Consider the following 134,419-nt stretch of genomic DNA (forward strand, 5'->3'; position numbering starts at 1 on the left):
ATCCTTCTCAGCCTTAACCTCAAGCTCAGATGGACCAGCACTTCTGGCAAACTCAGACCCCACAGCCATACCTCTAGTACTATCCCTCCCAGTACTATTTAAGCTCTCAACAGGCTCATTACTGAAAGGGCGATCCACAAAAATGGCCTTATGAGTGAGAACATATTCATCCACTAAGACAGCAGCCTTAAAAATGTCTGAAACCTTTTTCTCATTCAGATATGTTGACACCCTCTCTGGGAGAGTTTTTTAAGTCCTCCATTAACACCAACTGTCTAAGCCGTGCAAATTCTTCAACCTTATTGAACGTACACCAGCGATCAAAAAGAGCCTCTTTTTCTCGAGTCTGATGCCCCTGCTTCTTCAGCCAACGAAACCTTTGACGGTACGCCTCCGGTACCAGCTCATATGCGCCGAGCACAGCAGCTTTTACCTTGTCAAAATCAAGACTATCTTCTGCCGGAAGTGATGAATAAACTGACTGCGCTTTACCACTCAAAACACATTGCAACAACAACGTCCACACACCTTTCGGCCACTTCAATGTAGATGCCACCCGCTCAAACAAGATGAAATATTTATCAACGTCCTTCTCATTAAAAGGAGGAACCAAGCGGATGTTTTTACTCACATCAAAATCAGTGGATCTACCAGCAACTGGAGAAGTAACACTGAGCTCTAACTCATGCATGCGGATCATGGTTTGCTGTTCAAGCCTTTTAGTTTCAAGATCATTCATGTAGTGTAACTCTTTCTCTCTCAAATTCAAACGTTTCATCTCAACTTCTAGCTCCTTAAGTCTTATTGCTTCATCAAAAGACGTCCCTTTTGAAGAACTCTGTAACTGGGGCAAAATATCTTTATCCACTAGGGCATCATACAACTCTGCCTTAGTAGTTTGCTTTTTAGCTTGCTTCGAAATAACTACTTCATAATGATCAGCAATTAACACCAGATTAGCCTTAGTACACCGATCAAACACATTCTGGGAAGGAGACTCAAGAAACTCAGCCAATTTAAACTCCATTTTACCAGCACCAACACAACTCAGCCTACAGCACAAACACTGCCACACTAAACGGCCTCAACACAACTGCAACTCTTGACTCACAAATTACTGCACCAACAGTACAGCCACAAGTCGACCTCAAAGCCGACAAAACTGTCAACAAAGTTACCACAAACATCCAGATTAACACAGGCCTACTGCCACTAAACCATCAAAACTAGATGTCACAAAATCACCTTGAAAAAGTTAAGTTTTCAACTAGTTAGGACAAGCCCCCAATTTATGTTACGACCCCGAAGAAAACTCGTATACTAGGTCGAACATAATAACAAGAATCAAGAGTTTCAAAATATATACAAGACTATATTTTTAGGAGCAACACATATATAGACCAGTAAATAACAAAAGATCTAAATTAAGTAAAAAAACTCAAATTAACCCCTAAAGTTTACCCCTAACTAATGAACTGGTGAGCCGGCAAAAAGTAACAAAAGAGGGGAAGCCACCTCAGCCCGGCTCCTACAGAGCCGGCGGAACCAGGTGCTTCCCCCTTCCCCTAAACAACATAATCCCAACTAAACCCTAAGAAACATAAACAAAACACCGAAAACTAAACTACCGGACTCACCAGAAAAGATAAAGAAAACAAAACTACAATTGGTCAATATACTAGTAGCGCTGCTGCTGCTGCTGCTGCTGCTGCGCTGCTGCTTGCTGCTTGCTGCTGCTTGCTGCTTGCTGCTGCTTGCTGCTGCTTGCTGCTTGCTGCTGCTTGCTGCTTGCTGCTGCTTGCTGCTGCTTGCTGCTTGCTGCTGCTTGCTGCTTGCTGCTGCTTGCTGCTTGCTGCTGCTTGCTGCTTGCTGCTGCTTGCTGCTTGCTGCTGCTTGCTGCTTGCTGCTGCTGCCAGGGCAGAGTGGAAGAGAGAGGCCAATCCACACTCCCATCCCCCTCTTTATTAACTCCAATCAAGCAGGAGCTGCCACACCTGCAGAGAAAGACACAGACCAAGATTAGGCATGACAGGATCAGCATGATCAGGAGGAGGGGGAGCATAACATAGATGTATTTTAATGTTGTACTAGAACATGTTTACATGCTGTAATGTTAAAAAAAAACGTTATTCTTCTCATACTGTCTGCCTGCATAGAGCCTTTTTCACTCTCTGTCCGAAAAACCCTGATTCAGAGCCTGTCTCCTCCCAGTCTGCTCTGATTGGTCAGTGTTTCCTGGTCTCTGCTGTCAATCAAATGCCCTCAACACAGCGTCACTTTCTTCCCCGCCCCTGCAGCTAGCTGATCTAGAGAGAGAAGCAGCAGGAAGAGTACCGTGAATAATAAACTACTTAAAAGTTTATAAACCAGAAACTTCACACAGCGCACGTTACCGGAGGAATCTGATCCGAAATCAGCGAGAAATGAACATCTGCGGTCAAGATTCCAGGTTTTCTTGATGGTTTTTCTCCGGTAACTATGCTACTTTATAGCTCTGTCACCTTAGCTCAGTATTTACGTTCTGCATTTAACTCTGTAAACCGTAAACATACACTCTGTTTTACGTTTGTCTTTACAGGTCCATTTGTGAGAAATGACCGACAGAATCATCCCAATGGAGAGTAGATAGTTCTATTTACATGGGAGCTACAGAGCTAACATGTTAGCATGTAGCTACATGCTAACATGTTAGAGTAAATTCATTTTTTTTAAGTTAAAATAATGCTGTATACAGATTAATACCAACCATATTCTTTAAATGAAGCATTATTTTGAAGAAAAAAAAATAAGTATGTTGCAAATACCCAACTGAGTAGAGATTGTCAACTGTTGATGATGACATCACTGTTATATATCAAAGAATATCTATGAACATTCTAAATGACATATGGAAAACTACATTTAAAATTGTTTTTAAAATGTTTCATCCATTAGTAAAGATTTTTATCATAGTAAGAAATCTCGAACTCAGTCCAGTTTCATTAAACTCTTATGACAATATTTATATAACATATATAGATTAATACCAACTGTAGTGGCTATCTTTAGTCTTCATACTTCTATCTTTGTCTTAACTTACTTTCTGTCAATAACCACACTTCAAGGACGACATCACAATGTTTTACGCGTTGAGTCGGCCCGGTAGCAACGGCAACGGCAACGACAACGGCAACAACCGTGTTGCTCCGCCGGTAACTTGTTTATTTACAACTGAACCTTTTCACAATAAAAGTCATTTCACAATAAAAGTTCACTTCCTGTCCCTAAGTCACGTGTGTACGGAAGCCTCACAGGATGAAACTCAAATTCACAGTGGTAAACATACAGGAAGGAATCACCATATATAGTCATAATATTCTCTCACATTTAACTGAAATATATTTCTCACTGAACTTCAGCAAATAATATTATCAAAACAATAAACATAAACTTGGCACTAGTTATTTATTTAGCGAATGCAAAGTCCTTGAGCCATGCGGTTGCCTCCTGGTCTGCTGTATGGAGGGTGTCTAACCCTCCTTTTAGACTGTGGAGCGGGTAAGCTTCAATGATGTGTTCCATTGTTTGCACCTCTCCACAGGCACACAATGGGCTTGGGCTGCTGCCCCATTTGTGAAGGCTGGCCAAGCAGGGGCCATGTCCGGACCTGAATCTATTAAGAGTTGACCACTGTATCCTTGGCAGGTTGGTGCCAGGGACCTGTTGGGTGGGGTCTGACACCAGATGTTTGTTTGGGACATCCTTGGACTCCCATTCCTTTTCCCATGCTGATTGGGTGGTGAAGTCGGCTGGTGGGGTATTCTTCCATATTGGTCGTCTAGATGGAAGACGGGCAGTGGGTGGGTTGCAGATGTCTGCATGGATTGGTAGATGGGGAGAGTCTTCGACCTTTTGAAGCATCCTTTGAGTAGATGCTACTCGCCGGATATGTGGGGGGGTTATATTGGATAGGACAGGGAGCCAGGGGAGTGGTGTTGAACGAATAGTCCCGCTTATGATTCGCATGGTTGTGTTGAGCTGGGTGTCCACATGGTGTGTATGGGGTGACCTGGACCAAACAGGGGCACAGTATTCTGCTGCAGAGTAAGCAAGGGCCAGTGCCGAGGTGCGCAATGTGGGGGCTGCTGCCCCCCATTTTGAGCCAGCGAGCTTACAGAGCAGGTTGTTTCTAGTCTTCACCTTAGCTGCCGTTCCTTTCAGGTGTTCCTTGAAGGATAGGGTCCTGTCAAGTGTCACTCCCAGGTAAGTTGGGTTGAGGGCGTGCTTCAGCTTAAGTCCGCTGAGTTGGATATTTAGCTCCGAAGCAGCTTTTGCGTTGTTGAGGTGGAATACACTGGAGACTGTTTTAGCGGGGCTTGGTTTTAGGCGCCAGGTTTTGCAGTACTGGTCCAGCTTTGCGAGGTCTTCCGTGAGCACCTGTTCCAGAGAGTCAAAGTCTGGTGCTTGGGTTGCCAGACAGATGTCATCAGCGTAGATGAATTTACGGGATTTAGTGGTGGGTAGGTCATTTGTGTAAAGGTTAAACAGGGTTGGGGCGAGGACTGACCCTTGTGGGAGCCCGTTTGACTGTTTTCTCCATGCACTCTTATTCTGTCCAAGGTGAACTCTGAACCTCCGGTTAGTTAGCAGAGTTTTAATTGTTGCTGTTGCCCAGGCAGGGAGTGCTTTTGTGAGTTTTAGCAGGAGGCCTTTGTGCCAAACAGTATCGTATTGGCACTAGTAAATGGCGCTTACATTCCGGCCCCTAATTGTTACTGCTGAGGCATAACAATTACACATTAACACATTAAAGCGTCATGTAACTTAAAACTCAGGATTTATATGACTGACTCATTTAAACATGAACTTATATTCATCTCCTAAACAGTACATTTCAAATCCACATTTAGTTTGAATACAAAATTTACTCAAATGTAGTATATAGCATAAATCTCATGCTTTAAGCACAAGTATATCATACATGAAATATGAACATCTACACTTGGTCATCCATTTCAAGCAACAGACATAACTTATCTGTTGGCCTTTCCAAAAGACTAGTTTTAGTTTTCACAAATACACGTCTGACAAGTCCGTTTGAATCAGATATTGTCCTTTCAACTTTTGCCATCAACCAGGAGCTTCTTGGTGTACTGTCATCAACTATGAGGACGACATCTCCTGGTTTCAGATTTCTCCTGTTGCAACATCTTCAACAGTGAACAGTGAGCAGAGATCCCTGATCTGAATTTATGCATTTGTCTTGTAACCATCTCAGTTTTCTTCTCATGACTCCAACTGTCACTTGCCTGTGAGATGAGAAACTTACGATGTGTGCTCAGTTTATGAAGCAGTTGTTTGAATCTCATCATCCAGGAAACTGCCTTTTTTAGACAGTGCCACTCTGAATAGTGACAAATCACCTTGTTAAGTGGGTTTTCATGCACATCTGTGGCATTCACACACATTGCTCCTTTAACTTCAACATCATCTGTGTGTATTTCTCTCATGTCTGGTGAAACTGGCCAATGTTCCTTGTCCTTTGTCAAAAACTGTGGCCCAGCAGTCCAGGTTTGACATCTTGTGAATGTGTCTGCATTCATTCCTCGTGATGTATGATCAGCGGGATTCAACTCGGAATTAACATACATCCACTGACTTGGTTTAGTATTGTCTCTGATGAGTGACACTCTGTTTGCTACAAATGTTTTGTACCTGACATTTTCATTGGCAATGTACCTTAACACAGTAGTACTATCAGACCAAAGCACTGATTCTTCCAGCGGCATTTGCAGCTCCTTTCTCATGAGCCGGTCCACTTTTACAGCAACTGCAGCTGCTGTTAATTCCAGCCTCGAAATCGTTGTTTGTTTCAACGGTGACACTCTTGACTTGCTGATGATGAATGAACAGTGAGTTTCCCCTTTTTCATTTGTTATGCGAAGGTAGGTAACAACTCCGTAGCCTTTTTCACTCGCATCAGCGAAGTGATGCAACTGCTGATGTGATTTTTCCAAATCCAGTTGGTTTCAGGCATCTATCCACAGTGAAACCATGAAGCTTTGTGAGATCAGAAAGCCACCTTTGTGACCTTTGAGCCAGTTCAGCAGGGATATCCTCATCCCAGGAGACTTTCCTGCCACATAGCTCCTGCAGGATCATTTTTGCTGGAAGGATGACTGGTGACAGAAATCCTAACGGATCATATATAGCACTCACAAACGAGAGGATGCCACGTCTTGTCTGTGGCGTATGTTTTGCATTTATCCTGATCTTGAATACATCTGACTCTGCGCACCAGTTTACTCCTAAGACTCTTTCATCAGGTAACGCATCATGACTGAGATCCAAATCCTTAACCTCCTTTGCCCTTTCTGTTTCAGGTATGGAGGCAAGGACGGCTCTGCTATTGCTCATCCACTTTGTTAAATGGAATCCTCCACTCGCACACAGTGCTGTTAAGTCCTTGACCATAGTACACGCTTGGGTTTCATCTGATACTGACTGTAGACAATCATCTACATAAAAATTGTTCAGAACTGCTTTAACAGCAGCAGGTGTCATTTTGTCTTTAGCATCTTCAGCTGTCCTCCTCAGTGCAAAGTTGGCACAGCTGGGGGAGGAAGTCGCCCCAAACAAGTGCACAACCATCTTGTATTCTTGCAGAGGTTCGTTCAAGTCTCCATTCGGCCACCATAGGAAACGTAGAAGGTCACTGTCCTCTGGTGGTACTCTCACTTGGTGATACATAGCCTCTATGTCTGACATTAAGGCAATGTGGTCATGTCTGAATCGTGTCAACACTCCAACAACTGAGTTTGTTAAATCTGTACCTTGCAAAAGTTCTCCATTTAATGACTTGCCTTGATATGTTATTGCACAGTCAAAAACTACGAGGAGCTTCCGTTTTTGGGGGTGGTACACCCCATGATGAGATATGTACCAAACTCTCTTATCCTCAGACACAGTCTTTTCATTTGGTACTGGAACTGCGTAACCTTTAATCAACAGGTCAGACATGAAGCTTTGATATTCTCTGTGAAACTCCTTGTTTTTGATGTTTCCTTTTCAAGTTTTCTGTTCTCTGCACAACTACACTGCGGTTGTTAGGCATTTTGACAGCCTTGTTTCTTAAAGAAAGACATATACTGTAGTGTCCATCAACCACTTTAACTGTTTCGTTAGCAGAGTTCATAAACTGAATGTCTTCTTGTGACATTTTCTGTTTTTCTTCACTGGCCTTTTCTGGAAAATCGTGGTTGAATTGTTGCATCAGCATGTCTTCTACCCTTGCAATAGAGATTCGATTCACAGAAACACTTAGTCCACTTTCATGTGGAGTAGTACAATCATCTCTCCTGAGAGGACCGTTGATGACCCATCCTAGGATTGTGCGAACTGCATATGGACCGTCATCCTCACTGTGAATGACCTCCCATGGCTCCATAGCCTTGTAAACATCACATCCTATCAACAGTCCAATGTCTGCATCTATGTGTGGCAGCTCGATTCTCTGAAGGTGTGGCCACTGTTCCAAATCTTCCTGCATTGGAATGTTGTCTTTGGACACTGGAATGTCTTTGTGGGTGTAAATGTCAGGTAAGTCAACATAAATGTTCTCTTTCAAACCACACACCTCTAATCCTGAAAGATGGTAGCTTGACTCTAACTTTTCCTGACCCATAGTGCGAAGCAGAATTTGAGTTTTCTTGCCTTCAGTCTCAAGCTGTCTCATCAGCTTCTCAGAGCAGAATGTGGCTTGGCTTCCATTATCCATGAATGCATAGGTTTCAATTTTCTTGTTGCTTTTCTTTAACTTGACACACACTGGCACAATTGACAGAACACGACTGTCCTTTCCGGCCCCGGTGGCTCCACAAGTTCCACCTGAAATGTGTGTTGATTCATTAGTCGTAGTACTTTCAGTGGAGCTTTTCTGACTGCTCTCAAATGCTTCCTTATCTTCCCTTGTGAAATGAAGCATGCTTGGATGTCTCTTAGAGCAGTGCTCACATGTAGCTCTTTTCTTACAGTCTTTACTCAAATGTCCTGGTGTCAAACATGCAAAACATAGACCCTTTACTTTGAGAAACTGTAGTCTTTCCTTGTAAGGCTGGTTTCGGATTTTGTGGCATTCTGCCAAGGCATGTTGTTTTTCACAGTATACACATGGCTTCTGGAAGGCATTACTGGTGTAACATGATAAGTCTTTACTGTTTTCAGATGAACTTTCATTTGATGCTGGTGCTACACTTGTGGCAAATGCAGTCCCCTTTGGCCTAGGTGCTTGATTCATTCTCAAATTTGCATAAGGTTTTCCCTTATCTTCAGCACCCTTTATGTCCCCAAACACAGGATCTGCAGCTATTTTAGCTTGCCTGTTTATGAATCTGATCAAATCTGGAAACTTTGCTCTTTTTCCACTTTTCTCTTGAATGTCGAAGGCAGAAACTCTCCACATTTCTCTCATTTTGTATGGTAGCGTAGAGACAATGACTCTGATGTTAGTGGGATTCTCCATGTCTTGAAGCTGGTCAATGTCTTTCATTGCATTGTTACAACCCGTGAGAAACAGGGAGCAACTATGAAGAGCCTTAGCGTCATCTGGTTTAATTTGCGGCCAGTTGAGGGCCCTGTTTATGTATGCAGATGCAATTTTCAGTTCGTTACCATAGTGATATGTCAGCAATTTCCTTGCCTCGATGTAGCCTTGATGAGGACTCATGTGCTGACAACTTCTGACCAAGTCTCTGGGTTCACCTCTGGTAAACTGTTCAAGGTAATATAACCTGTCACCATCACTATCAGCTTTGTCATGAATAGTATGGTCAAAAGCCCTTAAGAATGATCTAAACTCAAGTTGATCCCCACTGAATACAGGAACATCTCTTTGGGGCAGATGTGACAGTCTCTGTTGTTTGACTAACATCTCAGTGATGTCATTTTGTTTCAACATCACTTCACACAGGTTGATTGCATTTCCATTGTAATCATTTTGCTGTATTTCATCTTCTTGTTTCACTTGTTAGTCATTTGCCTTTGACTGCTCGTTATGTTCATAACGTATTTCTGGCTCTTGGCTGCTTAGCTGCTGATTGACTAAAATTGCCTCACGGTGAACAATTACATCACCGTTACGCTCTCATACTCACAATTTTCCAACGCCTTTTTTTTGGCTGTAGAGGCAGCAATAGCTGTGTCGATATCAAGCTGTTCCCTTTTTGCCTTTAACTTGCATTCTTCGATGTCTAATGCTTGTCTCTGTTTCAGGGATGCTGCACGTGCAAGTAAAGCGGCGCGTTCTGCTTCTTCCTTGTGTCGTATAGATGATATGGAGGAGACTCTGGATGATTTTGATGAGCTGCTGGTAACTGTGCTTCGTGCAACATATAAACCAGATTTATTTTTTGCTGGTGTATCAGTTACAGATACACTATCATCTGGATTCACATCTTCTTGATGTTGCTCCCTCGTTGTAGAAATCCATTTTTCAACTTCATTCATGAAATTACTGAATTGTTCCTCTTTTGGCTTGTACCAAAACCTTTGGTCAGCATCCTTTTCTTCTTCAGGTAACAGCAACAGTACATCCTCATTTACATCAATAAACTCCTTTAGTAGTTTTGAGCATTCATACAAATGTTCATCAACAATTTCTGGACTCTCATTATCTTTCATTAGTCCATTAATCTTATTTGTTTTTGATGTTAACTGTGACAGTTTAGATTTCCTTGCATTTATATGCCTGGTCAGTCGATCTTCCAAACCTCTTTCGGTGTATTTTAGACCTGCCGCTGCAGCTCTGGGCTCTCGACGTCGAATTCTGTCTGTCGTCGTCCGCCATCTTAGCTGTTTACAAAACTTCTAACTCAACAAGTGTTCATGAGAAATGGTCTATGACACAAAGCACAGCAGGCTTTCTTCACAAATGTCATCTTCTTAAGACCAAAACGCCCTTGCTGTCTCATTTTCTTTAGAAGTTGAGTATCATATGTTTATTAATTTTCGGGACATTTCTGCAGCATATCTTTGGCCATGCTGTCTTCAGATAGTTTCCTTATGTCTTCTTATAACTTTGGGCACTTATCTGAAACCGTAGTTTATTCCTTCTGTTCAGTTCTTTTGTCGTCATGGCGAAGCAGCAGTAGGCCTGCTCCTCGTGAGCTGGTTGTTTTACTTAATGTAGTGGCTATCTTTAGTCTTCATACTTCTATCTTCGTCTTAACTTACTTTCTGTCGTTAACCACACTTCAAGGACGACATCACAATGTTTTACGCGTTGAGTCGGCCCGGTAGCAACGCCAACGGCAACGCCAACAACCGTGTTGCTCCGCCGGTAACTTGTTTATTTACAACTGAACCTTTTCACAATAAAAGTCATTTCACAATAAAAGTTCACTTCCTGTCCCTAAGTCACGTGTGTACGGAAGCCTCACAGGATGAAACTCAAATTCACAGTGGTAAACATACAGGAAGGAATCACCATATATAGTCATAATATTCTCTCACATTTAACTGAAATATATTTCTCACTGAACTTCAGCAAATAATATTATCAAAACAATAAACATAAACTTGGCACTAGTAAATGGCGCTTACACCAACCATATTCTTTAAATAAAGCATTATTCTGAAGAAAAAAAATAACTATGTTGCAAATATCCAACTGAGTAGAGATTGTCAACTGTGAGTGTATTGTAGCATCACGCTTCAGGTGTCTACCCAAACTAGCCTAATGTTCCAGAATATGTCATCATTAAAGGATGATGACATCACTATTATATATCAAAGAATATGTTCGAACATTCTAAATGACAGATGGACAACTACATTTAAAATTGTTTTTAAAATTCTTCATCCATTATTCATTAAACTTTTATGACAATATTTTTTTTTAAGTTAAAAACATATACAGATTAATACCAACCATATTCTTTTAATGAAGCATTATTTTGAAGAAAAAAAAATAAGTATGTTGCAAATATTCAACTGAGTAGAGATTGTCAACTGTGAGTGTATTGTAGCATCACGCTTCAGGTGTCTACCCAAACTAGCCTAATGTTCCAGAATGTGACATCATTAAAGGATGATTACATCACTGTAATAAATAAAAGAATATGTATGAACATTCTAAATGACAAATAGACAACTACATTTAAAATTGTTTTTAAAATGTTTCATCCAGTAGTAAAGATTTTTATCATAGTTAGAAATCTGGAACTCAGTCCAGTTTCATTAAACTTTTATGACAACATTTTTTGTTTTTAAGTTAAAAACATATACAGATTAATACCAATCATATTCTTTAAATGAAGCATTATTCTGAAGAAAAACAAATAAGTATGTGGCAAATATCCAAACATAACAAGGCATCCTATATAGGACAATCACATCATTGGTAATCAAGTCATCTGTATCACCTCACCTGCATTTCCAGTTTGCACCTTCTCAGGGCCTTGGGAGCGTAGACTAGGCTAGACATTGGGCCTTTCCCATTTGTGATTTTATATGACTCGATTCCTCTCCTCGACTCCTCTCCTCATGAGTACAAATAAGGAATAAGACAAAATGTGTTGGCAAATTTAGTGTAATGGAGTGGATGACTCCATCGCTCAGTTTACTTTATTAGGACACATAAAAGCCATAAAAAGCTCCAAGTTCATATATATTTACTGTATATGTGTATGTTTGTTTTATTTTATCCTACAGGAACAGGGGTCAGCTACCTGCGGCTCCGGAGCCACATGCGTCTCTTTAGCTCCTCTCCAGTGGCTCCTTGTGGATTTTTAAAAATGGAAACGAATAACTGTTTTTTGTTTACATTTTCATTTTTATTTATCATTGTTGTAAGTCTATGGTACGACGGAGTATTAGGGCCACATTGAAGAAAAAAAATAAATGTGAGATTTCAAGAATAAAGTCATAATATTACGAGAATAAAGTCATAGGTTTACGAGAAAAAAAGTCGTAATATGAGAATAAAGTCATAACTTTTTTTCTCATAAAGTTATGACTTTATTCTCGTAATGTTTTGACTTTATTCTGGAAGTCTCCGATTTTTTCCCCTTAATGTGGCCCTTATACTCCGTAGTACGTTTGCTCTTTGGCCCTCAGTGCATTAGACTTATATACTATATACTTAGACTATAAACTGTGTTACCTTCATCACACTGCTCAAATGTTTTGCGGCTCCAGACAGATTTTCTTTTTTCTTTGCCTAAAATGGTTCTTTTGATAGTAAAGGTTGCTGACCCCTGCACAGGAACTATAAACCTGAAACTGAAACTTCCATAAGGCCTCTCTCTTTGATTTATTAAAGAACTACACAAACTGTTGTGCTCCAAACTGGACTGTCCAGTGCATCAACAGGGACAGGTCTTTGGCACAGCAGGTATAGTCAGCTTGACTTGTCCAGTGTTTGTTTGTGTCTTTGTGAATGGCAGAATAGTCTTTTCTTTGTGCTGTGCTGACATCATCCCTTATGAAACGAAAGTTATGATTGACCTCAGATGACTTCATCGGTCTGCCGTGTCCCTGATGAGAGAATGTCTGGGATGTGATAATGTTTATTTTTCCATTCCCAGGTGAATATCATCTCCTCTGAAGCACGTGCCATACAGCACTGCAGATAACACCTCTTTTTTGAAGTTACAGTGTAGTAGTGTAGAACACAGAGACTAAGGCAGGTAATAGATGCAATGAAATCATTTATTTACAATACTTAATTTATGATGGTCAGTCTCTTGGTCAGGGGAATGCAGAGGATTATCCAAGAACTGGGTAGAGCAAGGCAGGTGAGTTTGCAGGCAGAGGGGCAAGGAGAGCTGTGTCCAGAGATCCAGAGGTCCAGAGCTGAGTGCTGAGTCCAGAGATCCAGAGATGTGTGCTAGGCAGGAGTGGAATGGAGGGCAGGAATTTGGCCAAGTGCTGCTGTAGGCAGAGGAAAACAGGTATGAGAAAATCATACAAAAACAGACAAGAGATTTTCAGAATACAGGCTTGAACTAGACTGACTGTGGGAACAGAGTCTACGATCTGGCAGCATGGTGAAGTTGAAGACCAGTATTTGTAGTAGAGTAGATTGATGACGGTTGGAGCTGCAGCACAACCCCTGCACACCGGACACCCCTTCTGCAATCAAGCATAGCACACACACACACACACACACACACACACACACACACACACACACACAGAGAGAGAGAGAGAGAGGGCCTGCTGGCTAGGATGATGCAGAGGGCCTGACAAATCCAATGAAGATAAAATACTGATGTGCTATTTCGGTTGGGGTCGAAGAGACCCTTCAAACTGCAAGCTGTAATGTGTTAAGCAATGAGTGTGTAGATAGATGTATGTATGGAAGATCATCCAGATAAAAAAACTATATCATGCACATCATATATACATGACCTTCAAACTCAACTGATATTTTTATTAATTCATTAATTCATTAAATCACTGAAATATCTTGGGTCCTTTTTATTTTGCTAACGTGTCTCCTCAATTCCTTTTCTCGATTCCTAACCTCGCGTCTTGGTCCCCGCCCACGGGATATTCGAGGGAGAGACGCGAGGAAAGAGGAGTCGAAGGCAACATCCTGGCATCGGAGCCGTCATTTTAAAGCAACGTCAATTAAATACATTCAAGATACAAGCATCAGTAATATCAAGGTGAAATGACATTAAGGAATGCGGTTAGAAACAGCGCCTACAAGGCGCTACACAAACGGTGAAGGGCAGAAAGTTTGATCATCTTAAAAAACTACAATTTATTAATACAAAAGGAACAGTTACATTTGTAGAGTCCTGCCATGGTTTGAGATTATTTTAACTGTGTTTTACACCTCTTTAACATCACGGCTGCTGAAATAACTTCCGCGAAGGACACACCAGTGTTTCCTCCCCTCAGCTCCTCCAGAAGCCTCCTCTTCACTCACTCCTCGTGTCCTCGAGGTGCATTTAAGGATTGGAAGATAACTTTATGGTGGTTAAGGGGTCACGGGAGGAGAGAGGACTCTCACATGTGCCACAGCCCCCCCTTGTGCTTATTAGCAGGACTACATTATGCAGGAATGAATGATATTCAGCATAGAAAGTCGATCTTGTGTGAATATTCGTTTAAAATATTTAAAAGACTTAAAAAAAAGATAACAAAAGAACGTTATACTCAAATTCACATTAAAGGGTACTCCATCTATTCAGTATTGCACTTCAGGAAATGGGGGAATTGTGGGAGACAGATTAACAAGACTCGTTCAAAACTGAGTATATGTCTGGACCGTATGTGGTCAGCATGTGACTTTGTGGCTAAATTGTTACATAAGTAGTCAGTGGTCATGTCTATAATGTTTTGTTTGTTTCCACTTATATCTTAGTGTTTGATTGAAAGACAACTTATAATGAAGAAAATTACATTCAGTAATAGTAAATGGTGACATTTACCAGTCAGTATATTATATATTTTATACAACCTGAAAAGGTATTAGCATGACATACAGTATGCAAGGTTAAAATATTTTCATTCTTTTATTAAAGCATGTGTATCAAAAGCATTCATCATATAAGTGGTGTGTAACAATATATACATACTTCGCAAAAGGTTATCAGCATTGAGATTCTCCCGCTGTCATCACTGACGTTGTTGCTGCCGTATTTATTCCTAGATGGAGTGTTAATGGAGCAGCTACAATGTTAGCATAGTCTGGCACTGATCGATCCAAACTCCATTCAGAAAATAAGCATTTTAAAAGTTGTTTGCTTGTCGTGTTGCGGACAGACCTGACTAAGCATGAATTCTGTCTTTTTACAAATCAACATCATAATGTCGTTATTTCGGCATCCTTTTTTTCTGTTTATTGCAATTAAATCACAGCACAGTCTGTTTATTTTGGGTCCATTCCGCAGTAGAGACGTGTGGCTTGCTACATAGTCAGTTCAATAGTGCTGTATGTGAATACAGCTCGCTGTCGGGTGACATTATGAACCCAGACACAACGGCGTTTGGTTTTCTGGCATATCTGGGACTTCCACAACATGTACAAAGCAGTAACAGTGGTTATTTCTTCCATGGCTGATTGCAAAAATGGAGGAAAGCAGGGCGGAAATTTGCTTCGCGCTTGGTGTGAATGTAAAGCAACACAATACGAAGCACAACATAACGTAACTTAAACGAACATAAACAATAGCACATGTACAACAACAGCATTATGTAACGATACATTGAACCACTGACACGCTCCCCAGAAAACGTAAACACAGAACTGTTCTCCGCCTTTTCATTTTGAAAGAGCAACAGCCAATGAGGAAACTCCAACAGTTGGCCGACCAATCCTGTAACTTCATCACTCACTCAGTCAGTCAGTCCGTCACTCACTCACTCACTCACTCACTCAGTGACAGACTTTTGCGTTTGTAGGGCTGGCCCTCTGCGGTCCAGCCAAAAAAAGAGTGATCAAAATTGGTGCAGCATTGGCCGAGATATCCTCACATTTAACCCCTATTACGGGTCAATCTTTGAAACACTGGATCCTACACTTCCCATAATGCAACTCGATAGTGTCCCTCTTAAAGTATTGATATAGTCCAAAAACGGATGTGGATAGCAAGGTGGACAGCGGATGCACACACATTTCTGTACATATTACATTTGTGTATGCAAATGTGCACTTGTGGGCACTTACAGTCCACACGGTCATACATTTTGGGACCCTTGCAGACACGAGCAGATGAGTAGATATCCAGATAAAATTCTGAAATAGTTGAATAAATCTGAAAATGTATATTCTGAATTGTAGACATGCATCACAGTCTGTAAACATCGCATTGTGCCTCTGTCTCGCCCTTGCCTGGCTCATGTTTCTGTAAAAAAATTCAGACGGAAAAGTAGCTGTGTTAAGCAATGAAAATGTTTTATTAACATGTCTTTAGCCAAAGCTAATCCCATAGCATACAACATCTAAAAAGTATAAAAAAAAAAACAATGCTATGAGAGGTCAAACATAAAAAAAAAACCTACAGACTAGACTCACTTAATGGTTAAGACCATGGTGTCAATGCAATGAAAACAAATGCTGATTCATTCAGCAGTAAACAGGAACAATGCCTCGCTGGAGGTGACTTCATAATGGTAAATACATTTAAACTAAACCTTAAGATGAATTAAAAGATCCAAACAACAAAACTCCAAACTCTTGAACTGTCATCTGTCCGTAGTTAAGATTTGCATTGTGTAATAAAGTATTTACAGCTTTTCTTAAATGCAATATCTTAAATTGTAGTAACAAAAATGACAAATAATAATAAAGAAAAACATTAAGAACCTATCTAGTAGTTGTAGGGTTTCCTATTTACAGATGTATATTTAATAAAAAGGTGTATGTAAATCAAAGCACAAAAAAAACAGTGTCAAATACAATATCAAAAACCCCAAATATGCTATAAAACTGTAAAAAGTACATAAAATGTTACTGCGACATCATAGAAAAAAGTATATACATATTTCATGAAGTTGTGCTGTTGCGTGAGTGTAGGAACTCTGGTCTGCAGCTTGCAGAAATCAAGTCTCTTAAAAATGATAGATGAGATCAGCTATGTGGCACTGCAAACTGAAATCTTGTCTGCATCTGTCACTGCATTGTGAAGCTTGTAGTGGTCCAGGAGCTGTTTCCAAGCTCTACTGCAGCTCAGCAACTCTTGGTTCCCTTTGAGAGGACACAGACATTTCAGTTATGAAGCTACATAGGAGCTTTGGGTTTTAAGCATAGAAATAAGAGATGAGCTGCAGTATCTTACCAATGATGCAAAGTCCCTCCTTGGCTCTGGTGATGCCTACATTTATCTGGTTGGGATCACCCACAAAGCCTAGATGTTTGGACAGCCAAGCTCCGTCCGGTTCTCTCTCAATCTCTTCACTTGGCAGAGAGCACACTGTAGATATGATGACATACCGCCATTCACTTCCTAGAAGACAAAATGTTGTATGTCACACGATGAACCATTGTTAAACAACAGAGTGGAGGTTGTTTCTTTGGTTTCTTCTAAAATACCAGATTGAGTCATGGGATTGTCATTCACATGTCCAGAAAAATTGTTTATGTCCTGAAAAAATCAGATTATGATATTAAATTCAAAATGTGAGATATGGTCATAAAATATGACACACTACCCATTAGGACAGGAAGTAGTTAGACCCAGCATCACTGGGACAAGCACCAACATACTGTACTGGTTACAAGTAATTCTTCAGAATGAGTAGTTTTACTATGGAATATTTTTTCATTGTTGTGTAGCTACCCTACTTTGGTTGTCTAGAAGATAACACGCAAATTGCAAAACTCTCACGAGATGGTTAAAGTTAGGCATTGACCTGGAATGGTTAAGGTTAGGCTTTGACATGGAATGGTTAAGGTTAGGCTTTGACCTCAAATGGTTAGGGTTAGGTATTGACCTCTAATGGTTAAGGTTAGGCATTGACCTCCAATGGTTAAGGTTAGGCTTTGACCTACAATGGTTAAGGTTAGGCATTGACCTCCAATAGTTAAGGTTAGGCATTGACCTCCAATGGTTAAGGTTAGGCATTGACCTCCAATGGTTAAGTTTAGGCATTGACCTGCAATGGTTGAGGTTAGGATATGTCAACGGGCAGCGAGTCTTTGCGGAGTTTTTGCAATCTGCAGGGTACCTTCTAGACACGGGTTACTTTCAGTAAAGATTTGTCATTAGGCAGCAGATAGGTACACTGTCACCTTGGCTTTTAGTGATTGTGGTAACGGTGATTTTAGTCAGATTCTTCTTCTTCCTCAGCTCGTCTCTGATTTCTGACACTTGGGCATTATAAGGCGACAAAATCACAATACTTTGCTCTTCGATTTTGGCATCCTTCACCAGCTTTTCAGCAATCTCAATCTGCAAAATAAAAGCGTTGATGTATTATGTAAGAGCAGGCACACTGTGAACATTTCTTACAAAGTTTTTCTAGTTTAATATTACTGTTTAAAATCAACATGAAAAACACGGGTGCCCAATACAGTACCACTTTGTCTCTCTCTTCCTGGTTTGCTTTGGAGTTCTGGTTGCCCTTGGCCGTGTTGACAACCAGACTGATGGTCTTTCCTTTGACGTCCCCAAAAACAATTGGCATCGTCCTCTTTTCAACACGCAGGACGCTGCTCGGCTGCTCCACCCCAGTTTTCAGTTTTCCCTCATAATATTCTTCTGACGGAAACTCGCATATGTCCTTGTGCTATAAAGACGAATAATTGATAGTTGATAACAATTTAAAATACTAAACTCAGACATATGGTAATACAATATTGCTACAGTAAGTATATATACTGTATGTATACATAATTCTCACCATTCTGTATTGGGTATCCAGCATCACTGCCCTGCTCTTGTGAATTGTATAGTAGCGTTCGAACAGCGACTTGGCCATTCCCAGCTTCCTCACACGTTCATTTGTCACAATGGGTCGCAACTGTTTGTGGTCACCAATCAAAACAATCTGAAAGTGATATTGTAAGACATTGGTTAATACCTAGTGTGTCATGATACAACCAGTGCCCCAAACTCCTGTAAATAGCCAGTGAGACAGAGATGAGTAGATGGCTGTTTAGCAGGCAAACCAGCACTTGAAGAACCTCCTGTGTCCAAAATGGGAAGGCTTGATGCTATTGGGGGGCATGAATGTGTCCAAATCTGCCAATTATATTTTGATGAGTGGAAAATCTGGTGGGGGGCACTCGAGCAAAAATTAAGGGGTCATCATAAACATAAGGATTCATCCCCTGTGGACAATATGCCCCATACTGGGACGACTATGGCTCAGGGGTAGAGCGGGTCACCCACCAATTTGAAGGTTGGCAGTTCAATTCCTAAGGTTCCAGTGCACACCAGGATACCAGTATAGACACTATTTTGTTAACAGATTACATTTAAAGGAGCAAACCCCATGTTTCACAAGAAACATGTGAAACGCATAGTTCTCTCCTTCTTGTGATCTCCACCAGGAGGATCATGAGATCGGTTGCATGTGTGCACGAGTGAGCGAGAATCTCTGTGTCTGTCCATGGCTAATCTCACATACTGCTTCAGCAAACTGCATAATATTTCGGGTGCTCATTTGGTCTCTCGTGGTTACAGTGACTCACACTTTCTCAGAACACTGACAACTGACTGCAACTACTGACTGCTCACTCACTATTCTTAACCGGCCCCCCAAGTGGTTACACGGCTGAGTGCATCGCCGCCTCTCAGCTGCTACTCTGCGCCCAGAGACACAGTGGGCACAGTAGAAGTAACGGTTACGCCCGTGAGACGGAGCTGAGACGTGTGCCTGCACAGAGCCGGTGCAGACATCTTAATAGATTCAAATGAGAGCGTATCTGTTGTGGGAGATGTGCAAATGAAAAACACATCACTTGCAGTCTAGATGGGGGGTTTAGCCAATTGTGGGTTGTATTCATTGGATCGAGCATTTCAGCATATGGTCGTTGTTGACACACCTGGCGGAGATCTACACATATAAAATTGTGTCTATCCTAGTATCCTGGTGTGCGCTGGAACTTTGATTTCTTTTGGTTTACTGTGGTTTACCCTGCACCAGCTGGCACCCAGGAGAGAAGCACTGCTGGGTACCTTCAGTTTTTTTAATAACATTACAAGTCTGATAGGGATCAGGCTAATAAAAAAACAACACAATTTATAATCTGACATTAAAACTCATTGTGCTTTGAAAATGTAATTTAAGGACCGTATTTTCACGAATCAAGCCACAATTAGAGCAACATTCATCCTTAGCATACAGACACATCCAGGGCCGTGTTAATGGAAAGCATAAGCAGGACAATGATTGTTAAATGAAAAGCTCACCTTTTCTGGGTTGTTGCAGACTAATGGAATCAGGGTCTGGGGTTCAGTGGCCATTGCACATTCATCAATGAGGATCTGACGTGCACTGACTGTCTTAGTCAAACTCGGGGTGGACGACTGTGTACATGTGCACAGTATGATGTCATGCCGTTCAAGCTCATATGTCCGTGCATCTTGGAGAAGTTTTTTGTATCTAGGAGGAAAAGCAATCCATACAGTTAGGGTAAAGTAAACTAAAATGATGCTAACAAACACAAGACATTAGAGTTGGACATAACCCCATTTTGGGAATGTCTCATCCACTGTCTCATCACTGCGTAGGAGACAGTCCCATAGAAAATCTCAGGGAAGCGGCTGTGCGCTGTTCTTTAATGAAGGTGGAGAAGTTAACCAGACGTTTATTTGCCAAAGCAATAAGTTAGTCTTCATTCTTGAAGTCTTTTCTCTTGTACGTCTTTTCTCTGGTTTATTCCACGCTTTGACAACCTATTTACTAATAGTTGATATTTTCATGCAGCTTTAAAGTTTGTTAAACCAATAGTGCAACTGAACTTACTCTTTCACTTCTTCATCAGTCAGCTCCTCTCCTTCTTCCTCAAGGGCAAGTTTAATGCGTCGATCAAAATCTTTTATTTTACCCGAAAAAGGGTTTTGTTCTTGTCGCATGCGGTGATGCAGAGTGATGCTCCTAAAACCACGTACAATATGCCAGTGTTAGTTAATAATTAAAGACATTTTTAGAATTGAAAGTTATCAACTGGTGTGATTACAATACCTGAGCTCTGATTTGGCACGTTCTTGGCGGAGTGCCTTCCGGGAAAACTGATGAGTGCAGTCTGGATAAGGGTAATCAAGCATCTCCACTTGTTGGCCGTAGACCCTGAGGGGCGTTAGTCTGTCCCCAAACTTCAACAAGTACTCTGTGTTACAACAGTAAAACATTGGTTATAGTAACAGAAATAAATCCAAGTGAAATTTTAGCAGAGAAACAAAGTAACTTGCCTGCAACAACATCAACAGACTTGTTGGATGGGCCACAGTAGAGAATAACTTGCTTTTTGTTTTTATCCTTTGGGTCATCCAATTTCCTTTGGTTCTTAGAGTTCATCTCAAAAAAACAGAACACTATGTACGCACCAACTACTGTCTTTCCAGTTCCTTAAAGACAAATGGGAAAACGACTTAAGACTTTGCAAGAAAATATGAAGCATCAGGGTGAATATAAGTTCCAGCTCTTACCAGGTGGTCCCTGTATAAGTGTGAAGGTATTATTTAGAGCTTTCTCCACTGCAAGATGCTGACTCAGGTTAAATGGTGGCAGTTCATTTGGTAGCTTATTCCTCATGATGTGCCACGTTGGTTTTACTGCAAAGACAAAATGACAAGTTGTTTTTTTGCAAGCAAAACAGAAAACAATTGAATCAAATTTAAAATACACTATAGGAATGTACAAAGTGTGTTATGTGTATTCAATCTTATGTGTGACTCACACTGATACAAATATTTGAGTCAATTCTATGCAACTATTTACTGCTGACAAATGGACATACCCTCTCTTGGAATGTGTTTTCCAAGTGCTATAGTCTTGACAAGATAACATGCAGTTGTAATGCTGTCCACAGCACTTTCTTTCCGGCTACAAAAAGAAAAGATAAAACCATATGTCAACCGTTTCAAAATAAATTGTCTATCAACATATAACCTCAATGTCAACGCAAGAAAAATTTGAGTTGTGTGAGGTCAAAGTGAACTACTCTTTAACTTACATGTCAGGCACAAGCTTTGGGATTATTTCAACTGTGAAACAAGTGTTTTTCTGAAAGACACAATCGGGAATGGACTCCATTGGCAGGTGATTGACATAGAACTCCACTTTACTTCCTGCATTTGGAGGTTTTTTCCGTTCTTCTTCCTTTGTGACACCATGGGCCACCCATGTGAACTCTCTTGGGTCCACCAGTGCGGAACTTTCCAGGGTGGAAGACAACTTCAAACCTCTTTTCCGTATGCACAGTAAGCACGTTTTCAGTAAGTTACATTCAATGGCCCATTCATTGATCCATGCCAGAGGCAAGAAGAAACTTCCAGTTAGTGTGCCTCCCTGCTCTTGATTGAAGTTTACCACCAGGTTCTCGATGACTATGCTGTCACTTTCGCCCACTGCATTGGAAGCAGATTCCATCTCACACATTGGTGTCCAGATCCGTACATACTCCTCGATGTCGTTATAATAAATCCTTGATGGATCATCTGCAGATCTGGAGAAGCATGTGATAGGGCTGTGGACATGGTGCACACAAATCTCAAACTTTGGTTTAATGCGCACCAACTGAACAGCAGGCATGAGATAACCTCTTTTTGTTTCTTTTGTCATTTGGACCTGAAGGGTGTCACCTCTCTGCAACTGGAGCTCGATGTCAACTTCATGCTCCCTTTGTTCCTCTTGCTCCTCGGAGGTACATGAGTTAGTCCCCTCAGGTACCTCAGATGATTGTGGCAGAATATTTAGTTTTTCCAGTCGCTTTTTGTTAGCGTCCATTGTGAGAGACTTTGCGAGATCCCAGTTTTCTTTGTCAATTGCTTCGACAGTGGCTTTCCATATTGTCAGTGGAAGCTCAACACAGCGATCACAGTCTGGCATTTTCAACTCTTGGTGGATTTGCATGTTGTCAACTGCATAGATCCGCCTTTTCCATGTAAGAGTGACGCAGTCATTTGTTTCATCAAGAATTGGTTGGTCACACAATTGTAAATCTTTGTACATAATTGATAGACTCTCTGCAAATATGTTCTTGTTAAAAGGAAATGCCACTGCAAAACTTTCTCTGTTGAGACTAACAACAAAGGCCAGCTTTGAAGCACTTTGTTTTATCATGCTCACTGCATAGAAGATCTGCTCAGCCTTTTGTTCATATGCCTTGGCATCCTTCAGCTTGTGCTCAAATTCACTGCACAAAGTCATAATCTGGGGTGCAGTGTATTGGACATCCCTGTTACATATGAAGGAGTGCAAAAGTCTCTGCAAGATGATGTCCATGTACCGCCGTATTGGTGAGGATGCTTGTGTGTAAGATCTTACATTCTGAGAATAATGCCCAACCTGTGCTTCGGAGGAGGAGTTGGAACAGATGACCTCAGCTTTGCTAGAGCACCTTCTGAACTGATCAGTGACTGGCTGGAGCAGAGGGTGGATGTCATCTGCAGCAATCAGGTCCACCATTTTGTCGATATCATCTGTTCTGGCAGCTGACTGGATATCTTCCCACACTTCTGTGAGTATGCGGAAGTTCTCACAGTTTGGGGCTTGTTGTTCATCATGGTCAACTTTGTGACGCACATGAAAAGACAGTGGTATTAATTCTCCGCATTTCTTCTTGAATTCTTCAATCTTTTCAGGATCTGGTTTTGCCTGACAGCGAAGGGGTGTGCAATACCTGGTTCTCTCTGAACCAATCAAAGTCTCAGATGCATGTGTATTGAATAACACACTCAACTCTTCAATCATCAGATTGGCTTTGCGCTTTCCGGGCAATCTCTCATCATCAGGTTGAGAATAAACCCAATCCACAAGTCTAATCTTCCTTTGAGCTTTTGCAAAACAATAAGCCACTGAGACACAGCCTGGAACAGAGTCAAATGTAGGTGTCTCTCTATATCTTTCGGAGATCATGTCCTCTGCCTCTTCATAAGACAACTGCTTGTTAGACTTGATCCATGACAGCTGGAATTCGGGCTGTCCAATGATCTCATTTGTTTTCTTGTTCACTTTGAACATTAATGAAACCACCCTGCGACATTTGTTATCTGATAGCAGACTGAAGCATTCAGTGCTCTTTGGGGGGAACATATGCATGGTGTTTTCCCTACTGCCGTAATATGTAGCACCACGTTGTTTTGCAACCTCATCTAATTCACCACCTGGACTCACAAAGCTTGCCACATCTGCAATATGTACTCCCAACTCATAGTGGTCTCCAATTTCCCTGACACTGATGGCATCATCCAAGTCTTGTGCTTTTTCTGGATCAACAGTGAAAGTGATTATGTCAGTTTTGTCCTTTCTGTGTGTCCTGTCTTCATCTTTGGAAGAGAGAACCTCGTCTGATTTACATGTATTGGGTTCAACTTTGAATTCTTCATTCAGGATCTTTAGTCCATCAGCCGAAGAATTTCCAATTGGAAGAATACCTATGACGTTCCCCAATGGAATGTAACAATTTTCTTTCCAGGCAATCACTTGCACCACAAACACATTGTTTTGTGTGAGCTTTTCGTCAAGACGTACTTCTGTTGCAATTGTCCACCATCCATTAATTTGCTCATATATTGGAAGGAAGTTACGTCTTTTCTTGCTGATCAGTATGCGTACTTTGGGTGCAGATTTTGTAATGGGCATCATCGTCCTTTTGACAAATTTGTCTTCAGAATGATGTCTTGGCCTGCTGTGATCCTCATCCTCAAGCACGCACACAAGTACACGGGCTGATTCAGCTTTCTTGGTGATGCTGACCACCTTTGCTGTTTGTAAGACAACTTCATCTCCAGTGAAGACCTTACCCAGGTTTTCCCTTCCCTCGATGCTGATACGTCTGCTGGGGTTATGAAATGGTATGACATAACCTCTGTTACATGGCTCCCTGACCAGTTTTCCTTGCTTGTACACCTCTGGTTGTTTTTTACACAAATACAAAAGGTCTGTATTGACATCACTGATAGTGTGTGATGATCTTGACTTGTGGTGGTCAAAGTCTTTAAGTTGCGTTCTGTCTTCATCCGAATTATATTCTGTTTTCAGCTGTTCATATTCATCTTTCAACTCTTGAAGAATTGCATCGCTGAGAATGTGGCTCTCATCCACATGTTCAGACTTTTGAAACCTTGCAGTTTCCATAACATCTTTTTCGAAGAAATCTTTGGTGAAATGCTGTGGTGCAACACTGTTGTTGCTGATGCAATGGTCTATGTAGCTCTTCCAGACTCCTGAGCATTTCCCAAAGCAACAGAGGGCAGCAGCATCTCCAACCACAACCACATGGGACTGAGCCCTAGTCATTGCAGTGTTTAACACACGGGCATCATTGAACAGCTCCAGACCAGGCAGGTGAGATGTTTTTAGGCTGTCACGTGTTTGCACAGCTGTCATTATGACTGCTCTGAACTGTTTGCCTGTTAACACATAAAAACAATGTGTATTATGTTAAATGACAATAATATAATATATGAAAGGTAATATAAATATGTTTCATTTTTATTTATTTAAGTTTAAAGGGATAATTTGGGTGATGGGTGTTTTGATTTGGGGTTGTAAGAGGTACTTTTCAATAGCCAATGTATTACCTACAGTAGATGGTGGTCGGCACGCCCCCAGTTTGGAGAAACAGCAACAGGACTACCAGCACTGGAGCAAAGCAATGTACTGCTTTGGACGGGGACGTAAGCCCACCTAAAAAAATGTGTATCTTCGATATTGCTAAGCTACCGTGCTGGTACTCCAGTTTGCTTCTCCAAACTGGGGGCATGCCGACCGCCATCTACTTTAGGTAATACACTGACTATGGACCCCATACAACCCCACTTCAAAACACCCAAACTATCCCTTTTAAAACAAATTCTTATTTACAAAAGGCAAAGCCTCTTCAAATAGTCAGAAAGGTGTGCAGTTTAGCATTCCTTATGTACATAATGGGATGATCATCCAGAAGTTCTTAAAGCTAAATTAAAATTACCTTGCACGTTTGCAAGATTCTCAACGTGGACTCCAGCAAGCCTTCTTCTCGAAAGGGCTGTCCTAATTTGCCGAACCTATGAATCATAAGAAACAATTGAGATAATTAAACTATTACAAGGCAATGATAATTCAAATACATTCATGCAGAAATCTTCACTGTATCATTGATGTAATATTTTGTTTCAGTCTTTTGACAACTAAAAAGTAGTAATTTACCTGAAATCCCTCTGATAGAACGCAGATTGAGCTTTGGTCCTTGGTCCCCCAGGTCAATGGCCAGTGTTTGAGAGTCTCTTCCACTGCTTCAACCACTTTGGCAACCTCTTCTTTGTTGTACCAAGACATTGACCCAGTGTCCAAGAGACACTCTCCCCGAACATGGTGAAACTTTAGAGCATGGCCATTTGCAGGAGCCGGAATCTTTCCAGTAGCTTTGATGACATCATTCTTACCAACATAGAAATGGGTGGACACAAACTCTACAATTTCTTTGGTTGAGCGGTAGTTTTCACTGAAAATGATTCTACTGTTCTGGGCAGCATCACACTTTTGGCCTTGATAGTAGTGGAACAAGCGATTAAGGAGTGTGTGATTTGAACGGTGATGATCATCGACTGAGAACAGCTTGGGTCCCATTTGCATGTGATCTCCAGCCAAAACAACTCTGGTGTTTGGCCCAGCAAGAGCAAGGGCCATCAAAGCTTCACATTCTAGCATCTGAGAGGCTTCATCAATTAGTATGTGCGTGAAGTATCCTTCTGGGAGCTTGAGGTCATGAAAATGTTTCGCCATTGTTGTGGTGGTGATGACTATTTTGTTGCCATCAAGGGCAGCTTTTGTAGGTGGTAGAAAATACTGTCCATCTTCCGAAAGCAAACAGTATTTCAAAGTAATCGAATCTGTGGCAAACAAAGCCCTCTTATTGTTTGCCTTTATGCGGATTGGCGTCATTCCATCATTTTTCTTGTCGATGAATGGATGGAAGTGATCTCTGACGTACAGATCTGCAGAACTGGATGGACACAAAAATGTCAAGGACAATGTTGGTGTTGTTATACTGAAACGTCTTTACAACAGTGCAGTTTAGAGCAAAGAACGAAGCCTAGATTAACACTTTGAAAGTCACACAAGGATTACAAAATTACTTGGGGAGCACATGTCTATATGAATTAATCAATCAATATTTAATTAAACACATTTTCAATAATATATATTACCTGTTGGTGTGGGTGCAAATTAGCACTTTGTTGTGAGGCTGCTTACAAAGCTCTCTGGCTGCCGTAGCGAGGGTGAATGTTTTCCCAGTTCCAAATGGTCCATAGATGAGGAGTGGTGCCACCTCTTTTTGGACATTCGAATGACCTGTGATGAAGTCAATTGCCGACTGCTGCTTTGTATTCAGCTTCTCATAGTGGATGTTACTCACAGGAACTACACAGTTTTTAAGGTCTGGTAGCACTTTTTTTGTATCAGGAAGGAGGTCTATGGTCTTGTGCATGGCGCAGAAGCTGTTGCGATTCAGCTGAAACTGCACCTCCATTTGATAGGATTCATTGCTTTTGAGTGTTAGATCGGAGCAACATTTTTCCGACAGTTGCAAATACATTTTGTTCTCACTTGTTTCGTCTTGCAGAATGATGGCTTCATAGACCTTGGAGTTTCGACCACTTGAAGATAAAGGGGCTATCAGGCCAGACTGGATGCTTCGTTTTAGTGCCAGTCCCTCAGGGGTGTCTGGTGTGAGATTACAAGGAATCGGCACAGCACAGAACAGTGCTCCCCGAGGAGCCATCTTCATGCCAAACTTTGCACTGTTCAACGTATCCAATGTTGTAATTTCTCCACAAACATTTAATCTAAAGTAAACAAGAAAAAAAAGCTTAGTAAATATGTGCAAGTTCCAAACAACATACAGGGAAAATGCTACCCGATAAGCATATTACCTTAAGACAATCTGGTCCTCTGCCCGTTCCTCAGTGTACAGGAAGTGGTGCATTCTTTCTTTGTAGTTCTCATTGTTCAGAGGTGTTTGGCTGTTGTAGGAGGATTTATACACGAAGCTAATCTGAGGAGGCTTGTACTGCTTTAGCAGCTCCTCCTGTTCTTCTGTTCTGGACGAACATGGGATGATAACCCTGTTCCCTCGATGCCAACGCTCAGCACTTTGAAATCTGGTTACACGGTTCACAGTTGGTTGTTCAATGTCATCCAGTGACGGCTGGCCTACTCTTACTCTGAGTTTCTTCAAGAGCACTGGCCTCATGTCAAAATCTAGCACTAACCACTGGTCATATAGGCCTGGGTTGATGGATTTGAAAGACACGGTGATGTCATAGGTCGTGTCTTTGCTGAGAAAGTGTTCACCCGAGGAGTAGATGCAGGGCTCAGAACTGATGTCACCAAGGCTGAATGAAGCTCCTGGTTCTTGCTTCAGCAGCGCCATGTGCACAAGCTGTCTCTGTACATACAGAAAAGTGGCAGTTAAGCATACTATAACAAAACATTGACAGGACATGTTGTCCGATCCAGTAGAAGAGCTACTGTAGCTCAAACTACTGAAAAAGTTAGGGCTGGTTCCGATAGAAAGGTGTCAGAACACGCAGTGCATCGCGGTTTATTGCGTATGGGGCTGCGTAGCCGCAGACCGGTCAGGGTATACTGTATATATTAGGGGTGTCACAAATTTTTATTCTAAATCAGAAGTCAATTGAAATTAGCGGCCAATTTCGACCATCGTAATCGAAAGCAGGATCTTCAATCAGCACTTTTCTGCTGAGATCCCCGCTGGTGATGGCCACTGCGGCGGTACAGTCCACACATTCATTTTCATGCCTTATTGTGAAATTCTTACCTCTGTTTCAACTTGGAAGTTCCATTGCAGTGTTGCATTGACCTGTTGACACTCCACAGTCAGATCTTCGTCACAAGAGATGCTGACATCGTCAACTTGTTCTGATATCTGTTCAACGTTTGAAACAGTGAATTAAAATACTGTGATTTTAGGATGGTGAGGAACTGAAGAATAAGTCGATTCATATGTCAACATTGTATTTTGTCAACTAACTAATTGCCTTTGTTAGATTCATTATTTTTTATACCTGAATGATATCTAGGTTTGGATATCTCTGTACCTAATGAAGAGACAATTTGGGCTTGAAATGCTGTCCTCTTTCTAAATATGATAAAGGGATCATTCTACAGAGTTGCAAGTCTTTGGGAAGCAGAAATCACTATTTATTATCTATTATGTATATACTACACTATACAACCTTTCACAGTGGAAAATTGAACAAGTAAAACAGTGATATGTACAGTTTGTAAAGCTTCTGTTTTGAGGGGTGGCACTAGTGTTGCCAAGCTCTATTGTATTCATTCTCTGTATGTATTTGTTCACATTATACAAAGGGTTTAACCTGAGCCAGGCCATACAACAAATATAGTACAGCATACATACAGCTGTTTTATCATGCTGGTATCGGATCGGTACTCAGTATGGGCCGATACCGCAAGTTCTAGTATCGGAGTCAGTATTGGGAACGAAAAAATGGTGTGGGAACTTTTCTACTATACTCGATACCTCGAGATTAATGGCCCAATTCCAAACCAGCCCCTACACCCTCTCCCCACCCACTTCCAGTCCATTTGCATGTTCGCGTGAAGGGTCCGCCATATTAAGTGCCATTCCAAACCAATCACGGGGAGTGGAAGTGAGTTATGAAACGCTCCAACAGCGAGCATGCATCGATGCCGACTTAACCAGCCGCCCTCACTGACGATGTGCAACGCCGTTTTGTGTTCCTCATGGAACACGCTGCAATGTAAGTTCAGTGCGACTACCAGTACAAACATTTACTTGTAATCTACTCAAACTGATAGATATTTAATTTTTTCTACTTTATTATCATACAGACATCAACAACATAAACTAAATGGATTGTATTTAGGATCAAATATACCTTGGTCTAGATTAGAAAATGGTAGACATGTTCATTAGATTGTAAATTGTTGTATTGTAACACACAACATATATTTATTATTTTTTACTCCTTTCAGGAGCTATAACCCCATAATTCATCATATCTTTAACTGTGCAATACTGATTTATTAAGTATTAAGTATTACGTATAAATAATTTGGTGAAATAATCTGGTTTATTTATACAGTACATTTAAAATAATATTCTTATTTTACACTATTCTTGAATTTTTATAAATGCATGCATTTATATTATTTGCATAGATCCTATTTTTCATTATTATTTGCACTGTTTTTATATACATTTCTTATTTATATTTTCTTATGATTTCTCTATTTTTATATATTTATATTTATGTTCGAGAACGGGAGCAAAATGTTACTCAATTCCCCCCCGGGGATCAATAAAGTATTTCTGATTCTGATATTTATTTCCTTGCCGGAGAGAAGGAAGTTTGTCCCGAAGTGGCCGCTGTATTGATCCCCTCCACCTTAAAGAAGGGTGCTTCATTGAGCTGTGAGTGTCACTACAAACAGAGTTCCCATGAGAGGGCGTAGGGACTGGATTGGAATCGGGCCAACGTCTCTGGTAGGCTAATATGTACCCACAATGCATTAGGTCCAAATTCAGTCAGGCATCTTTATCTCTACTGTAGTTTATCAAATGAAGCAAAGTCACAAAAACATCAGCGACAGACTGCGTATATTATGACCTGTGTACAGTTCACTTAGCACTTGATGGAAACACCAATTCTTGTCATATCCCCTTTTTATTTGTTTTGTCTGATGTACTATAGTAGGTATGTATTGTCTTCTTTGTGTGTGTCTCTTCAGGCCTGACGGCACTACAGTGTTTATTTTTTCTTTAGGGGAGTGATACAGTTGGCTATGACCTTGAGAAAGACTGTGTATGAGATGAAGGCTGGATTCAAAGAGAACATGTTGTGCCAGTTGACTGAACCACGGGAACATCCAACCAATCTTTCACAGAATTAGATAATAATGAGACAACATATTAGAGCCTTGTACTCACAATGTGTACTTCATTACTGCTGTTTCTGTACTCCTCCAAGAGCCTTTCATTGTAGCACATGAGACCCTGGGCTCCCATGTTGGTTCTGATCTCCTTCTCCTCTGCAGCACGCATCAACCACTCCTGCAGCTCTTCCACAGAATGAGCTTTTGGACATTTGTCGCCGTACTCGCACGTTTGTGGTCTAGGATGAAATGGCAATTTTAACAGTGCAAATGCAAAAAATCAAACTGCCACTTTGAAACAGAAAAAAACAATAAAAAAAGGCATCTAAATGTTTCTCAGAAGATTTATACTAATTTAGATTTTTACTATTTTTTTTCTAGTATTGTATTACTATTGTTTTTGAAGGTGTTCCTGGAGCTTCCCTACTGGAGAAGATATAAAATGCCTAAATTAAAACAAATCAAACAGAGAAAGAAATTGAAATATATATTGTTATATGAATTTCCTTTTTGTGTATACATTTACTGTGTCATAATCAAATGAAAAACAAATGTTAAAAAGGACAATTATTTATCTTTAAGACCTGAAAAACACTTCATTGCAAATGTTCCATTTCCACATTAAAATTAAATCACAACACAGAAAATAAAGTGAAGAGGGGTGTTGAATTTCAGTGTTGTCCAGCAGGAGGCAGCATAGACCTGCTTATACTAAATGTAGAGCACTGCAAATAGCTTTCATGAGAAGGTGAGATGGAGATGCATTGTCAATGCTAAAATGACAAACAATTCAATCAGTTATTAAAGACAAATAATCATCCTTTTAACCTATTTTTTATTTACTTGCAATTAACAATCTGTATTGTATTTCACTTTATTTAATGTTTGATTTGCATTTGCATTTGTGCATTTTATATCTTCCATACCTCACCACCTTATGCTAGTAGTTTGCATTTATTTTACTTTGTGTATTGCGTTGGTGGACAAAAGTGTCCATCAACACCGCACTGAAAAATCTAAGGAATCTAATATGCATGCTGGCATCTTTGAGTGTATGTACATAATTTGATGATCTTACAATATGAACACACTAAAGCTGGTTATCATCAGTGAGCGTCGTGCAACTGAGACAACGTTTCTCTTCAAAGAATAATTCTGACGACGTTCTATGTTTTTCTTATATGTAAACAGATCTCATAAAAAGACCTAAACCAACAATGAACGTATCTACTAACAACAAGTAAATGTACAATTACAAGTATTATGTGTGTATTAAACCTGATAAGCCTTCATATTCTTCCTCTGTGCCATAGAGCTCCATTGTTGTTCAGAAACTATTAAAACACATCAGCCACACTGTTGCTCTGGGTCACATGTTCCACACACTAGTTTATTCTGACTAAATCCCACATACACCGTCCTGCTGCCACAAAGACTCACTAGAGCACCAAATGTGGATTAATTCACTGCTGAAAATAGTCCCCATTAGGGATGCAAATTTTTTAAAATGTTCTTAACCGATAACCGACCCTCGTTAATCGATTATTAACCGTTAACCGACAAGATTTTTGCCTCAAATGCAGCGGTGTACCAGCTGCAGTGTATGAGCACAACAGACCACGGTACTGCGTTCACTGTCTCCAGTTCACCGTCCGGGAGCGTTAGCTTAGCAGCCACTGTGCTTCGTGTAGTGTCGCGGACATGCAGCCACTTTCCCAGTAAAAGTCTCCACCGCACATTTAGTTTAGTTTAGCAGGTTGTCAGCTGTGTGTCTGCCCGGATTAACGATAGCGAGTGGCCAACAAACTGTGTGTTTGTGCTACGTTAGCACCTGTAGCTCTGCTGGTAGCTTCGTGCTCACAATAGTCACACACAGTCTGTCAGCGCGGCGTAACTTCAGCGAGTTTCCCGACAGACCGTGTGCGTGTTGTTGGCGGCGCTCTAGCTCTGTACGTAAGTGTAGCAGACAGTGTGTGTGTGTTGTTGGTGGCGTCATAGCTGCGTACGTAGCTGTAGCAGACAGTGTGTGTACAGTTCATTTGTCGGTGAATAAATGCTACGAGGCTACAACTCCTCCGCTCAAGCGAGCTGTAGACGGGAGCTAACTTCCTGTATCTGTAACGCCGGTTCAGACTGTCTTAAGGTGGACCAGCTTTTCTCCTTTAAGTGAAGAGTTTTTCTCAGCTTTTTGATTAATTATTAACATTTCTTTTAACCGATAGTATTAATAGGTTAAAATGCTTAATGTCGGTTAACGGTTAAATGGTTAATTATTAACATTCCTAGTCCCCAACAAATGCACTATTCCATTCTGTTTGGAAAAAAAAACGACAGTGCCCATGAAACATACTGTATATAAATTATATTTAGATTTGCGTCTTCAGTAGGAGCGAATGGGCTTGGAGCACAGACAGACTGGGGAAGTATTGAGAGACAGACTCACACAATGTTGGTGTGAATATCACTAGCCTTGTCCTTTAAAGGTCCCATATTGTGCTCATTTTCAGGTTCATACTTGTATTTTGGGTTTCTACTAGAACATGTTTACATGCTTTAATGTTTAAAAAAAACAACTTTATTTTCCTCATAATGTCTGCTTGGATATAGCTGTATTTACCCTCTGGTCTGAAACAGAGGGTACTTTTCAATGGAATCGCAATGGAATTGCAACAGAAGTGCGTTACTAGGCAACAGCTTGGATCCATGTTTACTTCCTGTCAACTGATGTCATTCACATACACTGCAACAGGAAATAAACTGGGACCCATTTAGAATGTTTACGTTTAAAACTGTGAAATGGTCTAAATATTGTAGATTTGAGACATCACACATGGACAGAAATCCTGACGGCTTGTTTCAAAAGCTCAGTTTCTGAATACGGGAGGTGTGTATTTCTCTGTGGATTAAGCGTTTCGGTACTTTCACAGTATTTATATATCACTTAAACCTGCTTTATAATATATATATATATATATAAAAGCCATGAAAATGTCACTCTACAATATGGGACCTTTAAATCGGATAAAACTGAAAAAAATGTGAGAGCCCCATAAAATTATATGCAAATGTAGTAATGTAAGGCAAACAAAAGGGTTAAGTTCTGGGTGTTTTAAGATTGCCCCTCATAGTGGGACGATAAAGAACCTGCCTGAATCTACAGTATGGTTGTAAAACATGTAAAGTTTACCTCTCACACAGCCACAACTCTGATCGGTGGTTGTGTGGCGGCGGCTGTCGTCCTCTCCACTTGGTGGTGGTGTCCTCGGAGAGTAACTGGGCGTGCTCCAACGAGGAGCAGTGCTTGTAGAAGCTCTCTGGAGAGGAAAGGACCAGGAGGCAAACCTTGCAGTACATGGTGACCTTCCTGGGCTCCGTCTGCTCCTTCCGGCTCGACTGAAGGAGATGAGGCCGTACGGAGAGCCCGCTGTGCTCTGCCTTCCACACAGCCATCTCCACCTCGCTCTGGGCGGACTGGCAGTGGCCGGCCTGGTGCCAGCAGGGCTTGCCTTGTCTGACATGACTGCAGTACTCAAACTGACAGTTCGGGTGAAGAGGGCGCACCTGGCTGTAGATGTGCTTTCTACTATTCTCTGCTAGGTGATGAACTAAGACCGGGTCCCAGGTGTGCGCTTCATCTGCCGAGCAAGTGGAATTCCACCTTTTGGTTGTTAGTTTCTGCGGACGATCGTGAAAGCAGTCTTTGCAGAGCTCGATGAATTCCCCTGAAAACTGTTGGAGTATGCTTTCAGCTGCACTTTCTGGTGTTACTGAACTAGGCTCAGACTCGATTACGAGTCTGAGTAACTCGTCTTTGTCAATTCCTCTGTCTCTAAAATAGTTCCATACAGAGGCCTCTTCGCAGCTTTTGGCATAAGTGCATCCCTGTCCGTGTTGTGTGCATCCAGAGCCCTCAACAAAGAAGTCACACACTTGGTAAAGAACATTCCGACCAAAGTTTCCAAACGTTGGCCGCTCAGAGACAGGCCTCCATTGGTCGGAGGCTTTGTCTTTGGCTAAAAGCACATTTCTACTGCACTTGTGACTAAGTGACTGAACCGTGTATGTTATTTCCTTCTCCTCGATAGAACACAGATCACACACAGCCTTCAAATCTAGAGTTGGCAAGTGGTCCCTCAGTGGTCCCTCAGTATAATCAGGCGGAACATATCCTCTCTCAGACTGAGTTATCAGGTTACAGAGAAGCACACGGTTTAGTCTGCCACGCTTTTCAAATGTCCAAACGACGGCTTCCTCGTCACTTCTGGCAAAGGCGCACCGGTTCTTGTGGTATGTGCATCCAGAGCCCTCCTTAAAGAAACAACATACCGCATACTGACTCGGATTTGGAAAGGTGGGCCGTTTAGCAACGGGCCTCCATTTGCCGCCACCTTTGGCTCTGCAGAGCAGGAGATCGCACGCACACTGGTGGAGGACTGGTTTTAACGTATACGTGATCTCTTTCGCCCGGACGGAGCACTTAGCGCACACGAGTTTGAGGTCATGCGTTGACGAAAGAGGAGCCAGTTTAGATTCACTAGCTGACATTGTGATGCGTTCATAATGCTAAAGGCAGCACCTGGGTTCAAAACTGTTTTGGATTGTAGGAATATGCTCAGAGCTCAAGCAGCCAGTCACAATATAGACCCAGATTTAGTTACAAGTCCGATTAACTAAGGGACCTCTGACAGAATTAGGTCGTAACTTTTCATTATCTATATCTAAACTGAAGGCCGGAGTCTGAGAAAAATGTCCAAACTTTGCTTCAATGTGTCTGAAAAAAAGGAGAAGACAGCCGGATGAGAAGTGAGCTCAATATATTCAATTCAGAAAGCCATTCACCCAGTAGCCTGATTACAGTTTTTCTCATTCGCTTTGACTCATTTCTTGATCTTCTTTTCAAAACAATAAGTTCAAATCTCTAAACAATTACTTTGTTGTTCACAACAGATTAGAATCTCATTCATTCACGCAAATTATAACCTGTGCAAAAGAGTCAGTACAACAGCCACTTGCACAAGTCTTGATCAAAACTGATGAGATGAATCTCAGTGAAACTGTCGCCCTCTTCACAACTTCTAAACATTCTTTCATCATTGAGCCGTCACATGCAGAATTATCCGTTCAATTATCAAAATCTGTCAGACACACATGTATATACCATAAATATCTATGACGAGGAGGTACAACTGGTGGTTGTTGAACTGAACTACGGCGTTTTTTTTCCTTCTTGCAGGGTTGTTGTTGTTGTTGTTGTTGTTTTGGCCTAGATGTCATTTTGTGGCAAAATTTCTGTCCACAGTATATGACTTAATATGAAAGATAAAAAGAGAATTTTCTGTTTATAACACATTGCTATACAAATACATTTACTGTATACATGCAGATGTGCATATCCTTTTTTTTCTGTGTAGCTACTAGTATTGACTTTCCCTGCTGTTGAAATGGGAATCATTTACACATTTTCTACACATGCAGTCTATTGAATTTGTTTTAGTCAGAAGTTTTTAAGTTTATAGAAGACATTTTAAAAAAAACCTCTGTAGTTAAAAGCAGAGCATATTATACTCCGGGGAAAACCTCCAATTGGTCTCGGTAAAGATGAACGATGAACTTATTTAGAATACTCAGAATCACAGCACTGAAGCAAATAATCGAAAGGGTGGAAAAAAAAAACTAAAACCCCCGATTTTATCAAATGGAATAGTTGAATTCAAGAAGTAAAAGTTATGGAAAAGGGAACTTTTAACCAGGGGTTAAAATGGGAAAGAGTGGAAGCAAGATCCCCGCTAAGGGACCTGCTTCTCAGATGGAAAATGTTCACGGGCCCGGGGTCCTAAAACATTTAAAGGTCCCATATGATAAAAAAAGTGAGATTTTAATTGTTTTTATTATAAAGCAGGCTTAAGTCCTATATAAATATTGTGAAAGTATCGAAACACTCTATCAGCAGGGAAATATACAAAGCCCGTATTCAGAAACTCTGCATTTGAAACCAGCTGTCAAGATTTCTGTCCATTTGTGATGTCACAAATATACAATATTTAGACCCTTGACACAATTTTAAACGTAAACATTCTAAATGTGTCCCAGTTTATTTCCTGGTTGCAGTGTATGTGAATGACATCAGCTGACAGGAAGTAAACATGGACCCAAGCTGTTGCCTAGCAACGCAATTCTGTTGCAATTCCGTCAAAATGCACTAAAACGGAGAGTTTCAGACAGAGGGTAAATACAGGTATAATCAAGCAGACAGTATGAGGAAAATAAAGTTTTTTTTGAACATTACAGCATGTAAACATGTTCTAGTAGAAACACAAAATACAAGTATATGAACCTGAAAATGAGCATGATATGGGACCTTTAAATAAAAAATTTAAGAGAAGGCGGGTGGTAAAGAAAGTAAATTAAAGAAATATGGGATTAAGGATCTTATACTGCACTATAACTTTTACTCTTGTGTTTTATACTCCATATTAGCTTCTATTCTAGCTTTTATTTTTTGCTTGTTTTTATTATCTAATCTTTAACGTCTTTATGTTTTTATGACTGTTTTAATTATGTCTCAATGTTCTTTTGCACTTTGACACAATGTTCTTGAATGTTTGTGTACAGCACTTTGAATTGCCCTGTTGTTGAAATGTGCTCTACAAATAAAGCTGCCTTGCCTTGCAGACAGGAAATAGAGTTGTGATGTCCCATCAAACAGTTGTGATAATTGCACTCACAGTTTAGAGAAAGTTGAGACTGTTTAAAAAAAAACAATGAGCCAAAGCGATCGAGAAAAAACCTGTTAACACCTAGAAGTATGAGCCTGAACCCTGGCTGTATGACTGATGATGCCAACCCAGGCTCATTACATGCAGCTCGCCACTCGGTGGCGCACAGTGGCCCATTCTACAGGAGCAGCACCGACTCAGGAGTAAGTCAGTGGCTCTGAGGGCTGCTCACATCACCACGACTCATATCATATTAAAACCTGGGTTTGTTTCATGTACTATAACCTGCATATCCTACAACTCAACAATCAAGACGTTCAAAGTGCAACCATTTCTTGTTGTCTGATTCAAAACAATTTCAAATTTGTTTTAACCATATTGCTCCTACTAGGCTACAAGTACTACTAGACGACTAATAACCCGATAATAATGACTATGATTACAATAATAATAATAATATTAGACCCACTAATAATAATAATAATAATAATAATAATAATAATAATAATCGCCGTCAAACAGGCTGATTTTAATAAAGGTTGTGCAGGTCCTCGATGTAAGTGGAAGCTATAAAGTGTGGACTCACCTGCTCTGAGTGTCCCGGTGTCGGTGACGGACCGGAGCGCAGCTGGAGCGTCTCTGCTCTCCTGCACGGTAACCGGAGCTAGTCTAGCCTCACTAAGTTTCGTTTCCCATATTTTGCGTCAGCATCAGTGACAAGCATGCGCCCTTCTTCTCTTCTCAGTCCTCTTCCTCATTGTAACAATAGTTGATACGCCCTGAAGTTCACTGATTTCCCTTCATATAAAAACCTTCATGGTGGTACTGCACAGTGCAGGAGGAGTCAGCTACTCATTTTGGTTATAGAGTCCTTATTAAAATTACTAAATAAACAAAATAAACAATTTGTAATCTATCTATTTATTCTCCCTCTCTTCCTGTCCCTGTTTCCACCTCGATCAGCTGACTGGGTGTTCACTAGTTCAGTTAAACCAATCAGACTTTGCCAAAACCTGTTCTCTCTGTCAGACTGATGCAACTTTCATGCAGACTTTGGTCTCTTTGCTGAGCTCGTCGGAAGTCCCGCTCCACATCACATCCATCCAGACCTGCTCTTCACCCCTTCACCACCACCACCACCTCCAGTGTCTAGACTCCATGGGGGGAGGGAGGGGGGAGTTACTCCAGTACAGTTTATGGCATCACTACCCCCTTCAAATAATGATGGGGTCTAATCTCCAAAGACTTCATAGTTATTCTACTTTCCTATTGTGCACTATATGTCAAATAAATTCATTTAATTATAGACTCTTTAAGGTTCTTTCAATTAAGTCTGTGTCAGAATATGTGCTGTGAAAAAGGTCTAATCATTTCTCCTTGTCTCAGTAAGAGCTGCTGTTATTCTGCTCTTAACTGTGGTTCCTCTTTCCTGTAAAACAGTCTGGTCGCGTTCATTGACCTTTAGGTGACAATATGTCACCTGACAGCATGTTTTAGGTTTTTACTGCTGTTACTGAGAACATTACCCATCTATGGTAACTAACATCTATGGCAAGATTAAAAGGCATGGAAAACAAACGCTACATTTCTCTTTATTCATTCAGAGTTTGAAAGGTAGATTAAATACATGCCTCTAAAATTGGGTCCAGACATCCATGGTGCCAGATAATGAATCCTAATGACTGATTATCATACATTTTCATGCTAAATGTTATCATGTTATCATGCTTACTGCATGCACTTAACTAGAATGGCACTCTGAGAGCGCAGACCTCCGCCAAGGTGCATGACTTTAAAAACAGATCACATCTCACAGCTGGTGGTACCGTGAGGTGGTTGGCTTGTTATTAACACGGTGTGTTTCCGTGTAACGTATCGGCGGATGCCTCTCTCATTCAGCAGCCTTCTTATGTCTGTAAAACGTTACACTACGTTGTCTCTCATCCCTTCATCTACCGCTTTTTTCTTTCTCACCGTGGACGGACAGCAGCTGCCGCACACACATCCACACACGTATCTGTCTGCTCACGCATCATCAGTTACACTGCGCATGTGTTATACCCTGTGGATTTAATGCTCAGCCTGATCGGAATTCTTAAAAATATTCCTGAATCCGGATCATGATCCGGATCGCGACCAAAATCTAATGGATTGTTCATTGTGTCACACCCCAGCCCTCCAGCCATTCAAATCCATTGCGGACTTTTGGAGTAATCCTGCTAACAGACAAACAGACAAACAAACCAATGCCGGTGAAAACATAACCTCCTTCCTAGGCCTTCGGCCTTGGCGAAGGTAATTATGCTGACGTGAAGTATTACATGCCATGGGCTAAACGCTCCAGGGGTTCGGTTCAACCGGACTAAACAAGGCCGGTATGAACGCACACTTTTATTGCTCAGCGCCTTCTTCTCACTTAAACACTTCAACCCCGACACAGACCTTGTTTGGCTCATGATTGGACTTTATTCCCACTGATCTTTTTATCACAATATGTAACTGCATTTCCAAATGTGTGTGGTTTACCAAAAATGAAACAGATGAGTGAGATTATTTGGTGCGTATTAACAACTAGTTTGAGTCCAAAAAGGTGCACTGTGTAGGATGATATTGGAGAATACTGAACAACATGAACACTTTGTGACACACAGAAGAGTTTGAAAAGTAGCATCCACTGCCAAGAGTGTAGGAAACATCTTCAGCCCGAGAGGTCAGCCTGAAGCTCCTTGTTCCTGCGTACCTCAGCTGCGTGGACTTCCTGTAAAACAAATGACAAACTGTCACATGACGCAAAATGAAACTTAACAACTAAGAATGACAGAAGGAGGGGTTTCTGTGGAACACGAAACTTAGAGGCACGACTATTTCTTTTTTAATCTCTGAAAACAGGAAACACGGTGGACTGCTGAGCTGTTGACACTTTTGTGTTTCCTGCAGCCTTAATGCTCTGCTCAGCCTGCTGCTCAGCTGTTGCGCTTCATCCTGTTTGCATTCAGAGATGTGTTATCTGTCACAGCCCGACCAGAGCGATATGTTCCAGAAAGTGGGTTTAGAGAAAACTCTTTTTTGTCATTAAAACTCACTAAAGAGACTTCTGTGTTGTCTGCCTCTGGGTTCTCTCCCATGGGGTCTGACATGTTCCTACTTTAATGTTTCTGGATGTAAGATATATAATTTTGAGCCTTCCTGAGGTGTTGGTGGTTGAATAAAATGTCTAGTTTAAGGTCTGCACTTTATAATCCTAACAACATGCAGTACAGTGCCTGCTCTCACCCACTATCTTTGTTCCTGTTGTCACACAGTAGTCATTCATTCTAGTTTACAACCAGCAGGTTATAAACTTACATCACATGCCGTATGTACAATTCTACAGAAGATAAGCTATTCAAGTGGAAACATTTAGAGTCACATCCACAGTGCTCATTTAACAATGACTTCAAACAGTTTTTTACTAGTCTATGTATTCATTTTTAGTGTAATTGTAGCCTATATATGATGGCATAATGGGCTTTTTTTTCCTGGCTTCCTGAAATTTTGTGATTTGAGCGCATTGTCTTTAAAGGGTGGGTCCATTTTATTAATATTATATTCCATTTCTGCCAATAGATCCCCCTAATTGCTACACACTGTTCCTTTAAAGTAGGGGTCAGCAACCCGCGGCGCCGGAGACACATGCGGCTCTTTAGCTCCTCTCCAGTGGCTCCCTGTGGATTTTTAAAAATGGAAATGAATAACTGTTTTTTGTTGACATTTTCATTATTAGGGCCACATTGAGGAAAAATAAATAAATCTGAGATTTCGAGAATAAAGTCATAATATTATGAGAATAAAGTCAGAAGTTTACGAGAAAAAAAAGTCGTAATATTACGAGAATAAAGTCATTATTTTAAGAGAAAAAAGTTGTAGTATTATGAGAATTAAGTCATAATATCATAAAATAGTAATTTATAATTTAAAATTTTTTTTCCCGTAAAGTTATGACTTTATTCTCGTTATATAACGACTTTTTTCTCGTAATATTAAAAAAAAATTCTCATAATATTATGACTTAATTCTGGATATCTCCAATTTTTTTTCCCTCAATGTGGCCCTAATACTCCTTGCACTTTGGCCCTCACTGCATTAGATTTATATACTATATACTTAGACTATAAACTGTGTTACCTTCATCACAATGCTCAAATGTTTTGCGGCTCCAGACAGATTTAGTTTTTTCTTTGCCTAAATTGGCTCTTTTGATAGTAAAGGTTGCTGACCCCTGCTTTAAAGGAATAGTTCAACATTTTGGAAATTACACGTATTTCCTTTCTTGCCGAGAGTTAGATGAAAAAATTGATAGCGCTCATGTCCTAGCTTAGCACAAAGCTTCATAGCTATAGCTACATGTGAGTGGCATCAATCTTCTCTTCTAATTTTATCTATTAATCTTCTTCCTCAAGCTCTCAATAAGAAAGCGAATAAGCAGCTTTCCTAAGCATATATATGTCGACCTTTTCCTTTAAGGATTAAAACTTTAACCAAGTAGTTGCAGTCATATCTTTTAAGGCACAAAACTGCTCTAAACATAACCAAAAGGGTTGACTGCACCACGATGGTAACACTTTATATTATGAACACTTATAATTTATATGGTAAAATCGGGGATTGTGTCCAATTTGTTCCGGTGTAACATAACGTGGTGAAATATTATTGTCACATATTTTTCATAGTCACACAATCACCAATTATGACAGAATGGGAAGACTTGCTTTCTCACGCAGCCGTTGTTTCAGAGCGTCGAGGTGGGCCTCCCGGTTCTCCTTGCTGACCTCCATCTTTTGGATGAGCTTCTCCTCCGTCATCTTGCTAAAGATGTTTTTCTCCTCGCGCGCCTTCTGGAGAACCTCCTGCTCGTGCTCCCTCTTCTCCGCTAGCTGCTTTAGCACCAGGGCCTCCTGGGACTGCAGCAGGGTGGGAGATATAGATTTTGGGGGGAAGACAAAGAGGGTGGAGTCACCGTTATGATTATGGCAATAATAATTATGGCAATAATGATTACGGCAATAGAAAGCTGCAGGAATGAGTCCTAAAACCCGGAAATGAGTTCCAATTTTAGCACCTACGGTCCCCTTATCTCAAAGTAAGTGAGTTTTTAGTTAGATGCCTGAAATAAGGACTGTGGTTAACAGAGTCAAAACAGATTTTAATGGTTTTATTCTAAGATTTAAAATATGTCAGTAGAAATCGTGAATTTTGAAGTTTTGAACGTGTGTTTGCCACTGTGCTTATTTTCTCCAATACTCCAAAACCCTATATGGAGAAACCCCATTGGCTTTTTGTCAAGGGAACCAGGGCGATGCTAACTTCCTAGTTGGCCTACAGAAATGCGTCATCCCTGCAGCACTCTATGGCAGTTGGGGTTGGCAGGGATTAAAAAAAAACAAGTTCATCAATCAACAGTAACAAAAGAATGAATGTCTGTCTTTCCCCCAAGATTAGCTGAATTTCCTGACAGCTTTAAAGATGCAATCAATAAGACATGTACTTCCCTGTAGCACAAAATAAATATGACACACCTGCAGGGGTTGACTTGTTGACTTTTACATTTCAAAAGTCACTTAACGGCTCGTGCTGTTTTGAAATAAAAGCTTGCCACCCACTGAAGTTTCAACACAGCCCCTCAGTGAATCCATATCTGCTCTATGAGTCATTAAATTATCTCTACCAGGAGATTATGTATTCGTATGTGTGTGTGTGTGTGTGTCTGTCTGTCTGTCTGTCTGTCCACTCCGCGGAACGCATCTGAACAAGGGGGCAATCATTTCAAGGCACACAGGGGCGGCGGTGGGGGGGGGGCATATGCATTGAAACAGATGAGTATTGCGTATAGTTACACTTTTGTAGCCAGTTCAAATTTGTGAGGGGGCATTTGTTTTCATAAAATAAAATTCTTTGATTTAATCAGGGCTGCCAATTGTCACTTTTCACACACTCTCACACCACGCGTCTCTATCTACGTGTGAGTGAAAAACTCGTCCAATACACTTGCGGTCTACACGGGGGTCAGTTGTGGTAAATTTTTATTCATTCAATCAAACATTACAGCAGTGGTCGCTGCAGACACGCCTTGTGGAGATCTGCACTAGTGCACTTTTCTAGTTTCCCTTTGGATTGGAGAAAAAAACAAGCAGGATTTACTTGTACAGCTTGTTTATAGCACAGTCTGTTCAGTGTTCCTCACGTGGTGATAGAGCTTTAATTAGTAGCAGTGGCATAGATCTATTTTGCTTTTGTTTCTCTATGTTGCTTTAAACTGTCATTTTGCACATCCTATTAATTGTGTCAACTCGATTATTTTGACATAACACTTCCTTGTGCCAGGTTGTGTTCAAACCCATCCATTGTTTCTTTGTTCTGCTTTTTTACTTCTATCTTGTTTTATGTTGACATCCAATAATCAGTCTGAGGGGATGCTGCAGTAGAAAAGTGCAGGAAGACTAGGTGGATAGAAGAACACACCGGCGTCGGTTCCTTTAGAGCAGGATTACAGTAGTTTCGTAAACACGTCTTGAGGTTAACTTGCCTTGACATGAAGAGGCGGCGGCGGCAGCTTAGCTGGCACTCATTTAAAAGTATTTGTGTCTGGAATTGTACTTCACTGTACAGTAACCTTAGTGTACATTCAGCAAACCTGTTCAGCATCATCGTCTGCCAGTACGGTAGCGTTCACAGGAGCTGTACTACGAGTGCAGTGCTGCCTTATGAATTGAGAAAGACGTGGTTACTTCAGCTATTTCTTAACACATCAGTTAGGTCGACTCAAGTTTCATCCTCTGGAATGTGTGTGCAGTCAAAATATGATTAACACCTGGAGAACAAGTTGTGACGCTTTGGTATTCACAATGAAAATGTTTTGTCTGTGACAGATAGTTGTCAAGGTTACACAACCGCACAACAGGCTCTGACATTCCTAAGTGTGAACTCCGTCGGAGGTGTTTCGAGTAACACAAATAGATCCACCAACTGTGTTTTCTACAGTACAACAACTGTTCAGTTATTTTAAATTAATAAAATGTGTCCGCCCTTATTTGCCCTTCACATAATGGGGGGACCGAGAACGAACAGTTAAAGAAGCAACTGAGCATGTTTGGGAAATAATTATTTGCCTTAATTCAGACTGTGAGATGCAGAAGATGGATATCAATGTCATGTCTGTATGGTCATGTATGTATGTTAAACTTCCCTTTCTTCTCACTCTCAACTTGTAGTCATATCATATAAATAAGCAAATTGTAATGTATTTTGATTCGTTAACAAATTAAACCAGATACAGACAATCTCCCTTTTAAATTAGTTGATTGTGTTAATATTGGATGTTATGTGGATGGAACTGCCAGCGATGTTGGGAGTAACATGTTGGAGCTGAGGGCGTATTTCCACTGCATGTCCCCCTCACTTTTATAGATAGAGGGTGATGTTCTAAGTCTCTCTGAGCATTTTATCTCACCGTTCTTTCAAGATGAGTGAAGACAGGAGCTGATAAAAATATTGACTCACTCATTTATTAAAAAATAAAAGAATTTCATTTCTATTTTCATAAACAGTTAATATTCACCTAAAGAGACATCAGTATAGATCATCAGTCAAAAGTAAGACAGTAAAGCCCAATGGTCTTCGTTGTCAAGATACAAATACAACAAATTATCAGAAAGTGTCAGCTATCTATAAAGGAAACGACAAATAATGTCAAGTTAAAGGTCCCATATTGTAAAAAGTGAGATTTTTTGAATGTCTTTTATATTATAAAGCAGGTTGAAGTGCTATATAAATACTGTTAAACTATCAAAACGCTCAATATACGGAGAAATACACAGTCCGTATTCAGAAATTGTGCATTTGAAACAAGCCGTTAGGATTTCTGTCAATTTGTGATGTCACAAATATACAATATTTAGACCATTTCACGGTTTTAAACGTAAACATTCTAAATGTGTCCCAGTTTATTTCTGATTTCAGAGTATGTGAATGTCATCAGCTGACATGAAGTACACATGGGCCCAAGCTGTTGCCTAGCAACGCAATTCTGTTGCAATTCCATTGAAATGCACTAAAACAGAGCGTTTCAGACAGAGGGTAAATACAGGTATATTCAGGTAGACAGTATAAGAAAAATAAAGGATTTTTTGAACAGTACAGCATGTAAACATGTTCTAGTAGAAACACAAAATACAAGTATGCACCTGAAAATGAGCACGATATGGGACCTTTAACATTACATTACTGTCTTAATAACCAATTTGATCATAAGCTGTTGTTTATTTGATTTATTTAAATCGGGGGTCACCAACACGTCGCGGCCCGTTTCTGATTCGCTTGCCAAAGGTTCAAAGAATATGTAAACAAAGTTGATATGTCACGAGACCCGATACTTCGGTACCAAGTCGATGCCAAAATTCTAAGAACGTGACGGTACTTGTTTTCTACAGTACCGAAGGTACCGTACGATGCTGGCAGGGTCCGAAATTAACACCTGCCAAGCGCCAAATGTGGCTGCTTCTGTCCTTTGCTCTTTGTCGGAGGTTGACACACACACACACACACACACACACACACACACACACACACACACACACACACACACACACACACACACACACACACACACACACAACATCGCCATGCAGCACCGAGATCCAGAGATCCTTTATGTTCGAGAAGAGGATTCACTCGTGTGGGGAAAAAACTGAACTGAACTGAACAAACTGATCAGAGATCCGTTACTGATTTGTTCGAGAAGAGGATTCACTCGTGAGGGGAAACAAATTTAACTGTTTTGTATCTTTTGTTGCTTATTGCTAAATCTCTGAAAAGTGGTGTTGTTTTTTTCATTTTACATTTAGCAAGAGAAAAAAAAAAGGTTTCAGCACTTCCCCTCAGTGTCAAAGATGTTGGAAAGCCACGCAGGGGCAGCTGACGTTGTGAATGTACACAAGTACTGTGATCTACTGTCCAAGTTTGACATTTATTGCCAACCCCTTGATGAAGGTGAACATATAGGTGAGATTTCAGGACAGATGGCTCAAACTGTTCTGTGTCAATCCTGCTGAGATGGAGATGGAGGTTATAAACCTCCAAAATGATGTCCAGCTAAAATCTTAACAGCATTCACAGCAGCATTTCTGGAACCTAGTAGAGCCAGAAAACTATAAGAACCTTCACCAAGCAGCTCTGAAAATTTCTGCTCTGTTTGGGTCTACATATTGTTGTGAAGCAGCTTTTTCTGACATGAATGTCATACAAATCTAAGTTCAGGACAAGACTGACAGATGATAAAAAATAGTGTTCGCATGTGCAACATATCCTTAGACACCATAACTTATGAAAAGTTATTTTGTTATATTTTTGGTTCTGGTTTCACACAAGACACGAACAGCGTGAATGTCCGGTGTTACCCCGACCTCCTCCCTACGTAGACTTTATCGCTCTTTATACTATACGACACCTGTGCTGGCTCACGTTTACGTGGATTACACATGAATTGATTATGTGGGTTGTATACGAATCATAGTGCATCACTTTTGTAGGTGTAACTACGAACAGTGCATGAGAAGAGCCTAGCATGTAATATAATCTCTCAAATTGCATTATAACATCCATCAGATGGAGCATACAATGGCTGAACCGGATTGGATTTCAACAGGGTGAAAACAGCTTAGAAGATAAGATAATAAGATTTAATTTAATTATATTACATTATATTATTATTATTATTAAGATGTTAAGAATGATAAGTTAAATCTAAAAAGGGTTTGAACAATGTGTAAATACCAAATTAAGAGTATAATTGTTTCATGAAAATATATCTGAGCTACTGTAGAATCAGTAACAACGTACAGAAACGTCTCAACTGGAAATGAAAGGAGGTAAATGAGCGTAACGCGGCTCAGTGCAGATTAATCTTTAACTAAGTCAAATAAAACACAAAGTTTACCAGTGGTACTCCATCAATGAGTCCATGCTGTGACAACATTATCTGCTCACCTTCCTCCTCTCCTCAGCAGCCTCCAGCCTCTTCTGGAGCTCCTCCAGGGACACCTCCCTCCTCGGGGGGGAGGACAGCAGCTCAGGCTGGCTTTTGTCTCCGGACTGATCGGGGTCCTTCAGGATAACCTCAAACGACTGGCCCGACGCTCGCTTGTTCAAGCCCTTTACCTCCAGATCTGACAGCCACGATCCAGTCCACACACCAATGATAAAACACAAGTTAGTAAGATATCAGGTGCAAGTTATTTCTTTCTTTCTTTCTTCTTGCTTGTTTTTTTTCACATATTAGAGGGGTGGGTGATACATCTCTTGACTGTATCTCAGCACTGTATCTGGGGCTGCCCAGAGTTTTAGGCATCGACCATGAACTGCAACATTCCTGGTGTACACTGGGGACCTTTGCTGCACCTCCCTCCCCATCTTTCTATCTCCCCTCTTCATTTCCTGTCATCTACTGACTTTCATTTATCGAATAAAGGCATAAAAATGTGGCACAAGGAGTGAACTGTGATCTGAAAGGAGTTAAGAACGTGGTTGGTAGTAAAAAAGTGTGTCTCTCTGCTTGTAACAGATAAGAGAGGCAATGACATGGCCAAAAGGCCACACACCCTGTAAGCGCAGTAGAGCAAAGACATGTTCAATTCTAATGGCAAAAAGGCATTTTGTTCTGTGCAAGCTTTATATATGAATATTCACATCATATTCTTGTATTTTGCTCTTATGCTGCACTTTATAGGTATGGCCTACTTTACGGGCCATGTTTTACCATTTACTGTTACCATTAGCTAGTTCCAACCACCACAAGCTCCAAGGCAAAAGGCCGTCTTATTTGTCACTGACCTTGGCAGAGACTTCATTCGTGGTGAATGGCATATCTGCTGTTGCCTTGGCAATGATTTGGCCTTTTTAACTGTATCTCTCTGCTGGATTCCACGTAGTTACTTGGAATTTAGTTTTTTTAAGAGCAGCTTATAAATGAAGGTATAAGTAAACTAAGCAGATGCTTAGTTTGGGTGTTAAACTAAGCAGATGCCGTATGATGACTGCTGTTTATTTCTGTTGCATCTTGAATATAATTTAGATATTGTTTCTGTTTTTACCAAGTTCATTTATTTTCTCTCTTTCAGCGATTGTAGTATGTTGTAGTTGTTGTGGGATGCAAATTAAATTCTGTTTAGGCCCTGAAAAAGTATGTTTTGAATTTGTATTATCAATCTATACTACCTGAAACAGAAGTTCACACCGAGTTAAAAAGACACTTTAAAAGGTGCAATGCAACGTTATCAACAGGATGTGAAGAGGTTTCAGTGTTGGTGTTATGTCAAAGACGTCTATGTATCGTGTTGCAGAGATATCTACTGAAATGAGCATGCTAACCAGCTAGCCCCGGCACGTCCTGTCTCGTAATACCACTTGCTCCTCTAGAGGTGATAGTGAGTCACTGTAGCGTCCAGTCTGTCCTCAGTCCAACATTAGAGGACCAGGAAGTAGAGCTGCCCCGAGGTCCGTGTACGTTTCCATAGTGTGTTTATTGACCGCCACCAGGAGGTGATATTATGAATCCCACTATGGCAAAGGCACGATCTGCCCTACTCCGCCTCTGATTCTTACCCTCACCCTCACTCGTAATTTAACCACCAGGAGACGGACCTTCATTTAGCAGTTAGCTATAGCAACAGCAGGCTGGTGGAGCGCTGGGTCTAACGGCAGCAGCAGAAAGTTTGCTAATCCGTCGGGGAGTCGGGGCGCCCGGGCTGAATTTGATTTGCTACAACTCCGCTAACTGAAGGTCCATCTCTCGGAGCCGCCGCCCGCTCTCCTCCCAGCCAAGTATTCTCCTGGTGGCGAAGAGGACGAAGCGACTTTGGATTTGATCCAATAAACAAACTATCAAAACGTACACGGAGCGTACAGACCCCGGTTAGTGGCACAGTAAACACACAGATGGCTAACGTAGACTATTAGGCCGACGCCACACGGGAAGATTATCAGATAGCGGTATTATTTTGTTTCGTTTCAGCAGTTTGGTTGAATTTTGCCTATCCTTGCCCTGCTGTTAGTTAGTTAGTAGTTGGCTTTTTTAATGAACTTTTTAATAACATAACATAACATTGCACCTTTAAAGAAACAAAACTAAAGTAGACTATTTCCAGCAGAGCATAATGAAAGTTCATAAACATAATCTTTAGAAGAAAAAAAAGACACCAGGGAATTTGGACGGGTAGAAGACACGACAATCAAACTGCTTTACAAGGATATACAACAGACAGACAGACAGACAGACGAGCTGACCTCCATACTGGTAGAGGCTGTTGGGATGTGGCTGTGTGTAGAAGCAGGAGCAGATCAGAGACAGCATGGACATCTCCTTGATCTTGTCTGTGTAGGCTGTAACAGATACAGAGATACAAGAAAGAAAACATGTTACATGTGAAACCATCCAAAACCCTGTCAACTTATCGGGACAGAATCAAACTGGAGTTACGCCTGTAGGGAATTTGGTTGGTTGTGTTAGTAATATACTACAACACAGAAAAACAAACAGCATTTAAATGTGTTCCTTTGAACAACTCAAAGACCTGGAGACAACCGACAACAGATTTCACTTCTAGGTCTTTCCATATTTACTGTGTCAACATCCTCTTGGGTAGTAACTGTCACCTCTTTTATACTTGCAACACCTCTATTAATTCAAGCGATGACACACAATGAAATGTCCTAATTTACAATTTTCTCTCAAATCGATCCTGTGTTGTGTATTAATGCCTCTGTGTGATTTGCATGTTAGATTTCCTTACAGGTTCCTCCACCGAGCCTGTTTAAGAGTGGCCTTTCTTTACAGATAACTTGCTACTTGTGTCCTTGATACTACGTGAACAATGGGCACTCTGTTGAAGAAGAAACTCCTGAAACTCATGACAGCCGTGCATGTGTTCAGATATTCTTAGCTAACGCTGTGCTGAAGTATTACCAGGTCAAACATGTAATTACAGGCAATAAAGCTTCAAATGAAAAGCAGACATAAAAAGTATTGTCTCGAACAATCTGCCCAGTCAACGTATCTTCATTCAACGGTTTGTATATCTTATGAAAAGTTATTTCTTATTTTTCGTGAGACGAATCTCCAGCAACACAAGTGATCGTTGCGCCTGTGCAACCCCCCGTAGTGCAGAACCTGTTTAGGCAACAAGACTACTCGGTTAGGTTTAGGAAAACATCCGGGTTTGGGTTAAAATAAGTATGTTTGCTATGTAAAATAAATATGTTTGCTATGTAAAATAAATATATTTGTTACGTAACTCACTTAACTTAAGTAGGCTACGTAAGTTACATAACAACAGTAAGGTCAAATCAGTCAACACTGACTTTTGGTTCCGTACGCGACATGGACAGCGGCCTGCTGGGTGGAAGTCCTGAGTTTGTTTGACCCATCCATCCATCCATCCATCCATCCATCCATCCATCCATCCATCCGTCCATCCATCCATCCATCTATCCATCCATCCGTCCATCCATCCATCATCCATCCATCCATCCATCCGTCCATCCATCCACCCGGACCTCATCCTTCTGTGGACCTTATCGCTCTTTATACTGCGTCAGCTGACTTCCTGAGCAGCAGCCTTGCATGTCCTGGCTTACAATTATATAGTTATACATATACATATAAGTACGACCAGTGAATGAGAACAGCCTGACGAGCTACTGGTTTAGTCGTGGAAAAAGCAGAAACAAAGTAGAAAGCAGCATTGCTTTGTTTGTTTTTTTTACCTTTATTTATTCAGGGGAGATTCACTGAGAGCAATGCTCTCAGTTTCAGGAACAGCCTGATCACATTCACACCTGGAAGCTGCCCAGTACAAACACAGTCTGATCTGCTGATCTCCACAGAGCAGCTCCACTGTTGGGGTTGCCTTTCCCCACCCAAATTTATCCTGCCGGTCTGGGGGATTGAACCGACTACTTTCCACATCACAAGCTCACTTCTCTAATCTTTAGGCCACCACTGCCATATGTGTAACTGTCATCTAAATGTGTTTGTGATTGTGCAATGAATTGAAAAGTTATGACAGGCCTACTGTGTTTCTCAACAACAGCAGCCTCTAGTGAGCTGATTCAGAATAAAGTTACTGTAGCATAGCTGTTGCTCCGGCCAACAGGAGCTCACATGAGTTTGATTAGTGATGAATTGTGTGTTCTGTCTGTATGTCTGGCAATCTTCCAACCAGACCTCAGGCATTGTAGTGGAACCAGAGTGACAGGTCTGTCTTGTCAACTTTAGGTTCTGTGCTTGCTATTGTTTCACTATATTTCAGCTTCCTTGTATACAACACATTCAACAAAGAGGCTCCAGCCATCAGTCCTGTATTACAGGAAAAATATTACAGAACGACTCAACCCATAATATTGCTGCTGCCTCTTATTAAGAGTTTTATTCAGCTTGACTGAAGTTCAGTCACGAAGACTCTGTTTTTATTCATTCACAAATATCTCTCTGTCTCTCTCTCTCTCTAGCTGACTATGGGCGTTAACTCTACAGTACGTTAAACCAATCAGATTGTACCACGATCTCCCTGAGCTAATCATATTGTTGCCGTTAACTTTAAATAAAAACTGTTCTCCTCTCTGCTGCCAGTTGTCATTTCAGTACGAAGGGATGCAACCCTCCTCCGCCCCGTACACCTCTAGTTCTCATCCCATCCAGTGCCCAGAGCTCCTTCCATCGACCTCATCAGAAGTCCCACTCCACGACCTTCAGCCAACTCTCTTCACCTCTCAACCACCACCCCTCCCTCCCACCATATTTTTGTTGTTTGTGGCAAAATTTCTGTTCACTGTATTTGACTTTATATGAAATATCGAACTATAATTTTATGTTTACAGTAACATGTAACACATTACTGCACGGATACATTTACTGTATACAGTACATACACATGTGCATATTCTTTTTCTGTTAGTACAGTATTGATTTTTCCCAGTAAATGTTGACCTGCTGTTGAAACGGGAATCTAAACAGGTCATTTGATTGACAGTGAGTGACCAAACAATCCACCAAGTGTCAGCACATTTTGGATTCAAATGTCATCAAATGCCGAGTGGCGCATGAAAGGATGTGACATCACCTTTTTCTAACTGACCCCACCCACTTCTAACCAGAGAGAGGAGCACGGAGGAGCAGCGTGTTATGTAGGATCCCATCACTCTTAGTGAGAAGCTGTTTGAGCAAATCAGGTCATCGGCCTTCTCAAGCGGGTTTAAGCACTTATTTAAGTTATATATAGGCAACCTGTCCACTAAGCTAAAGTTTATACATTATAAACATTTCATATTAAGAGTAGATTAAGAAATGCATCAAGTATTTTTTTATCGTTTTTTAGGTATGCTTGTCCTCAAGTGACCCAGCAGGTGATCTGTCCTTGTCTCCCTCTCTGCACCTGCACCATGGCTACAAAACAAACCAGTCCCACATGAAGGCTTCTTTCTGCGTGTGTGTGTGTGTGTGTGTGTGTGTGTGTGTGTGTGCGTGTGTGCGTGTGTGCGTGTGTGCGCGTGTGCGCGTGTGCGCGTGTGCGCGTGTGTGCGTGCGTGTGCGTGTGCGTGTGTGTGTGTGCGTTTTGTATGTTTGCTGATAAGCCTGAAATAAAAGGCAGTCATGGCCCCAATGGGTGTTGCCAAGGTGACATCATTGAAGTGGAAGTGCAAGTGAATAGGCTACCTCTCAACCACAAGAAAAACACCTGCAGTAAAATATGATAGCTCAGTGTTTCTCAATATATGGTCCGGGTCCCTACCTGCAGGCCACGGAGAGGACTCTAGGAGGTCCCCAATACATAACGAGTTTAATTTAATTCTGAACAACTGAAAATGATGACTGTTATCTGTCTTTCACAGTTTGACAGTTCTGCACCAAATCAACAACATAGCGTACATTATCGGCGCTAAGGCTTCCCAAACAGTCTGTGTGGTTCAATGGGTGTCAGTATGAAGGTCTGTGTGTTAAAATGTTTAGATTACAGTAGATTAGAGTAGTGGTTCCCAACATGGGGTCCAGTCCAGCCCCCCCACCCACCCCCCCACACTTAGGGGGGGCGCCAAAGATCACTTGGGGTGTGCCAGTATTTGTCTGCTCTGAGGCTGTCAAAATTAGATTTACTCATGCATAAATAAAATCACAATAATACACACACTGGATAATTTATACAAAATTCTGTACAGAAAACTATTTAAGAATATATATTTTTTGCTAGTTAATAGCAAAATCTAACTACATTTTCTGCTTCAGTCCATATTTGTTAGCGTTTAGCCTTTTGAAATGAACATTTTCACTGCGGTCAAAAACGTATTTGCCCTCCCGCTTGACGCACACAAAGAGAGGCCCACACCTTAAAGCTTCAGTAGGCAGTATATTTTTGTCATCATTGGGCAAACATTCCATAATAACCTTTCAGCATATATAGTAATTCAAGTGTTCTGAGAGATAACTAGACTTCTCCTCCTCCTCCTCATGGCTCTGTTTTCAGGCTTTAGAAAATCTAGCTCGTGACGGGAGACGTTGTCCAATCACAGGTCATTTCATTGAGAGAGCGTTCCTATTGGCTGTGCTCCGGTCATGTGACCGGAACTTTGCGTACCTGCAACTGATCTCAACATGGCGGCCGGGTCACAAACTTTCTCATTTTACAGCTAAACAGTGCACTACAAGATGATTCTGAAAACATCTGAGGAGAGAAATAGACATTAACGTAACATAATGTTGATTCATATTTGATCAGCACTGACTAGTTTGACCATTTGGTCGGAGTTGGCGAGTGATTGACAGCCGGCTCTCATAGACCTCAGATCAGCTCTGACTGCTTGTTTCCCTCTGGTCTGTGAAATCTTGCAGATGCTGTTAGGAGCACCGGAGGACACAGAGGAACATGATTTTTTTCAGGTTAACGGTTTCATGTACTACTGTCACGATATAGCAACCGTTTTATAAAAATAACTTTTTTAATCATATTTTCTCCAATCTCACCTACTTCAGCTTTAACGGGTTGGTCAAGCAGCAATCTAGCAACAACATAAATTACATTTACTACAATAAAAACAAATCTATTTTGGCTCAAATGCTATTGTAGTAAATTAATTAGGTTGTTACAAAAAAGAGATTATATTATGTATCTGCATTCTGTATCTGCTCGGTGAATCCGTCGAGACTTCATCACTTTATTTATGTTAACGAAACTGACGAGTTATATTCATTAAACAAAGTTGATTTAATTAAAAACTTGTTTAATACAATGAATCCCTTTCTTCAAATTGAAGATTTTATTCGAGGATTTGTAATTTTTTAAGGGTGATGACAGATTAGATACAAGTGGGGGGGTGGGGGCTTTAAGGAAAATAGGTTGGGAACCACTGGATTAGAGGCCCAGATAGGCCTGTAACATCCATTATACACTACACATACAATCAGTAGCCAGTTTATTATATTAAGCGCACATAGTAGTCCTGCAATTAATTCTACCTTCATGGAGGTTAGAATGTTCAGTTATTGTTGAAACTGTGTTCAACTGTGTGATAATGTTGGTTGCGGTTGAACTGGATTGTGTAATGCTTGTACTGACAAGTGTTTCTGTCATTTTGCCCAAATCATTTACATCAACAAGGGTTTAGATAGCAGAAACACCCCTCTGACAACTGAATGTACATTAATACACATATGAACAACGCTCCAGGCCCAAAGTTTATTTGCACCACATATGATGCTGAAATGCGCCCTCTGCTGTTCAGAAAGGCCAACTGGTTGGAACAGTTCATTTACTTGCTGAATGCTGTATACGTGTGATAGAAGCATCCACAGTGTAGCTGCTTTGATTCAAAGTGCTGAGTTATACAGTCTGGTTCTGGGGGGCTGAATAAGAGATGAAGTGAGTCGCTAAGATGGATGTTTTCCCACTGAGGCGTGTTTTTGTTGAGAGAACCTTGAGTTTTTCAGTTGCAGGGACAAATTTAGAAAGCCTTCTCTAACGAGGTTTAGGCTATGTCATTCACCACGAGGTCATTTATTATTGAGATGCTCATCAGGATGGACGCATTAGTCCTTCTCAGCCTCCCAACCACGTGGTTCCTTATTCAATCTCTCACAATCTGTCACGGCATCACGTCTCCCGTATCAAATGTCTCCAAATGTGCTGCAGTCAGCAGCCTCTTTGTTTCTGCCCACAGAGTTACAGTATAGCACTGAGTGGGTGAGGCAGCCACAGCACGCCACTAAATACTTTATTATATTAGCGTTTTATATAAGCCATATACAGTAATTGCCCATCTGCTCCATTTAAATCCAAATGAAGACAAAGAACACTTAGTGGCTGCTCAGTTTTTACAGCCAATTAAAAGAAGATGGGCAAACAGTGGAGGGAAGAGTGAGAGGATTTATATCACCCAAGCTGAGAAATAAGAGAAGTGCAATATTATACACACATGGATCTACGAGCTTGAGGTTATAATACTGGTTTTAATTGCATCTAATTGTTGTTCTGCATATTGCAAAGTTAATTTTACAAAAGACTGGTTCAGGAATGAGTCCTATAAGCGGGAAATGAGTTTGCATTTCTGCACTTCCGGTTCCCTCGTCTTGAAGTCAATGGGTTTTTAGTGAGATGCCTGAAATAAGGTCTGTGGTTAACACAAGCTGAAGAGATTTTAACGTTTTGTTCTACGACATAAAATACATCAGTAAATATCCCACCCGTGAATTTTTAAGCTTTTACGTGTCTTAAAAAAGGCGGTTGCTAACAAGTGGCTAAATGAGACTACTAAACGTCATCACGCCGAAGTCATGCAACCATGGTGTAGTTCGTTTATAGCCTAACGTTAGCTTTTTACTTCTAGCGATTGCATTCACGCTTTAAAAATCATTAAGTGGTGTTCATTTGTGGAGATTATTTTACGGAACAAAACGTGTAAACGTATCATAAATGTTTGTTTGCCACAGAGATTATTTTCTGCAATAATCCCAAATCCAATGGAACAATCCCGTTGGCTTTTTGTCGAGGGAACCAGTGTGATGCTAACTTCCTGTTTGGCCTCTAAAAATATGTCATCCCTGCAGCACTCTATAGTTACCTAGTTACTTTTGAGGAAAAAATACTATACCCACTACACGGATTGACCAGGTGTGTGTGTGAATGTGAGAACCTCTTCCATTACACAACTATTTCTGTCACTTTTCATGTGAACAACCAAGTGCAACATGAAATCTGATTAATAATCAAGGCATCCCTCTCTCTTTGACAGCTTTGCACCGCCTTCGAGTGGCTGTTCAGAACAAATATAAACACTTTTTGTATCACGACGTGGTTGAATTCTCTACTATATCCCGGCCCTTACCATAATGGCAACAGTGGCAAAACAACAATATTATTAATTTATTCATTTGGCCCAGACAGGCACTTCAGCCAGAGGGCAAAAGGGGCAGCGACCTGAGCCCCTTCAGCCTCTATGTGTACAGATCTGAGTTTCACGTTTTTGGTTGGAGTGGTTAAATCCTGCAGCCCTGAAAGCACCAGAGAAACAACCATGATGCATCCATTTATTCATCTGCATCTTACTGTTCTTCTTGAGAGAGAATATATCAAAGACAGCTATAATATATGGCTGACGGTAAGTGCTCACACTCCTCCAGCGTATCGTGCACATGTGAGTCACAGCTCAGAGGAGTATTTGGATGAAGCATTTTACATCATTTCATCAGTCTAAAATAAGGCACAGTCAGCTCTGTTACTCCACTCAATCCGCCAAATGGCTGATTTATGCACCACAGGTTAGTATTATGGTATGATAATAATCACGTGTTTATTAGTCATCTTCTTCAGACCCCTCGCTGTGAGCTGCCGGCATAACACAACATCAACTGTGAATTCCTGTCTCTTCCTTTTTTGTTCTTCCAAGTAAATACTAGCTTCCTGCTGTGCTTTTCTGTTGAGGCTGAGCAGCAGCAGGTAATGAGCTGTGTGTTGGAGGTGTGTACACACAGGGAGACATCAGGCAGACATCAGCGAGACAAGGAACAGGGCGGAGGCTTTCTCACAGAGCCAGAGAGCACGCAGTGTTTGATACATTATTCACTAGTTTGGTGCAAAGGGAAAGACTCCAAATTCAATTTGCAATTTGGCGAACATGAGGAATAAAAAAGAATTAAAAAATGATTTGGGCTTCATGATCATGAGACTGAGATATGCAATGAACCAGGACACTCAAACTATTACTGAATAACCTCACCTATGTGAAAATGATTTTAAAGGCTGACAGTGGTAATATATCTAGCTTCATGATTGATGCCTGACGTAGATGTGGAACTATGCTAAATTTGACAAAATAATAAAGTAATAAAGACGTGCCTATGACAATAAACCCTGGTTCAACACACCTCAGAGTTAAAAACAAGTTTTCCAAAGATCGTAAGTGTCTTGTAAGACACCTGCTCACCAATGAGAAGTTAGAAAAAAACTGCTGTGATAACCCGTGATGAACATTTTACATTCATAGAAATAAAAAATTATGAAATTGATTCGTTGAAACCGTTTCTATGATTATAGGCTATATGACCAATGCTATTTTAACAATGATTAATGTTTCTCGGCTCATACATGGTCAGTTTAGTAATTAAAGGTGCAAAGTATGAGATTGGGAGCATTTCTATTGCCACTCAATGGCTCTCAACATGTCGACGCTAATAGCTAATAGCTAATAGCTAATGGTGCTAACAGAGCAAACAAACACGAAAGTGCTGACAGAGCTAACAGTGCTAACCTGGGGGGGGGACCGGAGGGTGGGTGCTACACTTCCGTGACGACGACGTGGATTGGGACGGCGTTATCAACTGTAACCGCCGTATGAGAGCAGTGCAGAACAGCAGCCGTGAGCTAGCAAGTGGGGGACGCTCACATGCACTAAAAGCACGCGCTGCCTGCCGGCTACGTCAACAAAGCACAGAGAAGCTCTGACTCTAACACACACACACACAGAGGGAGAGAGACTTCATTCTCTGCTCAGGTAGACATTACTCCTCTATATCCTTACATAGACGATAGTTGTTTGCTGCTATATATTAATGCTCAGGATATTGTAAAGAGCACATTTAATGTTACACAACAGCGATTCCACCGCACCTTTGCTCAAAAGAAAGTTGGAAAAGAGGCTATGATGAGCCCTGGTAACCAGATGTCTCAGACTCCTCTAACCTACGTTACACTGTAGCAGCCTGGTGTCGGTTTCAGGTGATTTAATGAAGGTGAACAGAGTGAACAGCCGTGCGTAACGGCTCTGTACTCTGGCGCAGCACTTTTCAGAGGCTGAAGATTTATCACCTTAAGAGACACTGCTCTCTTGCTGCGTCTCCATGTTTTATGGGGCCAAACCAACCAATCACATATTAGTAATACATAGTATTTTGATGATTGGTTGAATCGAAGAGGACAAAATGAAATACTTTTTATTTTTTAAATTTGGGGTGAAGGAACTAGGGAGGTTGTTTCCCATAAGTGGCCAATTTTTCAGTTTTTTTTTCATGAGTTATTGCAGGTTTAAGTGTTTTATTGTCTAGTGAAAATTCTCAACATTTATTGGATGGCTTGGCACAAAATATGGTAAAGACATTCAGGATTCTTAGACAATATATCCAGTGATCCTCTGACACCCTCGCCTTTTGACCAAATGCAAAACTGAGCCTCAGCTTTGTGTTTAGTGCTAATTAGATACAACGATGAACATAGTTAACATTATACTTGCTTAACATCAGCATGTTAGTATTGTCATTGTGAACATGAGTGTGTTCCAATCCGTGTACTTCTGTACTTACACTTACTATTTTGAGTGCATAAGTGAGTTCACACTGGGAAGTACGGCAAAATGCAGTGCACTTAAAGTACCCGGATGTTGTATTCAGAACGGTCAGATCGTTGAGTGTGGAACGCTGGACACTTTCCACACTCAACTGCCTCCATCTTGGCTACGTAGCGGAAGAGGCGGAGCCACGACCACTATTCAAACATACGTAGATAACAGAATAAATCAATACAATACGTAAACATACCGGTGCATTTTCATCCAACAGGAGGACACATCGTAGGAGTAGGCGACGACGTTGGAAACGTAATTTCCACTCTGCTTTAATTTTTTTTCAGAAGATATTTTGGCGGGTAGCGAGCCGCGGTCAAATGTTGGGGTCGTCATTTCCGGTCAGTGCGCCGCAGAGTATTCGATTTGAGACGACCCTACCCCGTTGAAATTTACGCACTACTCCAGTGAGTACAGAGTGCACAAAGTGCACTACATTGAAGTGTACTTCTGGAAGCACGTGGATTGGAACACACTGCATGTTTCCGTTTTGCTGTTAGCATTTAGCCTAGCTTAAAACACCACTGTGCTACAGTACAGCCTCACGAGGGAACTACTCTTCTTGAATAGTTCGCTCTTTACTGCTACGATAAATGCCAGGTCGTCTCTGTTCAAGAAACAACTAGAATCTTCGGGAGGCAGAAAGACGGGACTTAGAAAGTGATTCTTTAACATTTGTTATGAACCCCGTGATTTGTACTCACAGGAGATCATTTGCTGTGCTTATGTGGATTATAGAAGTCTTTTGAATTGGTTGATGCTACTTTCTTTGTAGTTTATTGCCTCGGATATGAATGAAAATGTACACCGATATATCCTGTTTTAATAAGCATTTAAATGCAAATGTGTTAAATTTGGTTACAAGTTATCTGTGAACTACCACAGTAGGCTACAGCAGGGACAAGTGATTTTCATTGAGTGCTATGTGACAGAAGGTTTAATGTGTTTTCTCAAGATTAACACAATGTCTAACAAAGGTTAATTATATATTAATATTTTATATTTAAATTCTACAAAAGAAATTAAAACATCTGACCTATTGACATAAACCAATATTTACACACCACTGTGATAATGATCCCAGTGTTCATTTTGTCTTCCCTTACTTGGAGTATAAAGTCACCAGACTGGTACTGATGAAATGCTTGGTGCACAGCCAGTCTCCGTGTCAATCGATCTCTATCAGCGAGCTGGCAGTTAGTCAGCTGTGGTTACACATTACTGCAAATGAATGATCAATAACCGTCTGTTTCTGGGAGAATCTGGCTGCGCCTCCATGTCCGTACGGGACTATGGAAGGGTCTCTGATCTACATCAGAGCCCCAGTAGTACAATGAGAGAAGAAAGCTCCTGTTGCCATGACAATTGCACAGATACAAATAGACCCTCCCCACCCTCTCTGCTTTATCATCAAATACACTTAAAACAATACAGACACGCCCCTCCCCCTGCCACACACACACATTATCCACACTATTTCAACTAAGCGTCGAGCTGGTGTAGAGCGTGTCGTCTTACCTGATATAGTGCTGGTCATTGTTGTTGACGATGGAGGGAGAGCAGAGAGCTGGAAGATGCTGCCGGATGGAGGAGAGGAGAGAATGTGAAGGATCCAGGAGGAGGAGGAGGGAGAGAGAGAGAGAGAGGAGATGGGCTGGGCGTGTGACTGTACCCGGTATGGTGCAGTGCACAAGTCTATGTGAACAATGGGCAGCCGGTGGGACTTGTATGTGTGGGTGTGTGTGGTGAGGAGGAAAGGGAGGAGGTGGGTGGGGTAAAGCAGTGGCGGGGGAACAGTCACACGAGGGATGGAACCAAATATCATTTATCTGACATGATGCAGATATGGACACATGAACACACATGAAAACGCTTTGAATTCCGTAAGATGGCACTTCTATTTATGTGCTGTGTAGTTTATTAGTGTTGATTTCTGAAGGCACAGATAAACTACAGACTTAAACATAAATTACAGTCAAGGATTAAAATAAAAAGCACAGCTGAAGTTAAGGAAGCATCTTCTTAACAGTATCTAACAGTAATGCTGAATTCACACCAGAGCAGCGGCGGGCTGCCATGCAATGTCTATGAAAAGCTGCGGCTGCTGCTCCGAGCTCAGCAAGTTGCGCCCGTTTCATTCTGCGGCGATGTGCAGCTAAACTAAAAGTTGGGAAACGTTCAACTTTTAGCGGCAAAGTGCGGTCAGAGAGGACCCGCAGCCAATCAGTAAACAGATCCTGTGACATGTCGACTATTACGTTCCCCCGTTTAGGGTCCAGGGGATGGGGAGAGACAGGTCACTGCAGAACCCGGCACACACGTCTACCACCAACGTTAACTACACACACAGCTTGCCACACTGTGTACTGGTCCACAGGCACCATCTGTTCCTCTCTCCCAGTCTCTTAGTAGCAAACCCGGCTCAGATGGGTGTTCGGCCGCTGCACGGCGGGGGAGGGCGGCACCTCAAGAGACACAGGAGAGAGCAGAAACAAAACACGACACGCAACATTGACCTATGTTACAAAGACTTTCTTCCCATCTGAAACACATGAACATACGGAGCCCCCCTAGACCCCTAGGAGAAATGTTGTATTAACTCGTTCCCTCGAGTTAGTAATTTGTTTCCTCGAGTTACTTCATAGAGCACTTCCTTCAATCATTCCTGACAGTCCACGCATCGCTGATGTACGGAGCCCCCCTAGATGATGTACTTCGGTAAAGTTGGAAAGATATTTACAGATTCAAACTTCCCGGATCAATAACTCATAACCGAAACGTTGTTAAAACACAAACAATGGCTCTTTCGAACCGTAGTAAGGTAGACAACGAGCTACAACCTCATTTTAATCAACACATAACACATAACATTGGTCTCTATGCGCCATCTACAAAGTGCAACGCTGAAAAGAGAAAAATATTCAATAACTTCAGTATTATGCAGTGTAGTACAACCAAAATTACTTCACACATCAATGCTCTCCTCATTGTTGTACTACAACACTTAGTTTGAAAAAATATGCTTTGCATAATTTCGGTGAATTTTTAAAGGGAAAAATATTCAATAACTTCACTTTTATAAAGTGTAGTGCCGTCAAAATGTATAGTAGTGTATAAATGTATAATCAGGAAGAGATCATTGATGTGCGAAGTAATGTTGGTGGTACTACACTGCATAATACTGAAGTTATTGAATATTTTTTCGCATTACAAATTCAAAATAATTATGCAAATTCATATTTTTCCAAACTAATTTTTTTAATACAACTACGAGGAGGTCATTGATGTGTGAAGTAAATGTTGTGGTACTACACTGTATAATACTGAAGTTATTGAACATTTTTATCTTTTTGGCGTTGCACTTTGTAGACGGTCCCTGACCACTCGTCTTACTGCCGTCTGCACCTAGAGACCAATGTAATGTGATGATTAAAATCCAGCAGCAGCAGGCAGCTGAGTAGGACAGTAGACAGATGGATCGGAGGAAACCGCAGCATTGTTAAAATCTGATTGAATGTTACTGATTTTGTCATCAAAGGAAAATGTATCACCAGACTTATCATTTAATAATAATAATTAGTGATAGTATCAGATGTTTTATCTTCATCATTCAGCCTACAAAGCTGCAGATCACACTGTACAACCAGAAGATGACATCAGAGGATGGTGAAGCTCGTCGTGGTTTGAGAGAAAGCAGGATGGAGTTTGTGGAGGAGGAGTGTGTGGTGACAGTAAAGAGGGTTTGCAGGGAAGGGCTCAGGGGTCAAAGGTCATGAGGAGTATGACTCAGGAATAAGTCACTTGTAAGTGAGTCAATGTTATCGGCTGGAATGATGAACAGTCACTCTGAAGACACGCTGAGATAGTGTATAAGAGTATCTCTATCCTCCCACACCCTTTAAAGATCTGCATGACTCCATCCAGTACAGTCCAGAGTTTTTTCTCTCTTGTTGATCGAGTCATACCGGCTGAATTATGGCAGTTATAATAATGTTGATTAATCATAGATCCCAGCACAAGAACCTGTAATGATTTAACACCACTCAGAGGGAATTAGGACCAACAGGTGTATGTGTGAGTGATAGGGATGGAGCAGATCGATACTGTGGTATGGATGGAGCAGATGTGTTCCTTGTCTTCGGCTGAGGAGCTTGGGAAGGGCCTGATTTCTTGGCCATTTTACACCAGGGAGCAGGCGCTGCGGGGTCGGATCAACTATGGCTGATGAGTTGAGACCTGGGCGTGGGGACTGCTCGGCAGGATTGCAACTTGCATCGCCAGCTCGCTGAGCTGGGAAACTTGGATCTTGGAGCATTTGTTCCGAGGTCTGGCTCTTTCAGAAGACGACCGAAGTCGGAATCCGACATCGGACTTGATGACCAACAACAGGATGCTAAACATGGGAAGGATATTTTTTTCCCCATTCACATCGGTTTGCGCTGTAATGACAACTGACAGCAGCAGAGAGGAGAACAGTTTTAAACTTTTGACAGCAACTATGTGATTGGCTTAGGGAGATCGTGGGAAGATCTGGTTGGTTACTAAGAGTGAAATGCCCATAATCCACTGATAAGAGTAGGAACCCGAGAGAGAGACACAGAGAGATATTTGTGAATGAATGTGTAGACTCAGACTGAATGAGAATCTTTCTGACTGAACTTCTGCATCAGCTTCATGTGGTTTCTCCTCGGAGTGCTATAAAAACTTTCTGAGACACCCCTTTCTGAGTCTTAGGATGTGGTTTGTGCTCTCTCCTATTGTAATTCCAATATAACTGTTTTGTTTTAAAACCTAAAGTGTTTTGTGCTTATTACCTCCGCCAAGGCCAAGGGTCTTGAAGGAGGTTATGTTTTCACCGGCGTTGGTTTGTTTCTTTGTTTGTTTGTCTGTTAGCAGGATTACTCCAAAAGTCTGAGATGGATTTGAATTAAATTGTTTTGAGGGGTGGGGTGTGGCTCAGTGAACAATCCATTAGATTTTAGTGGCGATCCGGATTCAGGAATTTTTCTAAGGATTCCGATCAGCCACAACATTAAGACCTCTGGTTATTACAAATGCGCAGCGTAACTGATGACGCGTTGATGACGCATGACCCCGCCTCTTTCCTTCAGAGAGAGAGACAGAGAGAGAGCAGGAGGGGACGTCGACTGTAGATTCTGTGTTTTTTTCACATTAAACTCGGTGAAATTAGAGTTGAGTTGGACCAAAGCACACTTGGTGATTGTTGGAAAGAGTAACAACGACGGTTTAGGTGAGTTTTATTTTGTTTCTGTCCAGTTTGAATGAAGTGTTTTACAATGCTCCGCTACGTACAGCTGATCTCAACATAAACAAAAATACACGTGGATGATGGCGCATGCTGAAAAGGAGAGGGGGGGGGGCAATCGTACTCAGGCAGCTTAGCGGAGGTCTGCGCTCTCTGGGTGCCATTCTAGTTTCAATATGTGTTGAAAGTTTTACAGACAATTTCCACAACAACGTCAAATTGAAACATCACAGATTTTGTTTCTTGAAATCAGAAATTTATTATCATCATCATCATCTACCATATATGAGACTGACAGAGGACGTCACCTTCGTTGTTGTTGTTTTTTTAACCACTTCATACATCCCAAGTTACACTACTGGTATAAAGTGATTCAGCAGAGGTCAGCGAGATTTCTCAGTGTGTTCAGCACACTTTGTGCGTTTGTTTTTTTACAGATATGGTGTCCAGTTACCCAGCCTGTAGTGTCGCTGCCGCCAAATTATGAACATTAACACTTCCAGAAGTCAATCAAAAACAAAAGTTTCCATTTTGATCTAACTACGAATGTCTTACAGAAGTCAAAGGATATAAGGATAAAATAGAGAAACTGTTTCCACAAATTTGTTCAAAAAAATGGTCAATCTGATACTGTGAACAAACAGAGAACCACCCTATCACAGTTTGGTATATTTCATGCGAGAACTGATGCTCTTGTGATCACAGTGCCGGGTGTCAGTCAGACTGCTCACACATGAAGCAACAGAAATCATAACACCGCTTCAAAAAAGTGTAACAAGTGAAACAGAGTCCAGTCGAAGCACACCTGAAATTATGCCCGGTGATAAAATAAAAAAATGCTGTGATGACTTGTTTGGTAACGAACTCTTAAAAAAGCAGATATCCAAACTGTTCAAAGTCACAGCAAACACGAGGAGGAGAGGAGAGTTATCGACTCCAGGGTTTACATGGAATGTCCTCAAGGAGAAAAAGTCCAAACTTAAGTGTAAAGAGTTGCTGGTGACGTCTTACGTGATGTCCTTCTGTCTGGGTGGCCTGTGAATGTTTCTGACCACGCACTTCACCATCCAGTCGATGCCTTCGTTCACTCCATCCCTGTATCGAAACAAAGAAGTCATGTAGTGCTGCCTTTTCTAATTTCTTCTGACCAAGAACATTAAAAAGGGAACACAACCCCTTGGATCGAGCTGGAAGAGCATTTTTAACAGGCAACAACCTCCAGTACTGAAAAGTGAAGCCAATGCAGAAGTGCCTTAAAGGGGACATATTGTGCTTGTATTTTGGGTTTTTTACTAGAACATGTTTACATGCTTTAATGTTCAAACGACACATTATTTTTCTCATGCCGTCTGTCTGAATATACCTGTATACACCCTCTATCAGAAACGCTCCATTTTAGCGCATTTCAACGGAATGGCATAGAAAATTGCGTTGCTAGGAAACAGCTTGGGTCCATGTTTACATCCTGTCAGCTGATGTCATTCACATCCACTGCAACCAGGAAATAAACTGGGACACATTTAGAATGTTTACGTTTAAAACTGTAGAAATTGTCTAAATGTTGTAGATTTGTGACATCACAAATGTACAGAAATCCTAACGGCTTGTTTCAAGCGCACAGTTTCTGAATACGGGCTGTGTGTATTTCTACATGGATTGAGTGTTTTGATACTTTCACAGTATTTATAAAGCACTTAAACCTGCTTTATGATATAAAAGACATGAAAATCTCACTTTTTACAATATGGGACCTTTAAACTTGCATTCTTTCTAATGGCCATCAGAGGGCGACCCCTGTGGTTGCAAAAAGATTGAGTTTATGGTCTCGATCGCTAGTTTCAAGTCTTTTTCAATACAGCGTGATTACCATTTAGTAAATTATGGTCCCATTTAGAGTCAAATAGACCATAAAGCTGAACAAACGAAAACAATAAAGGGCATTTGCTGTGTCATTTCAAGCCATGTTGAATAATTATATTATATATATCTCTACAATATTGCATGTCTGTTAGAGTTTAGTGACTTTACTGGGAGCTTAAAATACTTGTATTCTGATATCTAAGTTCTAACATCACAAGTCAAGTCAAATGTTTTGGCTCACCATCTCATAACTGACTCTGACATCTCGTAAGTCCCACCCCTTGATAAATTCAAGTCATCTAAAAAATAGGTCAGCAACCGATCTATCCGTCTTCTTCCAAATCTTTTTTTTTTACGTTAGCTAGCGTTTTTGTTAACATTAGCCAACTAAGGATGTGACCATAGAAGTGGTACAGGAATGAGTCCTACAACCCTGAAATTAGTTGACATTTTAGCACTTCCTGTTCCCTCGTCTGGACGTCAATGGGTTTTTAGTGAGATGCCTGAAATAAGGTCTGCGGTTAACACGAGCTGAAGACATTTTAACGTTTTGTTCAACGATATAAAACATGTCAGTAAATCAGAATCACATCAGAGGCTACTAAACGTCATCATGCCGCCTCGTCTGACCGTGATGTAGTTCGTTTATAGCCCAACGTTAGCTTTTTACTTCTGCTGATTGCATTCACACTTCAAAAATCATACATTGGCGTTCATTCATGGAGATTATCTTTAAAGGGACTGTTTGTAAGAATCAGAAATGTCTTGTTAACAGCGACACCTGTGGCCGTTAAGTCAACGAAAGTCAGCGTCCTGTTGCTCGCGCTTGTGCTCGCTCTACATAGACATGAACGCTCAAAATAGTGAGACGACACACGTCAACTAAAAGCACAATATCACTCTATATTTCAGCTGCTTGGCAGTAATGTTAGCTGACCAGACGAAGGTCTCTCCATGAATCAATGCTGATCCTAGTTTTCGCTTTTCCTGCCTCAGCCTCTCGACCGCGGCCGGAGGGAACAGGGGAGACACCGGAGCTTTTGTCGGAGACGATAACATTACTCTCTGCGGAGCCCCGTTACTTCACAAGACACGGGAAACCTCTGTTGGTCTGGAGGAGCTGCAGCAGTTATTTCTGCACAAACATCCACTAGATCACTAGATATTCTCAGAGCTAAACTAACTCTTCTGCAGTGTGGAGTGTGCGCGCATGCACGTGGGAGGTGGAGCGAAAGAGCGAGAACGAGCGCGGTGTGTGAGTGAAGGCAGGCAGGTAGAGGAGCAGAGTACAGCAGAGACTTCGGCCCTGGAGACCAAAGCTACGGTCTCCCCCGCGTCCTCCGACCGTGGCCAACACTGTTTTGCAAGACGGGCTTCACTAGATAGAACTTTGCGGTTTTGGTGCTTCCGTGTAGTTTGTGTTGGAGTCTGAGTCTGAACAGCGTAGCCACACGCGAGCGCGCATGGGACACCGACCAGCAATGATTTATACGTGTAAGAAGTTACAAACAGTCCCTTTGATTGACAAAACATGTAAGTATCATAAATATCTGTTTGCCACAGAGCTTATTTTCTGCAATAATGCTAAATCCAGTGGAACAATCCCAATTTGTCGAGGGAACCTGTGTGAACTCTAACTTCTGGGTTGTGCCTACAAAAAATATGTCTGTGAAGATTTTGCCACCAGTGTAATGTGACTTACATAGTAATGTTAGCTGTGAACAGACGTAGCATATGGAAGTAGAACTGAGGGAGGGGAAAGTTCATTCAACACAGTAGCAGTCTTACCCTGTCAGGGCAGTACAAGGCTGGACTAAACAATCTCTCTTGCCGATCTTGGGGGCAGAGTCGCTGAAGGCTGTTTTAATGTCCGACACTGACAAACAGTCCTGAGAACAGAGCAGAAACAAGACATGACTGAAGGCTGCAAAGACAAAACTGTTAAAAACCACAAGGCCATGCCAATCATTATCTCTAATACAGTTTTTGTTTTTAATCTTACTAAGGGTGACTCAGACTAGGGATGTCACGATACCAGAAATCTAGTAGTCGATACCAATACCAGTGAATTTCCACGATTCTCGGTACCAAATTCGATACCACAGTAAAAAAAATAAAAATAAAAACAATAAATCCCGTGTAATGTGTACATGTGTCTATATATATCCTCAGATTGCAAGCAGTTGTTTAAATTCACTGACATGGTGACATTTCACTTGGTAAAGGCTACCAGAGGTGGGACCAAGTCATTGTTTTGCAAGTCACAAGTAAGTCTCAAGTCTGAGACTCAAGTCCCAACTCAGGTCTCGAGCCCTAAACAAGCCATATGCACTCTTCATCAAATGTAACGTCATTTTAACAGCAGAGTAACCGGATCCAACTGGTGCTCAGTAACATAACGTTAGTTCTTCATGGTTTTCTCCTGAAACCTGATTGGATGCTGTTGGATTGGTTCAAACAAAGTGGATCTGGGGAGTTAAGTGTAAGAAATCAAATGCAAGTCCCAATAAAATTCACCGGAAATAAAGAGTCCAGAGTTCAATCAAAAAAACAAAAGAAAACATCACTTTTCAGAGATTTAGCAATAAGCAACAAAAAATAGAAATTCAGTTTATTCAGTTCAGTTCAGTTTTTTTCCCCCACGAGTGAATCCTCTTCTCGAACATAAAGGATCTCTGCATCTTTGGATCTCGCTGCTGCATGGCGCTGTTGTGTGTGTGTGTGTGTGTGTGTGTGTGTGTGTGTGTGTGTGTGTGTGTGTGTGTTTGTGTGTGTGTGTGTGTGTGTGTGTGTATGTGTCAAACTCCGACAGAGAGAGCAGAGGACAGAAGCAGCCGCATTTGGCGCTTGGCGGGTGTTAATTTTGGCCCCTTCAGGCATCGTACAGTACCTTCGGTACGGTAGAAAACGAGTACCGTCACGTTTTTTGAATTTTGGCATCGACTTGGTACCGAAGTATCAGTTCTCCTGACATCCCTAACTCAGATCGAGCCCCAACTTAAATTAACAATGATATACAACAACTGAGAGGCTGGAACCAGAGAATGTTTGGCATTTTTTTCTTGATATATGACTCAAATAAGTTATGAATAAAACGGCTGGCTTAGTGTGGATGCAGGGTCAAAACATAGAGAAAGAAATCTGCATTAACCTGAACATGGTCTCTCTAGGAAGTTAAAAAAGATCACACAGTACCGGTACATCCTGCTTGTTGGCCAGCACGAGGAGCGGGACGCCTTCTAACGTCTCGCTGCTGATCATTTTCTCTGGAGGAGACAGACAGACACATTATTGATTCATCAATTAGCAAACATAACACACAATACAGCATTTCATGTTACCACGTCAAGTGTTGACTCCCACACCGCCCACTTTTTCTCTCACTGTTATTTGTAAACAAACCACACGTGCGGCTTGGATGTGTGATGTATGAGCGGTTCTAGAGAACGCTGCAAGAAGCAGCACCACAGGCCGAGAAATCAGGCCGTTCTGAACGGGCATGTTTTCAACGGGCGCTGCACTAGTCTGGAAAATAACAGAGGAATGTCACTCACCGAAGGCCTCCTTTGATTCTGACAGGCGCTCTTCATCAGTTGAATCGATCACATAGATGACTCCATGGGACTCAGCGTAGTACTAAATATAAAACATGAAGAATACATATTAGAGCAGGCTCCTGGGCTCAAATAACCAAGGCGAATTCCAAATTTGATATTTGATATAGCATATTCTTTTTGGATATCCTGAGTTGGGCTTTATTCCGGATGGAGCATTTTGAGATTCAGACATGAGGGATGTGCAGATATTATTCTGGTTTTAGTAGCGTTCAGCTTGCAGTACAGCCAGTCGGTGTATACGGTCAGCTCTGCGCGTTGTAAACAAACCGACTAGCCGACAGTCTGCAGAGATGCATGGCCAAAAGAAAAGCCCACATTTCTGCTCGGAGGGAGAAACACACTTCCTTATAAACATTATGAAAGACTTGGAATAAGTATATCCAAACGCCGACCTTTTCAAGAAAGGTGGTTGAAGGAATGAAAGAGGGAAGCTGTGTTCGCACAGTCCAAGAAGTCCGCTACCGGTGGAAAACTTTTTTTTAAATCCTATTTTGATGCAAAGACGCAAAATGACAGCTGTACCATTTTTTTTCTTCTCCATATTTTGACGTGATAAACGACATTTTAGGGTATCAACCCGTCAAACACAGCCAAATTTAATCCGAGTATGCAGGCTGCATGTAAACGACAATATTCATATTCATTGATACGTCGTAGGAAAGTCATCTGAGTTTCAACATATTTCTAGTTTTCTTTTTGACAAAAAACTGATTGCTGGACATAATGCCTTCGGTGTGATCGGGGTTTGCGCGGTTATACTGTAAAAAGGTAGAACAGGGTGTTTAAAAATACATGCACATATTTGCATAATAAAGCAATTCTGTCTTAAGAGTACATTCTTCCACTCTGGTGAAGACATACAGAGAGTCTTCAGCCCAGACATGAGGAGGTTTAATTCTTAACTCACTTTGTCCCACAAAGACTGGAGCTCGTCCTGACCCCCCAGATCCCAGAACATTAGACGAGCCTTGCCCACATCGATTGTACCAACTGTGAAGGAAAGTGAGACATTAATAAGAAATGTTATACTGTAGAGCAGCAGGAGGAATCGAGCACCCGCTGTAAATTGTAAGACGAGCAGTATCGGGTGATCACAGAGTGAAGAGGTGAAGTGGAATGAAAAAGAGCTGGATTGAGTTAAGTTGTTCAGGAAGCAGCTACGCAATAATATGGTGATGTTCCCTAGTCATGCCTATTGTAGCAAATGTGAATGAATCAGTGCAGTTAGCCATTGAAAATAACCCCCTTTAAGTATCATAATTCAATTGACTTTGGCCCAGAAAGGTCATTTGCGCACTCAGCTGACCAGGTGCTCAAATGGCCCCCTGCTACTTTGATTTGAGAAGAGAGGAGCACATTATCAACTGTAAAGGTGGAACAGAAAAGTGATCCAACCAAGGTAGTCACTGTTTGGAGTAACAAGCCCATTACTCTTCATGGACGAGCACAACTGGAGACTAAATACTGGAACATCCACTTACTGTTCAGGCCCACCGTGGTTGTGATCTTTGATAAATTCATTCCCTTATAGTTCTTACTGAACTTGGTTTTGGTTTGTTCCAGAAAGGTCTGCGAAGAGAGACGACAGTGAAATGAACAGACAACTAGACACATTTATATTCAGTAGGCTGACATGGCATAAATACACATTCATCAGTAGGTGACCAGGGCAATTCATGCAATGATGGTACCGGTGCTGGGAATGGCCAAAAAAGGACATAAGTGATTCTCACTGAAACAGCAATGAATTCTCACATTTCAAACAATATTACGGTTATGAGAATCCCCCATTTTGGGATGTCAAAATATATAAAATTTGAATATTAATTCAAATAAAATATGAATTCTAATGTACAATATTGGTGAAATTCTCATGAAAGCTTTTCCTTAGGATGTTTGCTGAAAATCCCACTGTAATCCAGTTCAGGACGACACTGTCTATAAAGATATGAAATGTGAAGTAAATCCACTGTACAGTTTGAGGATATTAAAGATCCCATATTGTAAAAAGTGACATTTTCATGTCTTTTATATTATAAAGCAGTGCTATATAAATACTGTGAAAGTATCAAAACGCTTAATCCACAGAGAAATGCACACAGCCCGTATTCAGAAACTGAGCTTTTGAAACAAGCCGTCAGGATTTCTGTCTATTTGTGATGTCACAAATCTACAATATTTAGACCATCTCAGTTTTAAATGTAAACTTTCTAAATGTGTCCCAGTTTATTTCCTGTTGCAGTGGATGTAAATAACATCAGCTGACAGGAAGTAAACATGGACCCAAACTGTTGCCTAGCAACACAATTCTGTTGCCATTCCGTCAAAATGCGCTAAAACGGAGCGTTTCAGACAGAGGGTAAATACAGGTATATTCAGACAGACAGTATGAGTTAAATAAAGTTTTTTTTTTAACATTACAGCATGTAAACATGTTCTATTAGAAACACAAAATACAAGTATGAACCTGAAGATGAGCACGATATGGGACCTTTAAAGAAAGACTGACAGACGACAAAGCCTCATCGGGATGAAAGCAGAAGACAGACAATAACACCACCGATGCTACTGTCTACTGTCAGTGTGGATGAACCCTGTTGTAATAAATCCACATTATAATGTAACTCACCGTTTTGCCGGCGTTGTCCAGTCCCAGGATGAGAACACAGTACTCGTCCTTCTGGAACATGTACTTATACAACCCAGATAACAGAGTATACATGGTGGGGGTAAGATGTAAACAACACGAGTCCTTGTTAACTAGTCGTGTTAATGTTAGCTCGATATAACAGTTTAGCCTACATACGAGGCCAAACAAAGCGCCAAGCGCCACTCTGGCTTCATTATTATCAACGTTAGTAAATCAATAAAGTGACCAACAATCGTAGATGCGTCTAATAAGTAGGTAAAAGTCGTCGTTTGTCGCTATTTTCCTCCTCTGGAGCTCACTAACAGCTGTGTGACGCTACCGGAAGCTGCGTGTAATCTAACAGACAGGAAGTATGGATATAGGAATTGTGGGAAATGAAGTACACGGTGACTCGTTAGACCCTTTCCGTTAACAGTCTGTACATTCAAATAAAACTCAATTTCCCAAAAAGCATTTCGGTATTTTTTCTTCTTCTTTGCGTTTTTTTGCACTAACTTCAGTGCATACTGCCTCCTATCATACCGGAGTATGTAGAACAGGATCTATTGTTTTTGTTTTAATTGAATTCTTTCAACAATACACTTTACATGGAACTAGAAAATTAGGTTTTTACATCGTAACTTATTAATCATCAATATATGACAACATGAGAATAAAGACAGAAAAGAGATCAAATAAAATAACATGAAATTAAATTAAAATAAAAACATATAATGAATAAAAATAAGCGACAGAATGACATTTAGTAAAAGGGAAATGACTAGATGTTTTCAATTTGTATAGTTCATTTATTAATATTTTCTTTACATGATATTTTTTTGTATACTTGGGATGGTGTACGTTGTGAAGCTGTGTGTTGAGCAATGCGAGTTGCATCCAACTCATATTTACCTGGCATGGGAGATACAATGATCAAGTATGTTATGATAATCATTTTTTTTTAAGTAAAAATACCAACCATATTCTTGAAAAGAAGCATTATTTTGAAGAAAAAAATATGTATGTTACAAATATCCAACTGAGTAGAGATTGTCAACTGTGAGTGTATTGTAGCAGCACGCTTCAGGTGTCTACCCAAACTAGCCTAAAGTTCCAGAATGTGTGAACACATAAAAGGACGATGACATCACTTCAAAGGACGATGACATCACATCAAAGGACGATGACATCACTGCAATACATTAAAGGATATGTATGAATATTCAAAATGACGTATGGAAAACTAAATTTAAATGTCCAGAAAAGTGGCAGTGTTGCTGTGCAGCAGTGTCTGGTGTACGTTGTGAAGCTGTGTGTTGAGCAATTCGAGTTGCAGCCAACTCATATTTACCAGGCATGGGAGATACAATGATCAAGTATGTTGTGGCAATAATTTTTTTTTAAAGTTAAAAACAAATACAGATTAATACCAGCCATATCCTTGAAAAGAAGCATTATTTTGAAGAAAAAAATATGTATGTTACAAATATCCAACTGAGTAGAGATTGTCAACTGTGTTTTTATTGTAGCAGAACGCTTCAAGTGTCTACCCAAACTAGCCTAATGTTCCAGAATGTGTGACAACATCAATGGACGATGACATCACATCAAAGGACGATAACATCACCGTAATACATAAAAGGATATGTATGAATATTCAAAATGACGTATGGAAAACTAAATTTAAATGTCCAGAAAAGTCGCAGTGTTGCTATGCAGCAGTGTCTGGTGGACGATGTGAAGCTGTGTGTTGAGCAATGCAAGTTGCATCCAAATCATATTTACCTGGCATGGGAGATACAATGATCAAGTATGTTATGATAATCATTTTTTTTTAAAGTTAAAAACAAATACAGGTTAATACCAGCCATATTCTTGAAAAGAAGCATTATTTTGTAGAAAAAAATATGTATGTTACAAATATCCAACTGAGTAGAGATGTCAACTGTGACTGTATTGTAGTAACACGCTTCAATGTGTCTATCCAAACTAGCCTAATGTTCCAGAATGTGTGAAAACATCAAAGGACGATGACATCACATCAAAGGACGATGACATCACATCAAAGGACGAAGACATCACATCAGAGGACGATGACATCACTGTAATACATAAAAGGATATGTATGAATATTCGAAATGATATATGGAAAACTAAATTTAAATGTCCAGAAAAGTGGCAGTGTTGCTGTGCAGCAGTGTCTGGTGTACGTTGTGAAGCTGTGTGTTGAGCAATGCGAGTTGCATCCAACTCATATTTACCTGGCAAGGAAGATACAATGATGAAGTATTTCATGACAATAATTTGTTTTTAAAGTTAAAAAAAAATACGGATTAATACCAGCCAAATTCTTGAAAAGAAGCATTATTTTGAAGAAAAAAATATGTATGTTACAAATATCCAACTGAGTAGAGATTGTCAACTGTGAGTGTATTGTGGCAGCACGCTTCAATGTGTTTATCCAAACTAGCCTAATGTTCCAGAATGTGTGAAAACATCAAAGGACGATGCCATCACTGTTATACATAAAAGGATATGTATGAATATTCAAAATGATGTGTGGAAAACTAAATTTAAATGTCCAGAAAAGTGGCAGTGTTGCTGTGCAGCAGTGTCTGGTGTACATTGTGAAGCTGTGTGTTGAGCAATGCGAGTTGCATCCAACTCGTATTTACCTGGCATGGGAGATACAATGATCAAGTACTTCATGACAATAATTAGTTTTTAAAGTAAAAAAAAAATATAGATTAATACCAGCCATATTCTTGAAAAGAAGCATTATTTTGAAGAAAAAAATATGTATGTTACAAATATCCAACTGAGTAGAGATTGTCAACTGTGAGTGTATTGTAGCAGCACGCTTCAAGTGTCTACCCAAACTAGCCTAATGTTCCAGAATGTGAGAAAACATCAAAGGACGATGACATCACATCAAAGGACGATGACATCTCATCAAAGGACGATGACATCACTGTAATACATGAAAATACATGTATGAATATTCAAAATGATGTATGGAAAACTAAATTTAAATGTCCAGAAAAGTGGCAGATCGCTGTGCAGCAGTGTCTGATGTACATTGTGAAGCTGTGTGTTGACCAATGTGAGTTGCATCCAACTCATATTTACCTGGCATTGGAGATACAATGATCAAGTATTTTATGACAATAATTAGTTTTTAAAGTAAAAAAAAAAATAAAGATTAATACCAGCCATATTCTTGAAAAGAAGCATTATTTTGAAGAAAAAAATATGTATGTTACAAATATCCAACTGAGTAGAGATTGTCAACTGTGAGTGTATTGAAGCAGCACGCTTCAAGTGTCTACCCAAACTAGCCTAATGTTCCAGAATGTGTGACAACATCAAAGGACGATCACATCACATCAAAGGACGATGACATCACATCAAAGGACGATGACATCACTGTAATACGTAAAAGCATATGTATGAATATTCAAAATGATGTATGGAAAACTAAATTTAAATGTCCAGAAAAGTGGCAGTGTTGCTGTGCAGCAGTGTCTGGTGTATATTGTGAAGCTGTGTGTTGAGCAATGCGAGTTGCAACCAACTCGTATTTACCTGGCATGGGAGATACAATGATCAAGTATGTTATGATAATCATTTTTTTTTAAAGTTAAAAACAAATACAGATTAATACCAGCCATATTCTTGAAAAGAAGCATTATTTTGTAGAAAAAAAATATGTATGTTACAAATATCCAACTGAGTAGAGATGTCAACTGTGAGTGTATTGTGGCAGCACGCTTCAATGTGTCTATCCAAACTAGCCTAATGTTCCAGAATGTGTGAAAACATCAAAGGACGATGACATCACATCAAAGGACGATGCCATCACATCAAAGGACGATGTCATCACTGTAATACATTAAAAGACATGTATGAATATTCAAAATGACGTATGGAAAACTAAATTTAAATGTCCAGAATAGTGGCAGTGTTGCTGTGCAGTAGTGTCTGCTGTACATTGTGAAGATGTGTGTTGAGCAATGCGAGTTGCATCCAACTCGTATTAACCTGGCATGGGAGATACAATGATCAAGTACTTCATGACAATAATTAGTTTTTAAAATAAAAACCAATACAGATTAATACCATCCATATTCTTGAAAAGAAGCATTATTTTGAAGAAAAAAATATGTATGTTACAAATATCCAACTGAGTAGATATTGTCAACTGTGAGTGTATTTTAGCAGCACGATTCAAATGTCTACCCGAACTAGCCTAATGTTCCAGAATGTGTGAAAACATCAAAGGACGATGTCATCATCTCAAAGGACGATGACATCACATCAAAGGACGAAGACATCACATCAGAGGACGATGACATCACTGTAATACATAAAAGGATATGTATGAATATTCGAAATGATATATGGAAAACTAAATTTAAATGTCCAGAAAAGTGGCAGTGTTGCTGTGCAGCAGTGTCTGGTGTACGTTGTGAAGCTGTGTGTTGAGCAATGCGAGTTGCATCCAACTCATATTAACCTGGCATGGGAGATACAATGATAAAGTATTTAATGACAATAATTTTTTTTTTAAAGTTAAAAACCAATATAGATTAATACCATCCATATTCTTGAAAAGAAGCATTATTTTGAAGAAAGAAATATGTATGTTACAAATATCCAACTGAGTAGAGATGTCAACTGTGAGTGTATTGTGGCAGCATTCTTCAATGTGTCTATCCAAACTAGCCTAATGTTCCAGAATGTGTGAAAACATCAAAGGACGATGACATCACATCAAAGGACGATGACATCACTGTAATACGTAAAAGCATATGTATGAATATTCAAAATGATGTATGGAAAACTAAATTTAAATGTCCAGAAAAGTGGCAGTGTTGCTGTGCAGCAGTGTCTGGTGTATATTGTGAAGCTGTGTGTTGAGCAATGCGAGTTGCATCCAACTCGTATTTACCTGGCATGGAAGATACAATGATCAAGTATTTCATGACAATAATTTTTTTTTTTAAAGTTAAAAACCAATACAGATTAATACCATCCATATTCTTGAAAAGAAGCATTATTTTGAAGAAAGAAATATGTATGTTACAAATATCCAACTGAGTAGAGATTGTCAACTGTGAGTGTATTGTAGCAGCACGCTTCAAGTGTCTACCCAAACTAGCCTAATGTTCCAGAATGTGTGAAAACATCAAAGGACGATGTCATCACATCAAAGGACGATGACATCTCATCAAAGGACGATGACATCACTGTAATACATGAAAAGACATGTATGAATATTCAAAATGACGTATGGAAAACTAAATTTAAATATCCAGAAAAGTGGCAGTGTTGCTGTGCAGCAGTGTCTGATGTATGTTGTGAAGGTGTGTGTTGACCAATGCGAGTTGCATCCAACTCATATTTACCTGGCATGGGAGATACAATGATCAAGTATCTTATGACAATAATTTTTTTTAAAGTTATAAAGAAATACAGATCAATAACAGCCATATTCTTGAAAAGAAGCATTATTTTGAAGAAAAAAATATGTATGTTACAAATATCCAACTGAGTAGAGAATGTCAACTGTGAGTGTATTGTAGCAGCACGCTTCAAGTGTCTACCCAAACTAGCCTAATGTTCCAGAATGTGTGACAACATTATAGGACGATCACATCACATCAAAGGACGATGACATCACTGTAATACATAAAGGGATATGTATGAATATTCAAAATGACGTATGGAAAACTAAATTTAAATGTCCAGAAAAGTGGCAGATCGCTGTGCAGCAGTGTCTGATGTACGTTGTGAAGCTGTGTGTTGACCAATGTGAGTTGCATCCAACTCATATTTACCTGGCATTGGAGATACAATGATCAAGTATTTCATGACAATAATTTTTTTTAAAGTTAAAAACCAATACAGATTAATACCATCCATATTCTCTAAAAGAAGCATTATTTTGAAGAAAAAAATATGTATGTTAGAAATATCCAACTGAGTAGAGATTGTCAACTGTGAGTGTATTGTAGCAGCACGCTTCAATGTGTCTACCCAAACTAGCCTAATGTTCCAGAATGTGTGAAAACATCAAAGGACGATGACATCACATCAAAGGACGATGACATCACATCAAAGGACGAAGTCATCACATCAAAGGATGATGCCATCACTGTAATACATAAAAGGATATGTATGAATATTCAAAATGACGTATGGAAAACTAAATTTAAATGTCCAGAAAAATGGCAGATCATTGTGCAGTAGTGTCTGATGTACGTTGTGAAGCTGTGTGTTGAGCAATGCGAGTTGCATCCAACTCATATTTACCTGGCATGGAAGATACAATGATCAAGTATTTCATGACAATAATTTGTTTTTAAAGTTAAAAACAAATACAGATTAATAGCAGCCATATTCTTGAAAAGAAGCATTATTTTGAAGAAAAAAATATGTATGTTACAAATATCCAACTGAGTAGAGATTGTGAACTGTGAGTGTATTGTAGCAGCACGCTTCAAGTGTCTACCTAAACTAGCCTAATGTTCCAGAATGTGTGACAAATTCAAAGGACGATCACATCACATCAAAGGACGATGACATCACATCAAAGACGATGACATCACTGTAATACATAAAAGGATATGTATGAATATTCGAAAAAACGTATGGAAAACTAAATTTAAATGTCCAGAAAAGTGGCAGTGTTGCTGTGCAGCAGTGTCTGGTGTACGTTGTGAAGCTGTTTGTTGAGCAATGCGAGTTGCATCCAACTCATATTTACCTGGCATGGAAGATGCAATGATCAAGTATTTCATGACAATAATTTGTTTTTAAAGTTAAAAACAAATACAGATTAATACCATCCATATTCTTGAAAAGAAGCATTATTTTGAAGAAAAAAATATGTATGTTACAAATATCCAACTGAGTAGAGATTGTCAACTGTGAGTGTATTGTAGCAGCACGCTTCAATGTGTCTACCCAAACTAGCCTAATGTTCCAGAATGTGTGACAACATCAAAGGACAATCACATCACATCAAAGGACGATGACATCACTGTAATACGTAAAAGGATATGTATGAATATTCAAAATGACGTATGGAAAACTAAATTTAAATGTCCAGAAAAGTGGCAGTGTTGCTGTGGAGCAATGTCTGGTGTACGTTGTGAAGGTGTGTGTTGACTAATGCGTGTCGCATCCAAATCATATTTACCTGGCATTGGAGATACAATGATCAAGTATTTTATTACAATAATTTTTTTTTAAAGTTAAAAACAAATACAGATTAATACCAGCCATACTCTTGAAAAGAAGCATTATTTTGAAGAAGAAAATATGTATGTTACAAACATCCAACTGAGTAGAGATTGTCAACTGTGAGTGTATTTTAGCAACACGCTTCAAATGTCTACCCAAACTAGCCTAATGTTCCAGAATGTGTAAAAACATCAAAGGACGATGTCATCACATCAAAGGACGATGACATCTCATCAAAGGACGATGTCATCACTGTAATACATTAAAAGACATGTATGAATATTCAAAATGACGTATGGAAAACTAAATTTAAATGTCCAGAAAAGTGGCAGTGTTGCTGTGCAGCAGTGTCTGGTGTAGGTTGTGAAGCTGTGTGTTGAGCAATGCGAGTTGCATCAAACTCATATTTACCTGATGATTGGAGATACAATGATATAGTATCTTATGACAATAATTTTTTTTAAATTAAAAACAAATACAGATTAATACCATCCATATTCTTGAAAAGAAGCATTATTTTGAAGAAAAAAATATGTATGTTACAAATATCCAACTGAGTAGAGATGTCAATTGTGAGTATATTGTAGCAGCACGCTTCAAGTGTCTACCCAAACTAGCCTAATGTTCCAGAATGTGTGACAACATCAATGGACTATAACATCACATCAAAGTACGATGACATCACATCAAAGGACGATGACATCACATCAAAGGACGAAGACATCACATCAAATGACGATGACATCACTGTAATACATAAAAGGATATGTATGAATATTCAAAATGACGTATGGAAAACTAAATTGAAATTTCCAGAAAAGTGGCAGTGTTGCTGTGCAGCAGTGTCTGGTGTACGTTGTGAAGCTGTTTGTTGAGCAATGCGAGTTGCATCCAACTCATATTTATCTGGCATGGAAGATGCAATGATCAAGTATTTCATGACAATAATTTGTTTTTAAAGTTAAAAACAAATACAGATTAATACCAGCCATATTCTTGAAAAGAAGCATTATTTTGAAGAAAAAAATATGTATGTTACAAATATCCAACTGAGTAGAGATTGTCAACTGTGAGTGTATTTTAGCAGCACGCTTCAAATGTCTCCCCAAACTAGCCTAATGTTCCAGAATGTGTGAAAACATCAAAGGATGATGTCATCACATCAAAGGACGATGACATCTCATCAAAGGACAATGACATCACTGTAATACTTGAAAAGACATGTATGAATATTCAAAATGACGTATGGAAAACTAAATTTAAATATCCAGAAAAGTGGCAGTGTTGCTGTGCAGCAGTGTCTGGTGTACATTGTGAAGCTGTGTGTTGAGCAATGCGAGTTGCATCCAACTCGTATTAACCTGGCATGGGAGATACAATGATCAAGTATTTTATGACAATAATTTTTTTTAAAGTTAAAAACCAATACAGATTAATACCATCCATATTCTTGAAAAGAAGCATTATTTTGAAGAAAAAAATATGTATGTTACAAATATCCAACTGAGTAGAGATTGTCAACTGTGAGTGTATTGTAGCAGCACGCTTCAATGTGTCTACCCAAACTAGCCTAATGTTCCAGAATGTGTGACAACATCAAAGGACGATGACATCACATCAAAGGACGATGACATCACATCAGAGGACGATGACATCACTGTAATACATAAAAGGATATGTATGAATATTCGAAATGATATATGGAAAACTAAATTTAAATGTCCAGAAAAGTGACAGTGTTGCTGTGCAGCAGTGTCTGGTGTACGTTGTGAAGCTGTTTGTTGAGCAATGCGAGTTGCATCCAACTCATATTTACCTGGCATGGAAGATTCAATGATCAAGTATTTCATGACAATAATTTGTTTTTAAAGTTAAAAACAAATACAGATTAATACCATCCATATTCTTGAAAAGAAGCATTATTTTGAAGAAAAAAATATGTATGTTACAAATATCCAACTGAGTAGAGATTGTCAACTGTGAGTGTATTGTAGCAGCACGCTTCAATGTGTCTACCCAAACTAGCCTAATGTTCCAGAATGTGTGACAACATCAAAGGACGATCACATCACATCAAAGGACGATGACATCTCATCAAAGGACGATGACATCACTGTAATACATGAAAAGACATGTATGAATATTCAAAATGACGTATGGAAAACTAAATTTAGATATCCAGAAAAGTGGCAGTGTTGCTGTGCAGCAGTGTCTGGTGTACATTGTGAAGCTGTGTGTTGAGCAATGCGAGTTGCATCCAACTCGTATTCACCTGGCATGGGAGATACAATGATCAAGTATTTTATGACAATAATTTTTTTAAAAGTTAAAAACCAATACAGATTAATACCATCCATATTCTTGAAAAGTAGCATTATTTTGAAGAAAAAAATATGTATGTTACAAATATCCAACTGAGTAGAGATTGTCAACTGTGAGTGTATTGTAGCAGCACGCTTCAATGTGTCTACCCAAACTAGCCTAATGTTCCAGAATGTGTGACAACATCAAAGGACGATGACATCACATCAAAGGACGATGACATCACATCAGAGGACAATGACATCACTGTAATACATAAAAGGATATGTATGAATATTCGAAATGATATATGGAAAACTAAATTTAAATGTCCAGAAAAGTGACAGTGTTGCTGTGCAGCAGTGTCTGGTGTACGTTGTGAAGCTGTTTGTTGAGCAATGCGAGTTGCATCCAACTCATATTTACCTGGCATGGAAGATTCAATGATCAAGTATTTCATGACAATAATTTGTTTTTAAAGTTAAAAACAAATACAGATTAATACCATCCATATTCTTGAAAAGAAGCATTATTTTGAAGAAAAAAATATGTATGTTACAAATATCCAACTGAGTAGAGATTGTCAACTGTGAGTGTATTGTAGCAGCACGCTTCAATGTGTCTACCCAAACTAGCCTAATGTTCCAGAATGTGTGACAACATCAAAGGACGATCACATCACATCAAAGGACGATGACATCTCATCAAAGGACGATGACATCACTGTAATACATGAAAAGACATGTATGAATATTCAAAATGACGTATGGAAAACTAAATTTAGATATCCAGAAAAGTGGCAGTGTTGCTGTGCAGCAGTGTCTGGTGTACATTGTGAAGCTGTGTGTTGAGCAATGCGAGTTGCATCCAACTCGTATTCACCTGGCATGGGAGATACAATGATCAAGTATTTTATGACAATAATTTTTTTAAAAGTTAAAAACCAATACAGATTAATACCATCCATATTCTTGAAAAGAAGCATTATTTTGAAGAAAAAAATATGTATGTTACAAATATCCAACTGAGTAGAGATTGTCAACTGTGAGTGTATTGTAGCAGCACGCTTCAATGTGTCTACCCAAACTAGCCTAATGTTCCAGAATGTGTGACAACATCAAAGGACGATCACATCACATCAAAGGACGATGACATCACATTAAAGGACGATGACATCACTGTAATACATAAAAGGATATGTATGAATATTCAAAATGACGTATGGAAAACTAAATTTAAATGTCCAGAAAAGTGGCAGTGTTGCTGTGCAACGGTGTCTGGTGTACATTGTGAAGCTGTGTGTTGAGCAATGCATGTCGCATCCAACTCATATTTACCTGGCATTGGAGATACAATGATCAAGTATTTTATGACAATAATTTTTTTTTTAAAGTTACAAAAAAATACAGATTAATACCATCCATATTCTTGAAAAGAAGCATTATTTTGAAGAGAAAAATATGTATGTTACAAATATCCAACTGAGTAGAGATTGTCAACTATGAGTGTATTTTAGCAGCACGCTTCAAATGTCTACCCAAACTAGCCTAATGTTCCAGAATGTGTAAAAACATCAAAGGACGATGTCTTCACATCAAAGGACGATGACATCACATCAAAGGACGATGACATCACTGTAATACATAAAAGGATATGTATGAATATTCAAAATGACGTATGGAAAGCTAAATTTAAATGTCCAGAAAAGTGGCAGTGTTGCTGTGCAGCAGTGTCTGGTGTACATTGTGAAGCTGTGTGTTGAGCAATGCGAGTTGCATCCAACTCTTATTTACCTGGCATGGGAGATACAATGATCAAGTACTTCATGACAATAATTAGTTTTTAAAGTAAAAAAAAAATACAGATTAATACCAGCCATATTCTTGAAAAGAAGCATTATTTTGAAGAAACAAATATGTATGTTACAAATATCCAACTGAGTAGAGATGTCAATTGTGAGTATATTGTAGCAGCACGCTTCAAGTGTCTACCCAAACTAGCCTAATGTTCCAGAATGTGTGACAACATCAAAGGACGATCACATCACATCAAAGGACGATGACATCACATCAAAGGACGATGACATCACTGTAATACATAAAAGGATATGTATGAATATTCAAAATGACGTATGGAAAACTAAATTTAAATGTCCAGAAAAGTGGCAGAGTTGCTGTGCAGCAGTGTCTTGTGTACGTTGTGAAGCTGTGTGTTGAGCAATGCTAGTTGCATCCAACACATATTTACATGGCATGGGAGATACAATGATCAAATATTTTATGACAATCATTTTTTTTAAAGTTAAAAACAGATACAGATTAATACTTTTTAATTTGTATGTTACAAATATCCAACTGAGTAGAGATTATCAATTGTGATTCAAAATAGCTTTTTTGTTTGTAGTGATCTTGGAGACAGAGTCAAAGAGATATTGCAATTCAACACAAAATAAGTGGAAATTTGGGGTTGTTTGAAGCACTCTAGCTTTATGTATATGCTATTTACTAACAAGACACAAAAGCTTTATAGCATTGTTGATAAGATAAAATGTTGTATTACATTTCAAAAACAAAACCATGTCCTCCAATATTGGTGTTAATATATTACAGTTTGTATAAACCGTTTGGGAGACTTCGACCCAGAACTCTAGAGAGAATGCGCATTCATAGAATAAGTGAGATATGAATTCAGATTCTGTTTTACAGAAGGAGCACATAAGAGAACAGGATCTAGTTTAGTTTGGCATTTCTCAACGACGTTCAGATAACGAGAGAACATTGGGGGGCGCTGGACGATATGTATTTTAAAGGGTCCTACATTCAAAATGCACATTTTCACAATTTGATCATTAGACTCGCTTTTACCATCCTTTTTACAATGCTTTCCCTTCTACAAAAAATAAAATAAATTAAAAAACTGCTGCCAGCTGCACATGGTGGGGCACCAGCACGCAGAAAGTTTTCTAGCATGTAGGGAAGCCTATGCACTGCATCATGTTTTCTCAGTGTTAAGGCCACTCTAGAGAGCACTGCATCATGTTTATTCTATCATCTATCACAGACTTATTTGCCTCATTGAGCCTGATTGGCAGCTTTAAAAGGTTTTTGACAATGCTTTCTAAGTGTGGCTCCGTCTACTTCTTGAAAATGCCCACTTAAGCTATAGAGTCCAAGCATGTAGTTGACGCGTGTTTCAATAAAACTCCGTAGTCCATGTTCTTCGTTTCAACTGTTTACTGAAAATCTTTCTCAAGTCTTCAAATACAAAAAAGATAGTAACAAAATATCAAAAACATAAGCAGTGAACAAGCAAGAACAAAAGACTAGTGTTTTCTCAAGGCTCCATAGCTTCAACTGAATCATTTTATGAGCACATGCAGCACAATTTAGCTTTTACCCAATCAGAAGACGGGGCTGGCTGCAGTCATAATTGGTCCTGATTGAGCACACTGCAATGAAACTACAGAGCTACTTATCTTAAGCAAATAAAACACATCATCAATTATCCAGTTATTTCTCCATTGTACAAATGGCTCTAAAATGCCTGACAAAGATCTCTGTTAAATAGAAGCATTGCACTGTTAAACTTGCTGGGAACTTTTAATACAATTTGGATGCTTTGTTTGATTCTTGTATTTGTCGATCCAGCACCTGTTGAAGTTCTTTGGATGTGCGTACCCTGTTCAGCTTTAAATGTTGACATTCTCATACCATCTTTTCTTTCATAGTAAACCAGGAGCTTTACTCACTGCACACTTAGCAAACACAAAGCAAAATCACCTGTACTATTCTGAAACCTGAACTTTGTCATTTTCTTTTTTTTTTAAAGACTATTATTTTTTTTACAAGTTTACAGAAAAAGAATAAATATACATAGGACATTGGATGGATTACAATCATAAAAATACATTACAATACAAAAACAGTGATAAAAGTGTGAATACCCAACGTGGAACTCATTCCCACAACCCTAGGAGAATAAGTTTCATGCTCTACCGACTGAGCTAACGGAGATAACCCTTAATAAATCTCTGGGTTTCTCTTTTGGCTTTCCAAAACCAGGTTTGTGAAGACGGATGGGGTCATGTTAAGGATGGCTCCACTGCGTCATCGAGCCATGATTTCAGCCCCGCCTAAAAAATCCTGAACACAAAACTGGTGAAAAACAGTTTAGCGGTCTAACTCCACAATCCAGTACTACAATGTTCACAGCCTTTTCACATGTTTCAGTAATTATTTTCCAACATTTATAACGTGTTTAGAAACAAATCTCAGAATTTCCTTTACACGTCCTTTAACGACAGGAATAGAGTGGCTGTTACAAAGCTGACTATAACTGAATTCTTTGACGGTATAATTGTGACTCCGCTGCTGTGTTGCGTTCCCACGGTGTGGCACTTTGTGACGTACGTCTTCCTCTGCACACATCTGTAGAATGTCTTTGGATTGTCTGATGTTACATACAGTCCGTCAGCTCTGCGTGTGCAGAAGCTGCTGACAGGATACACGACGGTGATGTTCTGGAAGCAGCTGTTGTCTGGTTTTGCTGTGGTGGTGGTGGTGCTGCTGACTGTGGTGAATGGCTCCTGTGTGGGTTGTGTGCTGTCAGAAAGAAAGGAAGAGGTCGTGGGGAGAGGTTCCGTTGGAGCTGTTTCCTGTGTTGTCCAGTCTAGGAGAAAGATATTGAACAGCATTGAAATCAATCACAACTGTAATGTTTAACACCGATGGATGTCATTTTACACCACCAATTTGACACATGAAATTGAGTTTACGCATCATGAGCTGTAGTTGCTCAACGTGTGAAAACAGTTGTTTAATCTCCGTCTGTGGCTCTGGAGAAGCTTTGTCTGAGAAAATATGACTTGACAAAAACAAAACAAAAATTCGCAAGAAGAGAAGGTCTAATGAAAAGATGGTATTTGTTGCATGAGGAATGTAGGATCCAGTGTTTTTGGAACTTGGCCCATACTATGGACTACAAGTCTGGATATCTCCACCTCTGCTGCTTTGATTTTTATCATTCTTTTGTTCACCTTTAAGACTTCCAACCTTATAGAAGTGCAATACTAAACTGCTAGACTCCCCCTTTACAGTAAGTAGTGATGCTACATGAGGTTTCTTCCTTGCCCCAAACTATTCGAGGATCTATTGACCCCCGACGTGCCTTCCCTTAGATCAGTGGATGCAGCTTTGCTGGTTGTTCCCAGATCTCGGCTTGCGGTTAAAGCCCCCAGACTGTGGAACACTCTGCCTATTGAAATCAGACTTGCTACTTCTTTTAAATCCCTTCTTAAAACTTTTTTTTATAGGAAAGCGTTTTTGAATGATTAATATGATATTGCCTTTTATCATCCCTCTCTGGCCATTTTATTCTGATTTTTAAAAATGTGTTTTATCCCCAGATGTTTCTTGTTTTTATGATCCCTCTGTTTTATTTTTTTGCTGATTTATTGTATTTTGCTGGTTTATTTATTTATTTTTTCTGAAAAGCACTTTGTAACCTTGTTTAGAAAAGTGCCATATAAATAAAGTTTATTATTATTATTATTATTATTCATATGACAAAATAGGTTAGAGGCAAAGTATCAACACTGTTAGGTCTGTCTGTCTGTTGTCGTTGTTTGAACTGTTAACGCTGTTAGCACCGTCGCCATGTTGAGAGCCGTGTGGAGGCAATAGATATGCTGTGAATTTCATCCCACTACGAATTTTATTGTTTGATGTTGTTTGTTTTAAGTCGGCTGCTTGTTCTTTTATGTGAAACTTTTTATGCCGCCATCTTGGCCAGGACTCCCTCAAAAATGAGATTTTGAATCTCAATGGGAAATATGCCTGCAAATCAAGGTTAGATAAGTAAAAAAGAAATAATGGACATACAGCACATCAAAAAATTAAAAGAGGCCCAGCTAATGGAACAGTAATATCAGTTCTGATTATTTTTAGTGTTTTCAGGAGGAGCTTCTCTTGTCAAAGCCGAAAGGAAAATATACATTTATGTATGTTTTAAAGATAGAAAAATGCAACAGAATCTTGACTACACATTAATCATAATATTAATTATATATATTTTTTCCAATAGCTTTTGTAGGACGCTACAGGATCCTTTAGGACCCCCAAAGGGGTCGTGAGATGAATCTGAGAGGTAACACGGTGATTAATGGGATAGGAGAGAATTAAAAACATGGACCTGTGAGCCACTGCCTCTCAAAATGTCTGCATGGAGTAAAGAAAGTGTAAGACGCTGTAGCCTCACCTTCACTGAGTTTGCGTTTTAGATGTGATATCAGTGGATATTTGCCTTGTTCACAGAACTGTCCAGAGAAGTCATCCATATCCAGCGTCCACACGGCAGCTCCTCCCAGCTGCATGCTCTTCAGATAGTCCACCTGTAAGACAATCAGAGGCAACACAAGTACACCTCTCATGTAGAAATATCTGCTCTTTCCCACCACAAAGTCACACACTGTACCTTGGCATCATAGCTCCTCTGGTTATCGAAGCCGACCCACTGGTTGCCTTTCACCGCGTAAGGAACTTTCTGACCGTCGATCCACTCGACTGACGTGCCTTTCAAGAAGGAGCAGGTCTGGGAAAGAAACATCACAGTATGATGATGTTGGTCACAGCTGAAAGGAAAGTGTTGTTCATGCTGATGAAGCTGGAGTAGTACTAGTAGTACATGTAGCAGTAGTGGTAGTAGAGGATGTAGTTGATGTGGTAGCAGGAGTAGTAATGGTCTCACTAATACTAGAAGAGCTGCAGTACAACAGAATTAGTAGTGGTAGTTAGAAGGCCCCATGCAGGGACATGACGTGGACACAGTTTGAACCGCAGGTTACATGATGTCCTCAGGACCATAAAGACATCTCGGTACGCATAATAAATGACGCAAAAACTGATACAAGAATTTTCTTTGAATGACCAGTATTTTAAACATCAGGTCTGATATGCTGAGTATCTACAAGCCTCCAAGAGTTGAATCATGCTATTATTTTCAGAAAAGGCACTGAAGCTCATTTTTCATAATGTGTAATGTGCGCTCTTTTCATGAGATTTCTTTTCCCTTTTGCTGGGATTAATGTTGGGGTTAACGCAAGCAGTGGAAAATATGTCAACATCACAGACTGCAGAGAAATACGCACGTAATATCTACTTGAATGACATCGCTGACAACTTTCTGAATTAAAGGGTAACTTTGGTATTTTTCAACCCGGACCCTATACAGGCTTTCACAAGCCATAGTCTGTTTGGCTTGTCTGAATCAGAATGAAATTAATACTTTTGGTTTGGTTTCTATTTAGTCTGGTTTGGTTTCACAGTGCACAAATCAAAGCAGTCCAAATCAAAAACGTAATTTGCTGAGGGGGTGTGTATCTTTTTTTGTTTCGATAGCTGCCACTTCTATGCAGGGAATCATGGACTTTGAAATATTGCTGTCGAAGTTTTTTCACTCTGACTCGGCACTGATCTACTGTGTCACAATTCCCTTCTCCTCCAGTTTCTCTCAAATGACTTTATACTGTAAACGTCACTATATTTGTGGACTTTATTTAGCATATCCTGTGTGCTCTCCCAGATGTCAAGCAAACATTGGACTTCTGTAGAAGTCAGTGCTCTCAAACTCATGTTAACATGTTGTTACCTGTGTCCATCTCAACAAATGCCCGCTTGTTTTGGTCCACACCAAAGTGCGATTACTGCCTTCATATGCCGGTAAACATTTTAATTAAATGTTTAAAATGAGCAAACTCGTCTGGACAGCTGGGACAAAATGCCACCTCCGTTGCCAACATGTGCGCATATTTTTGATGACGTCAGCTGTAAAAGGGTCTATAAAGACGGACGACATGACAGCGCCTCAAAAGTGAAACGAAAACATCTCTATCACTCCCTGGTGGCTGGTTGCAGTACAGGTCCCCTCCATGTTAGGTAGATCTTATCACGCTGATGTATGTTCAAGTGTTCATTTTTCCGATAAGTTTGGTTTTAGTTAGTTATTTGATGCTATAAAAATGAGATGAGACGTCATGATTGACAGCTTTGTATTGTAATAGCCAAATATTCAAGTAAGGACAACTGAGGCTCATCCAGTTTATTCTATTATTCATCAAGAGAAAATTGACCAAAAGTTTTCCACATCATTAACCCTCCAAACATACCCCTCTTTTCTTAATGAAACAATCATTTTAAATTCAAACTGAGACCATCGCACCTGTGAAAAGACTGTAGCAATGTGTATGTCAATGTGCTGGTGTTACCTCATAGTGAGACCAGAGACCAATCTGCTGGGTGTAGGGCCCCGGGCTGGCCGGGCCGCTGACCGGGGCTCCCAGGCCCGTTGCTGTGGTGGAGAGCGTGAAGGAACGAGCATGAACGGGAAATCCCAGCAACAACTTCCCTGCTGGGGCTCCTCGCTCCATCCAGTACCGCATCACATAATCCTGACAGGAAAGAAGAGGAAGAGTTGTTAATGATGTGAGGGATTTATATCAAACCATTTAGCCTCCTAAAAACCTAGATCTAAAAAAAAAAGAAAAAAAAGATGGCTTATGACAGTTATGTTTAGACTGTTTGCTTCAAACATTAAAAATCTGCCTCTACAAAAATACTCATCAAAAAGAAAGAAAGAAAAAAAATTGCAAGAGGAGCTGCTTCCTCTGTATGTATAAACGGCTCATTTTAAGGTAACGAAAACATGACTTATTTTCTTTTATTAATATTATATTCCGTTTCTGCCCATAGATCCCCCTCAATGCTACACACTGCTCCTTTAAATAAAATGGGTGATTACTATGTTAGCTTTGTTTTCAGAGTAGAGTGAGCTGTGGTGGGCCGTCACTCCATCTTGACCATCGTGGAGGTTGAAAGTCTTAACACTGATGAAGTCCAGGTACCTAACACACACACACACACACACACACACACACACACACACACACACACACACACACACACACACACACACACACACACACCAATACAACATAGAATGAGGCGGCATTTAAGCATAATGTGATCATGAAATGACAAAAGCATTCAGATTGGAGCTGACATAAATCTAAGTCTTACTTTGACATCTCAGAGAGTTCATATCCTGTGTCAGTAACATCTGTTTGTGCCGCCACGGCTGCAGAGAGCATCAGTTGTGTTTCACTGACTCCTTGACTCTCAGCTTCATAGGCCTCTGACATTTCCTAGAAATCGATAGAAATTCATTTGCACTTTAGTCAGTGGTCCGAAATGTACACCAGAACAACAAAAATCACACTATATTTTATGTTAGAAACCTCTTTCCCAATCTACCAGGCAGCTTTTAGCTCAGTCCAGTCACCAACATGCGGAGACTTGAAATTGTAAGATAACCCGTCACACTGAACACCATATGTGATGTAACTGTTCAATGTGTGGCAATCAGTTTAAACTGATTGAAATGTCTGCGCTGCATTAAAGGGACTGTTTGTAACCTTTTACACGTATAAATCAATGCGTGTGGCTATGCTGTTCAGACTCAGACTCCAACACAATCTACACGGAAGCACCAAAACCGATAAGTTATATCTAGCGAAGCCCGTCTGTTAAATAGTGTTAACTCTTCCTGCTTCAGCCCCCCGACCGCGGTCAGAGGACACAGAGGAGACCGTAGCTTTGGTCTCCAGGGCCGGAGTCTCCGATGTAGTCGGCTCCTCTGCTACTCTGCCTGCTTGCCTTCACTCACACACCGCGCTCGTTCTCACTCGCTCCCCCTCTCACGTGCATGCTGCACACTCCACACTGCAGAATAGTTAGTTTAGCTCTGAGAATATCTAGTGAATGTACAGTGGAAGTTTGTGCAGGAATAACTGCTGCAGCTCCTCCAGACCAACAGAGGTTTCCCGTGTCTTGTGAAGTGACGGGGCTCCGCAGAGAGAAACGTTATCGTCTCTGACCAAAACTCCGGTGTCTCCCCTGTTCCCTCCGGCCGCGATCGGGAGGCTGAGGCAGGAAAAGCCAACACTAGGATCAACAGTGATTCATGGAGAGACCTTCGTCTGGTCAGCTAACATTACTGCCAAGCAGCTGAAATATAGAGTGATATTGTGCTTTTAGCTGACGTGTGTCTCCTCACTGTTTTGAGCGATGCTCGTTCATGTCTATGTAGAGCGAGCACAAGCGCGAGCAACAGGACGCTGAGAGCAGTGCACTCGTACCTTACTGGTAATAATAAAAACAATTTGCAATATCCTGATGTGCTGACTGATGTGCAATGTGCTTGTTGTTACATGTATTTTTATGTACTGCTCTGAAAGAAAGAAAAAGAGACAAAAATAAATGGAAGAAAAGAAAGAATTAACTTGCGGTTGTAAGTTAAAATGAAAAAAAAATACAAGAAAAAACCTAGACCTAGACCTAGAAAACCTTAAAGTAGAACATGAATTGAACAAATATAGATTTTAGAGGAGAAACTGTCCAGTCAGTCAGTGTACCTTGCAGAGCAGAGTGAACCTGTGCTTGTCCTCTGGAGGACTTCCAGCAGATCCGAGGAACTCCCAGTCCAGATCCAGACCATCAAATCCATGAGTCCTCAGGAATTTGGTAGTAGACTGAATGAAAGTCTGACGGTTGGCTGGTGAGGATACCATGATGGAGAACCTGCAGTAGATGATAAGGAAGATGTTTGTTCTCTAAAACGGCAGTTTACTACTACTCCTGTAATTCATGCAAGTAATGTGTACTTACAAAGATCTCATGTAAATTCCTAACATTACCTACACTGGCATAAGAAGGCAATAGTCTGTCTAAATACTCTAGCCTACTGAAGAATAGTCATTCTTCACAGCCAAACAATCAACTTCAGTCAAATCAAAGTGTTCCTCTGCAGCCGTTCATGCTTTCTGCCAGCAGATGGAGGAGTTCCACAACAGAGAATCAACTCACTGAGATCCATCGTCCTCCTCTCTGACTGACAGTAAAGTCTTCAGCTTGGGGTTTCTGTTCAGGCACACACAAAAGAAAATGACATTACATTTTAAAATCCTAATGTTCATTGCAGGTATACATAATATCCATTTACCGATCAATCATTACCTGTTCTTGAGCTCAGCGAATGATCTGTAGAGGCTTTTCTCATTCCACTCATACTCGCTGATCTCATTAGCGTGGTTGATGATGGCGAAGGCGTAAACCAGGTGGGTACAGAGGAAGGGGTCCATGTTTTCTGGCAGGAATTTCCCCACACCAGTTCTGTACCGCGACCAGTTGGTGAAATAACATACCAGTTTGGCTGTGGTTGCTGGATCAAGACGAAAAAGAAATAATAAAAAAAAAAAAAACATTGGCTTTGCAAACAAATTTAATTATAACACTCCTGTTCCTGTTCTTAAAATGTGTTGCTTACCAGTCTGAATGAGGAGCTGCAGAGCCACTGTAAGAGGCACAACTCGTGTTATTACAGTTGAATGAACTGCCATATTTGACAAAAATAATACAGTAAAATTATAGAAATATAGGAACAACATTTGGGATTTCTCACCAATTATACTCGCTATCCCTGCGTTCATCTCAGCTGTGTGTGTTCTCCTCCTATCGTTTGGCATCCTACACTGCGGAACAGAGACCGAAAAGTAGAAAATGTATGCAGGGTGTAACGTCACTCCAGTCTCACATATCATATTGCTACTGTATGAGTCACATGTTATGGTATTCAAGCACCAAATACCTTTACCGAACACACCTGAAAGTATACACCTACGACTTGCATAATGATGGGTATAATGTCTGATGAATTAGTCATAACACTTTAGTGTATTGCAGGTAAAAGTGGCATGAAAAAAAAGTAAATTATCAGTGTGTAACTTTTTATTTAGATTGGTTTGAATATGACATTTATCACAGCTATCTCCCTTAAATGAATACTTCACCCACAAAATGTGTATATCAGTTACTCAGCGCGTGTTGAATTCTTGAAGAAAACCTTTTTCTCGCATACCTCCATGGTGAACGAAGATTCAAAAAACGAAGAAAAGTCTTGATAATTTGCTAAAACCTTACCATTTAAAACACTTCAGACTAGTAGTGTGCCTGCGTAAGCGTGAGACTGGTTATGCGGAAGTGTTTTAAATTAAGGTTTAAGAGAAGATACCTGTGTTTGGAAAAGTAGTGAGCATACAACTGGATAAATGAGACTTAGATTATAGTGCACGAGGTGTGTGAATGTTTTGACATTACTTCAACTCATCAAGACTTCTCTCCGTTTTTCACCTTGGAGGCATGTGAGAAAAACAAAGTCTTATTTAAGAACTCAAGGAAACACTAGGTGAGTAATTGATATACAAATGGTAATTTTCTGAGTGAAGTATCCTGCAGCAGGAAAGACGTGATCGGGACACTGATATTCTTTCTACAATTTAGAGTGACCCACTTCCTAAAGCATTTTTAACATGAAACTCCTGTTTGAAACTCAACTCCAAATCATCCCTGCATCTTCTAATATCCATCGGTGTAACGATGATCTGTTGTTGCTTGTGGTGCTTGACAGACACGGACTGGCAAGACAAAGGACACGTTGAGCTTTTACCTCGAGGCTAAGGTTACTGGATGAGCAGAGCGAAGGATGCACAGAAAGAGTTGCGGTTTGACGATTTCAGTGTCCTTTGTTTTGAAATAGAAAATTGTTGATTGAATTTTGAATGAAACCTATGCCATATCAAACTTCTCTGTCTCTGCATCCTTTATTGCAAAAGGACAAAGGACAATTTAAATCTTCTGTAATGATGTCATCCTGAGGTGTTTGAGTGACACCCGAGCAGCTGCAGTCTGGGATTCAGCTTTCTCTTAAAATGAATGTATTGTGGAGATGAGCTTTGGTAAATCCCCCTCGTGTTAATCCACATTTTACATTGTAGAGCAGTGGTCTCAAACTCAATTTACCTGGGGGCCGCTGGAGGCAGAGTCTGGGTGAGGCTGGGCCGCATCAGGTATTCCACAAAAAAAGCTTTGTTAAAAAAAAAAACAATCTTCTCAAACGTCATTATTAACAGTTCTTTAACTTGAATGGGTTCTTCTGAACATGAACTGTCCTGAACATTAATGGAACATTGAAGAACATGAACGGTTCTTCTGAACATGGCCTCTATTGCGTCTCCCACTTTTCCTGAAATTGTCTGTGCTCGTCACCAACCTTTCTCTTCACTGCAGGCTTTGAAAAAGACATGATTGGGGCTGTGTGACAAGATATATATTCATTCCACTTGGTGTCACTCTGCAATAAAGTTGTGCCTGCTGTGTTTGTGTTGCTCTGCAATTACACCACCAAACCGCTAGTTGGCGGCGGCGTCTCTATGAGTTTCCTTCTTCTTCTTGTACTACAAACAGAAACTGAGCGGAGTTGGAGCTAATAACTGTTGAACCACAGAACTTTTACATTACTGCAACGCCGAAAAGAGAAAATATATCTGAGTGGATTTGTGTGAACAAACATTGAAAAGATGGAGGCAGAGAGAAGTAGAACTTTCTGTGGTTGTCCGGGGTCCTGGCCGCTCAGCATCGCTGAGCGACTGGACCAATCACAGCTGTTGCGGTCTGCGTCGCCGCGACGTGTAGTTACATTTCTGGAGAGGTGCACGTCAGGCTACGGCGTCGATTCAACGCAGAAGTATAAATCAAGCTTTAATCAAGCTTATGCGATGTTACACGGGCGCCGCCATAGTTGTTGTGAAATGTTTCTCTGCTTGCATCAAGCCCGGCCGATTGCCCGTCCCCGGGAGCCATATACCCCACTGTGATTGGTAGGTTCGTTCAGCTCGGGCTCGCGCAACAAAGGGACCTTCAACGGCAAACTGCCATTCACATAAAACTCGCGGGCCGAGGGCGCCTGGTTAGCTCAGTTGGTAGAGCGGGCGCCCATGTAACAAGACTTGGTCCTGACCGCGGCGGCCCGGGTTCGAATCCGGCCTGTGGCCCTTTCCGCATCCACTCTCTCTCTCCCCCCTTTCCAAGACTCTATCCACTGTCCTGTCAATAAAAATGAAAAAATGCCCCCAAAAAAAACTTTATAAAAAACTTTATAAAAAAAAAAAAAATTTGCGGGCCGCACTAACATTAAACTTTCATATCAAGGTGGGGGCCACAAAATATCGTCTTGCGGGCCGCAATTGGCCCGCGGGCCGCGAGTTTGAGACCCCTGTTGTAGAGCGATAAGGGCCTTGCTAAAGATTTAACAATTAAAAGGTTCTCTGCAATACTGTGCGTTTTTAAAAAACAAAAGCAGAATTGTTAATTAAATCTGAAACTAATTTGATAAAACATTCTTATTTAAATCTTTGCATTTCGCTCACAAACATGCACATAATGAGCCAATGAGTCTCCACTCTTGGAATTAGGAGAGCCTCAAGGAACTTTGGGATATTCAAAGAACTTTGCTTGCTAGTGGGGTTCCTGGAGGAACCTTTAACAGCTCAATTTAGAGGACAGGTTACTGGAGGAACCTTTAATACTGAAAAAGGGTCCACAGTGGCAATGGTGAGGAACCCCAAAAGGTTCCTCGAGGCCCTTCTACTACCACTACCACTGCATGTCTACTGCATTAACAAACATTGCAACAGGATATACAAAGGAGCCCATTTAGAATGTTTATGTTTTCAACTTTGCAAAGGTATACATGCATCCCATTCTGCGTAAAGTGATTGGTTGACGCCTTTATTTGCGTTGCGAAAGCTCAGAAAAATCGTCCTTGTTCCGGAAGAAAATTGTCGCTTTTTCGCAGCGAAATATTCAAGTTCTGTGTGAAAGTACTTTCAACAAAAACAATTTGACAAAATCAGGGCTGTCAATCGATTAAAATATTTAATCGTGATTCATCGCAAATTAATCACACATTTTATATCTGTTCAAAATGTACCTTAAAGGGAGATTTGCCAAGTATTTAATACTCCTACCAACATGGGAGTGGACAAATGTGCCGCTTCATGTAAATGTATGTATATATTTATTATTGGAAATCAATTACCAACAATGACAGATATTGTCCACAAAACCCTCACAGGTACTGCATTTAGCATTCAAATTATGTTCAAATCATAACATGGCAAACTGCAGCCCAACAGGCAACAACAGCTGTCGTGTGTCAGTGTGCTGACTTGACAATGACTTGCCCCAAACTGCATGTGATTATCATAAAGTGGGCATGTCTGTAAAGGGGAGACTCGTGGGTACCCATAGAACCCATTTACATTCACATATCTTGAGGTCAGAAGTCAAGGGACCCCTTTGAAAATGGCATGGAATGACAGTTTTTCCGCACCAAAATTTAGCGATAGTTTGGAGCGTTATTTAACCTCCTTCTCTACAAGCTAGCATGATGTGATTGGTACCAATGGATTCCTTAGGTGTTCTAGTCTCATGATATCACTATCTTCACTCTAGCTTTAAAACTGAGCCCGTTATACCCTAACAATTGCAAGTTGCGTTAATGCATTAAAGAAATTGGTGGTGTTAAAATGAATTTGCGTTAACCTTGACAGCCCTTGACAAAATATATTGATGTGTGAATTAATCGCACAAAAAAAGTGCCCCCGGTGTGTAAAGGCCTTAACGCTGAAGTAAACCCCAGTTTTCTGATGGGGATTTATTTGTTATGATATATATCAAGTTATGTCCTCTTTGTTTGAGGTGATTTCTTCCCCGCAGGGTTGCGTCTAGTAATGCATTAGTTTGTGCAATGTGTATTATATCTTTGAAGGGTAGCATTACAGGGAGAGAGTGGAGATAGTTCCTGTCATAAATGAAGATATCAGTATCAGGCTAATAATGGAGTCTCAGTGCTGGGATTTCTCACCACTGGTCTGACCAAGAAAACAACCACTCAGTACTCAAAGGGGCGACTGATGGAGTATTTGGTGTAAGAGCCAGGGGGGCCGGTTGCAGTTAAGGTTTCCTCAAAATAAAATTGGTTGCACAAAACACCCTTCAGTGTGACCCTTGTTTCACCTTGTTGCACCAATTCATTTTGGTGATAAAATGTCACACTTATCAATTGACGTCTTTGTTATCTGTGGGCTCTTTCAAGTTCACTGAACAAAGTCTGTTAAATTGCTTTCATACTGTAAATGACTAACGCGTTCTCATCTCAACTGCTCACATGCTGCCGCTTTGTCACGCCCCTTGGCGTCACTTTAGGTTAGCCAGATCATTCAGGGCTTGGCCGGTTTGATACTTGCTGCTTTGAAAACAGTTTTTCAACTTGGACACATCAGTCCTTGTGATCTGTCTCCTGAGGCACATTGACTTGAACCCCAGTGCTGACTCTTGTTTGGAGAAATCAGGTCTGTTCCACGAATTTTTGGAAGCGTCTTCCGAGAGGGGAAGGTTCCTGTTGTGGCTCTCCCTCCACATCCTCTCTCTGCCGCTGCATTTGAGAGTGGCTGGCATCGACAAAGTGTTGTCATTCGAAGCAGCTTCTTCCCTGACAACCCTCTTCAAAAGATATGCTGTTGGTGAAGTGCCCTTTAAGGATGCTAGTAGACAGCTCCCAATCTGCCAGCATATACTTTAAGTTCTTCTACTCAGCAAGGGCATGGTCCTTATCAGCTGTTCAGACAGAACTCCTATATATTGGTCTCCATATAGAATCTGTGGGCCTATTAGGGAAGCAAGTTGGGTCAAATGCTGAGATAGCCTGGAACACAGGGCAGGCCTCCTGGAACCTTTTGTCCAGGTTATTTTCCATTGCTTCACTGTAATTATGCACCAATGTTTATAGGAACTTGGATCGAGTCACCCTCATGCTGGAGCTCCAGGTCAGCATACATGCCACCAGGAACTAGTGTGTTCAGTGAGGTCCCTGACTGAAAGTCAAAGTTTTCTCTGATATCTTTCAGTTTGACCTCAATAGAGTTAAAGGGCAGGCTTGAGACACGCAGGTGTGATCTTTTTCAAACAGTGTCAACAGGTTATTTAGATGAGGCAGGCCTTCGTTAACATGAGCAGTCCACCTACGTGATGGGTGCCGCTCGGTGCCACCGCAAATAATCGCACTTGCTGTCTTAGCAAGTCTGTTACAACTTACCCGTAAGTTACAACAGACAGAGGGTTAGTTGTAATGCTAGAAAAGTCTGTTTGACTTGCAATTCATTCAATAGAGAGCTCCAGGGATGATGTATTTTTGTAGGCCAACGGGAAGTCAGCATCGCCCTGGGCAAAGTTGAACTCCACGCAAATCTGAAGATGCAAATTTGATTCGCAACCGGAAGCGAATCCTTCGCTCGCATAGAATGGAAGTAAGATCTCTTTCAATGCAGTAAATGCCTCAACATTTTTGCTTAACTAAAGAAACATTTAAGGGATTATGTGCAACATCCTTAAGTAAGTGCTTCAGCTAAAGAGAAATTAAGCCTTAAGTGTCATACTTAACCCTCCTATTGTCTTCCCGTTGACCATGCAACTTTTGTCTTCCCTGGTCAAAATTGACCCGGTCTGGTTTGACTGTTTATAAAGCATACAGTATAAACTATCACCCAATTCTGTGTTACACCTTTTTGGCCAACTTCATTCCTAAATATTAAGTTTCACACTTTTTTGGGGGGAAATTAAGGTTCATAAACATAATTTCCGTGAAATTATACCTATTTTTTTTAGTAAAGAAAAGCAGATATTATGAATTATTTTTACTATAGTTATTATCAGAGGAACACAATGTTGATGGATTATCACACATATATATATATATATATATATGGTATATGTAAACTTTTAGTCAGAATACAGTTTTGAAAGCATTACATTTTTTTAATAGCAGCACATAAAGACACTTGTGGTCTTCCCATCAATTTTGACTCGGGAAGACCACAGATGCTATAGATTTGAATAAAACACCCACAGTTCAACGAAAGTAGTGGTCAATATTTTTGCAAAGACAACAGTAGGCAACCATCCATGTTATTTTGGGGCAATTAGATTAAAGAAATCCATATTTATGATATAATGAAGTTTGAAAACGAGTCAAATTTGACCCGAGGACAACAGGAGGGTTAAGGAGAAAACTTAAGGTGTTTTGGGCAACCGGCTCCTGGATTACTTCCAATAACTTCTTCTCACTGATAAAAGCCTGTCATGACATGCACACTGTGGGCCTTTATCAAACCACCCCCTACACCCTCTCCCTACCCACTTCCACCTCATTTGTGCTTTCGCATGGAGGGTCTGCCATATTAAGTGCCATCCCAAACCAATTATCAGGCAGTGGAAGTGGGTAATATAACCCTCCAATAGCGAGCCTTTATCAGTGCTGACTTACTGTCCAGGTGCCGCAGCCCTTGTGTTCATCATGGAACACTCTCCGTACAAATGTAGTTCCTTGCAACTACCCATAAAAAAGTGAACAGCTCAAACTAATATAGACATTTAATATGGTTATACCAACATTAACAACTTAAAGGTTACATTGTATTTAGGATCAAATGTCTAGTCTAGAAAACAGTAGACATGTTCCATTAATTGTAAAGTGTTATATAAACTCGGAAAAAAAAGTTTGGAAATTTGTGTTTGGTCGATGATTTCTCTGTTGTTACAACACTAATTGGCATTGTATTCTACATCGTTGGAAAGCCTGTTTATTAATCTTCACAATGATGTCCAACTTGTAAGGATCATGCATTTGTGGGATGAGCAGAACAGCTGATTATGTGGGTAGCGGCCAAGTAAAACTTGCCAAAATGCTCTGCCACTCTCCAGTTCTAGAAAGGCCTCATTCATTGTTTTTTGCCATTAAACCTCAGTACTCAAAGCTGGGACTCAATAGTATCACATTGTTAGTCATATTTACTTGAGCCGGGGCAGCTGTGGCTCAGAGGGTAGAGAAAGTCCTCCAACAATCGGAAGGTATGTGACTGAGTATTTAGATTAGATGGGCAATGTTGGCACCTTGCATGGCAGCCTCTGCCATCAGTGTATGAATGTGTGTGAATGCTGACATGTAGTGTAAAGCGCTTTGAGTGGTCGGAAAACTAGAAAAGCGCTTTAGTAAATGCAAGTCCAAGTCCATTTGAATCTTGGTTAATTTTATATTGTATTTCTACAAAGTTCTTGCAAAGCTGTTTGTGTTAAGATAACACTAAACACTGCACTTGAGAAGATTTTGATTGTTAGATATATTTACATATAGTTAGAAATAGGTGTTTACCCCCAGCAAAATGAGGTTTTTAAAATTAAAAGTATTGCTTTGGTATTGGTACAAAAGCTAGGATACTCAATCCATCACCAATACTGAAACAATGATACCTAGCTCAACAGTTATAATGTGTGGCAACACGTAGGTTTGTGGGATAAAGTAGTAGATTGAAATGAATATGTAGATTGAAATGATGAGCCAGTACTCAACAATTTGTACCAAAGTACTTCAATGCTTTTATTTGAAATTTAAAATCTGCTACATATTGAACAAGAAAATACGTTCTATCCATACAATACTCTAACGATGGACTCATTTTGGTAAATGATTGTTTATACAGTGGATACAAGAGAACTTTTAACAGTGGATTTAACAGTTGACTTTTGCATCAGTTGTAATACACATTGTCTCCACTCGTGGCTCAGGGCCAGACGCAGCACTTGCAGCTGTCATCAAAGACAGATCCAGTTCCGCATCTGTTCACGTGGGTGATACCACCAGCGCACATGTAGAAGCTGATCCTGTCGTCTGGGTGGGGGTACAGACCGTCAGGTTTGCCGTTGCAGAAGCCGGATCCTGGGGCGTGGGTGGTGGTAGTGGTGGTGGTTGCAGGGGTGGGGGTGGTTGGTTTGGTAGGATCAGGTTTGGGGGTGGGAGTGGTAGGACCAGGTTTGGGGGTGGTGGTAGTTTGCGGTGGGGGCACTTCTGAACGGTAGAAAGAGAAGAGGGCATTTGAGGCAGAGAAATAAATGTCCATTCATGTTTGTCTATAACTTCACTGTGTTTTTAATGAATTATCCAGACAACATTGTACATGACTTTATTACTCCAATAAATTACTGAGAGGGAGGCTCATTCTCAAGGCTTACAGAAATACATGGTATCACAAGCAAAATACCTGCCTTTTTTATATGCAAATGACTGTAGTAGTCCAGGACATGTCATCTATGTTTTCTAAGGAAAACATCTGCGTAAAAAAGCTTCCGACTTACCAGAACCAAGAAGTTTGCGGAGATGACCCAGCAGAGGGTGGTTGCCCTCGCCGCAGAATCGTCCCGCAAAGTCATCCAAATCGAGGGCCCACACAAAGGCACCACCAAAGTTGTTCTGCTGAAGGTAACGCACCTATAGGGGCAAAAAATAAAAATAAGTTGGTGTTAATACTTTGGATTCGCTGTGAATGTGTTAAATAATAGAGTTGAAGTGCCACCTACCTTGGTCTCATAGCTCTCCCTGGTGTCGAATCCTACCCACTCACTGTTCTTGGTGGCATAGGGAACTTTCTGGTCCTCAATCCACTGAAGGGTGGTGCCCTTCACGAAGCCACAGATCTAGACCATACAGACATTATGATGTTTGTGTAGCTTTACAATCAATTTGAACTTTGTCTTCTTACACAGGCCATTCAATGCCAACGTATCTAATATATACTCTACATCAGGGGTCTCAAACTCGCGGCCCGCGGGCCAATTGCGGCCCGCAAGACGATATTTTGTGGCCCCCACCTTGATATGAAAGTTTAATGTTAGTGCGGCCCGCAAATTTTTTTTTTTTTTATAAAGTTTTTTATAAAGTTTTTTTTGGGGGCATTTTTTCATTTTTATTGACAGGACAGTGGATAGAGTCTTGGAAAGGGGGGAGAGAGAGAGTGGATGCGGAAAGGGCCACAGGCCGGATTCGAACCCGGGCCGCCGCGGTCAGGACCAAGTCTTGTTACATGGGCGCCCGCTCTACCAACTGAGCTAACCAGGCGCCCTCGGCCCGCGAGTTTTATGTGAATGGCAGTTTGCCGTTGAAGGTCCCTTTGTTGCGCGAGCCCGAGCTGAACGAACCTACCAATCACAGTGGGGTATATGGCTCCCGGGGGCGGGCAATCGGCCGGGCTTGATGCAAGCAGAGAAACATTTCACAACAACTATGGCGGCGCCCGTGTAACATCGCATAAGCTTGATTAAAGCTTGATTTATACTTCTGCGTTGAATCGACGCCGTAGCCTGACGTGCACCTCTCCAGAAATGTAACTACACGTCGCGGCGACGCAGACCGCAACAGCTGTGATTGGTCCAGTCTCTCAGCGATGCTGAGCGGCCAGGACCCCGGACAACCACAGAAAGTTCTACTTCTCTCTGCCTCCATCTTTTCAATGTTTGTTCACACAAATCCACTCAGATATATTTTCTCTTTTCGGCGTTGCAGTAATGTCAGTCAAAGTTCTGTGGTTCAACAGTTATTAGCTCCAACTCCGCTCAGTTTCTGTTTGTAGTACAAGAAGAAGAAGGAAACTCATAGAGACGCCGCCGCCAACTAGCGGTTTGGTGGTGTAATTGCAGAGCAACACAAACACAGCAGGCACAACTTTATTGCGGAGTGACACCAAGTGGAATGAATATATATCTTGTCACACAGCCCCAATCATGTCTTTTTCAAAGCCTGCAGTGAAGAGAAAGGTTGGTGACGAGCACAGACAATTTCAGGAAAAGTGGGAGACGCAATAGAGGCCATGTTCAGAAGAACCGTTCATGTTCTTCAATGTTCCATTAATGTTCAGGACAGTTCATGTTCAGAAGAACCCATTCAAGTTAAAGAACTGTTAATAATGACGTTTGAGAAGATTGTTTTTTTTTTTAACAAAGCTTTTTTTGTGGAATACCTGATGCGGCCCAGCCTCACCCAGACTCTGCCTCCAGCGGCCCCCAGGTAAATTGAGTTTGAGACCACTGCTCTACATCATATGGTAATGGGTTTACTCCAGCCTTATCTAAACTGTACCTCATAGTAGGACCAGAATCCGGCTTCACGTGTGTATGGTCCGGCTGATGCAGGGCCGCTAGCTGGGGCTCCAACGCCAGTGTTTGCTGATGTCAGACGGAAGGTACGACCATAAGCAGCAAATCCCATCCTCAGCTTTTCCACTGGGGTGCCGTTGTCTCTCCAGTATTTCATGGCATAGTCCTACAAAAGTTGTTGGAAGAGGTGAAGTAAAACTCTTTAAATGGTTACCCCCAAGTTAATTTTTCTCCAGTTCCCAATGTCCACTTACAGTGTTAAAGTAGATGAGGTCACCGTGGTCCTGGGATCCGCGGAACAGTGGGCTGTTGTGTCCGGTGAACCGCTCCCAAGTTCCATGGAAGTCGTAGGTCATCACATTGATGAATTCCAGTTCCCTGGAGATAGGGGGGAGACATAGTCACTTCAAAAACCTTTGTATAACTCCCAGATTTCTCTCTCAAGAGGTATAAAAGACAGCACACTCACTTGGCAATCTCAGCAATCTCATATCCAGCATCGATGGTTCCCTTTCCTGCGGACACGGCAGCAGTCAGCATGAGCTGAGGATTGCCGGTGGACTTGGCCTCAGCTGCGTAGCCAGCAACGAGCTCCTGCAAATACAGACCAGAGACGAAGTAAGAAAGAAGTCAACATGATGTAAACCATAGCACAGTAGCTTTGAATTGCAGCTAGAAACTCAAGCAGGAGTACCCACCCTGCAGAGCAGAGTGAACCGCTGTTTGTCCTGTGGAGGACTTCCACGAGATCCAGGGTACTCCCAGTCCAGATCCAGACCATCAAATCCATGAGTCCTCAGGAATTTGATTGAAGACTGGATGAACTTCTGACGGTTGGCTGCGTTAGACACCATGATGGAGAATCTGCGGGGAAGATTGAGCTCTGTTATCATACATGGTACGATCCAAAAGACTTTTTTTCGGTAAAGTAGGCTAACAGCCTTTGGCCTTTAGCAGCTCTTAGCTTTTGGGAAAAACAACTGACCTTGGTTTTAATGCATGATTAATATTTAGGATGGTTTTGATTGGTGTTTTGTTATCAATATGTTTTTTTTTTTTTTCAAATATGAGCTTCATAGCTTGCAAACCACACTATCTGGTTAGCTATCTGTTGATGATTTGTTCTAAACATGTGAAGCATGTGATACATGTTACTCACTGTGTTGAACCAAAGTTCCATCCACCAACAGCCAGCAGAGTCTTCAGTTCAGGATTTCTGGAAACAGCACAGAGGGTAGGTCATTTCCACCTCACTTTGTTCAAGCTTTAACTGCTTGTAACAGAACAATATATCATTTAGAAACAAGTAGTGCATTTATATTTTTACAGAAGGGAACATCTCTGGGCTTGAGAGATTGTCAGTCAAGTCCCCATTTCAGCAAGAATTACCGGGCTGAAGGCCTCCTGTGCAAAGCACTGAACTTCTGCTATTTCCGGAGGTACTGTAGCTTAGCCTGACCTCTGACCTATCTCAACTCTGGCCACTTACTTGGTCTTCAGGTTATTGAAAGCCTTGTAGAGGACGTCATCATTCCACTCGTAGGTAACCAGCTCGTTGTTGCTGTTGATGATGGAGAAGGCGTAGATCAGGGTGGTGCAAAGGAAGGGGTCCACATCTTGTGGCAGGTACTTCCCCTCATTAGGTCTGTACTGGGACCAGTTGGTGAAGTAGCATACCATCTTAGTGGCAGATCCTGTGTTGGAGTAAAGGAACATTAAAGAATCATTGATTCCAGTCAACAAGTGAATATCCAAATCAAATGATGGCAGTTGATCAAAAAGTATTACGACTTACCCAGCTGGCATAACACCAGACATAAGCCTAAAGAATATAGAAAAGAAATGGTTAGACAAATAAAAGCTCATTCTAAAATCTAAAACTATTAAAGGGGTAACTTTGGTATTTTTAAAACCTGGACCCTATTTTCCCATGTTTTTGTATCTAACTGACTAATAGTTAATGAAACATAACTAACAACAATTTCTGAAATTGGTCAAGTATTGAGGGAGAGCGCTGTAGACGACTGCTGCTCACGGGCTGCATTATGGTGCTATTGGGGCAAGCTGGCACTGTCATTTATGTCTACTAAAAGTGCTTGTTTTTGCCATGACATTGGCAAGCAAACCAACAAGCCAGCACAGTTTGTGTTGGAGTACAGAAAACGACAGTGCAAGCTTGCCCAATAGCACCATTATGCAGACCGTGAGCAGAGTCGTTCTACAGCTGCTCTCCCTCAATACTTGACAATTTCAGAAATTTCAAAAATAGTTGTCCCCATTAGTCACTTAGACACAAAAACATGGGTAAATAGGGTCCAGGTTGAAAAATACCAAAGTTAACCCTTTAAGTCAAGTCAATTTTATTTCTAAAGCCCAATATCACAAATTTGCCTCAAGAGGCTTAGCAATCTGTACAGCATACGACACCATCTGTCCTTAGACCCTTGATTCAGATAATGAAAATCTCACACAAAAAAAAAATTTAAGAGGGAAGGAAATGGAAATTATTGAAATCTCAGGAGGACTAACAGAGGAGGGATCTCCCTGGACGGACAGACATACAATATAGATCAACATAGTACAACTACAGTATGGATAATCAGGATGACTAAATTAGACATTAGAATCTGTTGGTGAAGAGTAAAACTGCACCAAATGAAGATAAATACCTGCTAGAATGGTGAGCTTGGTCATCTTGAATTCACTTCTCACAACTGCACTGGATTACTGTAAGACAAAAACATAACCAGGTTCAATGATTGAAACAACAGCAGAAAGCTACCATCCCCAAGGCATTGTTTTCCCTTGTAAACTCACCTTGGGACTGGATGAGGGACCCAAACAACAGCAGTGAAGTTTGGCCTTTTATACAGTTGATTGTGCCCAGAGAAAGGAGGAGGTGTAGCAGCCTTTGATACATTGAGGTAATAAATGTTATGATTATTAAAAAATGTTTTGATAAGATCCTGCAAAGTCTAAACCATAGGATATATAGACAATAATTTACTCAGTGCAGCACTAAAGAGCATGCATTCAACACATGAACCAGTTGTAACTTAGGTCACTAAATAGATCACTCATTAATATATATTTTGATATTCTTTTATTTGTTTTTATCTTATGCACTTTGTGCTCTTTTATCTTGCTTTTATATATGTAAAGCACTTTGAATTGCCTTTGTGTATGAAATGTGCTACATAAATAAACTTGCCTTGCCTCATTATCATATCATTAATCAGACACAATGTCCTGTCATCTGATCATTGTCCTGATATTTTACCTAATATTTGATCATTAGAAAAATCAATTCATAGTTTATTTAGCCTGTAAAACGCAGACATTAGCTGCCCCTTTTTTGCTTTCATATTATTGAAATTAAATACCTAGGTTTGTTTTTCACCATTTCACTCTGACATAACCAGTAATTTCACTTTGGGTTACATGGTGGTCATAATTTTACACGTTTGGACTAGTGAATGAAAATCATACAATTAAACATGAAAACGACATAAAGGTCATGTTGTTCTACATTTTATCAATATTAAATTAAAAAGTGAACTTTGAACGTTTTTAAAGATGATATATAATTTTGCCGTCACTGGATAGTTTATAGTGGAGAGACAGAGATGCACTCAGGAAACATGGGGAGACAGGGAGAAGGCATTCAACAAGGGGTCTAGGGATGTTGTGTTTAGATCACCAGGAATGTTCATTTTATTGAAGTTTTACAATATGAGATAATATATGAGTTAATAGATGGACGTCTAAAATAATTAATAAGCAATTAAAAAAAATTATACATTAATGTATATTGGATTTCAATGAAATTTACTTTATTTCAAAGTTTTTAAAACACACTCTTTCTCTGAGATTCAACATTTTGCACTGAATAAATCATTTTTAGGTATAAACTGCACAGTCAGTGTAAAGCGCATATATTTATTGTCTTATAACTAGTGATAAACTTTCAAGAGAAGATGAAGTACAATTAGATATTAACTATGTAACAGTTAATGTCTTGACCAACTATAAATAATAATCAAAACAGATTATGAAATGAGTTGGTATAGAGTCTCCTGTTCTAGTTCCTAGATTAACAGCTTTGATTACTTTATCTCTCTCCTTTGTAGAACGCTGGCCGTGACCATTGACCATCAAGATGTTCCACAGCCGGCAGCTTGTTTTTCCACTCTCACTTGGAGATAAGTGTGGAGATAGCTGGGGCATTCTGGGATACAGGGTGGTGTGATACTCACAAAAAAAAGGAAAAACATATATATCAATCAAACAGGAAGTAGACCACAACGTGAGCAACCTGCATAATAACCCCAAAGATATTAACTTTACAACGGTATGACATGGGTAAAAGCAGCAGCTAGTGACCAACTAGTAACATTTCTAATGACTGTAATCTAATGAATTAAAATAGAAAATATTCACCACAATATTGAAATGTATTATGTTTTGATGAATCAAACGATAATAATCAAAAGAGAATTTTGTTGTTTTTGTTTTGTATGACATTTTGTTACACAAAAATTTGACAAATTAATAGAGACTATACCGTATTAATAATTTAGTTTATGAATTTATTAAATAAAGTTACTACATTAATTTAATCTTAATTTAATACTGATGCGTTTATATGACCTACATAAGTAAACAAGACCATCAGCGAGAAGATTGACTATTTCTATATAGTTATTCTTAATGCCTGTCATCAGGTCCGATTCCCCGCGAAGTCATGCGAGACAATTTAAAGCACGCAGGTTCACCAGGAACTCCTTCAGCGGGGCCTCCAGCAGGGCCTCCAGCGGGGCCTCTAGCGGGGCCTCCAGCAGGGCCTCCGACAGCGACCAGCCCAACACGGACAGACCCAGATCCGGCTTCGTTGCCGCCTTCGACATGCAGTCGGAGCTCCAGCGGGAGGTGGAGAGCTCCGCGCCCAGCGGTAGCTACTCCTCCTGCCAGGACTAGAGTTTCAGCTCACTGATCCGCTGGTCCCCGCTGGGAGCCAACACCGACACCACGCTACTGGAGGCACAGGCCGTATTGCTGGGCCCGCTGGAGGGAAGGGAGGCACGAGAAAACCAGAACCAGGACTGCGCAGGGCAGACTGACCCTGCTGCAGTAAAATTAGAGTTTTTTTTAAAGGGACTCCGGTGCTCGGAAACACTCCTGCTTTTGTCCACAGGGACCGCAAAAATCAACTCAAAAGGAAAGTTCCTCGTAGAAGCAAGTAGTAAAATCGTTATATTAAGGTTATGACAAATTGCCGTCTAAAGTAACCAGTGCTCATAGTGATGAGCTCCCTGCTTTGTCTGACCAGCAGTCAAACCCCAAATCCAAAGTCCAGGATATTAAAGGTTCCCAGTGAAGTTTTAGACCTCTAGTAGTGCTATGAAGCTGGTTTTCCATGAGTGGGTCCAACATTTCACACGTTTGACACAAACACAGTTCTACAGGTAGCAGTTCCCTCCAAAAATACCAACACAAACTGCCTCATCATCCTACCACAAGACACCACCAGGAATCAGACATACTGATTGGTCAGTTGAGGCTTACAGGAAGGACTCACACCCCTTCCTGTAACACTTAACTACCCCCAGAGCTGTGCTGGCAGCTCACATTTTCCTCTGAAGAAGCGAAACGTTAGGAAACCACTTGACGGCACAGGAAACCTTTACTCTTTTTATCATTTTAATCTTTTTAAATACACCTTTGTGTTTTTATTGATTGTTTCTTAATCCTGATTTTTAATCGGAATTTTAATCTTAATAAAGTTACAACCTTTTAATCGTCTGTGGAGGGTTCTGCCAGGCTGCATGTTGGCCTAGTTGAAAGGTCTCCATTTTCCAGCACATGGACTCCTGTTATCCAAAGAACTTGCAGGCTGTGTTGGAAAGCCTTCTCCTCTACTGAGTTGTTTTATCAGGCTCACTGGGACACTCCAACCACACAGGACCTACCATCCGTGAGACACGCCAAGCCACATCAAGAAGGCCTACCGAGCCACCACCTAAAGGACCAACAACCTCAGAGACTTCCACCTGCAGTTCACAAGGTAAGAGCCCCCACACCAAAGATGATTCACCATGGTTTTATGCCCTTGAGTGGGAGAAGTCAGCACAGCTCTCACACACACACACACACACACACACACACACACACACACACACACACACACATACTACACCACATCCACTCATGCCAATCAACATACACCACAAAACACAAGCTAACCACCCTACCACACATACAGCCACAACCATGGACACACAACATATACAAACACTCAATCACCCACCAGATCCAGAAACCAGAACGCTCAGCAAACAATATTTCAAACTCATACAGGCCATACATCACAAACACACAGCAGATGTAGCCATTTCCACACAAACATTTCCACCTGGGATGATGAGGCAAGTTAACAAACTCTCAGCCTTCATAAAGCCATCCACACCTACTGAACACACACACAGCTAAATACAAGCAAACACAATCAACTGGATGCACACCAACATGACCATTTTACAACAACACTATCAGTTCACCATACACACCATTAACAACACCACCCATAACCCCCTGGCCCTCCAAATAGCCATTGGTTGGGCCAGAAAATGTTATGGGCCCAGATTGAGACAGGATAACATACACTCAGTACAACGCACCTTCAACACACAACAGACTACAACCAGCACACACAGCACCTTTCCACCTCCTCCCAAGCTTAAACACAGGTCGGGCAGCTCCCTGCCCCCGATCCCGGAGTTGTCAGATGAGGAGGATTTCCGGCCACTGCCGGCTCCACGCAGGTTCTCCCTCTCCCTTGGACCCCGCACTACCCTTTCCGAACATATCACCCGATATCACCATCAGACTAACCGGAAACCCCTGCTCCCTACCCCACCACAAACCCGAGGACCCACTCCTGTATCCAGCCAGCCCCAGAGCTCCCACCGGACTCACCACAGGCCCCCCGACCACTGAGGAAACCCATCATACAGTCATGTCCCCCTCCACTCTGCACAAAGGAGACACACAGACCCACACTTATCCACCCAAGCCCGAAGCATAGACAGGAACCCTTTCCCCTTCACTCCCACACCCCCCGACTATCCCTTAGTAAACGGACCCCTCCTTGCCCCGAACCAACCCAAGAGGCCCAGCTACCACGGCAGTCACCCAACCAGCCCCCCACCTCCCCGACCCACACCCAGGAGCCTCTGCACCTACAGAGTCCCCCCCACCCCGAACCTCTCTCAGCCCCCCCATTGCCCCGGGAACCCAAACACGTCCCCGGTCCACCAGAAACCTCAACCCCACTCCCACACCGGACCAAGAAGGTCTCCTGGGGGCTCAAACAGGCCACCCAGGAGACCAGCCCTATATACTCAAACCCCCAGCTTTCACCCATACTACCCACTGTCAACCACAAGACAGTAAATCCACTCTTGTCACCTCCACTCATCTTCCCAGACCCATCCAGCCCCACCGAGACCCCTCACACTGAGCCTTCCTGCACCAAACCCCACACCTTGGGGAGGGTCCTGGAGGTCTCTGCTCAGGTCCATGACACACCTAACAAACCGTACAATGCCTCTAGCCTGGACACAATATCCCCCACTACCCAATTTCAACCTTGCAGTAATAACCTATGACACCATCTCTCCCCTCTCTCTCACACCCACAGGTGGCGCTGGTGACCGGACTGGCCTGGCCGAGCGGCAGACCCCAATCGAGCAGCTAAAGGAGGGTACACACGTGATGATTGGGACTCCAACGGCTAACACTGCCACTCCAGAAGCCCTATCTGAGCCTTCCACTCAGCACTCTTTTGGGGTCACGTCGCCTGCCCTGGCTGCTCCGGAAACCAGCGCAACCACAGGTCTGGACCTCAGCACTCCAGGATCCTCCTCCTTCCCCTCCTCCTCCTCTCTCCCCCTCACACCCACCCTCCCTGGCCCCTTTAAGCCCACCTACCACCCAGTCAGACCCCACAGGCAACTCCGGAACTGGACTTTTAGAGGGCGGAAGCCGGTAGTGGTGTTAGCTGACTCCAACCTGAACAGAATCCCAGCTCACCCCAACATTGGCATACAACTGGACAGATACCCCGGAGTCAACTCCTACCATTTCCTCAAGATATTAGAAAAAACAGTACCCAACCCCCACACTGAAGTCCTCATTCTCTCCCTTGGCATAAACAACAAGGACCAGGACCCCAAGCAGACTTCCTACAAAAAACTAAAAGCCCTGGTTAAACAGGCAATAGTCGCCTTCCCAAACTCAGACATATACCTACCCATCATTAATTTCTCCCAAAACCTCACCCCCACACAAAAAAGCAACTTCACACTTATCAATAACATCATCACCACTCATTTTCCATTTCTCACTGCAATCCCACACGAAGACTTCATAACAGAACCTGACAATATCCACTGGAAACCCATCACAGCCAAACTCATCTTTGACCACTGGTGTAGACAACTATATCTCTAACCCTTAATGCCTAACCCTAACCCTAACCCTGAACCCGACCCCTTTACCCTAACCCTAACCCTAACCCTAACCCTAACCCTAACCATCCTGCCCCTCTCCTCCTATCCCTGATTCCTGATCCCTGACCCCTCACCCCTCAACCCCATTCCTAACCCTAACCCTTCTGCCCCCTTCCCCGTTTACCCCAGCTGTGCCAACCACCTCACCCATCGATCCCGACAGACACAGAAACCAGCATACACAAACATCCACATACAGTCACACACATCCACACACAGATCAGTAGGCCAGTGCACATAAACCAAAAACCTGAACCATTAACCCTAACCCAATCCCTGAGGGAGAAGGCTTACCCCAAGTACCTTACCCTAACCCTAACCCCCCAACCCAGGTACCTAACCCTAACCCCCCTGACTCTCCACTACTCATACCATTAGTTTCTACCTTTTCACACCAAATCACACAACTACACAACAACATAAAACAAAACGTTCACAACATCCTGGCTCAACAACCCCCCTTTTACAATCACAGACCCATTTCCGCCTTCAGAAAAAACCCAAATCTTAGGGACCTACTCATCCGTTCCAAATTCACTGACCACAGACTACCTCCCCGGACACAACACAACCATCTCTACAGAAATAGGAAATTCATCAACAACCCACACAGCGGCGCAGCCTACCCCACCCTTGGTACATTTTCACCCAATAGTAGCAATATCATTTATATCATAACATGCTTCACCTGTAAAAAGAACCACATTGGAGAAACCCAGCATTCAGTACTCACCCGCCGCAAACAACATCTATACAATATCAACCAAGGCAGTCTACAGACCCCACTGGTACAACACTTTCAGACACACTCCCCAGACCACCTCATTATGTCAGCACTTCAGGTATGGACCCTTGTCCCATCGCTTGCACTACGCGTTCTCTGGGTGCTTCTAGCTCTTTATTATGTACTCAAAATTTCTTCAACTGTTGTATATATACTGGAAAAACAAAGTTCGGAAACTTGTGTTTGGTGGATTATTTCTCTGTTGTTACAATGCTAATGGTCATTGTATTTTACATCGTTGGAAAGCCTGTTTATTGACCTTCGCAATGATGTCCCACTTGTAAGGATCATGCATTTGTGGGATGAGCAGCACAGCTGATTATGTAGGTAGCGCCCAAGAAAAATTTGCCAAAATGCTACGTCAATGGTAAAAAGTGTATTCTCCTGTTGGTGTTGACTCTTGTTTTGAGTTGTTTGGTGGATTGGATGATTGAACTCTCTATCAGTAACAAGGAACAAACAAGACATATTGGCTATTTTACACTTTATTCATTTAATACACTATCAGGAGCCTCAGTAGCGGTGGAAGATCCATACGCAGCCACAACAGCCTGGCACCTCCTCCTCATGCTGGTCACCAACCGGGTCACACGTTGCTGTGGGATGGCGTTCCATTCCTCAACCAGGATTCGTTGCAGGTCAGCCAACGAGGTTGTGTTGGTCACTCTAACACGTACAGCACGCCCAAGCTGATCCCACAAGTGTTGAATTGGGTTGAGGTGTGGACTCTTGGCAGGCCGTTCCATTTTATCTACTCCCATATTGTGGAGGTAGTCTGTGATAACCCTGGCTCTGTGGGGGTGAGCGTTGTTTCTTGGAGGATGAAGTTAGGTGCCAGATTGTGGAGATATGGAATCGCCACTGGCTGCAGAATCTCATCCCGATATCTCCCTGCATTGAGATGGCCTTCAATGATGACAAGCCTTGTTTTGCCAGTGAGGAAGATGCCGCCCCACACCATGACACAGCCCCCACCAAAAGCTGTTACTCCATCGGTGTTACAATCAGCATAGCGTTCTCCGCGTCGTCTCCATACTTTGACCCTGCCGTCCAACTTTCGCAGACAGAACCTGGACTCATCACTGAACATGACATTCCCCCACATGTTCAGGTTCCATTGTCTGTGTTGTCGACACCAGCGCAAACGGGCCTGACGGTGAAGGGCAGTCATTGCAGGCTTCCTGGTAGCCTTATGAGAATACACTGTTTAGAGCATTTTGGCAAATTTTTCTTGGGCGCTACCCACATAATCAGCTGTGCTGCTCATCCCACAAATGCATGATCCTAACAAGTGGGACATCATTGCGAAGGTAAATAAACAGGATTTCCAACGATGTAAAATACAATGACCATTAGCATTGTAACAACAGAGAAATAATCCACCAAACACAAGTTTCCGAACTTTGTTTTTCCAGTTTATATTTATTTTAAATTATTTGAACACTTACCTGATTTTAAAAGTGATCTCCACTGGGTGCCTGCACTATCTCTAACACAAACTGACTAACTCTTGCTATGGTGGTGCTACTGCTTGCAGCTTCCAACTTCTCCATAACTTACCCTGACAAACAAGCAAACTGCACCAAAGCCTTGATATGGAGGATTTTGAGTAATTGCTATGGCCAGAAACAAAACGGGTTTTCTATTTGGGCGTGTCCATGATGTGCTTCTTTCCATAGCCAACTATCTTGGCATTTTTTATATGGGGAATATTACTCTCAGTGTCTTATACTGACCCCAAAAGTGACTTTGCATTCCCCTTGAAAGAGTCAGTTTAACCCTTAGTGGATTATTGATTGAAAGCAATTAGTGAAGTGGTAAAATGGTCCTTTGAGGCAAAACTCTCTACACAGCAATAACAACAATGACCTGAACGTGTTTTTATTGCTCCCTATTTGTAGTTTCAAGGGCTGAAGGGCATGTGTGATATGGTGATGGTTAAAGCCCAATATGAGGTCACCCATTCTGGCAGGCAATCATCAGAGATATACTGTCTCCATCTCCTTTGGCAGAAACATCATGCGGTGTCAGATAGATACTAAGGTGTTGGAGCTGACACACCCCTATCACTTGCGCGAATATAAACGCAAAACTCTTCAGGCAGAAATATGAGCAACTGATATTGTACTATTATACAAATGTGCCATGTGTTAGTCTAAGCCCAATGGCACTATACAATTCTAAATAGACTATTTCATGGTGATTGCATTTTCCAGTTTTGGAGCCGATCTAGTCTATGTGATCTCTTCTCTGTAATGGTTGGTAAAGGTTCTGCTGTGATGGTGATTTGATGATTGGTGATTGACACAAACAATCAGTTGATTGTAAAGTTAAAGTGAAACATAACGCATGGGACACGAACAGCGGTCTCCTGGATGAAAGCTCTGTGTTGTTGGACCCTCCCCTCTCGCCCTGTGTGTCTCTTTCACTCTTTAAACTACGTGAATAATCGACCAAACACAAGTTTATTTCCAGTTTATATTTACAGGGGCTGTTGCAAAAACCAAGCAGCTAATAAACATATATATTTTTTAAATCTTTTAAAATCGAGAAGATGTTTACAAAAAAAGAAAAAAAATGTCACCACGGAAGCATGGGAGTAAGTTTTATTTTTTATTTTTAGTTTCTCTGTATATTGTTTATTCTTTTTATTCTTAATACTGTGAACCTTTGCACATCCCCTCCGCTTGACACAAAACCGTGGTTATGAAACGTTACGGCAGTTTCTGTCGGAGAGAGGGAAGTTCGTCCCAAAGCTTGCCGCTGTATTAAACCCTCCACCTTAAAGGTCCCATATCATGCTCATTTTCAGGATCATACTTGTATTTTGTGTTTCTACTAGAACATGTTTACATGCTGTAATGTTCAAAAAACCCTGTATGTTCCCTAATACTGTCGGCCTGAATATGCCTGTATTTACCCTCTGTCTTAAACGCTCTGTTTTAGCGCATTTCGACGGAATTGCGTTGCTAGGCAACAGCTTGGGTCCATGTGTACTTCCTGTCAGCTGATGACATTCACATACACTGCAACCAGGAATAAACTGGGACACATTTAGAATGTTTATGTTTAAATCTGTGTAAAGGGTCTAAATATTGTATATTTGTGACATCACAAATGGACAGAAATCCTGACAGCTTGTTTCAAATGCAGAGTTTCTGAATACGAGCTGTGTGTATTTCCCTGTGGATTGAGTGTTTCGATACTTTCACAGTATTTATACAGGACTTAAGCCTGCTTTGTAATGAAAAAAACATGAAAATATCACTTTTTTATAATATGGGACCTTTAAAGAAGAGTGCTTCAGTCAGCTGTGAGTGTGACTACAGACGAAGTTCACTCCACCATCTGGTTTGAAAAAGGCCCGGTACATTCATTGTTTTTTTCCATTGAAGCTCAGTACTCAAAGCTGGGACTCAATAGTACCACATTGTTAGTCATATTTACTTGAATCTTGGTTAATGATATACTGTATTTTTAAAAAAGTTCTTGCACAGCTGTTTGTGTTAAGATAACACTAAACACTGCATTTGAGAGAATTTGATTGTTAGATATAAACTCGGAAAAAAAAGTTTTTCACACGTTGCTGTGGGATGGCGTTCCATTCCATTCCATTTTACATCGTTAGAAAGCCTGTTTATTAATCTTCACAACTCATTACTCACTACTCAATCCGTCACCAGTGCTGAAACAATGATACCCAGCTCAACAGTTATACTGTGTGGCAACACGTAGGTTTGTGGAACAAAGTATGGATAAAGTAGTAGATTTAAATGAATATGTAGATTGAAATGATGAGCCAGTACTCAACAATTTGTACCAAAGTACTTCAATACTTTTATTTGAAATTTGCTATCTGTTACATATTTAACAAGAAAATACTCTCTATCTATACAATGCCAACGACTCATTTTGGTAAATGATTGTTTATACAGTGGATACAAGAGAACTTTTAAAAGTGGATTTAACAGTTGACTTTTGCATCAGTTGTAATACACATCGTCTCCACTCGTGGCTCAGGGCCAGGCGCAGCACTTGCAGCTGTCATCATAGATAGATCCTGCTCCGCATTGCCTCACGTGGGTGATGCCACCAGCGCACATGTAGAAGCTGTTCTTGTCGTCTGGGTGGGGGTACAGACCGTCAGGTTTGCCGTTGCAGAAGCCGGATCCTGGGGCGTGGGTGGTGGTGGTGGTTGCAGGGGTGGTGGTGCTAGCACCAGGTTTGGGGGTGGTGGTAGAGGGCAGTGGGGGCAGTTCTGAATGGTAGAAAGAGAAGAGGGCATTTGAAGCAGAGAAATAAATGTCCATTCATGTTTGTCTATAACTTGACTGTGATTTTAATGAATTATCAAAACAGCACTGTACATGACTTTATTACTGTATTACGGCATACATTCCGATCTGTCTTGACTACAGTCTAATAACTTTGAAGGACATCTGCGTAAAAATGCTTTGGACTTACCAATATCAAGAAGTTTGCGGAGATGACCCAGCAGAGGGTGGTTGCCCTCGCCGCAGAATCGTCCCGCAAAGTCATCCAAATCGAGGGCCCACACAAAGGCACCACCAAAGCTGTTCTCCTGAAGGTAACGCACCTATAGGGGCAAAAAATAAATATAAATTGGTGTTAATACTTTGGATTCGCTGTGAATGTGTCAAATAATAGAGTTGAATGTCACCTACCTTGGTCTCATAGCTCTCCCTGGTGTCGAATCCTACCCACTCACTGTTCTTGGTGGCATAGGGAACTTTCTGGTCCTCAATCCACTGAAGGGTGGTGCCCTTCACAAAGCCACAGATCTAGACCATACAGACATTATGATGTTTGTGTAGCTTTACAATCAATTTGAACTTTGTCTTCTTACACAGGCCGTTCAATGCCAATGTAGCTGATATATACTGTACATCATATGGTAATGGGTTTACTCCAACCTTATCTAAACTGTACCTCATAGTAGGACCAGAATCCAGCTTCACGTGTGTATGGTCCGGCTGATGCAGGGCCGCTAGCTGGGGCTCCAACGCCAGTGTTTGCTGATGTCAGACGGAAGGTACGACCATAAGCAGCAAATCCCATCCTCAGCTTGTCCGCTGGGGTGCCGTTGTCTCTCCAGTATTTCATGGCATAGTCCTACAAAAGTTGATGGAAGAGGTGAAGTAAAACTCTTTAAAAAAGTTACCCCCCAAGTTAATTTTGATCCAGTTCCCAATGTCCACTTACAGTGTTAAAGTAGATGAGGTCACCGTGGTCCTGGGATCCGCGGAACAGTGGGCTGTTGTGTCCGGTGAACCGCTCCCAAGTTCCATGGAAGTCGTAGGTCATCACATTGATGAATTCCAGTTCCCTGGAGATAGGGGGGAGACATAGTCACTTCAAAAACCTTTGTATAACTCCCAGATTTCTCTCTCAAGAGGTATAAAAAACAGCACACTCACTTGGCAATCTCAGCAATCTCATATCCAGCATCGATGGTTCCCTTTCCTGCGGACACGGCAGCAGTCAGCATGAGCTGAGGATTGCCGGTGGCCTTGGCCTCAGCTGCGTAGCCAGCAACGAGCTCCTGCAAATACAGACCAGAGACGAAGTAAGAAAGAAGTCAACATGATGTAAACCATAGCACAGTAGCTTTGAATTGCAGCTAGAAACTCAAGCAGGAGTACCCACCCTGCAGAGCAGAGTGAACCGCTGTTTGTCCTGTGGAGGACTTCCACGAGATCCAGGGTACTCCCAGTCCAGATCCAGACCATCAAATCCATGAGTCCTCAGGAATTTGATTGAAGACTGGATGAACTTCTGACGGTTGGCTGGGTTAGACACCATGATGGAGAATCTGCGGGGAAGATTGAGCTCCATTATTATACTTGGTACGATCCAAAAGACTTTTTCTTGGTAAAGTAGGCTAACAGCCTTTGGCCTTTAGCAGCTCTTAGCTTTTGGGGAACCAAAACCACACTATCTGGTTAGCTATCTGTTGTTGATTTGTTCTAAACATAAAGTAATGCAAGTAGAAACTAGTATTATGAGTGGCCAAGTCCTCTATGTTTAAGATAACATGAGCTAAATCTGCCTGCAGGACAGTTAGCTAGCTACCAAAAACCAACAACTACATATATTTTGACTGCATTTTGTGATAGCTTCAACTTGCCCAGTCGGGCAAGTGGTTCAATTTCTTTTTACTTGCCAATAGTCAATTTTTACTTGCCGCTTAACATATTGTTATATTTAAGTGAATTAATCTGGAGTTTTGCCCACATCCTCTAACGCCACCCAAGTAAACTCCTGTTTCCAGGACAATCAAAATGCTCACTTGCGCTTCAACTAAACTTTGTCTTTACCCGCCTTCATTTTCTTGCAAGTGCCCGATCTGCTACTTCCATCATCAGCTCCGGAAAAAATGTGATGTGTTCAATTATTTTTTACCACTTGCTGGTCAGGCAACTTAGTTGATAGATTTACTAGCCTGACGTGACAGTTTACTTGCCCCAGGCAAGCAGGCCTTATCCTTATCCTTATTGTTGAGCCCTGAAAGACTTCAGTGGTCTTCCAGGATGTTTCAATTGTAGTGGTTAGAGCATTGGTAACACAACTCCAAGCGCTCTGTATTTGTGTTGAAGCATGTGATACATGTTACTCACTGTGTTGAACCAAAGTTCCATCCACCAACAGCCAGCAGAGTCTTCAGATGAGGATTTCTGTAAACAGCGCAGAGGGTAGGTCAATTCCACCTCACTTTGTTCAAGCTTTTAACTGCTTGTAACAGAACAATATATCATTTAGAAACAAGTAGTGCATTTATATTTTTACAGAAGGGAACATCTCTGGGCTTGAGTCATTGTTTCAGCAAAGCCCCATTTCAGCAAGAATTACCGGGCTGAAGGCCTCTTGTGCAAAGCACTGAACTTCTGCTAGTTCCAGAGGTACTGTAGCTTAGCCTGACCTCTGACCTATCTCAACTCTGGCCACTTACTTGGTCTTCAGGTTATTGAAAGCCTTGTAGAGGACGTCATCATTCCACTCGTAGGTAACCAGCTCGTTGTTGCTGTTGATGATGGAGAAGGCGTAGATCAGGGTGGTGCACAGGAAGGGGTCCACATCTTGTGGCAGGTACTTCCCCTCATTAGGTCTGTACTGGGACCAGTTGGTGAAGTAACATACCATCTGGGTGGCAGATCCTGTGTTGACGTAAAGGAACATTAAAGAATCATTGATTCCAGTGATTTTATACAATTGAATATCCAAATCAAATGATGGTAGTTGATCAAAAAGTATTATGACTTACCCAGCTGGCATATCACCAGACATAAGCCTAAAGAATATAGAAAAGAAACAGTTAGACAAATAAAAGCTCATTCTAAAATCTAGACGTCCTAGACGGACAGACATACAATATAGATGTTGTGTTTACAGAACAGACCAACATAGTGCAACTACAGTATGGATAATCAGGATGACTAAATTAGACATTAGAATCTGTTAGTGAAGAGTAATACAGCACCAATTGAAGATAAATACCTGCTAGAATGGTGAGCCTGGTCATCTTGAATTCACTTCTCACAACTGCACTGGATTACTGTAAGACAAAAAAATGAACCAGGTTCAGTGATTGAAACAACAGCAGAAAGCTACCATCCCCAAGGCATTGTTTTCCCTTGTAAACTCACCTTGGGACTGGATGAGGGATCCAAACAACAGCAGTGAAGTGTGGCCTTTTATACAGTTGATTGTGCCCAGAGAAAGGAGGAGGTCTAGCAGCCTTTGGTACATTGAGGTAATAAATATTATGATTATTAGAGCATGTTTTGATAAGATCCTGCAAAGTCTAAACCAGAGGATATGTAGACAATAATTTACTCAGTGCAGCACTTGAGAGTTCAACACATGAACCAGTTGTAATTTAGGTCAGTAAATAAACTCAAAAAAATAAGTTTGGAAATTTGTGTTTGGTGGATTATTTCTCTGTTGTTACAATGCTAATTGGCATTGTATTTTACGTCGCTGGAAAGCCTGTTTATTTTCCTTCACAATGATGTCCAACTTGTAAGGATCATGCATTTGTGGGATGAGCAGCAGAGCTGATTATGTGGGTAGCGCCCAAGTAAAATTTGCCAAAATTCTCTGCCAATGCTAAACACCTCCTCCTCATGCTGATCACCAACCTGGTCACTCGTTGCTGTGGGATGGTGTTCCATTCCTCAACCAGAATGCAACTTGGTTTTTCAGAATACCAGCTTCAACTTGCCTTATCGCACGGACCTTATCCAGATTAGACAAACGTAGCTTGCAATGCTTTGCATTGGCAAAATTCACTGCCAATGCTAAACAGTGTATTCTCCTGTTGGTATTGACTCTTGTTTTGAGCTCCAGGTTCTGCCAATCAGGTGCCTGATGTTCATGGGGCCTGTTGGGTGCTGCTCCCTACTATAGAGAGGTTTGGTGTCTGCTCCAAGCATCTGCATGCCACGTTGGTCTAATCTGGATAAGGCCCGTGCGATAGGGCAAGTTGAAGCTAGTGTTCCGCAAAACCAAGTTGCATGCTGGTTGAGGAATGGACTTCCATCCCACACCAACGTGTGACCAGGTTGGTGACCAGCATGAGGAGGAGGTGCCAGGCTGTTATGGCTGCGTATGGATCTTCCACCTCTACTGAGGCTCCTGATGGTGTATTAAATGAATAGTGTAGATTGACAATATGTCTTGTGTGTTCCTTGTTACTGATAGAGAGTTCAATCATCCAATTCTCCAAACAACTCAAAACAAGAGTCAATACCAACAGGAGAATTCACTGTTTACCATTGGCAGAGAATTTTGGCAAATTTTTTTGGGGCGCTACCCACATAATCAGCTGTGCTGCTCATCCCACAAATGCATGATCCTTACAATTTGGACATCATTGTGAAGGTAAATAAACAGGCTTTCCAACGATGTAAAATACAATGCCAATTATCATTGTAACAACAGTGAAATAATCGATCCAACACAAGTTTCCAAACTTTTTTTTCAGAGTTTTAGATCATTCACTATCATATCATTGATCAGACACAATGTCCTGTCATCTGATCATAGTCCTGATATTTTATCTAATATTTTATCATTAGAAAAATCAATTAATAGTTTATTTAGCCTGTAAAACGCAGAAATTAGCTGCCCCTTTTTTGCTTTCATATTATTGAAATTAAATACCTAAGTTTGTTTTTCACTGTTTCACTCTGACATAACCAGTAATTTTCCCTTGGGTTACATGGTGGTCATAATTTTACACGTTTGGACTAGTTAATAAAAATCATACAATTGAACATGAAACCGACATAAAGGTCATGTTGTTCTACATTCTATCAATATTAAATTAAAAAGTGAACTCTGAACGCTTTTAAAGATGATATATAATTTTGCCGTCACTGGATAGTTTATAATGGAGAGACAGAGATGCACTCAGGAAACATGGGGAGACAGGGAGAAGGCATTCAACAAGGGGTCCAGGGATTTTGTGTTTAGATCACCAGGAATGTTCATTTTATTGAAGTTGTACAATATGAAATAATATATAAGTTAATAGATGCACGTCTAAAATAATTAATAAGCAAATTAAAAAATATATACATAAATGTATATTGCATTTCAATGAAATACATTTTATTTAAAAGTTTTTAAACATACTCTTTCTCTGAAATTCAACATTTTGCACTGAATAAATAATTTTTAGGTATAAACTGCACAGTCAGTGTAAAGCACATATATTTATTGTCTTATAACTAGTGATAAACTTTCAAGAGAAGATATAGTAAAATTAGATATTCACTATGTAACAATTAATGTTTTGACCAACTATAAATAGCAATCAACACAGATTATGAAATGAGTTGGGGGTTGGCCTCCGCCAGGGCTGCGCTTTGTCACCAATCCTGTTCGTGATATTCACGGACAGGATATCCAGGCGGAGTCGGGGGGAGGAGGGTTTGCAGTTCGGTGTGCTGAGGATCTCATCGCTGCTCTTTGCAGATGATGTGATCCTGTTGGCATCATCGGTCTGTGACCTCCAGCACTCACTGGATCGGTTCCGCGTGTCCGTCCGTTCGCGTGTCACACTTTTGTTTCCGGAGCATAACTCGGAAACTATTTAACTTAGAAACATCACATTTGGTATGATGGTTGACAGTGTGATCTAGATGTATCTTTTGGGGTTAGAAGTCTAGGGTGCCCAAAAACCTTTGCCCTACTGTAGCAGAGGTCAAGCAGTGAGTGGGCGTATGTGAGCCATGCTCACTTTTGCCTTTGTTAATCTGGTTTATAATTTACTATTATTAGTTTCCCAGTGGGACTGGTGTGTGGTGTGTTACATGAGCGCCCTCTGCTGGGCCCCTGCAGACTTGATGGGTGCACCCCAAACTATGTTACCAGTCTATGGTCTATGGTATGCTATATTCTGTCCCTTTGGTTGATCTGTAATACATTCTATTAAAGATATAATATGTTGGAATTTTCAAAAAAATAAATATATATATCAATACAAAATACAAACATGATACAAAAATAATCCCTCTCAATCATCACTTCTGACCCACTAGGCGTGTGTGGTGGTGTCTGTTTCTGCAGTGACCCTGCAGCCCTCTACCTGGATTTTCTCTTTTCTTCTTATTTTGCTGTGTTTGGGACGTTTCTGGGCATCTGCAGTAACATTTTATTTCTCTGATTCACAGCTTTGTTCTCACTAACGCCGCTCCCTCTCTTCACTCACTCTGTAGCTCGCTCAACCATAGCTGTTCTCTCACTCGCTTGCTCGCCGAGTCGTGGAGGAGGGACCAATTTTGAATGATGTGTGTTTAAAAACAGCAAACAACATTGTGGTTACTTAGTATACCTTTAAAAGAGCAACTAGATGGTTCCATTTTTTTACTTAAAAAGATATAGCCTAATATGTAACCATTGTTGGTTGCGGTTTGTTAACACTCGGCATTCAAAGTTGGCCCCTCGTCCTCGGCTCAATGAGCGAGGGAGAGAGAGAGAGAGAGAGAGAGATCAGTGATGGACGAGCAAACTATAAAACATTATTTTCTGATTGTTCCACATTATGTTCTAAAGCACAAGACCACAACTTTGCACAACCCTGCGAGAAGGTGCAGAGTTGCCGTATTTTGAATGAATGCAGCCAAATGGCAGGCTTCTGTCCACTGTAGCAGCGCTGCTCTCGGTCAAGGTTGGACACTCTCTGGAGCAAATCCAGATAAAAACACTTAGAACATATTCTTTGTTATTAATTATTTGTCAAACAAATGTTTAATCTGTCATAATACTTTTATTCTGATGGAACATACACATTTTGAATGTCACTGTTCACTTCTAATTTACATGCTGTTTTTCTAAACATTACAATGTTGCAGCTTTTTATCGTCACAATTTTTTTTTTAATTTTCCCCAGAGGCATTCAGCTTATAGAGTCAGTACTGACATGTCAGTCAGTGACAGTCTTACACTAGTTAACACTTAGGGCCACACACAGCACTTGCAGCTGTCTTCGAAGACAGTGCCGACGCCACAGCTCCTCAGATAGGTTCGGCCACCTGCACACACGTAGAAGGTGGCCTTGTCCGCCGGGTTGGGGTACATGCCGTCGGGCTTGTTTTTGCAGAAGCCGCGTCCTGGGATGGGGATAGTGGTCTTGGTGGATGGAGCAGTGGTGGTGCCACTGGGTTTGGTGGTTTTTGTGGGGATTGGTCTGGGAGTGGTAACAGCAGGTTTGGAGGTTGTGGTCGTGGCTGATGCTGTGGTAACAACACCAGGTTTCTTGGTTGTAGTTGATGGAAGTGGAGGCATCTCTGTGAGAGGTGGAAGACACAAAAATACATTACACCAAAAGGTCCATTTTGTATAAATGGTACAACTGTGGTTCCCAAAAACCTGCCAAGAACTTAACGTTGCATGATAACTTCATTATTCTTGTCCTACCTTGACAAGCTGGAAATGTCGGCTCATAAAAAAGATGTGAAATAAGACTTACCAGAATTGATGAGTTTGCGCAAATGGGACAGCAGGGGATGGCTTCCCTGTCCACAGAACTCTCCTTTAAAGTCATCTAGATCCAAGGCCCACACAAAGGCACCGCCATACTTCATGTCCCTCATGTACTGGACCTAAAGATTGAACAAGAGGACGAGTAATCCAAAAAGTAAGGAAGTATTTATCTTTTGAATTCCAGACTAGCCCTAAATCTGTATAGTTGCTGTGTATTGATGTGCTACCTACCTTGATTTCATAGCTCTCCCTGGTGTCGAATCCCACCCACTCATTGTTCTTGCTGGCATAGGGAACTTTCTGGTCATCAATCCACTGAATGGTGGTGCCTTTCAGGAAGGTGCAGATCTGAAAGACCAGATTAATGAAATGCCATTGGATTGTCCCATGGTCCAGCCATTCTACTCGTGTTAGTGTGTATTTAATTTTTTCCAGACTTTACCTCATAGTAGGACCAGAATCCAGCTTCACGTGTGAATGGTCCGGCTGATGCGGCACCACTAGCTGGGGCTCCAACGCCAGTGTTTGATGATGTCAGACGGAAGGTGCGACCATAAGCAGCAAATCCCATCCTCAGCTTCTCCACTGGGGTACCTTTGTCTCTCCAGTATTTCATGGCATAGTCCTGAAATAAATATTGAGGGATGAATTACACAGACTTGAGGCCTGGATTTCTTTATGCATACAGTAACTGACAGTGCTAGTTGGGAATCAAAAGGGTATTTTAGAGATTTGTTATAGCACTTCCATAAAGCTGGCGACTTGTGAGAGATGAAGCATCAGAGGCCGAGATATCCCTCTAGTCAAGCGTCAAGCCTAAAAAATGCTGGATCCTACATTTCCCATAATGCAACCAATTACATTTCCCCCTTAGACATACCACCTGGTAAATGCCCAGATTTTTCAAAGCTTTTTGTAAATGTCTAGTCTCAAAGCCCAAGCTGAGATACCCTGATAACATCACTATGACATATGATTTATTATCTCAGACTTGACCATGTTCCTCAGATGTAGTTGAGTAGTAAGTAAACAGACGTTTATATATAAAATTACCCAATTTGACCAAACTGATTTATGTATTCCTGCGTCATTCATGCCATAATAATGTCATCCATTGATTTTTGGGGCTCCACAGAGCACCACTACATCTCTTACAGTGTTGAAGTAGATGAGGTCACCACTGTCATGTGAGCCACGGAACAGTGGGCTGTTGTGTCCAGTGGATCGCTCCCAAGCTCCATGGAAGTCATAGGTCATCACATTGATGAAGTCCAGATGCCTGAAATGCACATGAAATACTGATTAAGACAATCTCTGGGGCCAACCTATCCTCAAAAACAATGATTGATTTAAAATAACAGCATTTAAAAAAAAAACAACATCTGCAGTACTTGGCAATCTCAGCAATCTCATATCCAGCATCGATGGTTCCCTTTCCAGCAGACACTGCAGCAGTCAGCATGAGCTGAGGTTTGCCGGTGGACTTGGCTTCGGCTGCGTAGGCTTCAACGAGTTCCTGCAAATACAGACAATTACTAAGAGACCTTTTGAAAATGTAGAGTTATTGATGCAATATATCTGTTCCCTATGGCTCAGGAGTTCACGACCCACCTTGCAGAGCAGACTGAACCTCATTTTGTCCACTGGGGGACTTCCACGAGATCCAGGGTACTCCCAGTCCAGATCAAGACCATCAAATCCATGAGTCCTCAGGAATTTGATAGAAGACTGGATGAACTTCTGACGGTTTGCTGGTGTAGACACCATGATGGAGAACCTGAGGAAATGTGTTTAGCATTAAATATGGCTTAATAGCATTATCCTAAAGTAATTTTGCAGTAATTTGACAAACAAAGCAGAAATACTCACTGAGTTGAGCCAAAGTTCCATCCACCAACAGCCAGTAAGGTCTTCAGACTGGGGTTCCTTCAAAACATACATGTGGTTTAATAGGATTTCTTTAATGCAGAATATTTGAGTTGACAAAGGCTGTGTTGTTTATCATACACAGTGTTGTATATATAGCTAAACTGGGATTTTTTAATTTAAAATGTTGGTCATTCACACACAGACGGAAGCACAAGTTGAGTTCAACAAGTTCTTACTTGCTCTTCAGGCCATTGAAGGTTTTGTACAGGGTCTCGTCATTCCATTCATAGGTAACCAACTCGTTTTGGTTGTTGATGATGGAGAAAGCATAAATCACATGGGTGCACAGGAAGGGATCCAGATTTTGGGGCATGTATTTCCCAGTCCCGGGTCTGTACTGGGACCAGTTGGTGAAATAGCACACCATCTGGGAGGCGGTTGCTGGAAATCAGTGAAAGCAAATCTGTGGTCAGCTTTGCATGTAACCTCTATTTCACCGTAAGACATATAGCTCAGTCAGTGTCAATAAAGAACTTCGAAGTGTAGTTGCATGACAATGTCATAAGTTTTACTCAAGTGTAACTTACCCAGCTGGCACATCACCAGGCACAAGCCTAAAGAGAGGTACAAATTAGAGGACAGCGTAAATACATAAGGCTTAATAATGTATCATGTTATCAAGACATGGTGATGTAAATCACTGAGGCCTGATGACTGTTTACCTGCTAGAAGAGTGAGCTTGGTCATCTCGATTTCAAAGCTCACAACTTTAACTTCTTTTTTTCTAGAATAAATAAACAAATTTGTCAAGGGGAAAAAAAAGAAATAAAGACAAACAAAATTAATATAATATGATGGCCTATTTTTTATAATTATTAAGATGATATTAATGTATAATTTAACTATTATGAACTCAAAGCATATGGCCTATAAAACAATTTTAAGATGATGCATAATAACTCCACTAATGTGAACCATCATAGTTTCTCTAGAATCAAACAATATCAATCAAAGTTAAATTAATTACACTCAAATTGCGTATATGAATGAAACTAATAACTGTTTCATGTTGTTTCAGCGATTCATAATAGCAGCGATAACATCAATAACACCTGTACCATGTTTTTAAGAACACCATTTTACCAGACACCAAGTGTCTCAATGACTGATACTGCTGAATTTCCAAGTGCAAGCTTACCTTGGGATCTGAGAAGGTGCCAATGTGTATGAGTATCCGATCTTATATACATCACACCACGGCGGAGGAGCAGGATATTAGTCCTTCTCACATACAATAAAAGGGAGGTGGGCAATAATGGCATGTTCAGCATATTGTACGTACAACAAGGGATAAGATAAGTAAAATCACACCTGAACTGACATATGGTGATAAGCTTTAGTATATGGCATAGAGACAGTGTAACAAACCAGCATATTTCTGGACAAGATATGACTCAATTTAGGTCATGACATGAAAGCTTCATTCAAAGCTGCAAAAAAACAACACAAATCAAGCTGTTTTCATGTGTTAGTCAGGTGTTACCATGGAAACACAGCTCAACAATGTCCTTGAGCTGTCAAAGTACATCATCGCCTCACATTAACTTGTTTCAAATGACCCAAGGGGTGAAGCATGCTGCATATGTCTGCTCTGCATTCTTTACTGCTCTCCACTGATGGTGAAGCTGATGCAGCGTTTTATGAGCATTAGCAAAGACTGCAACTGGAACGTACTGTATATGTCACTGATACAGAATCATGCAAGACTGTGCTAGTACATGGCATCAGTGTAGTTTTTACATTAGAATATATATATTATGCAGACCACATCATGACATGTTACCATGGATGGATTACTGAACAGGCCTACCGGGTACAGGCCCAAAGGCCCAAAGTGTCAGGGAACACCCTGGCCTTCACCTATAAAATATCATTCAAAGAGACACGTACCTACCAGGAAGAGACTCAAAATTATCACAAACACCAAAAGACTACACAGAGACCAAAAGAACTACTAAGAGACACACTATGACTACAAAGAACACACAATGACTACAAAGACACGCAAAGCAACAACAAAGAGATACAAAATGAATACAAAAAGACATAAAGCAACTACACAGAGACTCACATTGACTACATAGAGACACAAAACAACCACAAAGACACTCACAATGACTACAAAGACAAGCAAAGCAATTAGAAAGAGATACAAAATGACTACAAAAAGACATCAAGCAACTACAAAGACACTCACAATGACTACATAGAGACACAAAACAACTACAAAGAGACACAAAAACAACTACTATGAGACACAAAATGACCACAAAAAGGGCAAAACAACCACAGACTAAAAATAACTACTAAAAGACCAAAACAATGACAAAGTTTCATAAAATGACCACAAAGAGACACAAAAAAATATATATATCTTCCAGCTGCCGGATATCTGCCCGCCTTTGATCGGTTGTTCCTGGTCACATGACGTTTGCGCTGGTGTCAACAACATTGACAATGGAACCTGAACATGTGGGGGAATGTCATGTTCAGTGATGAGTCCAGGTTCTGTCTGCCAAAGTTGGATGGCAGGGTCAAAGTATGGAGACGACATGGAGAACGCTATGCTGATTGTAGCACCGATGGAGTAACAGCTTTTGCGCTCTGAAAAATAGGCGCTTGGGAATGCTTGTTCACTGCAACGGCGTTGCTCCCGCCTTTTGAGTGCGCATTCCGTGCATCTACATTAACAACAATGGATTTGAGGGCGCAGCCCATAAAACAGTAGAGCCATTCATGGAATTGTCTGCCACTCAGAGGCAACAGTGAGAAACAGTAAGGTTTGAGGGCCATGACACCAAAACACTAAGCTGAAGAAAATGCTCCGTAGAGCTCAGGGAACTGTAGTTATGGGATGATTATCGCTACAAGCGACTCTTTTTGAAAAATCATTTGGCCCATTGACCATAGTGCAGCTTTAGATGAAATACGCTCTTTTCCAGAGTGAGATGAGCACATTGATATATCAACCTCATGTTTGTGCATTAACAAACTATTGAAGTCAGGACGTGTTTAGCCTAGCTTTGGCTAGGAGGAAGCAGTGAGCCAAACATATTAAAGGTCCCATATTATGCTCATCTTCAGGTTCATGCTTGCATTTTGGGTTTGTACTAGAACATGTTTACATGCTTTAATGTTCAAACAACACATTATTTTTCTCACACTGTTTGTCTGAATATACCTGTATTCATGCTCTGTCTGAAATACTCTGTTTTAACGCATTTCAACGGAATAGCAATGGAATTGCGTTGCTAGGAAACAGCTTGGGTCCACGTTTACTTCCTGTCAGCTGATATTATTTACATACACTGCAACAGGAAATGAACTGGGACACATTTATAATGTTTACGTTTAAAACTGTGAAATGGTCTAAATATTGTAGATTTGTGACATCACAAATGGACAGAAATCCTAACGGCTTGTTTCAAACGCACAATTTCTGAATACGGGCTGTGTGTATTTCTCAGTAAATTGAGTGTTTTGATACTTTCACAGTATTTATATAGCACTTAAACCTGCTTTATAATGTAAAAGACATGAAAACCGCGCGTTTTATAATATGGGACCTTTAACATCTGTGATTCTAGATGGGGTAACATGGTGGAGCTACCTTGGTGAAAAGCAGTTTCCAGTATTTCTGTGCAGCTTCTCTGGCTATAGCACAGCTCTCTATACTGTTCATCTCCATTGTACTGATTACCAAACATTATTAATTATTAGGTTTATTTTTTCACATATAGAGCCAGGCTAGCTGTTAAACCCTACTTAATCTAAGATAGGCTAACAACCTCATGTCTCTAGCTTTGTGCTTTACTCACAGACATGAGATCAATCCTCTCATTTCTATCTTGTAAAAGACAGTGAATAAGCACATTTCCCAAAACGTGAGTTTATTCCTTTGCTGCAGCCTTCCATTCTCCTTCTCCCCAGGACATTAATGGAAACCGAATGGTCCAAGGACATGTAGATCATTTGAATACTGATCTTGGCTGTCCCTAAATGCTCTATGCATATCAATCCATTGCACATACAGTAAATTTGCTGTGTAAGGTTCGGAGCCAACATCTAGATTACTTTATCTCTCTTTTGTAGTCAAACGCTGAAGAACATTGAACATTAAGACCATTAAGAAGCCTTGTTATTAGTAAATATTGCTACATGTCTGATAACACATTGGAGCAAAAATAAATGATTCATGTTTCTATTGATAACGATAATGATTATATAACTCACATTTGCGTATGTTGGGTGTGACGCCGTAGTCTGTATGACATTGTTTTGTATTTTCCAGAACTGTTTCGTAATGAACGGCCACTGAAGTCCCCGCAGGTTGATTTAAGAAAGAAGAAAATATCTTCTATCAGATCTCTTATCTCTTAACACTGACTGCTGCAGAAGCAGTTTCTGTCATAAACACTTATCTAAACTACAGCTGTGTAAAACTGCTCCCTGTTCAGGTTTTCCTATTTGATGTTTGAAAGTTGATGATCAAGTCGGAAACTATTGACTACTGTATGTGTATATATGTATATATATATACATATATACAGACGTGGACAAAATTGTTGGTACCCTTCCGTTAAAGAAATGAAAACCCACAATGGTCACTGAAATAACTTGAAACTGACAAAAGTAATAATAAATAAAAATGTACTGAAAGTTAACTAATGAAAATCAGACATTGCTTTTGAATTGTGGTTCAACAGAATCATTTTAAAAAACAAACTAATGAAACTGGCCTGGACAAAAATGATATATATACTGTATACATATATATATCTCTATATAGATATATAGAGATATATGAATATATATCTCTATATATCTATATAGAGATAGATATATATGTATATATCTATCTCTATATAGATATATACATATATATAGATATGTATATATCTATCTATATATATACAATATACGGCTGTGGCTCAGGAGATCGAGTGGTTAGTCCACTAATCGGAAGAAGGCTTTGAATGTGTGAATGCTGACATGTAGTGTAAAGCGCTTTGAGTGGTCGGAAGACTAGAAAGGAGCTATGTAAATGCAAGTCGCTATACATATACATATATTTTTTAAAAGAAAACTTAAACTTTATTAGATTCATCATATACATACAGGCATATGAAATGTTACCTCTGTATTTAACCCACCCTAAGCATTAGGAGCAGTCGGCTGCCCGGGGAGCAGTTTGGTGTTCAGTTTCTCCCTCATGGACACTTCGACATGCAGACAGCGAGTTCATACTAATCAGTAACCAACTCAACATTCACATCGTGATCAATGTATGCAAGAGAGAGAGAGAGAGTCCAACGTGGTTATTGTACCGTTCTCGTAAACATATTTCAATAAGCAAGACATTACCCATAACATATTACACAGAAGCGGTGTCTTTACATGGAAAACAGTATGCAGCACAGAGACAATCAAATAACAAGGCCTCACTCATGATTGTACTGTCTACTGTAAATCTAGTTGGTCACTGGTGCATCTATATTTATTTAATAATAAAAAAGAACATCCAGTCCAGTATTGGGACTGTTGTGGACAGATTCTGTACAAATTTTTTCTGGCCGGGCTGGTGATGAGCCTGATAACAGATCACCTTGAACAAACATGCAGCATTATTATTGAAATCACTTGTCTTTAGGTAACTAGGCATGTAGCCAGTATGGTATGTTGCAGCACCAATGTTACATCCACTGGTTAGTGTGATGAATATGCATGAACAGTCTAAAGGGACATGAAGCATTGTCTTCCAAGAACAAAGTTCTCCTCTTAAAAACTCTCCTGACCTGACTGGATGATACATTTACTTTGGCCACTTCCCTAAAGGGGTTGGGTTTCGGTGGTGTGATGATATGATTAATCCACAGCCACTGTAAATGATTCCTGAGGTCAAAGTGCACAATTCGAGATCACATGGAATAAAAAGCTCAAGGTTCATTTTATTAATTCATAAAGGCATATCAAGTAAAGTGCTTGTATCATCATGATGATGATGTGTGCACAGCTATCCTGAAGTCCCCTCTAAATGACTGATGCTTTAGGATAATCATTTTAACCACTGTGAAATTTTAGATTCACATGTATCAAATGAATGTGACAGGCAAGAATAATGCATGAATAATTAATTTTTCAGGCATAATTCATTTATTTAGAGAAAAGCGAATTTCTTTGTTGTGTCAGTTATTACTGTATCGGTTTCAGGACATGTCATTTAATTTTTGGATGTAAATATGCATCAACACTGATCACTGTAGAGACTATGCAGCACATATGCAGTGAAATAGAAAGAGGAATAATGCAGATAGGTGATGCAGATCCTTGTCTGTGTGGGTTGATCTGTTGGTAATGCGTCGGGGTTCCAGTAGGGGGATCGCGCTCCTCTTCCTCACTCAATACAGAGACGAGTGAAGGGAAGAGCTGCGTGTGATTTATTCATCCTTCTCTCTCACTATTTCCCCTGTTTAAGGTAAATAACGTCCACAAAGCACTATAACGTTGTAAACACATGTTGTTAAGAATTCGTTATACGTTGTTGTTGTTCATTAGAGAGGAAAAGTGCACATGTTGTACTCTGTATTGTGTTTGAAAGTTTCTAGCTAACGCTGTTGCTATGTAAGCTAGCTGCCGGATGCATCGTGGTCCCGTTGTAGAGTCCGTCTGTTTACTTTGTCGTCGGCATTTAAGCTAGGTTGTTACGTTCATATATGTGTATGCAGTTGTTGATTTTATAACAGTTAAAGGTGAATTCATGTGTCCAGTGAGCTAAAAAGTTTAAATACATTTCATAAGAGAGACTTAATGCTGTATTTGAATTAAGAACATTTAGAAGCAGTTAAAAAGATAATTTAAATGTTTTAGAGAAAGTTAAAAATGTAATTAAGCCATGATCACTGTGGTCCAGAAACTGAGTTCAGATGTCTAAATGTATGAGTTTTGTTTACATTGCATTACATTTAAAATGTGACTCAATACAGAGACGAGTGAAGGGAAGAGCTGCGTGTGTGATTCATTCATCCTTCTCTCTCACTATTTCCCCTGTTTAAGGGGCACAACATGAACACGTTCTCGTCCCAACTCGTCACATGCTGACGCTTGGTCAGATCCCTCGGCGTCAC

The 134,419-nt window shown here is 40.8% G+C and overlaps 7 protein-coding genes and 3 long non-coding RNA genes across 17 annotated transcripts; 1 reads left to right on the forward strand and 9 right to left on the reverse strand.

The window, feature by feature from the left end:
• Positions 1-15,865: 15,865 nt before the first annotated feature.
• LOC141775277 (3'-5' exoribonuclease HELZ2-like) lies at positions 15,866-38,231 on the reverse strand. 2 transcript variants are annotated; one of them, XM_074648486.1, is made up of 21 exons: positions 37,831-38,231; positions 35,687-35,834; positions 33,716-35,299; positions 30,584-30,767; positions 28,427-28,534; positions 27,519-28,033; positions 26,793-27,431; positions 25,792-26,587; positions 25,574-25,649; positions 21,614-25,013; positions 21,398-21,483; positions 21,087-21,212; positions 20,850-21,005; positions 20,623-20,767; positions 20,404-20,535; positions 19,848-20,040; positions 18,334-18,480; positions 18,010-18,219; positions 17,723-17,882; positions 16,770-16,937; positions 15,866-16,678 (listed from the first exon to the last, which is right to left on the reverse strand). In XM_074648486.1, the coding sequence occupies exons 3-21, from the start codon at positions 35,071-35,073 to the stop codon at positions 16,566-16,568; spliced, it is 8,712 nt and encodes a 2,903-aa protein (XP_074504587.1). In that variant the 5' UTR covers positions 35,074-35,299; positions 35,687-35,834; positions 37,831-38,231; the 3' UTR covers positions 15,866-16,565. The 2 variants fall into 2 exon arrangements, with proteins under 2 accessions (XP_074504587.1, XP_074504578.1); XM_074648477.1 differs by lacking the exon at positions 35,687-35,834.
• A 1,456-nt stretch (positions 38,232-39,687) lies between these two features.
• On the reverse strand, positions 39,688-60,871 carry stmn3 (stathmin-like 3). The gene is made up of 5 exons (XM_074649284.1): positions 60,672-60,871; positions 49,560-49,655; positions 47,265-47,443; positions 41,989-42,184; positions 39,688-39,998 (listed from the first exon to the last, which is right to left on the reverse strand). The coding sequence occupies exons 1-5, from the start codon at positions 60,688-60,690 to the stop codon at positions 39,943-39,945; spliced, it is 546 nt and encodes a 181-aa protein (XP_074505385.1). The 5' UTR covers positions 60,691-60,871; the 3' UTR covers positions 39,688-39,942.
• A 3,782-nt stretch (positions 60,872-64,653) lies between these two features.
• arfrp1 (ADP-ribosylation factor related protein 1) lies at positions 64,654-72,890 on the reverse strand. The gene is made up of 7 exons (XM_074649317.1): positions 72,526-72,890; positions 71,378-71,465; positions 70,804-70,886; positions 69,834-69,915; positions 69,475-69,545; positions 68,068-68,168; positions 64,654-65,514 (listed from the first exon to the last, which is right to left on the reverse strand). Exons 1-7 carry the CDS (start codon positions 72,616-72,618, stop codon positions 65,427-65,429), a joined length of 606 nt encoding a protein of 201 aa, XP_074505418.1. The 5' UTR covers positions 72,619-72,890; the 3' UTR covers positions 64,654-65,426.
• Positions 72,891-73,353: 463 nt separating this feature from the next.
• Positions 73,354-74,667, forward strand: LOC141775744 (uncharacterized). The gene is made up of 2 exons (XR_012595670.1): positions 73,354-73,612; positions 74,069-74,667. It is a non-coding gene; the product is annotated as an uncharacterized LOC141775744 (long non-coding RNA).
• LOC141775737 (uncharacterized) lies at positions 74,507-80,161 on the reverse strand. Its single transcript, XR_012595669.1, has 3 exons — positions 78,841-80,161; positions 76,111-76,882; positions 74,507-74,627 (listed from the first exon to the last, which is right to left on the reverse strand). It is a non-coding gene; the product is annotated as an uncharacterized LOC141775737 (long non-coding RNA).
• Positions 80,162-80,257: 96 nt separating this feature from the next.
• Positions 80,258-84,339, reverse strand: LOC141778024 (uncharacterized). Of its 3 annotated transcripts, none has more exons than XR_012596004.1 (4): positions 82,501-84,339; positions 81,590-82,341; positions 81,366-81,430; positions 80,258-80,952 (listed from the first exon to the last, which is right to left on the reverse strand). It is a non-coding gene; the product is annotated as an uncharacterized LOC141778024 (long non-coding RNA). The 3 variants fall into 3 exon arrangements; XR_012596003.1 differs by lacking the exon at positions 80,258-80,952 and having other exon boundaries at positions 80,960-81,430; positions 81,590-81,863; positions 82,277-82,341; XR_012596002.1 differs by lacking the exon at positions 80,258-80,952 and having other exon boundaries at positions 80,960-81,430.
• A 3,349-nt stretch (positions 84,340-87,688) lies between these two features.
• On the reverse strand, positions 87,689-93,523 carry LOC141759219 (acidic mammalian chitinase-like). The gene is made up of 9 exons (XM_074624989.1): positions 93,451-93,523; positions 93,141-93,345; positions 92,991-93,044; positions 92,540-92,705; positions 91,146-91,270; positions 90,868-90,970; positions 90,335-90,517; positions 88,546-88,662; positions 87,689-88,462 (listed from the first exon to the last, which is right to left on the reverse strand). Exons 1-9 carry the CDS (start codon positions 93,521-93,523, stop codon positions 88,250-88,252), a joined length of 1,239 nt encoding a protein of 412 aa, XP_074481090.1. The 3' UTR covers positions 87,689-88,249.
• Positions 93,524-101,429: 7,906 nt separating this feature from the next.
• LOC141775600 (acidic mammalian chitinase-like) lies at positions 101,430-120,926 on the reverse strand. 3 transcript variants are annotated; one of them, XM_074649125.1, is made up of 12 exons: positions 106,821-106,895; positions 106,673-106,730; positions 105,799-105,825; positions 105,493-105,697; positions 105,163-105,219; positions 104,702-104,867; positions 104,473-104,597; positions 104,258-104,381; positions 103,987-104,169; positions 102,432-102,548; positions 102,210-102,342; positions 101,430-101,922 (listed from the first exon to the last, which is right to left on the reverse strand). In XM_074649125.1, the coding sequence occupies exons 2-12, from the start codon at positions 106,695-106,697 to the stop codon at positions 101,639-101,641; spliced, it is 1,446 nt and encodes a 481-aa protein (XP_074505226.1). In that variant the 5' UTR covers positions 106,698-106,730; positions 106,821-106,895; the 3' UTR covers positions 101,430-101,638. The 3 variants fall into 3 exon arrangements, with proteins under 3 accessions (XP_074505226.1, XP_074505235.1, XP_074505241.1); XM_074649134.1 differs by lacking the exons at positions 106,673-106,730; positions 106,821-106,895 and adding an exon at positions 120,873-120,926; XM_074649140.1 differs by lacking the exon at positions 105,799-105,825 and having other exon boundaries at positions 106,656-106,730; positions 106,821-106,855.
• LOC141775613 (acidic mammalian chitinase-like) lies at positions 117,171-121,044 on the reverse strand. 2 transcript variants are annotated; one of them, XM_074649152.1, is made up of 12 exons: positions 121,022-121,044; positions 120,873-120,930; positions 120,640-120,666; positions 120,328-120,532; positions 119,996-120,052; positions 119,025-119,190; positions 118,796-118,920; positions 118,581-118,704; positions 118,308-118,490; positions 118,043-118,159; positions 117,822-117,954; positions 117,171-117,615 (listed from the first exon to the last, which is right to left on the reverse strand). In XM_074649152.1, exons 2-12 carry the CDS (start codon positions 120,895-120,897, stop codon positions 117,374-117,376), a joined length of 1,404 nt encoding a protein of 467 aa, XP_074505253.1. In that variant the 5' UTR covers positions 120,898-120,930; positions 121,022-121,044; the 3' UTR covers positions 117,171-117,373. The 2 variants fall into 2 exon arrangements, with proteins under 2 accessions (XP_074505253.1, XP_074505262.1); XM_074649161.1 differs by lacking the exon at positions 120,640-120,666 and having other exon boundaries at positions 120,856-120,930.
• Positions 121,045-124,648: 3,604 nt separating this feature from the next.
• On the reverse strand, positions 124,649-127,982 carry LOC141775623 (acidic mammalian chitinase-like). Of its 2 annotated transcripts, XM_074649199.1 has the most exons (12): positions 127,958-127,982; positions 127,823-127,849; positions 127,472-127,676; positions 127,236-127,292; positions 126,978-127,143; positions 126,758-126,882; positions 126,522-126,645; positions 125,809-125,991; positions 125,598-125,714; positions 125,353-125,485; positions 125,085-125,170; positions 124,649-125,012 (listed from the first exon to the last, which is right to left on the reverse strand). In XM_074649199.1, the coding sequence occupies exons 1-12, from the start codon at positions 127,980-127,982 to the stop codon at positions 124,839-124,841; spliced, it is 1,422 nt and encodes a 473-aa protein (XP_074505300.1). In that variant the 3' UTR covers positions 124,649-124,838. The 2 variants fall into 2 exon arrangements, with proteins under 2 accessions (XP_074505300.1, XP_074505291.1); XM_074649190.1 differs by having other exon boundaries at positions 124,649-125,170.
• Between the last annotated feature and the right edge of the window lie 6,437 nt (positions 127,983-134,419).

This window comes from Sebastes fasciatus, chromosome 1 (genome assembly GCF_043250625.1).
Source record: "Sebastes fasciatus isolate fSebFas1 chromosome 1, fSebFas1.pri, whole genome shotgun sequence".
NCBI classification, from domain to species: domain Eukaryota; kingdom Metazoa; phylum Chordata; class Actinopteri; order Perciformes; family Sebastidae; genus Sebastes; species Sebastes fasciatus.

Excerpts from the sequence above, each read along its gene's own strand:
- LOC141775277 (XM_074648477.1), bottom strand. The coding sequence starts at position 35,073 with ATGTCAGCTAGTGAATCTAAACTGGCTCCTCTTTCGTCAACGCATGAC. Across the intron at positions 28,034-28,426 it reads ACTTCCAAGTTGAAACAGAG|AGACAGCTTGTGCACATGGC; the intron begins GTAAGAATTTCA and ends CTGTATGTACAG. Across the intron at positions 21,006-21,086 it reads ACTTATACAGGGACCACCTG|GAACTGGAAAGACAGTAGTT; the intron begins GTAAGAGCTGGA and ends TTTGTCTTTAAG.
- stmn3 (XM_074649284.1), bottom strand. Across the intron at positions 47,444-49,559 it reads CAGCCTCTACCAGTATGGAG|ATCTGGAGGTAAAGGGCTTG; the intron begins GTCAGCTCGTCT and ends CGTGGCTGTCAG. Across the intron at positions 42,185-47,264 it reads CTGCTGAGGAGAGGAGGAAG|TCCCAGGAGGCCCTGGTGCT; the intron begins GTGAGCAGATAA and ends ACCCTGCTGCAG.
- arfrp1 (XM_074649317.1), bottom strand. The coding sequence starts at position 72,618 with ATGTATACTCTGTTATCTGGGTTGTATAAGTACATGTTCCAGAAGGAC. Across the intron at positions 69,546-69,833 it reads AGAATCAAAGGAGGCCTTCG|AGAAAATGATCAGCAGCGAG; the intron begins GTGAGTGACATT and ends TGTCTCCTCCAG. Across the intron at positions 65,515-68,067 it reads CCTTGTACTGCCCTGACAGG|GGATGGAGTGAACGAAGGCA; the intron begins GTAAGACTGCTA and ends GTTTCGATACAG.
- LOC141759219 (XM_074624989.1), bottom strand. The coding sequence starts at position 93,523 with ATGGCAGTTCATTCAACTGTAATAACACGAGTTGTGCCTCTTACAGTG. Across the intron at positions 93,346-93,450 it reads GCAGCTCCTCATTCAGACTG|CAACCACAGCCAAACTGGTA; the intron begins GTAAGCAACACA and ends GTCTTGATCCAG. Across the intron at positions 90,971-91,145 it reads GAACTCTCTGAGATGTCAAA|GTACCTGGACTTCATCAGTG; the intron begins GTAAGACTTAGA and ends TGTGTGTGTTAG.
- LOC141775600 (XM_074649134.1), bottom strand. The coding sequence starts at position 120,897 with ATGACCAGGCTCACCATTCTAGCAG. Across the intron at positions 104,868-105,162 it reads TGGAACTTTGGTTCAACACA|ATTCTCCATCATGGTGTCTA; the intron begins GTGAGTAACATG and ends TCTTCCCCGCAG. Across the intron at positions 104,382-104,472 it reads GAGATTGCTGAGATTGCCAA|GGAACTGGAATTCATCAATG; the intron begins GTGAGTGTGCTG and ends CCCTATCTCCAG.
- LOC141775613 (XM_074649152.1), bottom strand. The coding sequence starts at position 120,897 with ATGACCAGGCTCACCATTCTAGCAG. Across the intron at positions 120,053-120,327 it reads TTCAATAACCTGAAGACCAA|AAATCCTCATCTGAAGACTC; the intron begins GTAAGTGGCCAG and ends CGCTGTTTACAG. Across the intron at positions 118,705-118,795 it reads GAGATTGCTGAGATTGCCAA|GGAACTGGAATTCATCAATG; the intron begins GTGAGTGTGCTG and ends CCCTATCTCCAG.
- LOC141775623 (XM_074649190.1), bottom strand. The coding sequence starts at position 127,982 with ATGACCAAGCTCACTCTTCTAGCAG. Across the intron at positions 126,646-126,757 it reads GAGATTGCTGAGATTGCCAA|GCATCTGGACTTCATCAATG; the intron begins GTACTGCAGATG and ends TGTGCATTTCAG. Across the intron at positions 125,486-125,597 it reads GGGAGAGCTATGAAATCAAG|GTCCAGTACATGAGGGACAT; the intron begins GTAGGTAGCACA and ends TTCAATCTTTAG.